A 121,896-nucleotide genomic window follows, 5' to 3' on the forward strand; every position below is an offset into this window, starting at 1 on the left:
AGTGTTGGTACATTTCATAATAATCCCACCCTAAACAACAGGAATAAGAGAACCATAAATGTCTAACTAAAAGAAAATGTAACACTTCAATTTTCGCATAAGTTTTTCTTTTATTTGCTCTCTGAATTATTTTTATTACTTTTTTTTCAGATCACTGGGAGTTCAGAAAATGCCACTGTCATTATCAGTGCGGCCAATTCAGATATTTCTTGGGAGGGCAAATTCCAGTCTCTGCCCCTGATATCCCTTCCCTTCCAGTCCCCACTTGTCCCCCACCTTACCCCAACCTCCTTCCACAGGAAATCCAGGTTTCCCTCAGCCGAGGAGTCTCTGCTTTCTCTTACCCACAGAGTGCGTGAGCTGGTTCTGCCAGGTGTCAAGTTCTCAACTGACAACTCCCCTGCCCTCTGTCACACAGGAACAAACACCCCTCGTGCCAGGTCAAAACACCACTCAGTGAAATTTGACTTGGACACCCATCTGGATGGAGGCGTGTCTGGGTCAGATTTCAGTGGCATTGCAATCACACAGTCAGAGTGATTCTCCAGACCACTCTGGCAGCAGCAGTACTGATTTAGTACAAACCAGTGCTTAAAAAGTGGTTGGGCCATGGCCCCCATGACTCCACAGCCTATGGAACTTTGAACAAGTGCAAAAAACTTTGGACAGGGGGACCATGGGAAGTAGTGATTATAAAGGAGTTGGATGGTACCTGAACATCTGGCTAGGTACACATCACCATCAAATATGTCAAGAACTATAGACTTAAATAAAAACAAAAATCTACAGTGCATATTTAAAAAGGTGCAACTGTTTCTTCTAAAATGGGCTGTGTTTCCGTGGCCAACCCTCCAGGATTGGCCTGGAGTCTCCAGGAATTAAAGATTAATCTTTAATTAAAATTGTCCTGTGATTAAACTCCAGGAATACGTCCAATCAGAACTGGCAACCCTAGTTGTGTTCTTCTTCTCTCTAATTGGATATATTAATATAACATTAATCCAGTGATTGGCCTGCTTTCATTTTTTTCCCCCCTCTCTCTCACTCTTAAACTTGTCTGTGGGGAAGACAGAATGCACATGTCTATTCTGGGGCAGAAGTGGGTGAGCAGAGTGGCTGGGATACCCGCTTAAAAGAAAAGGAGAGTGTGCTGTGTAATAATAAAACAACATGTGCCTAACAAAGACATGTGCCTAACATCACCTCATATATTTAGCTTGTATTGTATGTTGTAATCTCTTCATACATGCTTTGTCTTGCTTGTTTTATTTAGGCCCCATTTTTGCCACCATATCCACACAGATCTGATTGTAGGATCAGAGCTTTAGATTGTAAACTTTAGAGCTGAAATTGTATCTTCTTTGTGTCCTATAAGGCACATAGAATATTTTTATATGCTGGATAAGTAATGGGAATATTTTACTATGTTTTCTCTGTTTTTGTTAAATTTTTTAAACCTCGTGAAACCTACATATTTTTTATACTTGAATTATTTCTTTAAGGCTTCACACACTGCATAAACAACCACAAATGTCCAAGTCCTATGAGGAAGTTGGGTTCACCCAATTATAACCCTCATTTCTGGGCTGCACAACTATGATCTCTCATAGTAGAAAATGAAGAATGTCCTGTAGAGACTTGAGCTGGGTTGTGGGCATGGGGAAATAGTGGGACTGTGAGCTCTCTGGAGCAGGGACTGTATGAGCCTGAATCTGCCACTGTCCTGCACCGTATGTCACCATTTACACCAGTGCAAAATAGGCATAAAATGTTACCATTCTGATTTGGTAACACTTTTCACCCACATTACACTCCCTTTGCTGTGGTATAAATAACTACGTGAGATGCAAGGTAATGATGAATCAGGCCTTCTTTTTTGTTGTTTCTACAATGGCTATGCTCTTTTTAGAGTCCTTAGGTGCTATTGCAACAGAAATAATAATAAAGGCCTCTGGCAGATTTTAGGATTAATTTAAAAAAATCAGTGAAAATCCCAGATGTGGGTGGTGGGGGTGAGGAGAGAGAGTGTGTTTGACAGGGGAGCAAGACAGGGAGTTGAAACTGATAACCAAAAAGTATGGTCTTTTATTTTTGTACCCTGTGGAAATGATCCTAGGACAGGGGTGGGCAAACTTTTTGGCCCGAGGGCCACATCGGGATTGCGAAACTGTATGGAGGGCCGGGTAAGGAAGGCTGTGCCTCCCCAAACAGCCTGGCCCCCACCCCCTATCCACCTCCTCCCACTTCCTGCCCCCTGGGTGCCACCCTCAGAACCCCCGACTCATCCAACCCCCCCTGCTCCTTGTCCCCTGACCACCCCCTTCTGGGACCTCCACCCCTAACCGCCCCCTGGGACCCCACCCCCTATCCAACCCCCCCCACACTCCCTGTCCCCTGACTGCCCCAACCCCTATCCACACCCTTGCCCCCTGACAGGACACCCAGGACTCCCATGCCTATCCTGCTCCCCCTGCAGTGGGCCAGAGCACTGGCAGCGCAGCGAGCTGAGGCTGGGGGGGAGGAGGGACAGCAGGGGAGGGGCCGGGGGCTAGCCTCCCCACTCGGGAACTCAAGGGCCGGGCAGGACGGTCCCGTGGGCCGGATGTGGTCTGCGAGCTGTAGTTTGCCCACCTCTGTCCTAGGACAACTGAATCCTTCATGTATAGCTTCAGCTCATTGACAGTATTCAGGGCAAATTGTATCAATTTTAGGACCAATGCATCTAAGAAAAAGCATGCATTTCAAACCCAGAAGTCCCTTACAGAGCTTTTCCAGACACACTATAGTACACAAGTGCCTTGTTTTATCCAATGCATTATCCAGTATGTTTGTGGGAAATAGTTACACTTTCAAAGTGATATTGAAAATCACTAATAAATTGGCAGTTCAGATTTGCTTTCAAAGTATGTGCTCACCAAGAAGAATGGTAAGAGATTGGAAGTTTCATGTGTTTTTGCATAACCCAGGAGGGAGGAAACATCATTTGGCAAAAACACATTATCCTTTGGTGCAAATGTTATTACTTTGTTCCTGAAAAATAGGCTGAGTATACTAACTGTATAGCAGTGTTTACTTATGAATTTGTGCTGGATAAGGATGGGGAAACCTTGTTGCAGGGTCCAGAGCTCTGCTCCTTCCTGCATTTTTTGAGGTTACTATCCAATAGGAACCATCTTCTCTACATCAAAGGCAAAACATGTTCTCTTCAGAAGTGTTTTTATGAGCCACAGGGATAAATAATCTCTGGCAGGAGGTGACTCCAGCAGAGGCAGAGAAATCATTCCAACCTTTTCTTCAGTTCTGTGGCAAAATTTTAATAGGGGGTCCCTACAGGTTTCCTCTAGCATATCACTGCATGTTTCACATTGGCCTACATAAAGCCCATCATACACAAATAGCTAGGGATTCGTTTCACTTTGTTTCAACTACTCCTCCTTATATATATATCAATCACTGAGTCTTACTCTCTGTCAATAAATGTTTGACATTGATTTGTGTACGTTTTCCCCCCTCAAACAAGTTCATAGGAATCAAAATTGTATTCTCACTGTGCACAAAGGAAAAAAAAATTAGAGGGAGCATTGCTCTGTAGTTTGCTTGCTTATGCCAAGCTGTGTGGCTAGGAAATGGAAATATGCACTTCCACCAACTGCAGAAGAATGGAAATAAGTCATAACCCAATGTTATATAAATGATCCTATAAATCCAGGTTTGGGGAAACTGATGTATTTATATGACATGCTTTGAACAGCATGTGCTTTGTTCCAAAATACTGAAAATCTATATAGAGATTTACTTTAGCATCTGATTGCTAATTCTGGCAAGCATACATGATTTGTACAGAAGTTATGCTGCTGACATCAATTTAAATTGCGAGGCAAAAAAGAGGTGAAGGGTACTGAGAAACTTTGATAGAAACAAAATAAATATTATGGACCATGCTTCTGCAACTGAAGACAATAGGATCATTGTAGGAGTATGTTTTGCTGGAGCAGGTACTAAATAAATGCAAGTAATATTAAAAAGTCAGTTCTTAAAAAAGGCCAACGTTATCTAAGCACAGCAATGATATTACATACTTTGTACTTATAGGTCCCTTAGATCCAAAGTGCCTTGCAACATTAATTAATTAAGTTTCACCTCATCCCTGTGCACTGGGTACAGTTGCCTCACAAACTGGTAAACTTAGGAATAAAGAGGTTAGTGACATGCTCCAGGGTACAGAGGAAGTACTAAAGTGAGGTAGCTAGCTATATGCATTACGTGTACTTTTATTTATGAACACTAGATGTAGTTGCTGTAAAGCACTACAAAAAAAAGGATTCTGCGTGGACTCCTCCGGACGGTCGAAACAACAGACTGGATTTCTACATAGAGTGCTTCCGTCGACGTGCAAAGGCTGAAATTGTGGAAAAGCAACATCACTTGCCACATAACCTCAGCCATGCAGAACACAACGCCATCTACAGCCTCAGAAACAACCCTGACATCATAATCAAAAAGGCTGACAAAGGAGGTGCTGTCGTCATCATGAATAAATTGGAATATGACCAGGAGGCTGCTAGACAGCTCTCTAACACCACATTCTACAGGCCATTATCCTCTGATCCCACTGAGGATTACCTAAAGAAACTACACCATCTGCTAAAAAAACTCCCTGACAAAGCACAGGAACAAATCTGTACAGACACATGCCTAGAACCCCGACCAGGGGTATTCTATTTGCTACCCAAGATCCATAAACCTGGATATCCTGGACGCCCCATCATCTCAGGCATTGGCACCCTAACATCAGGCTTGTCTGGTTATGTAGACTCTCTCCTCAGACCCTACGCTACCAGCACTCCCAGCTATCTTCGAGACACCACTGACTTCCTGAGGAAACTACAATCCATCGGTGATCTTCCAGAAAACACCATCCTGGCCACTATGGACGTAGAAGCCCTCTACACCAATATTCCACACAAAGATGGACTACAAGCTATCAGGAACAGTATCCCTGATAATATCACAGCTAACCTGGTGGCTGAACTTTGTGATTTTGTCCTCACCCACAACTATTTCACATTTGGGGACAATATATACCTTCAAGTCAGCGGCACTGCTATGGGTACCCGCATGGCCCCACAATATGCCAACATTTTTATGGCTGACTTAGAACAACGCTTCCTTAGCTCTCGTCCCCTAACGCCCCTACTCTACTTGCGCTACATTGATGACATCTTCATCATCTGGACCCATGGAAAAGAAGCCCTTGAGGAATTTCACCATGATTTCAATAATTTCCATCCCACCATCAACCTCAGCCTAGATCAATCCACACAAGCGGTCCATTTCCTGGACACTACTGTGCTAATAAGCGATGGTCACATAAATACCACCCTATACCGGAAACCTACTGACCGCTACACTTACCTACATGCCTCCAGCTTCCATCCAGGACACACCACACGATCCATTGTCTACAGCCAAGCTCTAAGATATAACCGCATTTGCTCCAATCCCTTGGATAGAGACAAGCACCTACAAGATCTCTATCAAGCATTCTTAAAACTACAATACCCACCTGCTGAAGTGAAAAAACAGATTGACAGAGCCAGACGAGTACCCAGAAGTCACCTCCTACAAGACAGGCCCAACAAAGAAAATAACAGAACACCACTAGCTGTCACCTTCAGCCCCCAACTAAAACCTCTCCAGCGCATCATCAGAGATCTACAACCTATCCTGAAAGATGATCCTTTACTCTCACAGATCTTGGGAGACAGACCTGTCCTCGCTTACAGACAACCCCCCAACCTAAAGCAAATACTCACCAGCAACCACACATCACTGAACAAAACCACTAACCCAGGAACCTATCCTTGTAACAAACCCCGATGTCAACTCTGTCCACATATCTATTCCAGTGACATCATCATAGGACCTAATCACATCAGCCATACCATCAGGGGCTCGTTCACCTGCACATCTACCAATGTGATATATGCCATCATGTGCCAGCAATGCCCCTCTGCCATGTACATTGGCCAAACCGGACAGTCTCTACGCAAAAGAATTAATGGACACAAATCTGACATCAGGAATCAAAATACTCAAAAACCAGTGGGAGAACACTTTAACCTGTCTGGTCATTCAGTGACAGACCTGCGGGTGGCTATATTACAACAGAAAAACTTCAAAAACAGACTCCAACGAGAAACTGCTGAGCTAGAATTGATATGCAAACTAGACACAATCAACTCCGGTTTAAATAAGGACTGGGAATGGTTGGGCCATTACAAACATTGAAATCTATCTCCCCTTGTAAGTATTCTCACACTTGTTATCTAACTGTCTGTCTGTGCTGGGCTAGCTTGATTATCACTTCAAAAGTTTTTTTCTCTTAATTAATTGGCCTCTCAGAGGTGGTAAGACAACTCCCACCTGTTTATGCTCTCTGTATGTGTGTATATATATCTCCTCAATATATGTTCCATTCTATATGCATCCGAAGAAGTGGGCTATAGTCCACGAAAGCTTATGCTCTAATAAATTTGTTAGTCTCTAAGGTGCCACAAGTCCTCCTGTTCTTCTTTTTGCTGTAAAGAGTATATGCAATTGTGAATGGGACTAGAGGAAGTTTACAGGATCATGAAAGGAAGAAGTGTCCAGGAGACAATATATCTTTTAAAACAGAATAGGACAGCTAAAATTCTTGATAACTGCAATCACATCCTCTTTGGCCTAACACCCACATTACTACCATCCCCTCAAAAAAAAATCCAGGTAAAACATAGCATCTTTCATCAAAAGATCTCAGAGCACTTTACAAATATCCCTTAGGCTTGACAACACATCATTGAGATAGGAATTATGCCCATTTTACTGACTTGTTAATTGAGTCATAGACAAGTTGATTTGTGCAACTAATTTGACTTCAGTGGGAGTCTTGCCTATATTGTGACTGCAGGATTAGGCTCCCCCAGAAAGCCTGGTGGAACAGCAGAGTTGCTACTTCAGTCTAAGAGCTGAAGTAGGCAATATGAGCCTAGAAATGGGAAGACTGCAAGACCTGGGTATCAGTGAATCTTTTGCCCATGACCTTCCCCAAAACCTACTGTGCAGAATTATGCAGAGCTCTGCACTATAGGTGTGCACAAACCCTCTAAAGCCTTGCAAAATAATGCCCTTCTGTACCCAACCAGTGAAATTACCTGGGAACAGCGAACCGCAGACACTGGGATCTGTGGGGAGCCGTGCCTGCGGATGGTCAACGTTAGCAAAATGTCTCGCGGCCCGCAATCAGATTACCCGCTTGTGGCCTGCAGGATGCCTACCACTGGTGTATAGGGTCCTCTGTACCTGCAGAGGTGGGGATGAGTATTGTTGTATAGCTGCATATATTCCTTTTAATTCTCTGAAGTTTCAGAGAACTTTCCCAGCAGAAATTATCCCATAGTTGATGTTCACTCTTTTTAGTAGATCAAATATAACCATAAGGCCTGGCCCTCCAGGCATGAGGCAAAACTCCCTTTGGAGTAAGAACTGCAGGACTGGGCTCATAGTACTAAATCTTTATAAGGGAACTGCTGTCACATGTACATCAGAATATTCTGACTTCTGCAACAGTAAGTTTGGTAAGACCACATCTCTGAAGATTCTGTTACTTACTTATTTGAGATGTTGCAAACTCAATAATAATATATGGAGATATACCTATTTCATAGAGCTGGAAGGGACCCTGAAAGGTCATCGAGTCCAGCCCCCTGCCTTCACTAGCAGGACCAAGTTCTGATTTTTGCCACAGATCCCTAAGTGGCCCCCTCAGGGATTGAACTCACAACCCTAGTTTAGCAGGCCAATGCTCAAACCACTGAGCTATCGTGCATCAGATTTTTGCAAATCCTCAGATGTAAGAAAAGTCCAAGAGCTCATCCCTATGCTTATAATGATCAAGGAAGCCCATACAGTTTAAGGATAGGTTCTGAAAATGGTTTCATGAATAGCTTTACCTCAATTGGCATATCTGCCTGCCTTTTGTCATTAGGTAAGCAATGCCTTTATAATGGTGTTGTTAGTCATCCTCTCTGAGTTTTCTCCAGTCAGCATATATCATGTTCCCTCCTGTGCATATTCAATTCTGAGCAAAATATAGCATTTGTTTTTTCCTGCTGAATGAATATTTACTCATGAGTAAGAGTGTTTGATAGTGTTAAGAGGCTTTGTGTTGACCCTGAAAAATGAGGCAAGTTAGATGCCCATAACACCAGGTGGTGAAATAATTGAATGCTTATATAAGAAATGCTTTGTTCAAGAAACCCAACAGTGGATTAATGGCCTTATAGTCATTATGCTCAAGAAGTGTACTTAATTTTCAAAGTGGCTTGACATTTGAAAGGGGATTCAAAGATCAAGAGGATGTCTTAAGTCATTCAGGGACAGTAATCGTGAAGAGGGTAAACAGGAGTTGCTGTATCTAGGGAAGGCGAACATGGGAGCAGATTGTGAACTATGACACTTGGATTCTATTGCGGATTCTGTGACCTTGGACACATCGTATATGGCCTGATTTTTCAGAGGGGTGTGTGTGCTCCATAGCTCTGAAGTCAGGCCATTAACCTCTCAGAGCCACAGTTTACCTTGTCTATACTGAGAATAATATTGCTTACTTCACAGTTGTGCTGTAAGGCTTTACTAATTAATGCTTGTAAAGTCCTTTGAAATCATCAGTTGGGAAGCACAGTGTGACACCCTGGCACCTCAATATTCACCACTGTCATGTAATTAGGATATGTTTTGTACAAAGTATGCTTTGTGAGGTATCATTCTAAATGTCTTGATCTGCTAGACATGAATATCTCATTGAATTGTATGTGCTATTGCCGTATGTGAAGTTGTGAAGTTTGGCTACGTATGTGTTATTGAAACATGTGAGGTTGAAAACACCCACAAGCAGCCTTTCAGGTACAACAGTAATAAGGCCAAACAATATTAATGGCTTATTGGGGAAATGCACACAAGCACAAGGATTACCCCAGGAACTGTGTACAATAGAAACCTCTCAGAGATAGCACTACATGATGGGAACTGTTTGACCCAGGTCACAGGAAAAGAGCTTTCCAGCAAGTGGGAAGAAGATACAAAAGGGGAACAATGACATCATGATGATACCTTACTCTCCCTATAACAACACACCTGGAAACACCTGAGGAATAAAGGCTGAGCAGGGGGGGAGTGATAGTCCCAGGCTAAGGGATAGCAGGCCTGTGTATGAAAACCTGGGAAAGCCAAGGCAGCTTGCGCCTTAAGAATCTGCCAGCCTGTTTATCACTCAGGATGAGAATTTGCTAATTCATATCCTGCCTATCTAGTATGTTAAGCTCAGTTTGCATTTTTTGTTTATTTACCAGGTAATCTGCTTTGATATGTTTGCTATCACTTATAATCACTTAAAATCTATCTTTTGTAGTTAATAAACTTGTTTTTGTTTTGTCTAAAACCAGTGTGTGGAAATCAGAACAGGGGGTGGGGGCAAAAAGTTGTTGCATATCCCTCTCCACATTGAGGGAGAGGGCAAATTTTATGAGCTTATGCTGTACAGTTCCTTGTACAGCCAAAGATGGTATAATTTTGAGTTTACCCTTCAAAGGGGGTGTGCACTTGAGTAACTTCGCAGTTCCTTAGCTGAGCCTTTCCATGCAGAGCTGATCTCAGCATCTGTGTGAAGCTGCAGCTGGATGTGTCCCTACCAGTATGTGTTTTGGAGGGGGCTTGAGAGCCTGTCACAGTAGTACAGTGTGAAAGGGGGCCCAGGCTGGTGGGTCAGGCGGGCTCAGTGGTACCCCAGTTCCAAGTGGCACCCTGAGGGGGAACCTGTCACACCCAATATAACTGCAAAGTATTATCACTGGCCAAGAGAAGTGAAGTCCTATATTCAAATCGATGACATTTCTTTGTTAGTATGTGATATCTTTTGAAAATGACATCTGATCAGCTCCAACAATTCAGGGAATGTTCTACATATTGATGAGCAAAACCCCATTGATTTTCGAGAAAACTGGAAAAGTCTGATTTCCACTAAAATCACCATCTGGTCACTCTGCATACAGGAATGAGTGACCTTAGGGTTAGAGGGAGGATTAGTGGTCCCTTTTTAACCCACTCCAGAAAACCCCTCCTCAGCTGGGTTCCTTGCCCCTCCCCACTCTGGCCAGGCCCCTTTACCCCCCCCCCCCAGCTGGGACTCTCATCCCCCCCCCCCCCGATCTGTCATCCCTCCCACCCCCACCCTCCCCGCCTGAACTTTCCAGTTTTCATCAAAATCAATAGAATTTTGACTGGGGGAGTGGGAGTGGCCCAAAGCATGGCAAAGGGTCAGCTGGTAGGGGGAGGGCCTGGCCATAATGGAGAGCCATGGGGCACACATGGAGGGACTGGCTGGAGTGTGGGTGAGCTACCCAGCCATAGTAAGGGTGAAGGTCCACTGGGTGTACAGTTTAGCCTATATAAGCAACAAAGTGTGTGACCCTCTAGTTTTATTATATACCTACATAGGTACCTTTTTCTAATGCAGCATGTTTTCCCTTGTGGTGTAGTGATATAGTTGGGGTAAGAGAGAGTCATATTTTTTCCTGACTTAGAACAACTAAGTAGAGCATAAAAACTTTGTGAGGAAAACAAAAGTACAAAGAACTGGAGGTGCTTTTTCATCTGGGATATTTTGTTTTATAGTATCTAAAACCAGTCAGAGAAATTTAAAATTTTGAGTAAGCGTGCAAATTTCAGTGACTTGCTATCTGAATCCTGCTCCTACGATATCTGAAGTCTGAGGGCCATGCCACCACCTTTATAAGTGTTGTCTCCATTGTTGTCAAGCAAAAGAACATTTAGTGTCTGTGCTGAACAGAAACCCAGTGATACTGTTGATTATAAACCTAATGGAATGTTAAGAATGTACCCTTACTTTCCCCCAATGGTTACGGTACTGGGATTTAAGTGCTAGGAAAAGAACACTGTATCCACAGCAACATGGAGACCAACTTTTTAACTTTTCAGCACATTAACAAGTCAATGCTTTTCCTGTCAGCCAAAGACAAATTCAGAGCCCTGAGCCCAGCCTGATTAGCCGAACTAGGATGTGGACAGATACGCGGGATAGAGAAGAGAGATACTCACTGCCAGTTACAAAGCAGCTCCATGACCACTCTGCTGAGGTAATGACAATCTTCTTGCATGGCCCAAAGGTGTCTCAAGCTGGGCATTCAAAATTAGTGGACATGTCTGAAAATGTTAATGTCAACGTTGCCTCATATTCCCCATCTATACAATGGGGATAACAATACCTATACTTGTAAAATTCTTTGAAATCCTTGCATTAAAGGGGTTGTATAAGTTGAAAGTACTATTACAGAAAGGAGCTGAGGCCAAGCCTTATCCGCTTACGCTCAAATGTTTAAAAACATCTGTGCGATGCACCTGGATTGCTAACAAGAGAAAATCAGCAGTGTTGAACAATGCCCAGGGTCTACAGAACAAAGTGATAAAAGACAAGAATATAAACTGTTCTAAAGCCACTAAGGAGTATATTACCTTCAGCAGATGCTATTGCTTCTGCATATTTAATTCCATCCAAAACACTTACTTCAGAGTCCTCTGTTACAGGGAAATATAGACAATATAATATAAGCGCAAGTCCAGATTCAGCTTTGGTGTAACTTCATTTCATTCCATGGATGAAATCTAGGCCCCATTGCAGTCAATGGCAAAACTCCTATTAACTTCAGTAAACCCAGGATTTTACTCCATGAGTTGTTCCTACTTACACCAGGGCTGAATTGACCTCTATTAGCTCATCTGTCCCTTACTCTTGCAAAGCAGGATTCTTCCGTATAATTACACTTTAGTGTTCTGTCCATGCTATTTTCAAGCAATGTCTCACTATTTCCATTGAAAGATTATTCCACATTAATAGATCTAACTTTGGAAAATGTTTCTGTAACTTCAACCCATTCTACCTAGTTATAATCATTTTAACTATGCTAAATAGTTCATCTCCTTCCTTCATTCCCTTGCTGTCAAACAAACCCCTGCTTAGTTTTTACATTAGTGATTGAGATCATGTCTGCCTTTGAAGACACTGTCGTGACTGGAGAAATAGTGAAACGATGACAGCAGAAGAAGCAAGAGATTAGAAACTGAGTAAGTGAGAAGGGGGATTTTTAGTTAGAACGTTCAAAACTCTGTTTTTGTTAACACCTGTTTAACTTTAGTGACTAGCATTTTATAACAAAAGACTTCTTTGTTGAAGATCAGGTACCCTGCCTCTTCAATTAAAGGTTTGAGTGCTCACAATACACATACTCTGAGACATCCTGGAAATTCTCCAGCATAAGCATGGAAGACTAGATTTGTTGTTCCTCATATTTCCAACATTTAAGTGTGGTATTCAGAATTTTTTCCAGTGTAGAAATTACATGCTTAATTAGAGCCTTTAAGCCAGGAATACCTGTGTAAATTTCTCTGGTTGTACTCTCATTGTTATCCAGTAAATAAAGTTTATCACTCCTCCGGTTAGCATTTTTTATTAACTATTTGTAACATGAAAGGTATTTGAAAAAGCAAATAAAATTAAAAGCTTTATGATATGGATGATTATAATTCAAACTATACCAATTAACTGGTTGTGGTAAAACAAATGGATAAAACATATTCAATTATTTGTATTTATTACTAGGTGCCAGTTTAGTAAGACTTCCAGACATAATTTATCTGGGTTAACTATCAAGCTAAATGAGTACAATCTGTTATGAATATCTGCTGTTTGTCCTATCTCTCCATACTGCACTGTAGTGTTGACTAAAGAATGTACATGTACTTAGCATATAAAGGATTTACCCAGACTAGTACTCTACAAAATGTTGTTTCTTTTAAATCTACCTTTGTTTGAATCCACTGTCACTCTTTTAATTGCATAGCAGAATGCTATTTTTCTGCCCAATAATATATTTTTATATTGCCCGACCCAAGTCCTCATTTTTATAGTTTTGATGGGATTCATATAAGTACCATAGGTAGACAGACTTTACTGACAGTGAAAAATCTACAGTTTGTGGCGTAGCAATAAGACTATAACAAAATGTAATCCCAATCTATTCTCCTCTTTCAAGTCAACCAGCAATCTGACACCAAAACTGCATCCCCGCCCCCCAAAATCCCCACAATAATATATTAACAGCAGCACTCTCTTGAATAAACACCTGTAGCTGGAAGCAGCATGTATTTAAACATGACAAGCACACACATATTTCAGAGTGTAAAGATTACTCAAGAAAAGGCATTCAGAGAAAGTATACTAAGAAAACACACTGAAAGTCCTGCAGGCATCTTTTTGATAAAGTAATACAATCTTTTGGAGTACAAAATGAACCTGTCTCCCCCTGGTGGTATTAGATTAAAATGATGTTTTTAAGAGTTCTTTTTAAAAAAAAAAAAATCCTAACTGAAGCTTTTATACAAGTTCTAATTAATGTGCAGACAGGGTTAAAATCCTGCTCACATTACACTCTTGAATAGTCCCAGTGAGAGCACTAGTACTAGTTGTAAGAGTAAGGTAAGAAAGATTTAGCTCTAGAATTGCAACTATTATGCCATTTTAGCTAATACACCTCTACCCCAATATAACACGACACGAAATAACACAAATTCGGATATAATGCGGTAAAGCAGTGCTCGGGGGGAGGGGGGGACTGCGCACTCCGGTGGATCAAAGAAAGTTCGATATAATGTGGTTTCACCTATAACGCGGTAAGAGTTTTTGGCTCCCGAGGACAGCGTTATATCGAGGTAGAGGTGTAATTGTTGAATACCTTTGAAAATATTTTCTTAACATGTAATTATTTCCATCATCTGTAAAAGCTAGTTATCCAAAAGATAAAATAACTTTACATGCCTTTAAGATATTTAACCATTAGCCCAAATGTAAATGGATCTTATAGTTTTCCTGAACAAGGTCCAGATCCTGCATGCAGATGAGTAACTTTCCTCATATGAGTAGTACATTGAGAAAAATAAAATGGTATATTTTATTTAGTTATTAAAAATTAAGATCTCTCCCTTCTCCTTATATTGTGTGTATATAGTACAAACTAAGAACCAAATTGCACCAAATCTTTATTTTTTTTAAATTGATATTGGGTCAAATCCTCAGCTCCAAATCAGAATAGCTCTATGGATCTAATTCCCTATTTTTAAAGCAGTTGTTCCCAACTACTGATCCATATGTCAGTATTAGGATTTTAGGCTTTTGTGACTGGCATGCTATGCTCCCCATTCCTATATTATGGCCTAATCCTATTCTACTGATTTTGATGGAAACAGGTTCAGGCCCTTAATGACAGGTGTGTTTCCAGTACCAACCTCCAATTCAGTGAAGTACAGTTTAACTCACAATGGTGTTTGAGCTTACTCTCACCAGTTAATAAAAGCTAGCTAGCAATACAAATAATACAGCTAAGATCTTGGTCGGGTAACCTGGAAGAATCACCTGAATAGGTTGTGAATAACTGTTTAAGGTGTAACTTTGTAGAAGTTTAAAAAAAATCTATTTTAATATTTTCATGTAAGCTTAAAAATAATTTTTATGTACATATTTTATCTTTTTGCACTGGGCATACATAAAAGTTGTATTGTGTCTTGAATATTGTCAGAAGAACTATTCTCATAATTAGTTGCACAGTGTTATTTGTCTTTTGCATATATTTATTCTGTTATTCCTCTGTGAAAACACTGCAGTGAAATGAACCTGAAACTATATTAAACTAAACATGGGTGTAAGCCAAACAATTAGATCCAAACATTGGCGTGAGGAGGTCAGAAACCAAACTTGGATCTTGGTACAAATTTCACAGCTACTCCTACTTATATAAAGGACAGAAACAGGACCCCAAATAAAAACACTCCCAGAATTTGGACGGTAAGTTTTTAAAAATACAGCTCTGAATTTGGAGCTAGAACCATTCCTGTTTTTAACCAAGAGAACTAATGCCATATACCAAGAAGGAATTCCATCGACTTCAGTAGGCATTGGATCAGATCCTATAAGTTTAATATACTTTTGTGAGAAGTTAGTTCTAGGCAGCTGACCATTTGTTTAATTAGAAGTTCATAAATCCACATTTGTAATTATTAATAATGTATCATAAAATACCAATATTGATTTTCCTACAAAATAACTATATTTAAATAATAAAAAGATGTAATACAAAACTACAGAGGAAAGAAATATGCAGTTAAGACAAAACATGTATGAGAATCAAGCTTAGTGTCCTACGAGTGTCAACGATGGTGAGCATAGCAGTGGCAGAGTTGATCCTTAAAAGACATTTTTCCCATTAATTGGAGAAAGTGTTTATAGTGACAAAAGTTTGTTAATGTATGCTTTGAATTTACAATTTTTATTTAGTCAAGGACCAACCTTTATTTCCAATCTGCCTGTCATACAAATCTACCCTTACAAAACATGTGTTTGAAAAAGGGTCCCTGAAAATGTACAGGGCAATTTAGATATTTTATCAGTGTATCACTGATAGCACATACCGTGCCAAAATAGTGACACTGGTTATACATGTGTACAGCATTTATATGTTCACATTAGTGATTTCCTGTATCATAAATACTTTAAGGGTGACACCATTCTTTGACCCAAGGCACAGAGAGATCATTATAATTATGCCTTCATAAACAAAGCTGTGGGCTGTGTCAGCATCCCCCTCATCAGTTCAAATGAGAATGCGATAATTTTGTCCTACCTACAAGCTGGGCTTGTAACAAGTAGTTACCATTATAGAAGCAGAACCACTTGGTTGGATCCACTCATCATTGAAAGTTTGACTGCTCAAAAAAGGTGTGTTGGTGCCATAACACCTTACATATAAGAGAACCCCTAGTGGACACAACAAATAGGAGACAAGTTCCGAAAGCTGGATGGGAACTCTATTAAAGTATATCTAATGGTACAAAGGCAGGAGGTGTAAAATGAGCAAATTTAATGTGGATGTAGTTGAGAAACTATGACCATCGTACCACACATTGCTATTTTTATAGAATTTCTTTTCAAACAAACAAAAAAAAGGGGATATTTTAGGGTATACAAGGGGATCAGTACTTATATACCATAGTGATGGGCACTATAGGAATGTGTTTAAATAGATTAGAGTAGATAGTTAGGTAACTAGTTATGATGAGATAAAAAAAATGTAGGCTGAATATCAGGAAACTTTCCTGACAGCAAGAGCCCCTGCTGCTTATGACATTTAATCTAGACTTGGAAATAGACTTGATAATAGACTGAAGAGAATAATTCTGCATTGGTCTGTGAAATGGACTAAATTACCAAATTAGTCTCTTTCTGTATCAAATTTCTATGACTCATATTTGGTCCAGTCCCAGGCAGTCATATTTTAAGTAATATCTAGCACCTTTGTAATGTTTTACAACTATAATCATTAAAAGCCCAATCATGCAAGCCCTCCATAGTAGTTCTGAATGCAGGGTGTTTTCACTATCAGACCTAAAGGTCTTGATCCTATAGCAAAGCTCCCATTGATTTTAATGGTACAGGATCAGAGCCTAACTGATTAATCCTTACAATAAGCAGTCAGATACTGCCATGATGGGTGCCAATATATAAGACAAGAGTATATTCCAGGTAAGCAATATATGTAATTTCTTCATGAACTGAGCAATTTACTGAGAGTTTTTCATGTGCCATCTAGCCTGAATTATATATTTTGTTGTTTTGGGGGTCTCCAGAAATGTCAAAAGTTGTTCATTATCTGAATAAAATATCAATAGTCACAGTGAATCATTTGATCATTGTGAGTGACACATCTTGGAATGTAGAGAATACGGTGTCATTCTCTTGGTAAGTTTTTACAAAATTAATACTGAAAAATAATATTTTTGTTACAGTACATATAATGCATTTTATTAGATATTATGAGATGTTATATTTGCCTAACCTTGGTCTAAAATGCCATATATAATACTTTTGAACATACAAAAAACAATTTGTACTTTTCATAGATTACTAAGACAAAATTTTTATTTCTTTTTCATTCTGACAGTTCAGAAAAATTCAGTATTCCAAATGCTGATAATTTGGGGGCTATGAAATATTTTGTAAAATTACAGTAAGTGAATATTTATTTAATGGAAGATGTCCCCGATTACATTATAGCCGTTTCCACTGACAAATGCTGAAATACTACTTCTGCTATTAAAAATCACAAGCTATATATATCTAACTCTAGTTTACTAGCGTCATTACAAAACTCTTCGTTTGATTTATTTTCTCTTCCCCAGAAAGCACACTCAGTACCCTTCCTCCACAGCATGTGATAAAGGAAGTTCTTTGTATTTGTACTGAACTGCAGCTCCGGAGAAGGACATGTTTGTTATGCAAGTTTCCAGTAATTCTGAAAATTCTTACGTAGATCAGACGATAAGAAAAGGAAATTAGGTTGAGTAGCACCTCCCCCTAAAATCTATGCATCTCTTTCGATATGGCAATTCATTTTGATGACAATATCCAGCCTTTACAGCCTGGTCGAAGATTTTTAGGTTAAATTAAATTGAAGGCAGTCTTTAAAATATGTCCTTTTTGATGCAATGTGGTTTTCCACCAGATATTTAAAATCTCCCTCAGTTCTTCTGACACAGCCTGTGCTGTTTGTGCAATGACACAATAGGCATTTTCCTGCCTGTGCAGCTCATTGATTTCAAGGGAAAATTTTCACAATGGTCTTTCTTGAGTAGTGTTTGCAAGCTGATTGCATGTTGTTCATACAAGGGATGGCACAGGCCAGTTTGTCCCAGGCCCTATTTGAGAGGGCCCCCAAACTGAGAGGCAGTATGACCTGGTGTGCAGGGTTGCATTGCCACTCAGCTTGGGCCTGGCAAAACATTGACAGAGGTTGCTGGTTACTTACTGAACTTTGGCCCAGCAGCCCCTTGATTGATGGTAATATGACCCCTAAAGCAAATGTAGTTCAGTTGTGCATACCATGTGAAAAATTTCTGGCAGGGATTTTTGTTGCTACAAAATACGCAGGCTCTGCAGAATGTAGGATACCCTCAACATGAGCCAGGCTGTCTAAGCTGGAACATGGAATCTGGCCCCTCCCCAAATCACCATTACAGGAACCAGCCTGTTGGGTATGGGGGTTGGTTCCAGTATAAAAGGGAGAAGCTGCGGCTGGCTGCCCTGCCACCTTCCCATGGTGTTGTGAGCAATAGGCCATGGTCCAAGTGACTCAGCCCCCCGGTCATTACAGCCATAAACAATGACGTAACAATAAGAACACATGTGTGAGCTCACGCAGAGCCCCACCCTTGCGCAATAGGCCACGCGCCGCCCCCGCCCTTATCACCCCTTTCCCCGCCCCCCATCAGAGTCGCTCCTCCCCCTGCTCGTCTCTTCAGCGCCTAGCCTCCGCCTCCAGGGGGCGGGCTCACGGGCCCGGCCGGAAGTGAGCGCACGGCGGCGGGCTCGTCCCTCCAGTGACTTTATCCGCGGCGGCGGCGGCGGCGGCAGCAGGGACGGGAAATGGCTGTTGCCGCGGGGCAGCGGCGCGGCGAGGTGAGAGCGGGGCCGGTAGCCGGGACCCCTGGCCCGCGGGGTGGGTCTATCTGCGAGGCGGCTCGGTGCCGGCGGCTGGCCCTGTGCGGTATCTGGGGTACCCGGGCTCGCCCTTTTCCCGGGGCTGGGGCCCCTGCGGCGCTGGCGCCCCTCCCGCCGGGACCCCGGCATTGCCGCCCCGTCCCGCAGCCGCCAGGGCGCTGTGCCCGGGGCCTGCCTGGCTCCTGCTCGGGCGCTTCCCCCGGGGCTACGGCCAGTGAGGCTGGCGCCGAGCAGCTGCCTGCATTCAGCTCTCACCGGTGCCGTGCGGGGCAGTTGGACTGGCCGTGTCGGCAACTCTCGCTGCCTCCCCCCGGGCTCGGGCCTCCTACCGCCCTTGGTGTCTGTCCTCCGGGGCTCCGGATGCTGTGACCCCTCCGGGTGACTTTCCGCCTCGCAGGGGCGGGCCGGGCCCGGGACGCAGCGGGGCATCCCGGCACAGTTAGCCCCGGGTCTGAAGCCATCGCTGTAACGTGCTTTTCCTTTACGTGGGTTCAAGTTTGCCTGGGGGGTGGCTGCCCATAAACTGCCACGTAAAAATACCTAGTAACTTCTCCCTGTTAATTGCATTATTTCAAGCGGTAGAACAACATTTATTTTAATCTCAAGATCTTTATTGCAAGATCTCTTGAATAACATTTTGCATTTATATAGTATCATTCACTCCCAAGGATCTGATTGCATTTCAGAGAGTGTATATGATGTCATGGTTGCTACCTTGGGTGGACTGGAGGGGTAGGTGTTAACTGGTATCTAGCTTAACGAACAACCATGAAAGCAAAAAAAACTTTGGTGCTGCATACTGAATCAAATGTATATTCTTATGTAAAGTACAACCCCCCCTCCTCAATGCCAATGTAGAGTATATGGGATCTAAGTTGTTATCGCCAAAACCACAAAAGTTAAACTGCATTTAACTTGGTTTATTGTATCATGGATGGCTGAGGAGCTTAACTGATCACGTGTTGGTATTTGTTGTTCCAGTTAAGTTGAGCATTTCAACTCTGATTCTTAAACCACTAAGTTCCCTTTTTAAATTACTTTTTAGACATAATCACTTTCCCCTTTGTAATCATAGTAGTCTATGTACTTTCATCTAAGTCTTATTTTTTATTGAAGCCAAGAAAATATAAAACATGCACATGTTTTTGGTAGTATAAATAACTTTTTTGAAGATTGTCTAGTGCTTGGGGAGGAAAGATGGGCAAAGAGGACACTAGCAAGAAAATAACTGGAAGAGGGAAATATGGAAGGTTGAAGAAAGGAAAATTAGTCTTAATGATGTTTATAACTACTGTGTTAAATGTGCTCCCAAAAACAGTGAAATGAAAGTGATGGTGTTTTGTTGACTAAAGAACTAAGGTGTAAAAATAACTAATGTATTTCGGTAGAGGAGAATCTCCTATTTTGAAGAAATGGGTGGATGTAAAATAACTGGAAATCCTAATATTTGCAGAGGAGACCTTTACAGCTCCTATTGAGAATGTAGTATGTGCAGCAATCATGAGTGAAATCCTAAAGAAAATGGAAGGGAAGGATAAACTGTAAGGGGGAAAAATTAAGTTACAAAAAGGGAAGTACCTTGTGGTCCACTGATAATGCTTGTTAGTTCAGAATGGAGTTCAGCCCTCATTCTGGCAGAGGCTGTTTGCTTTTCCCTGTAATACTTCATCACTTTATCTCAGTAGTCTCAAAACTTTTTTGATTGTGCACGCCTATCAGTAAAAATTTTTTGAGCATGCACCCCTGCCATGCCGAAGCATGCCCCTCCAAAAAGCGCTCCTCCTGCCGTGCACCCCCAAGGATCCTCTTGCGCATCCCTTGCAGATTAGACCTGAAAGAGAGGTTTCTGTGGTGGCCTTGAGGGAGAAAGGTTTCAGAGTAGCAGCCGTGTTAGTCTGTATCCGCAAAAAGAAGAACAGGAGTACTTGTGGCACCTTAGAGACTAACAAATTTATTAGAGCATAAGCTTTCGTGGACTACAGCCCACTACAGCATATGCATCCGAAGAAGTGGGCTGTAGTCCACGAAAGCTTATGCTCTAATAAATTTGTTAGTCTCTAAGGTGCCACAAGTACTCCTGTTCTTCTTTTTGAGGGAGAAAATAAGTTAAACTTAATTATGTTATCAGGTCCTCTCCAGAAAAATGGAGAGGGACAGAGGGGCAATTGAAGGCAGGAGAAACTGAAATAAAGTGCAGTGAGGAAGGATGAGCATGAATAAAGGAGTGATGGAACAAGGAAGCTGCACTGAGTATATAAAAAAAAAAAAAGCCTGGTGGAAGAAGGTTAGACCCAGAGAAACAAAAAAATGAATGCTTGCTTTTAAAGGGGTGAGGTAGTCAACAGAAAAATGACCAACAATCTAATTGTGGTGCTTTTTAAAGGAGCATAATCACCTTAAAATGTACTTCAGTCTGAAAATGGTTTACCTGCTCTTACTTCTAATAACACATAGAAAAAATCACAGTAAAGAGATTAGACAACAATTTTTTTCCCCCAGTTGGCTTACTTTAACTTAAAATGCTTTATGTAGTGAGTTTTGGATCAGTTTTGATTTCATTTAAATCTTGATCCTGCTAGCGGATTGTCTGTGGTGATCTGTGTCCTCAAGGAGTACCATTGTTGATGGGGCTCTGCGGGGCATAAGGGTTCACCTGCACAAATCAACAAAAATAAATGTGGGAGGAGAGTCTAGTCATTTTTCCCTTTTGTGTGGGACATTCAACAGTAATCAAGAAACAAGCTACTTAAAAATAGGAAAATATGATTTTAAAACCACAAAAATTGTCACAGGTCTTTGGGAGCAGATTTAATACCTGAAATTTCATTTAACTTACTCTTCTTCTCTTTAAATTGACTGGATTTGAAATTGATGGTGTTCCTTACCCTCGATTGCTAGTTAAAACTAAAATAGTATCTCTATCTGTAGAGCCCCATGTGGATACAAATTTTGTATCGACATCCGATCTGCGTTCTACAAATATGGCCCGTGTATAGCTACATCCGCGGATGTGGATATCCACAGATATAAAGTGGATTGCTGCAGATTTGCAGGGCTCTAGATTGCTACTACCAATAAATAGCTTCATGCAATTGACGAGTTTTTGTTCGACCCATTGTCAGTTCCTCATTGGGTAATGTCTCTGTGTGGTCCTTTAAATACCATCTGAATGTAGTAAACTGGGATTTGAAATACATTTTAACTCCTAGAATCAATATCACTGAACTCCAGTCAGAAAAGTACATTGAAATGGAATGTTAACTGTTTTTTGGGGGTGTACCCCTATAAACCTTTAAATGAAGTTTAATGGCAACGTATAAAGAGTTAACAATTCTTGATGTAGTAAACAATCAAGTGTATGGGGTTCGTTTTTTCTTTAGAATTCCAAACCCCACCCTGTAAAATGCAATATTACATTTTGAATTGAACCTACTGAAGTAGAGAAAAAGTTTGTCTGAATTTTGAGTGACTGCCTTTCATATCTATGGTTGGAGAATTTACTGTAGCATTCCATTTTCATTGGGGAAAGTACAGCAAAGTTTGAAAAAAAATTGTTAAAGAATATAAATCAGTTGCATGGATGTGTAGATCTAATTAACAATTTGCTGTACATATTTAAAAAAAATGAGGAAATGGATTTTTAGCTACTTGGCAAGGCTAGATAGAGTTCATTATTTATCCCACAACAGTCAGTGACACAACCTCTTAATACAGTACTCTTTGTACTTTTTTATACATCAAAAAGGGTAGTTGCGGTATCTTTATTGCAGGAGAGTGAAGAAGTCTGGATTCTAGATTTGGCAAGTACGTGAAGGAGGAAATATTTGCTAAATGTACTTGTAGTAATGAAATCTGCACATTCTGAAAATGATTTGGAATCAAATGTTGGCTTTTCAAAGTGCATATGATGAAATTTTTGTGGGAAAGCTTATCCACAATAACGTAACTATTTTAATGTGTAGTGCTTATAATATACAATGCAGATTTCATAAACTCTGTAGCAGGTGTGAAGGAAGTAGGTGGCTCAGGACATTTGCAATAGGATATACTGTCATCAGTTCAGACCTAGATGTCAATAGTGTTATCACTGTGTGGTTACCTTGGTGAAATGAGTTGGTATAAATTGAGTTCATAGCATACAAGTTTCAAGATAGCTTCACTATTTTGGTACCTCCACAAGTAGCTGGCATGTGGCTTACTCCTGGCTTTTCTGGTTGAAGTGCCTTGTTAGCTTTTCTCAAAAGCTTGTAGCAATCTGGGACTCCCTGGGGTAAAGGGTATTTTTTGAACAGTAAGGTTTTTTTTTTTCTCATGTTTTTTCCCTACTTGTGAAGTTTTCCTGCTGTAGAGAATATCTTGCTATAAATTGCTTGCCATTTGGTTAGTCCTCTCTAGTGTTTTATTGCTGCATATTATTCTGTACGAGTTTTCTCCACTATCTCTTAAAGGGGCAATGATAGTTTTTCCTTAAACAGGAAAAGTCTGTACATTCTTTAAATTCAACCTAAGCCATCATTATGTGTTCAGCAAATGCACAGTAGTTTAATTCTGTGATATTTAAAAGCAAAACAACCATAGGGACTACTTTAAAAAAAAAAAAAAAAAAACCACACACACAGCCTAAGGCCTTGTCTACGCTGCCACTTTACAGCGCTGCAACTTTCTCGCTCAGGGGCGTGAAAAAACACCGCCCTGAGCACTGCAAGTTTCAGTGCTGTAAAGTGGCAGTGTAGACAGTGCACTAGTGCTGGGAGCTACTCCCCTTGTGGAGAGCTCTCTTCCAGTGCTGGTGCTGCGACTACATAGTCACGTTAAAGCGTGACCATGGCAGCGCTTTAACGTTGTTAGTGAAGACATACCCTAATTTTATTTTCAAGAAACTTGGGCTATTGTACATCAAGGCATTACTTTAAAAAGAAGGTTGGACATGTACCTATAATTTACCATCAGTATTTAGTGCTGGAATTTTTAGAACTTTATTGGGTGGTCAGATTGCTGATAGTTGTAAAGTTTCTCTTAGAAAATGACTGATAAATAATGTACACTGCATTTGAGTGTACCGTTGTGTACCTCACTGAAATGAATGGTTATAAATAACAGGTTAAATGAAATTGTGATCAATACCTCATATTTTGGGACAGGAAATTGCTGTCCAACTCTGCTTAAGTAGATCAAGAATGTTAAATGTAGTGTGAGCAGCTGGTGATTACCTCTGATTGGGGTAATAAGATTTCTCTATAGAAAAGACATCCTTGTAATTCCCAGTTAATTTTTTTTAATCTGGATTTGAGAAGTTTTCAGTTTGTTAGAAGTTTAAAATTCTGGAAAAATGAAAGTACTCTGGAATTAATTATTCCTTATTTGGATTTTCCACCTAAAATTATAAATTCATTCCTAATCTTCTCAATAGTGACATTGCTGTTAGAATGTTGTACACTGTTACAATTTTCCTGTTTTGGTAGGCAAAACATAATATATTGTAACTTAGGGAATATCATGTTCCTACTGGGTAGCCTTATCTGTAGCAGATAAGTTTAACATTTCATCTTGCAGTTTCCTCGCAACCTTAATATTGATACAGCTTTTAAAATATTACTTTTCTAATAGTTTTATAAAATGATCTACTTGGAGATTAGTATTGAGTAAACAGATAAATGTCAACGTCTGATGAATGTTTTTTGTTAAAGTATTGCTTGGGGGAAATACTCAGTTAGTTCAGAGCCATGAAAACAGGTTGCATAATAGTTGGCAGATATATGGCTTAGTAAATCTAATCAAATAGCAGTACACTTGCTGTAAATAAGTTTATTCGCTCTCATTGCTAAAGACAGATTAATTCAGTTCTGTCAATTGGAGAAAAAAAGAGCAATTTATTTTTTGGATGTTGTTCAGTGTGAAATTCTGCTTCCATATGCTGTCTTTGGAATCTATAGCAGAAACAAAACAAACAATTAGGTACTTCTTTGCTCCTTCCCCTTTGATAGTGATGTGGGACTCAATGATCCTCTGAGTGCACAGGAGCAGAAAACCTGCTGTCTTAACATAGAGGGGCCATTTTATGGCATCCTGTCTCTGGCTCCACAGAAGTCCCTTTCTGGGTGCTATACCTGGATTAGATTTTGTGGGTGGGTACAGGCTCAGCCACTCATGCTGTGATCTGTTCCCACTCCATGGTGTGTCTGTGTCCCTGTGGGAATTAATGCTGATCCCATCAGCTTTATGCATTTTAACACTGGAGTTGCCCTCAGGTGACCCTGATGCCTCTTTTTCCCTGCTGCTTTTTTTGGGATGGGAATGGTTTGTTTTCTCTCTCTTTTGGAAGCTTTGAAATGGGGGTGACCATAGAGTTAGAACTATGCAGCGGAGTGACTGATACAACTTCTCCCGGAAGTGGAGCAAGGAATCAAAGAAACCAGTTACGGTATTTGCCTTGTAACTTTAATCAGACTTGCTTGTTAGATCTGTTTGTAACTAGAACTGCATCATTGTCTATTGGTTGTATCCTTCAAAGGTGTTGGAGATAATATGTACAACAGATACAGCCCAGAGCTATGTTAACATAATTGATGCTAATGCATAGACAAAGTACACAGGTGTCTTAGTTCAACTTCAAATGCAGGGGAAAATCAGCAAAGTGGAAAAGGGAAACTGTCAGATTTTATTTTCAAATAAAATATTGCAATCAATTAAATAAAAAAAAAACCATAGGTATTTGACAAATGCCATTTAAGTATTTGGATGGAGAATTGTGCTCTTGAAGGCAAATAGGTGAAGTACCTAGCTTAGAACTACATTCTAATGGTATTGGCTTCAGTATATCGCAGTAGTTGAGATCAGAGCAACAATTTTGAGTCTTTTGGGGTTATTTCCAGTGTTTGGAAGACTTGACTGAAAGCACAGTTACACCTAGCTGTTAGCTAGGCCTAGAGCTTCCAATGAATTCCAGTTGTCAAACACCTTTCATGAATTTTTAACACAAGATCAGTAACAATGCAGGCATCTCTCATTTTTCTTGCCTCTGGGATTTGAATTTAAATACAATGCTGCTGTGAATCATAGAGCCTGAGAAAAGAGTTCTACTCTGATCACTCACCCTTCTGTTTGCAAATCTTGCGGAAGTTTAACTAGGTACTCTTAATTGCCTTCCGAATTTGATAAGTTACAATTTTAGGCATTTTTCACTCTGGTATATAAGAGAATTTTTGGCAGATGTTGTGCAGTCCACATTCAAAACCAAGTTAGACAGTCTGTTTTGTATTAACTCAAATTGAGGGAGCATTAGCTGTGATACATTAATCATATGAATTCAACATTAAAATGTTGGCATACATGAAATCAAGTCCTGTTAAAGCTATTGCAGTCCCATCAAGTGCATCTGATTTCCCCCTCTCCCCCCCCCCCCCCCCCCCAACTACTAGAAAACTGCAGTCCAGTTATAGCCAATGATGCAGAATCGGAGAACAGGTTTAGACATTTGGTTTGGCTTTCTGAATACCCTGTCTAAAGACAAGCCTTGAATGCTGTGATCAAACTAAGTGTGTGCACAATGACACAATGTCTACCTGGCAAAAATAAAACTATAAAGGAACTCTGACTTCCATTAATATACTTCTATCCTAGCCTTTCTTGGCTATCAGATGTAATTGGGTTTTTCTGTCGGTGAAAGTATGCAACTGTTGACTAGTTCATTGTATGAAAGTGATTCATGATAGAAGATCTTCTGAACTTGTAAAGTCATTAATAGACAACTTTTTCTAAGGATGGGCTCTTTTATATGTTGGTAATCATGGGTATGTTGCCACAGATGTGTAGGACTGCACCGTCCTTGAGAGCCAAGATATTGAGTGCTGATATCAAACCAGGGCCTAAAGATATCCACTTGCCCATGGAGAATGGGAAGCTTTTTCTAGGAAAAGTATGAGTGTCTGAGTTATCAATTTGTTCAAAACTTAAGCTTTACTTATTTAAATCCCTTTAATGTTTGAAAATAGCTTGTGTAAACTGATGCAGTTTTGATGAATCAGAAAGATATTGCATTGCTTCTGCTGCTCTTAATTTTTCCAAGCAGCACCAAAGTGAAAATCATGTAATTCTTGACAGTTGCTGCTGACCAAAGGGTTCTGAATAGTGCCAATGAGTATGCTGAATCTCATTAGCTTTCCCAAGCAACAGCAGAATAATACTTGAACTCAAAGCAATTTTCCTGCTGCTATTCAGGAGAGTCCGGGCAAGAGTGAAACTGTTACAAATCGTACCAATTTCACACTGTGACGTTGTGCAGTCTATATGGTTTTATAAAAACTTGATAATAAGTCAATATAATGTAACTGAGATAGTTTTAGAGAAAATACGGTAATAAGTGAATGTAACGTAACTGGGATATGCTTCATGCAAAAGATCTATTGTAAGGTATCATTACAAAGCTTATAATCTACTGAGTATGATCATCTGATTTGTATAAATGTACCACTCTTGTATCTAAAACTAGAAATATAAAATGTAACTCTGAGGGCCTATTGTAATTGTGTAAAGTGTGGACCATTAATGATGGTTTGGAATCTTGATGACTCCCATTGTCTGTAGATAGCTGTATTTACCTGTGAGTCTTCCTGTATATGTGTGTGCTGGCAAGTGAGTAATGAAGTCTTGCAGTGACATGTGATCATGTCACCTGAACTGGAATCCATCTTTAACCTGGTGCTTTTCCAGTGAGGGGGGGGTGGAAACCTAGAGGGACAAAGGGTTCCCGCCTTATGCAAAAGATATATAAAGGGGGGAAGAGAACAGAGAGGGAGAGGAGCCATCATGAAGAATCCCCTAGCTACCACCTGAGCTGCAACAAGAGCTGTACCAGGGGAAAGAATTGTGCCCAGGCCTGGAAGGTGTCCAGTCTGAGAAAAAACTTACTGAAGCATCTCTGAGGGTGAGATTATCTGTATTCAGTTTGATTAGGCATAGATTTGCGCATTTTATTTTATTTTGCTTGGTGACTTACTTTGTTCTGTCTGTTACTACTTTGAACCACTTAAATCCTACTGTCTGTATTTAATAAAATCACTTTCTATTTAGTAATTTACTCAGAGTATGTATTAATACCTGGGGGAGCAAACAACTGTGCATATCTCTCTATCAGTGTTATAGAGGGCGAACAATTTATGAGTTTGCCCTGCATAAGCTTTATGCAGGGTAAAACGGATTTATTTGGGTTTAGACCCCATTGGGAGTTGAGCATCTGAGTGCTAAAGACAAGCACACGTCTGTAAGCTGCTTTCAGGTAACTTGCAGCTTTGGGACAGGAGATTCAGACCCTGGATCTGTGTCTGGAGCCAGACAGGAGTGTCTGGCTCAGCAAGACAGGGTGCTGGAGTCCTGAGCTGGCAGGGAAAACCGAAGCAGGGGTAGTCTTTGCACATCTGTTGGCAGCTCCCAAGGGGGTTTCTGTGATCCAACCCGTCACACACACTATTACTCAGAGCTTTGTCAAGCAGTAGCAGTAGTGCCTGGAGTTTATTCAGAGGATGATCAAAAAGTACAGCAGGCTGGAGAAAGATAAAATAGTGGACACATCATTCTCATAGCCCCCATGAATCTCTGGTGGTGAGGAAGGGAGAGACCGAAGTTTCTCCCTTCTAGTAGTTGTGAGGAAAGGAAATGATGGATGTGAAGCTCTATCCCTCATCTCTGCACATCTATTTAACTAGCCAGCTGCTGGTATAAAAGATTGAGGGAACCAGGCACTGCATGCTGCCTCCTCAGCAACTGGTGTGAGAAGTAACTACAGGGTTAGCAGTCTGTGGCAAGTAGGTTCAGTCCTTCAGTAGGTGACGAGTAAATATTTTGAGAGAAACCTTTTCAGAAAACTGTATTTGCAATGTTCTGCTACCAAGAGAATTGTGAATACATAAGTGTGCACCATTTCAAAGCAGTGGGCACAACAGACATGCCGCTACCTTGCATCAATGGAGTACAGTACTCTATTTGCTTTCATAGAAAATGCCTTGATTGCAGAGGTGTGTAGAATAGAATAAAACGAGTTTAATTCACCACAGATTCCTATATGCTTCAATGATTTTTCTAACATTGTTGCTATGCCCCTTATGACTTATCTGAAATGTTCTTGGGGGAGTAGGAAAACTGGTGACCTTCTGAGAAGCTGTGTGACAGCCATAACAACTGTCATTTGGGACCATATTTTTTTTTAAAGCGTGCTGGGAAGGATGCAAAACATCTGTCTGGTACTAAAAAAAAACATAGGCATGTTTATGCAAACTGGTGATAGGATAAATTTACAAAGAAGTGTGTGCAACATTTCTCTTTAGTCTTCACAACTGAAGAATTCCATTAACATGTAAACATCCATTAGCATAAACTAGATTTAAGCCAAAGACTAGACTTTGGGGGAGGAGGGGAAAAAAGGCTTTATAAAACCTAATATAAATAGGGAACTCTTTCAAATTTTCAATTTAGTGTTCTATTTTTCAGCATTTCCATAAACTGTTGTCAACCCAAACACCACAGCAGAACCTGATGGCAAGTCTATGTTCAAGCTGAGCGAAATGTAAAAATAAACAGTATGAAGGGGAAAGTAAATTTAAAAGAAAATATTAGTAAGAAAGTAGGGCTGTCAAGCGATGAAAAAGATTGTGATTAGTCGCACTGTTAAATAATACAATATTATTTATTTAAATATTTTGAGATGGTTTTTCAACATTTTCAAATACATTGATTTCAGTTACAATACAGAATACAAAGTGTACAGCAGGGGTGCTCCACCGGCAGCACTCGCCTTTTTTTGGCGCCCGCCAGACGAAAAAGGTTGGGGATCACTGGTGTACAGTGCTCAGTTTATAATATTTTTGATTACAAATATTTGCACTGTAAAAAGATAAACAAAAGAAATAGTATTTCAGTTCACCTCATACAATTACTGTAGTGCAATCTCTTTATCATGAAAATTGAACTTAGAAATGTAGAATTATTTTTTTATATTATTGCACTCAAAAATAAAACAATGTAAAATTTTAGAGCCTACAATTCCACTCAGTCCTAATTCTTGTTCTCCTTTAGAGGAATCTTGCCTTTTTGAAGGGCTAAGATTTTGTTTTATCTCAGCAAGTCAATATTCTGGAGATGGAAGGGTGAGAGTTGTGCAGAAAAAGGGTGAATTCTTGATGCTGCTCCAGTTGTTTCTGGATTCACCTCCTGTCTGCAGAGAGTTTCATCTTAGAAATCTGCATTCAGTGCTTGAGGGTGGGGTGGGGGGAAGCAAGCAATGACTTGTGCAGGAGGAGGATCCAGGAGATGTCTTGCTGCTGCTTATGGAAAGGGTGGTTTCTGGTACCAGGATTGCCTCCTTTTACTGAGCTAGGTGGGCTCCCTTCAGCTGAGCAAGCCCTAGTTTGCAAGGGAGGGTAGATTATTACCCAAAGGACTCCGTATGCAGCAGGGGAAGAGAGGCTGAGCTTGCCAGACCCCTGTTCTCTATGGGTATCCCCTGGAATGAGAGCCCAGCCTGGGGTCACTGGAGCATGGTGTGGGGATGTCAGTCCCTGGAGTGAGGAGCCAGCCAGGGGCAATGGCACATGGCGAGGGGGTGGGTGTCAGTCCCCAGAGCGAGGGGGCTGGCCAGGACTAATGGGACACAGTGTGGGAGGGGTGTCGGTCCCTGGAGCTGGGGGGGCGTGGTGGGGTCAAGATCCCTACCTCTCCATTGGAGCTGGGATGGGAGCCTCTTCTTCTTCTCATTTCCTCTTCTCTTCCTGTCCTCTGGAGGTGGGTTGGGTTATTGGCTTGACCGGACACTGTGCAGCCAATGATACCATTCCTGCCCAGAGGTATGTGATTAATGCTGCTTAAAAAAATTAGCACATGAATTTTGTTTTCAGTTAATTGCAGGCATTAACTGTGATAGACAGCCCTACAAGAAAGTTTGTACACCTCTACCCCGATATAATGCAGTCCAATATAACGCAAATTCAGATATAATGCGGTAAAGCAGCACTCCAGGGGACGGGGCTGCTCTACCTCATTATATCAGAATTTGTATTACTGCAAGCGGTTCCTCCACGCGTGTGCACACACACATACACCCCGTTACTTGCTGTGGCCCTCCCCAGGGCCCCCCCCACCCCAGCTCACCTCCGCTCCTCCTCCATGGGAGGAGGCGGAGGCAGAGGTGAGCTGGGGTAGGGGGGCCACAGTAAGGGGAGGGGGGCACAGAGGAACCACTCCCCGCCCCAGCTCACCTCCACTTCACCTCCACCACCAGCACAACCTCCTCCTCCTCCTATGAGCACACCACTCAACTCCACTTCTCCGTCCCAGGCTTGCCGTGCCAAACAGCTGATTGGCACAGCAAGCCTGGGAGGGAGGGAGGCGGGGAGAAGCGGAGCGGCACGCTCGGGGAGGAGGCGGAGGCAGAGCGGAGGTGAGCTGGGGCAGGAAGTGGTTCCTCTCTCTCTACCCCAATATAACACAGTCTCACCTATAACACGGTGAGATTTTTTTTGGCTCCCCGGGGACTGCGTTATATCGGAGTAGAGGTTTATATGGATGTTGTGCCCCTTGAGTTATGCCTTAAATATATTCTCTTTGTGTATGCATGTAGTGTAAGGAACACACAGGAACCATATTCCTGCACTAGTATAGTGATGGGTGTTGAGGGCAAATCAGTTCAGTGAGAAATTTAGGTTGAAATTGTTGTATTTAAAGTACTGCACAGGATCTTTTCAGGGGGAATAAGGCAAAATGCCACATTTATTACTAATACATGTATTCATTAACACTGTATTATATGCATATAATATATTACACTTACACTCACTCACACACACACACACACACACACACACACACACACACACACACACACACACAAACCCATTCCGTCTTGTTACCAATTAGTTGCTCCCCTTAACTTCACTGGCCAGGTGAGTTAGATGGGGGAGGTGGTGGAGCCGGGCTTCTGCCGATCCGGATCGATGCTCCCATGTTGACAAGACGAGACCCGGGGTCCTCTGCAAGACACCTCACTTTTATAGCAGCTTTCCTCTTATGCAAATCTAGACCAGATTCAAACTCTGTGTCTGTGTCCATTGGTCCTTTGTGCTGCTTTTTTTTGAGTGTTGTTCCAATGCTGCAAAGAGGGTGTTTCCAAAAGAAGGTGCTTGCTTCTAACCCCCGAGGCCGTCGGTATGTCTGCTTGTCTTTAATGAGCCCACTTGACACGTTTTATTGTCCTTGGGTCTGGCTCCCAGCCCCTCTCCAACAGTTGAGGCTGTCTGGAGGTGCTGCCTTCCATGCCTTGCTCATTCACACCTCATTCATTCAATAGGGCAATTGATTAAGAGGGGGGGGGGGGAGAGTTCTTGTTTTACTGCTAGCAAAAAGAAATTTTTCTTCTATCTTATTCTATTCTTAGGGGCTATAATATTATACCAAGGGCAATGCAAAGTTTCTAAATGAGGCTTTGATACAAAGTCCCATGAAAACAGAGGTCACACGTGGGTAGACCCACCACAAGGTTATACGAAGAGGCACAATGTAAAGTTATATGAAAATTATCAGAGATTGATCTACAAAATCAAGAAGGAAATGGAACATAGACTAATCTGTAGCTATAAGGCTTGGAGGCAGCTAAATACAAATTTTTTAAATCTGGGCTCTCAATTCTATTGCAGGTTTAACATGCTGAGCCTGATTTATCCATTGCCCTGCACCTTGCATATCTCTGTACAGTGAGTGTGAAACACGACTGTTGGAAGCATTTTGTGTCCATTTTACACTCACTTTGCACTGGAATACAGAGCTACGTAAGGTTCAAAGCAGTGGGGGAACTGATCCACTTTTTTTTTTTTTTTTGTAGCGTGCATCTTTATAACTTATCATAAGCTGGTGGAGTGGATCAGCTGGTTTAGCAATCAAAATATTATTTAGTGCAAAGTTCTTCCTAAAGGCTTTATTGTGATGGACTTATAAAGTTTGTTACAAAGAAAAAACCAAAGGCCTTTGCTTCCCAACCCTGCTTAATTATTTCCTCCACCTACCCTTAGCAGTTTAACATCTAACCACAGAATTTGGGTAGTCTTTGCCCTAGCACAAACATAAAACATTTACTTAAAATAGACTTTGACACAATGTATTGTGCTTTGGGATGCCTTGTTGCATGGATTAAACTTTCAAATATGGTTTGCATGTGTGTTGTGAGTTTGACTTCATTTTTTAAATAAAAGGATATGAATTTGCTTTTATAATTTTAACACGGACCTGAAACTAAGGCGATTAGTTATAGGCATAAGAGGGAATCCTTCATATAAGAATTTTTTGGTTTTGGGAATAGGGAATGAAAATTAGTTTCAAGGACTTTTTCCCCTCTAGAACATAATGGTGGATTCTTAGCTGGAGGTCAGGAAAGCCACTCCCCTTTTTTCCATATGGATTTCTGCTCTGTACCACTCTCTCTTCCTCCACAGAAGTAATTGTGAATGTAAGAGGATTAATCATTTATGAAGAGCAGTTGATTTGTAGATCTATGAAACCATTTATTGATTTACAGACTTTTCATAGATCAGTAATTGAAATGTCGTAGTGTTTGCTAGCTGTCTGCAATACTTACTTGTGAGGCACTCTTATTGTTAATCTCAATTCAAAACTAAATCAACTGTAAATTCTTAAAAGCAGTGACTGCCTTGTATGTACAGTGCCCCATACCTTGCAGGCTCTACAGCAATTATTTATAATAAGCTTTTGGCACTGGATGTACTTCACAAAAACTAATTTGTTTGCTGCTGTAGCTTTCCATGTCAACTTCTGTCACAACAGGTGTTCTTTTAGGACATGTTGATTTCTCTCTGTGCCTTTTGAGGTGACCTGCAAAGGTATTTATAAAAATTGATCTTTTACTGCTTTCTAATGAATAAAGAAGGCCTGAAAAGTTCGACAACAAGAAGCCTTATTTTACCTTCATGTCAGGAATGTCAGTTCTGGTCTTGCTGGAGGGCTGGCTTGGGAGCCACAGGTGATGCGTATTCTCAACCCTTAACTGAAGAATGAGGGTGTAGAACCTTTGATTTCCTCTTTCCAGAATATTTGTCATTGAGGATAAATAGGTGTAATAAAAGCCTAAAGCAGAGCTGTAAACAGCTGCATTAAAAATCTCTTCGTGTCCTTTCCTCAGTTACCTCAAGAAGGCTCAGCTTTCACTCTTCTGGCTTACAATTTTATTTCACCAGTTGTCGTCTAGATTCATCCTGTGTAGAAAATCAACTTCTGATTTTAAAAACAGAATTTTTTAAAAGAGCAAAAGAAAAATTCATGTAAACTTTGTACATCATAAAGAACCAAAACCACATACAAGTCCAATTTTTGTTTCCCTTTGTACAGTTTATTTAGGTGCCTAATGCTCTCCATGTAGAGGGCATATCCAGCCCAGTAACGCTATGCTTTAAGCATAGCTTCACTGGTGTTTGTATAACCTCTTTGCAGAAACTCATTATTCATGATTTTTATCTTGCCATTTAATATGTATAATAGCTCAGCTGCTGTTGGTGAAAGTTTTCTGGCTCAGCAGCAAGTTGCCCATGTTTAACAGCTATAGAGGAAAGTGGAAATAGGTATAGTATGGTAAACACTGAAAATTCAGACTCAAGACCAGAGTCCTTGTGGCAGTCTATTGTACAGTCTATTTTTAAAATGTGTTCCAATTTATTAGTTAGTATTGGGAAGAACTGTCTAATGGTTTGAACCATGGGATTGTGAATCAAACACCAGCCTTGCCACTGATTTGCTCTCTGGCCTTGGGCAGTCATTTAGCCTCTCTGCCTTCATTTGTGTAATGAGGAATAATACCCACTTATTTTATATTGGTCTTATGGGAATTAAGTATGAATGTACCTAGATATGTTGCTTGTATGTGACAAAGCATTTTTAAATGCTTAATTTAATTATGATGACAAAGTATGATGAAACTCCTCCAAAGGCCATGAAATCCTTCATCGTGAGTTTAGTATTGCTAATAGTGATGCATCTTAAGTGTGGTACGCTGTGATCATCAACAGGGCCCTACCAAATTCATGGTCCCATTTGGTCAGTTTCACAGTCATGGGATTTTAAAAAATTAAATCTGAAATCTCATGGTATTGTAATTGTAGGGGTCTTGACCCAAAAAGGAGTTGGAGGTCACAAGGTTATTGTGTGTGTGTGGGGGGGGTTGCACTACTGCCACCCTTATTTCTGTGCTGCTGCTGTTGGTGGTGCTACCTTCAGAGCTGGGTGGCTGGAGAGCGGCCGCTGCTAACCAGGAGCCCAGCTATGAAGGCAGAGCCACCGCCAGCAGCCGCGCAGAAGTAAAGATGCCATGGTATCTTATTGCCACCCTTACTTCTGCGCTGCTGCTGGCAGGTCACCACCTTCAGAGATGGGCGCCCAGCCAAAAGCCACCACTCTCTGGCCACCCAGCTCTGAAGGCAGCGCAGAAGTAAGGGTGGCAATACCGCAGCACCCCCTCTCTAAAATAACCTTGCGGGGACCCCCCGCCTCTCCCACCCGCAACTCCCTTTTGGGTCAGGACCCTCAATTTGAGAAACACTGGTCTTCTCCTGTGAAATCTGCATACTATAGGGTAAAAGCACACAAAAGACCAGATTTCATGAGTGGGGAGACCAGACTTCACAGTCCGTGACCTGTTTTTCATGGCAGTGAATTTGGTAGGGCCCTAATCATCAGTCTGACATGTCCTTATTGCCTTGTTAAACTTACTGGTGGTAAACTGGAGCAGGTCCTTTTGGAGTGTGCATCGGGAACACTACCTGTCTTTGGTACTCAGGGTCCCTCAATACATTTGTGAGGGAGGGAATTTTCCCCATCTTACAGATGGCAAACTGAGGCACAAAGAAGGTATGTGACTTTGTACAAAGTCTCACAGATTTCCTGACTTGAAACCAGGTCTCCTAAGTTTTAGGCTACAGCCCTAACTACTGGACCAGCATTCACCTCCAGTCAAAACATAACTGCTCTTTGCATGACATTGCTGATAACATAATAAATTATTGCAAAGAGCCCAACAAAATTAAGCTCTGAACTGTGTGTGTTTATAAAATTTGTACCTAGTTTAACTACATAAATCCAGTCAGAATAGTAGGAAAGGTTTGTAACTGGTTAGAAATCTAGAAAATATGATATTCTGAAATGGATTAAATGTAAAGCTTTGAGTTTACATTTTACAGCTTAAACAGTTCTTTATGTACATAGTGTACAAATTATGCCTGTGCATGTCTTTCTAATTTTTTTTTTTCTGTTCAGGTCTACTGAATCTATTTTCAAAGTCAAGGGCCAAAGATTGTTAGGAAGAAGGGATTGATCTCTTAAATGGACATCTGCTTTCACGTTATGGCTCAGATATCCAGTAGCAATGGACAGCGTTCATCTCCTTCGTTGGGAACTGCAAGGACAAAAGATGTGGACAAAGAAGAGGCATTGCAGATGGAAGCTGAGGCACTAGCTAAGATGCAAAAGGAAAGAGTGGTAACTGGTAATAAGCAAACTTCTGAGTCTTTAAGCAGCACCAGACAAAAAGCACAAACTCATAATAAACAGGACCATGATCTCATGGTGTTTCCAGAGGCTGCTGCCAAAAAGAGGGTGGAAGATAAATTAAGCACTGTTGATATAGATAAAATGACCCATGCTGAATTAGAGAAACTGCTGCTAGATGAAAGTTTTGAATCTAGTAAAGTACCTGCATTACCAGCAACTCCTGTTCTGAGCCCATCATTTTCTTCACCATTTTATATTGGGCCTACTGGTCAAAGAGGACAGTGGACACCTCGGCTACCTGGGCCTGTGACTTGCACTTTACCTCCTATTTACCCATCAGCTTCTTACAATAAACAAGCTGGTGTATTTCAAAATGGCTTCCACATAAGCATGTCCACCTATCAATCTACAGAACCTGTTTATCTTAGTCTTCCCGGGCGGTCTCAATACATTTCATACCCATTGACAACTACTACACCTTTCCATCCACGAGGAAGCCTGCCCATGTATCCTCCAACACTCACGCCAGAAATGGCAAAAGTATTTGACAAAATAGCCAGCACCTCCGAATTCTTGAAAAATGGGAAATCCAGCACTGACTTAGAGATGACTGATTTTAAGTCTATAGTACCTAAACTACCAACCTCAGAAAACTCCAGTGATATTAGTAAATTTGATTGGCTGGACTTGGATCCTCTAAGTAAACCAAAAGTGGATAATGTGGAGATCTTGTGTAATGCAGAGGATGATGCAAAGGTGACTTCGAGTACAGTTGCAGAAGATCCATGGGATGCTGTGCTGCTAGAAGAAAAATTGCTAGTAACGTGTCATCTTGAAAGAAAAGTGAATGGGAAATCCACTGCTGGGGCAACAGTTACAAGAAGCCAGTCTTTAAACATTCGAACAACTCAGCTTGCAAAGTTACAGGACCAAACACCACAGGTATAATAAATCTTTCTAATACTGGTTACAATATCTTTCAAGATACTTGGATTAAAATTTGCATCTATGTTGTCCTTAATATAAACCATAAATGGAGTCTTTTTAAAAAGACTCCATTGGCAGGGATAAATCTTCAAATAAGCCAGCACTCATTAGACTGTTGTGTGTAACTTTGATGAATTTTGGAATAGTCAATACTGCTCTTTTAGAGTGATCCTAACTTAATCTAATCAATTTTGAGTAGTTGCCTCCTAAGAAGTGTTTGTGGTTCACTGAAGAAGTTGTGAAATGCATTTGCTATTCTGTGACCCCTTCAGTGAAAGGAAGAGAGTGATTTTGGGTGTTTTTAAAAAACAGTTTCTCTGTATGGTAACTCCTGTTGTAGTGATTGGATTTTTTTTAATGTTACATAAATTTTATAAAGATTAATTTAACCTGAGGGTCACGTAGTACATACATTTCAACTTTTAACTCTATAATTAAACAATAAGCATACTCAAACTGTTGCCCTTGCTCCTGGAACTCAGACACCTCAGTGAAAATTATATGCAGATAACCATATAAAGTTCCCCACATTCATGTTCAGAATGAAAATATCCAATAGCTGTAATGAGTAGCTGCAGTTTTATTGTCTTGTTTTTAAATTCTAGTTAACAAGTTCAACTTTGAGCATGCGTGTCACCAGTGGATTCTAATCTCTTCTAAATCACTCCTGAGGGCATGTCTACACTAGAAGCGCTACATCAGCGCAGTTCACTGCTGTAGCGCATCTGGTGAAGACTATCTATGCTGATGCTCTACTCTCACAACCCTGAGCAACATAAGTTAGATCAACTTAAGTGGTTGTGTGGACCTACCCTCAGAAACAGCTGAATTAGAACATCTGATCATTATGGACCAATTTGAGGGTCATGTAGTAATTTTTGTTGTCAGAAAGGGGTCGTGGTGCAATGAACCCATGGAATAGAGTGCAGAGGAGAGATGGGATTCCATCCTTTGTTCTCTCCTAAACATGTTGAAGATTTAAATGATCCAGAGCAACTTAACTGCTAATATATGCCATTGGCCTGACTTTCAGAGTTGCTGAGCATGCACAACTCCCTTTGAAATTAGAGCTACAGGTGGTCAAAACTTCTGACAATATCATAAGCAGGCAATAGGCTGCCTGCCCAGGCATTTATGTCAGTGAAAATTTACATTCCATACTTTCAAAATCAGGGCTGCAGTCCATATTGCACGATCAAGTGAATGATTAAAAACAAATAACTTTAACATTCCTCTTAAAGTTGATCTACCTGCCAAGAGAAAATATTGGGTGTTTTTATGACGTATAAAGTAGACACAAGTTTTGTGTTTTTTTTTTTTTTTTTTTTTTCTCCCTCCTCCCCCCCGCCCCCGAAAGTTCTTTTACTTTGATATATCAGTATGTCAAGTCTAGTCCTCTTCCCCTCCTTTTTTTTTTCCTTTTCTTCTGGTTGGAGGATTTAGTGGATAGCTTAAATCAATTACCACTAGGGATGTCAAGCAATTAACAAAATTAATCACGCAATTGAAAAGATTAATCGTGTGATGTTAAACAATAATAGAATACCATTTATATAAATATTTTGGGATGTTTTCTACATTTTCCAATATCTTGATTTCAGTTGCAACACAGAATACAAACTGTACAGTGCTCACTTTATACTTATTTTTATAATAAATATTTGCACTGTAAAAATAATATTTTTCATTTCAGTTAATACAAGTACTTTAGTGCAGTCTCTTTATCAAAAAAGTTGAACTTACAAATGTCGAATTATGTACAAAAAATAACTGCATTCAAAAACAAAACAATGTAAAACTTTAGAGCCTACAAGTCCACTCAGTCCTACTTCTTGTGCAGCCAATCGTTGAGAAACAAGTTTGTTTACATTTGCAGGAGATAATGCTGCCTGCTTCTTAGTTACAATGTGACCTGAAAGTGAGAACAGGGGTTCGCATGGCACTGTTGTAGCCAGCGTTGCAAGATATTTACATGCCAGATGTGCTAAAGATTCATATGTCCCTTCATGCTTGAACCACCATTCCAGGGGACATGCGTCCATGCTGATGGTGGGTTCTGCTCAATAACCATCCAAAGCAGTGCAGACCAGTGTGTGTTTATTTTCATCATCATTTTATTTTATTTTATTTTTTTATCATCCGAGTCAGATTTCACCAGCAGAAGGTTGATTTTTTTTTTTTTTTTTTTTTTTTTTTTTGTGGTTCACGTTCTGTAGTTTTTGCATCAGTGTGCTCTTTTAAGACTTCTGAAAGCATGCTCTACACCCTGTCCCTCAGATTTTGGAAGGCACTTCAGATTCTTAAATCTTGGGTTGAGTGCTGTAGCTATTTTTAGAAGTCTCACATTGGTACCTTTGCGTTTTTTCAAATCTGCAGTGAAAGTGTTCTTAAAATGAAAAACATGCTGGGTCATTATTCGAGACTGATATAACATGATATATATGGAGAACGCACATAAAACACAGAGCAGGAGACATACAGTTCTCCCCCAAGGAGTTCAGTCACAAATTTAATTAATGCATCATCAGAATGGAAGCATGTCCTCTGGAATGGTGGCTGAAGCATGAAGGGGCATACTAATGTTTAGCATATCTGGCACGTAAATACCTTGCAAAGCTGGTTACACAAGTGCCATGCGAAAGTCTGTTCTCACTTTCACGTCACGTTGTAAATAAGAAGCAGGCAGCATCGTCTCCCATAAATGTAAGTTTGTTTGTCAGTGATAGGCTGCACAAGAAGTAGGACTGAGTGGACTTGTACGCTCTAAAGTTTTATATTGTTATGTAACAAACAAATTTTATATTTGTAAGTGGCGCTTTCACGATAAAGAGATTGCACTGTGGTACTTGTATTTTACAGTGCAAATATTTGTAATAAAAATATAAAGTGAGCACTGTACACTTTGAATTCTGTGTTGTAATATAAATCAATATATTTGAAAATGTAGGAAAAACATCCAAAATACTTAATAAATTTCAATTGGTATTCTATTGTTTAACAGTGCGATTAAAACTGGGATTAATTTTTTTGTGTTAATCGCATGAGTTAACTGCAATTAATCGACAGCCCTAGTTACCACAGAAATGTTACCTTTGCTAAAACTACGTTCCTTGGATAACAAGCTATATAATTAGCAGACATCTTAAAGATGTATAGGATTTCTTGTTTTAAACTGCTAGGAATATGTAGCCATGTGAATAGTTTTAAATCCTTGCTGGGTGCTATTAAATTTACTTTAATGTGAAAAAAATTAAGAAATCAGTTCATAAGCCGTTTACTATTTTCCAGTATTGCTAGAACTTTAATCAATGACTCTTGGCACAATGTGTCATGAATGCTGAGGCGAGGCAATCATTTAAAATATTACTACATTGATTCATAATAATTCATGAAGATATACACTTCTTTCAGCAACTGGTGACACATGTTTGCCAAGTGTATTTGCTTTATTTAGTTTATCTCCAGGAAAAAGATATTAGCTTGGTGATTTAGACTTTCAAGTGTCACTGTGAAAGTGCACTAAATCAAAAACTGGTCATACAATGGCATTATAAAAATCAGTGGTGTCGCCATCTGAGAGGATATTACAGAATTAGAAAGGGTCCAGAGAAGATCAATGAGAATGATTAGGAAGGTACATGACTTTCACATAAAGAGATTGAAAAGGCTGAGGTTGTTTATCTTGAGAGAGGACATGATGCAGGTATACAAAATAATGAATGGGGTAGAGAACATAGATTGGAAGCTTTTGTTATCCTTGTCCCATCATAACATAAACAGGTGACAAATTCAAAACTGAAATGTTTTTCCCTCATTGCATAACTAGACTGTGGGAACTCATTGTCACAGGATGCTGAGACTAAGATCTTACCAAGATTTAGAAGGAATTAAATGTGTATAGGGTCGAACGACCAGAGTTGTTCTTTAAATAAAAATATTGGAAGTGAGATAAAACCTCGTGCTTCAAGCCTTAACTATTTTATTAGGGATTATGTTGAGACCTTTGTGGCAGGCAGATTATCTCCCATCTGCCTACTGTGGGGTTTCTTCTGCTTTCCATTGAAACAATCAGTGTTGGTCACTGTCAAACAGGGTATGTGACTTGATGGACCAAGGGACTGATTCAGTTTGGCAATTATACCTTTTGAAAGTGGCCACATTTGCTTTCCTGAGCTGCCATCTCTCCAGAAAATAGCCTTTCACTATAGAATTCCTCATACTTGTCAAAAGAGGCAATAAAATCTCTAAAGACTTCAGCAGAAAAAAATTCCTGCTATAATTCCCCCTTACAGTCTGGAAAGTCATCATTGTGGAAATTGTGTCCACAGAAAAGGGATTTAGAGGATTTAGTTGCAATACCAAAGTACAATTCTCAAAGCAGTCATTTGAATTTCATCATACACTATCCACACAACATCCAAACAGAACAAAGGTATGGATCTTCTGCTGGATCTCTAAAATACTTATTATAAAGTAAATATAGTTCTAAATTTGCTCCCTAAAATCTTCTCCAAGACTTTCCTCTAACCATGCTCTTTCTAGAAAAAGAAATATTGACAAAGCAAGAGAATAAATGTTTGTCTTCCTTAATTTTCTATTGGTAATGTTCCTGGCATCTCAGTGAGTGTTTCCTGCTGTTCTGGGCTGGTTGTCCGATTTTGGAAGGCTTTTTCCCACCATGGTTCCCTCTATTTTGTAAGAGGGTAGAGCTTTGAAAAGCTGCTGCGTGAGGAGTAGAATGTCAATATAACTTTGTCTTGTGTGTAATTCTAACCTTTGAGATCTGTGAACTCATTCTTCCTGTAGTCTGTGTTTAGAGAGGCAAACATAGTTTCCTTGTTTTTAACTTCTGTAGGCAACCCTTTAACAATGACAACATATCAGATGTCTTTCCCCAGAAACATCAGGTTCATCATGGCCTTCACCCACACTATTATGGCCTGCGATAAATCAATTATACTTGTAAATTGGATCAATATTTTGATGTAAAACCTCCTAAGAAAACCTGTCGCGCTACAGGAAGTTTGTTACTCATTTTATTGACAGTTTTCCTTCAGTCATTCCTAATACCTTGATTTGAGTATTGGTTCAGTAATGTTGTGCTGGAGGAGCTGCCATATTTTGTATGATCCGTAAAATGAATGTCTTGTTTACTGGTGGTTATCAGCAATCCCATAACATTTGTCCATAGGAATGGATTATTAACCCTAGTCAAACTTCAACTTGAGTGACTACATTCTGCCTCCCTAAACAGCCCCCTGAAGTTTCAGTGGGGTAAGGTATTGTTTGTTAGCTGTCTTAAACAGTTGTGTGATGTTACCGATGTGGCAATGTTGTATCACATTATTGTATTTCATTATTGTGATCCCTGTGTAGACTACAGTACAGCTTGAATTGAAAGGTGTTTTCTAAATGTAAGATTACTCTTTTTGATTCTGGTTATAGCTTACTGGGTAGTGTTTTTCATAGAACTGTTCCTCCTCTTGGTGGATTAAGTGTGATGAAACACTTTTTTACTTCTAAAGCTATGCTGTGATATCCTTGATTTAAATTCAAATGTTTTTCCTGATTTGCAGTTTACGTGATATGAATTGAACCTTTTATCATGGGTTTGCCTTCCTCTTTGTATGCTAACTTCCTGTTTCCTTGTGCGTGATTTGGTATTGTGTGTTGCTGACTTGATCACCTAACTTCTAAGAAGCTGTACTGGATTGCTGACAAATTTGAGTTACTTAAAGATATCATTACCTTGAAGTCTAGTCCATTTTAAAAAAGTTAAAAGTAGTTGCAAGTGTTACACCTGCAACCTAGTCCACATTCCAGTTTTTGTGATTTTTACAGTCTTTATCCAATTTCCTTAAATTTTACATAGGAACAGGGATTAGTAAAATCCCAAACAGTGAAACTGACTATAATGCTATTAAATGCCCAAAGTAAACTGCCTATTTTTGTTCAGTTTAGTCTGTAACCTTTCAGCTAAATTTAACGTTGTCAGTAGTAACTATAGCTGGTTAAAACAAATTTGGCAGAAGTGATTTGTGGTCCCTTTTAAAGGTACGAAGCAAACTAAACTGTTTGTAATGTTTCCAGACTCAGATTACAAAATAAACTGTTTATAAAACAACAAAAACAAAACTACTATAGGCTTGTTTACATGCCACAGCAACATGAGTTAGAGGGGTGTGAGTGCACAGCACACTAGTGTGCTTAACAAATAACTGGCTTATGTAGACACTGCTATCATGAACTAAAAGTTCCTTAGTGCATATTAACATAATGCCACTTCAGGTGGGTCAGTTAGTGCACAACACATCTAGAAATTACACCCCTCTAGTCCAGATTGTTGCATCGTGTAGACAACCCTATGGCATGCAATTTTGAGAACTGTTAACTTTTTGGTCTAGACCAGGCAAATTTGGATCACCATGTTTCTAGTCTGTATGTATGTTACGTAGTTCATTTTAGTGCTTTATGAATTCATACGCTCATTTGGTCAGGATTTAATGAGCAGCTGTTACCAATTGAATAGGTTATTGGAAACTAGTTATTTAACTCAAGATGCAATATTTGAATATGAATAAATATGAAGTTGACTTGCTGAAGTACTGGCACTACTGTTTCTACATGTATTACAAGGTTTTTCATAGCATTTTAAAACTTGAGGATGCAATGTGAATTACATAACTTACATTTTCAACTGAGCAGTACTATATACAATGAGGACCTCATCCTCTGCCACATAAACTGAACCCCAGACTGATATAATTAGCCCAGAGATGTTTGCCCAATGCCAGAGGTTCCTCTGGTTGTGTAGAGATGACTTTACCACTTGTCTTCCATGCTAACAGGAAAAATAGGGTGTGGTTGAAGGAAAGAGGATGGTGCCAGGATATCCCTTTGCCACTCTTGGCTGCATTTCAATCCTCTAGGGTTGTTGGTAGTCAGCGTAAATTAGAGCAGCTCTTAAACTGTCCTAGCATAGACCTGCAGCAGGATAAAGGCAGTGTAAAGATTTATTTTAAGTTAGTTACGTGAATGCATGTATATCCTGACCTGCTTTCTGTACAGATCTGCCTCGCTCCAGTCCTGCCAGTTTAAAAACGGCTTAGGCCATAATTGATGTAAGTAATTGGAAGCTAGCAGACAAGACATATAGTAAAATAGTTGAAAGACTGGCATCATGTGCACACTTCCTCTCTTTTTGTGAAAAGATGACTGCATTAATGTTTGTGTAAAATTCACTGAGAAGCATTAATCATTACTTCCAGTTTAGCTCCAATAGCAAAATGTCAGGATTGAGGCAGTTTAGGAAACCTTGCATGTGGGAGCCATCTCTAAGGGCCATTTTAATTTGCTAATCTGAAGTTAGCACTCAAGTGATATATATGTGTGAGAGCTGTAGACACACATCCACTTTGTATTGAATTGTGACTGTCAAGCACATTCCTATGTACTTTGTATGTCTTTAAACAGCCACCTGTTGGTAAGTTTGTCAAACCAGAGATCTAGCAGAGAAAAGGTCAAGTTACTGCTTCTAGTTCCTCTCCTTTGTTTGCTTAACTAGTGTACAAGAGAACTATGCATGCTATGCAATGGCTTCATATTTTGAGGTGATTTAGCAATTTTCTGCTAATATTAATTGGAATTGGAATTTAAATATCTTGCAAAGAAGTATTAAAGGTAAAATGTGACTAATCAAAACATCCCAAGAGGTAATTTAGTGACAGTATAACACATCTGAAGTTCAGTGTAGGTTTTTTTCAAGTATTTCTTTAGATTTACCTTTCCAAAGCTTGAAACACATTTTAAAAAGACACAAGTTACGAGTTGCCCCAGTGTGACTGAGTAACCCTTCCCTGGCCACCAATCCAATGCATTACACAAGTCTTTCAAAAGGCATCCATTCTTCCTAAAAAGCCTTGAAAAAGATGAGACTTGCAGAATGTCCTGGGAAAAAGCAAATGTGCTCTGTCTGAACCTGAGTGTATGTGAGTTCCTGAATTGAGTGGCCTTCCATTGTGTGCACTGTGTCCACAAATTTAAATGGGGGGCTGCTAGCTTGGGCTCTTCATGTGATTTCACCTGCCTTCTCTATAGAAAGAGAGGCATTATCTAAGGCAGTGGTTCTCACTGTAAATGTTTATGGCCTGTCACGACTGAGTAAATAGTGTGGAGGTGGAGGCCCTGGGGTAGTTTTGGTTGGATCCTGCCCAGTACTCACCCCACAGTGGTAGCTCCTGTGTTGTGAGGCTGGCTGCACTTGGCTGTCGGCTCTGGGCATTGCAACCTCCAGGATTGCAGTGCCACTCAGGTTTGGCCCCGCCCCCCTGACAGGACCAAATTTGTGAGAGTGGAGTTGTGACTTGGCTCTTGGAGCTTGAGTGCCACTCACTTAAATTTGGCCTACCCAGACACCTGTCGTCATGGTGGCTGGGCCAAACCTGAGCGGTGCTGGGACCCCAGAGGTTGCAGTTAGGAATGTAAAAGGTTAACTGGTAAGCATTAGGCTTACCGTTAACCGACCTTAACTGGTAACCCTGTGCATACCAGCCAGAGCAGCCCCAGCCCTGATGGCCCCGTGCCAGCCAGAGGGACCCCAGCTATGCTGGGGCGGCCTCGGTTAAACGATATAATTTTAATAATTTAACTGGTTAACTTTTTAAAACAATATTTACATCCCTAGTTGCAGTGCCTGGATCAGGGAGGCGAGCCATTCTGGTGACCCAATTTGGGGTTCTGACCAACGGATTGAGAAATCCTGGTCTAAAGTACACAAAACCACAGTACCTTGTTAGGTGAAACTTCCAACTAGTCTTTGTGTTTAGTCCTTTGAATCTGGAGAATTGGAACTCCCTTCAAGGGATCTCAGACACAAATAATCTTCCCACCCTTGCACATCTTATTGTTTGGTTGGGGAGAGTGGCTGAAAACAACATGGCATGGGAATTATTGATATATAGAATCTTAGAATATTAGGGTTGGAAGGGACCTCAAGAGGTCATCTAGTTCAAACCCCTGCTCAAAGCAGGACCAATCCCCAGACAGTTTTTTACCCCAGTTCCCTAAATGGCCCCCTCAAGGATTGAACTCTCAACCCTGGGTTTAGCAGGCCAATGCTAGATTGAGAGCAATACCTCTGCCTTTACACTCCCCCAGACTACCAACAAATAAGGAAGAAAGTTTTGAAGTCTGAATTGCTGATTGCAGTTAACCATCATTCTTTATGGTCAGATTTCAGATGAGTCATTTGAACTTTTTTCCTTCCCTGAGATCTGGTTTAATGACACCTACAATGCCCTTTAACATAGCTAGTCATCCACAGTCTTCTCCCTGTAACTCAAACCAGAAAGGATCCTAAAAAGTAGAGTAGTAGTCTTGTTACCCTCCACGTTGGATTTAGAAGATGCACTACCCGAAAGGAAAAATGTTTGAATGCCTTGATATGAGACACTAAAGAAGTAGGACCAGTAATTGCAAGTGAAACAACAAATTCAAATTACCAGTGCTTCCTTCAGAGACTCAAATCTCCTATCTTGCTGAAAACTCTGATAGAAAATTGGTATAGTTGCAGGCTACCACACTCGATATCCGAAAAGCCGCTTTCGCCATTATAATAAAGCCAGCGGAGATGGTATCTTGCAGTTTTTACTACAATGTAACTTAACGCTTGTTTAGAAGTCTATCTTGTCTTTGGTGCCATGGCACTTCTGGATGTTTCAGTTTTGAAATATCAAAGGTTGGCTTTACACACACACAATAACGTGAACAAAAATTCCTTACTGTATAATAAACAGCATATTGCATCCACAGAAGCATAGATGCTTACAGGTAATGCATAAATACACTGATAACAGTAACCCAGCAGATCAAAGTTGGTTAAACTGGGCCAGTCTGTTTGTGTGGTAAGTAACATGCACAACTGAATGAAGAGCAAATGGCAATTATGAATCTCTTCGTAGTGTTTTTTTTTTTTGTTTGGTTTGTTTTTTTTTTTTTGCACTAAGTATAACATTTTTCTGCTATGGCATGGCTATGTGACAAAACTGATTTTAAATTGGAAGCAAATGCATGATTAAAATAACTGGTTCAAAAATGCTACGGTGGCAGAAGGCTCTAAAGCTAAAATCCCAATAAAATGTGTAACTTCAATATAATAATTATACATATGATAGCTTTGTATTTAAATAGCTTTATTTGGTATAACAAATGTACATTTTTGCCAAGAGATGAACTTGAGATTTTTGGACATAGAGTTCACTAACAGCAGCTGTCGGAATGTTTGTGCAGGTTATTACATGAAAACGTTGCACTGATTTCTGAAATAAACTCACTTGTATTTTATTCAATCTATTACCATAAAAAGGTACTTGTATTTTAGACCTTAGAAGGTTAAAGTAGAAGTCATAAAATTGGAACTATATATGATTAAACATTCCCATTGAGAATTGAACAGTAATGTTTCAGCTTCTTCAGAAGTAACTACAGAGAGTCAATTTCTTCCCTTTCTGTTGCCTGGAGGATTGGGAGAGGAGTTGGGAAGGGCAAACAGATTCTTCTGTATCCCCATAAATAGTCTTACCTATCTACTTTTGAGAGAGTGTCTGGTCAAGAGTTGGTCTTACTAGCTAGCACAATGCTTAAATTCCCAGTGACCTGTTGATACCAGATCTTCCAATATTTCTATTGCTTGATCAGAACTGGTGTCAATAACTTATAGACCGTTATAGTCAAGAACACCTCCTCTCAGGCTGGAGCAGTGGTGCCACCCTCCTTAGCCTGAAGGCTGAACATGTTTCAAAAAGGTCAAGGGGCCTAAATTAGTATTTGGGGAGTAGATTTCTTGCCTTTTTTCTGTTCCACTTACACTATTTAACCAGTGTGAGGGGAAACTTATGTCACCCCAAAATTCCCCTTCAGGAAGTCCTAGTAACTGTAGTGTTAACATACTCTTCTGCATCAAGGCTCTCAGGCAAGGAAGAGGGAGTGGCTAGAGCGCTTCTTGGAGCACCGGTGGCTGGTGGCGCTGCAGCCGCGCTGCCCAGCTGGAGCCAGCCACGCACCGCGCAGCACAGAGCACCGGGTCAGGCCGGGCTTTGCAGCTGCACTGCCCCAGGAGCTCGCTGCCCAGAGCATTGCGCCAGCAGCAGAGCGAACTGAGGCTGTGGGGGAGGGGCTCCTGGGCCAGGAGCTCAGGGGCTGGGCAGGAGGGTCCTGCGGGCCGTAGTTTGCCCACCTCTGATGTAGCGTGTGTCCCAGTGTGAGAACTATTGAACTGGGAAGAGACAGCAGTTGCTCAGGATGTTGCTGGCTTGCATCTGGGCTGCAGTGGTGCTTTCTTCTTAGTAATGGGGCTGATTCAAACACTTCCATTTAAAAATTGCTGGAAATAAATCCGAATCCTCTGAACACAGTTGCCCTCAAAGACTGCAGTGTGGAGTCTCAGGGGTCACAGGTAGAACACTACCGTGGATTCAAGGATTGCAATAGAGCTCATACAGAATGCTGAAAGTTACTGATTTGTGAGGGGTGCCATTATTCAATTCATTCTGCCCTCTGACTGACCAGGTGGAAGTTGTACCGGGGCATAAAATAGAGAATAGACCGAATATCCTCTCTTGGCATTCCTTTAATAAAATGGGATAAGAGTACAAGACTGACAATCATTGTGTGCGTGCAGTATCTGCTACATTTACTTGGGAACTTAGTGCCATATTGGAGAGTTAGCTGTCACATATCTTGACTATAAATAGCCATCTAAGCCAGATTCTATGCTTCCGTGAGTGTTCCCTTTCCAATTCGCTAATGTTGCAAAGAATCAATTCTGATAATTTTAATATAAAACCAATTCAATCATAACTGAAATATTCATTTTTTTATTACATATGTATGCTAATATCTGTAAATTCACATTTCATGTAGCTGAAATATAGTTGGGACACAGCATTGCTCTGAGGTTTGACTAGTGATCTGAAGGTTTATGGGAGTATGTTTTCAACCAGTTTAAAGTTTTGTTTTATCCTTTAATTGTAGCAAGACAATGGGACCACTAGCCTGACAACAGAAAATGCACTTCTCCAAGATATTGAAGGGCGGAATCAAGAGCTGGCAGCTTTTTGTCAAGCAGTTACCAAGTAAGAAGTTACTGATTGCAAATTAATTCTCAGATAATTAAATGGTGATGTTTGCTGTCCTGAAGTTGGAAATAAATATCAAAGTTCAAATATCACAAACTTCCAGTAATGTTCACAGGACTAGCCATGCACACTTTGCTGCATTAGGCGAACTTCAGTATGTCTTTCTCCTCACTTCAGTCTGTTCTGTCCAACCCCTTGTCCTTTCTTTCGTTGGCGTGTATCTTAACATTTTGGCATTGTTTTCTGTTAAGCAGTAAATGTCTTTTGCATGCTTTTTTTCTTTTTGATCTACTGATATGACTATCTACTGATATCACATCCTGCCTCTTCCTGTTCCCCTACACACATTTTTCTAGAGTACAGGTTTTGCTTTTCCTTTTCTCTTCCTTTTCTGTCCCTCGGTTTCACATGGTTTTTCAATCTCTCCTCAAAGTTCTTCATTCTTACCTCTTCCCAGTCAGTTCCTCCCTTCTCTCTCCCCACAACAAGCCCTATCTCTACATTTGAAATGGATTCAGTCATTGCCATTGTCCCCTGGCCCCAACTCCAGACACACAAGCTGCTGCCACCTCCTTCAGACAGGCATAAACTTCTTGAGGAAAGATGTCCTCAGCCTTTGCCCTCCCTGGGCAAGAGACCTGAAATCCAGGCTGACTGCAATGATCAAACTTCAACTTGTTCTCTAATCTAGTCTCTCACCAGGGAGAGTGAGTTGTCTATTAGAGTCTCTGCTTATTACTGGTATTGGAGAAAGAGGTAGCTGGGAGAAGGGAGATGCTGCTCCCCTTGAGCAGCATAAAGCAAGGAGAACGTAAAGACCTGGGAGGAGGAAGAGAGACAAAGAGGAGGTAGTAAGGGAGGCTTTCTTTTCTCTCTCCTCCTCCCCCCCCTTCTCTGACTTGCTTTTCTGCTGCCCCCTCAACTTTTCCTCTCTGACCAACTACATGATTTGCAGATAGGGTAGGGCAAGTCCTATGTGTTTTTGAATCATTTAAGAAGTAGAACCCTGAATATTTGATTTGTCTTAAGATCCTTACAATTTTGTATCTGTACTTCAATAGCAATCTCTGTTCTACTTTGTTTTTGTGAACTGGATACTGCATGATCTCAGAGTCTGTTTGCTTTAAAACTATACACAAGATCCTGAATATATTGTATTCTTTGTAGGGATGTGTATGTGTCTGTGAAAGATGCATCCAATTAGCCAACTAGTATTGCTTTGAATACTTTGTTCGCCCTGGTCACTCCATCTCAAAAGTGACAAAGTAGACATAGAAAAGGTCAAGAGAAAGATGACAAAAATGACTAAAGGCATGAAATATTACTCTTCAGAACAAGGACTGCTTTCTTTTGAATTTGGAAAGCACCTAGCACATTCTGGGTGCTATTTTAACAATAGTGTAAGATTTTTCCGTATATTTAAATGCACTAAAATTAGGAATATTTAGTTTAAAGGAAATTAAGAAGACGTAAAAAGTACAAAAAGTAATGAATGAGATAGAGGTTGTCAGTTGGTTGCTATCATTTACTCCATCTCCAAATACAAAAAGGGAGGGGGTATAACTTTATTTCATTGGGTAACTTTCATCAATTTTATTTACACAACTCATAATTAAACTGTGGAACTCACTGTTACAAGATCCTGAGGCAAATTTTTTGAGTATTGGATAGAAATAAGAATGTTTTAAAATGAGTTACAATTAAATATATCCGCTTCAAGACTTAAACCACTAATAGCTCTTCTATAGGCTGCCATATAAGGGATTTCCATTTTTCTCTGAAGCATTTGTTGTTAGTCACTGTCAGGATACTTAGTTACACAGGTAGGATACTTCGCTAGATAGACCATTATAGACCAGTATAATTCCTGTGTTCCTAATTTCATGTAACATTGCTGTAAGGTCAGCAAAAAGTTAAAATTACTTTAAATATTGTGACTAATTCTTAATAGCATTTTTGGTGGCTGCTTTTTACTGACAATAAAAAGTTTACTTTTGAGAACAGTTTTTCTAACAAATGGGGAAAACATTACATATACCTGGCTCTCATTAGCAATTTGGTTTACAAGACTTAAAAACAAAATGAGCTCCCTTCGTCCTCAAAAATTTTTTGCCCTTAGCTTATCTCCTTTTCATTGCTTCTTTATTTAAATTTCAGTGTTTGAAATAATAGGATTTGAACAGTATTCATCAGCAGTGCCCAAAGACTAAATGTTTTAGAGTCCTTTGAGGATTTATATTCCAAAACTGTTGGATTTTTTTTTTTAACTAATGAAAATTAGTTGTCTTATGCAGATGCTACAGTATAGTTTGCTCTCTTAAATTTATATTGTAACTTAAAGTTAAACATGGAAATTCAGAACATCATGCAAATATCAAGATAATGGGTATCAATGAGCTTATGAAAGTCATCTCTTGCTCCAGCCTACACACTAATTTTAAACTAGTTGCTCATCTGTTTGTTGTGGGCAGTCTTGGGGTGCAAAGAGCAGACAAGTCAAATGTTTCTGTATCTACAGCTTAAATTAAGAATGAAAAAGCCTTTTCAACTGCTTGCTGGGCTTTGGTACTACTTTCAGACAAGTCCATTGCAGTGCATGACAGACAAGGGACTTATACATAGAATATTTCATAAACTAAAACCCTCTTTGTTTACAGATTGAGGACCAACTTTCCCTATACCAATCAGCACACAAATCCAGGCTTTGTGCTCAGTCCAGTCATGCTGCAAAGAAATATAAGTGGGGAGAATGCCAGTATCAAGGTTTCTATAGAAATTGAAGGATTCCAACAGCCAGTAACATTTACATGCGATGGTAAGTGTTTCCATTTTATAGTTCACAGTTCATTTTTGTAGTTCAACAGATTGCTAATTTTTTTTAATGAGTTACTTATTCCTTTGAATTCAAAGTGACTTCTGAAAGTCTTAATTATAAATATTGAGATGGCACACCCATTCTAAACCTTACTTTTTTGGTACTTACAGCCTTTTCAAGGAAAATTTTCCTTTTGGATCTTTCTCAGCCTAGTTATGAATTAAATTTTATTTATTTTTTTTTATTCAAATGTATTTGAAAACACTGAAACAAAGCTATTCAGACTTCCCTCAAAGCTGTTTGAGGCTGTCTACAGGGTCAGATAGACATCCTTGCATCATGTCATATTCCGCTGACACTTCAAAAGTTATTTTTGTGATTTATAAGGGCTAGATACTTTGACTTAAATTAATCGCTTATTTTTGTGATTTATAAGGGCTAGATACTTTGACTTAAATTAATCGCTTAAGTTTTTGAGCACATGATGCCAGTCATCAAAAAAGTATGGATTCAGCAAGACACTTGCAAATCAGCCCAATTCAATCACAAACACTGCTCTGGGAATTAAGATCTAACCTGTCTTGAAGAAGGTGGCAAAGGTTATGTTCCTTTCGGGGACAGGACTGCACGATATATTAAAACTCAGCCGTAAATGTGGATATTATTAACTTTTAGCAATCCCTGGTAAGGAAGTTAGGTGACAACTGCGGTTATCTGTCCTACCTGAACAAGCAGGAAATACTGAATGGCCTGTGGAAGGAAAGAATCTGGGCAGCTAAGAATCTCTTTTCCGTGAGGGTTAATTATCTCATAAGAAAATGGGTGCCTCAGCACTCCCCTGGTGTTCTAGTCTGCAGTAGCTGAAACTGTAGACGCCTAGAATTTTTACATGCTTCACAAATGCCAAACTACACTGCTGTTGTAGCTGCTACATTAGGCAACTCAGAATGAGAACATATGGAACCTCAACTTCCTGTATTGGTTTCCACCAGCATATGGATATTTCCACTGTGAATAATAGACTCTTCTGCGAGATGTGAGAGATCAGGTACTTTCCTTGCTGTAGAGCAGGGGTTCCCAAACTTGGTTTGCGGCTTGTTCAGAGTAAGCCTTTGGCGGGCCGCGACACACTTTCTTTACCGGGTACAGCTGATGTCAGCTCCCAGTGGCCACGGTTCGCCATTCCCGGCCAATGGGAGCTGCGAGAAGCAGTGGCTTTCTACGTTATCTGTCAGAGCCGTCTCCTGGTCCCTTAGTAACCTACTTAATTTTCTTCCATCAAAGTTGGGTCTAAATCAGTGTTCCTGTACAATAAGGATTCCTGTTTGAGAAGAAAATTACTGATTTTTTTTTTTTTGACCACTTCTGGTTATTAAAGATTCTAAGATCTGGCTCAGAATGTGGTTTCTGGTTGTCCCAGCAAGATTGCAATTTGGATAATTGCATCATGCCTAAAAAATTCCCCTTTCCAGCTTCAGTTGGAGGTGGTTTTCTTTTCCTAAACAGTTATGTAGTGTCGCACCTTTGTTCAACAGCTGCCGCATTCTACCTCAAACATGTGGCTGAATTTCAGTGATGACTAGAGTGATTTCTCGTTTGTAATGTGTATTACAGAGAGTGCTGTAATTAATGTGCTTTGAGACCCTTTCAGATAAGACACTGTGTGTGTGTGTGTGTGTGTGTGTGTGTGTGTGTGTGTGTGTGTGTGTGTGTGTGTGTGTTGAGGATAATGTTGCCTGCTTCTGTAAAAGTAGAGTAAGCAACTACAATTGAATTAGCAGAGGTGTACAGTAATTTAACTTCCAGATGTGGGTGGTGGTGATTTATTTATTTATTTTTTTTAAACAGTGAGTTCTCCTGTCGAGCTTATAATAATGCAGGCACTTTGCTGGGTACATGATGACTTGAATGAAGTAGACATTAGCAGCTATATCCTGAAAGTCTGTGGTCAAGAAGAAGTTCTACAGAAGTAAGCCAACTTAATTTTTATTAATGTTTAACTGTCACTCAGTTCGGGACACAGTTACTAGAAAATCTATCCATTAAATGTGTAAAAGTAAATTTGTAAAATTTGAATTTTTAGTGAATATTAGAATTTGAATATTACTACTTTTCCTTTGTAGTGGGGGACACAGGGGAGGAAGTGTGTGTGCATAGGTACTATGTCCCTGCAGATTCATTAATCTGGGAACTGGCTTTTCTGTTCTAGCATGTATTAGCCTTTTGTGCTCTACTACATCATGTGATGATCAGTTCCCATTTCTATATTCATTCCACTCTCCTCTTGAGAGTAATCTTTCAAAAGTTACTCTGGTCTTTGAGTTTCTTCTAGCTTGGTTACAGTAGCTGTTGTGTGACTGTCCGACTGAAGTGGGGATGACACGGTCCGGGGGGGGGGGCATTTAAAAAGCACTAGTTTTCACACTTCAGCTCATATTCATTCTCTTACCTGAACTTCCTGTTTTCTGAGCCTTCTTCATTAGAAATTGATGTTGTGGATAAAGTGCTGATTTAAGCAACAGGCTGTCAGATCATAAGGGATTGAACAAAGTTCACACTGCTTTAAGTTCAGTAAAAGCTAACTTCGGGGTTTGGAATATAGCCTTGTAATGAGAATCCTGTTTCCACTAAGGCTGTTTTCACGATCCTAGACTCTGATAAACATCTTTCAAATCTTGTCATGTGTTGGATCATGGTATAGAAATGGAAGTGATGTTAAATCAGTTGTTCTGAGGTTTGTAGCCCCTCCTACTCACTTTAAAAATAAAAGTACTGTGGAGGATTAGACTCATCAAAATACAAGCCACATTTGCATTCTTTATTGATGGTAGATTCTAGTTACATGTTTATATTTTGTCATTTGGGAAAATTTTAAGTTTTCCTATTCTGCCTTAGCAGGCTTTAGGCCTTTTCCTAAATTGCCTTCTCTCCTCTCTTGAGGCTGTGAGGTAAGGATACCCCTTCTCCCTCCCCTTGCCCCCGAGTGACCTTTTTACTTCTGAATGCTCTTTTTCAAATATGATGTGGAATACACTTGGAAAACATGTAGTCATTTCTAATCTATCATAGACAAGTAGTATTTTGGGCTGTTTCTGGGTTCATAACCAAGGAGAGAACCTCATTGCACAAGAGAAAAGTAGGAGGAAATTAAACGGGGGGTTAGAGAATCTTGGGGGGGGGGGAGGGATAGCTCAGTGGTTTGAGTATTGGCCTGCTAAACCCAGGGTTGTGAGTTCAGTCCTTGAGGGGGCCATTTAGGGAACTGGGGTAAAAATCTGTCTGGGGATTGGTCCTGCTTTGAGCCAGGGGTTGGACTAGATGACCTCCTGAGGTCCCTTCCAACCCTGATATTCTATGATTCGGCATTCTGTGGTGTGACTGGGGTTCTCAAATTCTTCATGGATTGAAAGAAAAAATTAAACAACCAAATTCTCCTTTGCTTCAAATCTCTGAAGAAGGCTTTGTAACTGGAATTTCTTGCTTCTCTTTGTGGATAAGAATTTTAAAGAGACTTGTTATATGGGATCTGTTTCCTGTTTTAACATCTGAGCATATGCTGGGATCCCATATCCTGCAAAGTGAGGAAACTAAGACGACTTGAAAAGTTTCCTAGAAATCTGTCTATTCCTCATCTAAATCATGTGGTGAATGAGAGTGCTTGTATGCAGGCTTCTAGGCTCTTTTGACTATAGTGAGAGAACAACACAGTTTTCAGCTGCTATTCAGATGTCAGCAACCTGGTAAATGAATCTGTAGGCACAGAAGGAATTGATGATTTTTAAATCAGAATTAAGATGCACTCTTAAATACTTAATTTGGAATTGGCGTTGACCATGCATGCTACTGGGATTCTGTAAATGGTTACGTTTTAAGACCACCTACGTCCTGTGGCAGTCTTAATTCTCTTCAATGGCTGAAAATTCAGAGATGTTCTGCAGGACTAAATGCTGAATCAAGATATTAATGTCTAACCTAGATCTTGGATTTTCAAAGTATTTCTGAAGGATGAGGAGGACTCAGACAGGGCTATCTTGACTATCTGAGTGCTGTTTGAAAAACATTTGTTGCATATTTTGAAATGGCAGGTAACTACAGCATTCATTCATTTAACAGTAAGCACTGTGTAGGAAGTCATGAATACATTCAGAACTGTCGAAAATGGGATGCAGAGATTAAACTGCAGCTCCTGACCCATAGTGTAGTATGCAGAGATCTGGCACGAACAGTAAGTACAAACTAAACTTCCAGTTATAATAATCCTGATTTTATATGGCTGAAACTGTATATGTAATGTTGCCATCCTGGAAGGGGAAGGTGGAATATACCCCCAAATGGGTAAAAAATCCTTTATGGATTTACAAATCTATATAATCTCTTAAACCTCTGGATTGGACTTTGAGAGCATAAGAAAATACAACAAAGGTTTTTATGGTCTTTATATGCTTGCTGACATGCTTAAAGGGGATGGAAGTGTTGGTCAGATAGTGATCTGATTGAAATAACTTTGTTACATGAGTAACAGACTGTAGTTAATCCACATAGTGTTGTGCTTGACTTTCTCCTCTAAATAGAGGAAATAGTGATCCATATGCATTTTTAATTTACCATTTTAGACTAGGCTATCTTTTCGGGTCGGAATTGATGGTTGTGTAGGAGGGAGTAGAGGAGGCGCTGGTCTTTTTCTACTGTCCTCTTTCTGAGTTAGGAAACCGCCCGCCCACCCACCACTGCTCTCCCTCCCCCCAACCAAGAAGAAAGTAGTCCTATTGAATAAGGCTGATTATTATTTGCAGAAATTAAGCCAATTACACAAACAGCAGCCACTTCCACTTGCAGGATTCCACTGAGGGCAGGTCATGAACAAAATGAATACTAAACTGGCTCTCATGAAAAGTAGACTCTAAGAATCCCTCAAGTCCAATTATTATATGGAGATATACCTATCTCATAGAACTGGAAGGGACCTTGAAAGGTCATAGAGTCCAGTCCCCTGCCTTCACAGCAGGACGAAGTACCATCCCTGACCAGATTTTTGCTCCAGATTCCTAAATGGCCCCCTCAAGGATTGAACTCTCAACCCTGGGTTTAGCAGGCCAATGCTCAAACCACTGAGCTATCCCTCCCCCCCCCATCTATTCCAAAATGTCTTGCAATTTTTGGCTTATATTTATAGAAGAAAAGAATGGTCTTCTGCCTAAAGCACACACCAGAAGAGAGATCTGGACTTCTATGTGACTCTAGGAAATGGAGGCACAGAGGGGTCAATCTGTACTTTCCCTACCTTAAAGGGATGTTGAGGTGTCATTTATGTTTTCAAAGTGCTTTGAGACCCTCAGATGGAAAATATTTTTTGCAGTGGGAGCTGCTGGATGCAATCAGTGGGAATCGTTGGGTGCTCGGTGTCTCTGAGAATTGGGTCACTTATTTAGGTGCTTTAAATATGGATTTAGCAGCATAACTTGAGGCATCCATTTTTAAACATCTTGGCCCAGTTGCTTTTTACAGTCTTTGCATCTAAAAATATTGTATCTAAAATATTTGTTTACATTTTATAACTTGAATTAAGGGAATTGTTTTTTTTATGTCAAATACTGACTGAATTACCAATATTTTCTCATTACTAGGAAGAAGATGATAGGACACCTACAAATTTAACAGAACACCTCTACAAAACAGAAAAGCCTTTCAGAGAAAATATTTCAAGGTAACATATGTAATTTACAGCCTTCATGATCAAGTCCTCTTCTGCTAAATTTTCGAACAATTTACTATATTTGCCTTTAGTGAGAAGTTGGTATATAGTATGAACTTCCACTTGTACAGTAATTAATCATGTATTCCAGGCATTCTGTTGAAGAGCTCCTAGAGGCTTACCATATTCAAACTGACATGGTTCTTAAAAACGAGGTAAGATACCTTTTTTTTCTAGTACAAATTCTCCTTCAAATTAGTGCTATACTAAAGCTTGCATAAGAATGATCTTGTACAGTTTATATGCATCTTAACTCTCTCAATACAAGAAGGTGAGTTACAAAAATACTAATGGCATTTAAAAAACTAAGAACTAACAAGGTCTTTCAGTTCTCCCTGTTAAAATCTGATCCCAAGTTCTAGGCTTTCAGATCTCCTTTCCTGTCTCTTTTCCTCATCACACACCTAAAATAATTGGTCATCTACCCATAAGGGTAAATGGAGTGGTTTTCCAAGCGTTGCGTTCCAAGTAATTTTATCCCCCAAAGTGCTAAAAATGTATAGCCTAGAGAAATAAGGGCAATAGACCAAATCTTAATGATTGTATCTCACTGCCAGTTCAGAGATGTGACATCTCCCGTTATTTTAGTCCTTTATGGCTCTTACCATTCCTTAGAGGACAGCACGACTAAAGAAAAGCAAAATACTCCTGCTTGTTAACTATGAAAAACTGAAAATCATATGAAACTGAAGAAAGTATTTAACTTGGTTTATTTAGATGGTAGTTAAAGAATTACTCATTTATAAGAGCAATGTTTCTTTCTTAAACTCAGCAACTCACGGTAGGGAACAGTCTTGGAACAGGCAACTTAATTAAAATTGAGAGTCTTGTACTCAAATTAAATCCTACTGTTTCTTTTTGTTTACTAAGATTAGCTTATATCTCTCCAGGAATACATAGTCTAAACAATCTTTTGCTTAACAGGAGAAACAGTATCTTAAACAACAATAGTATTTACATATCACCTTAAAATAAATTTAAGGTTATAACTCAAATCTAATCCACTGATAGTGCTTTTACACACTCGGGCTCACCCACTAACGTTGAATTCTCGGTGATGTCATGTTGCAATGCTGAACTGGAAGATTATTTCTTCTTGATGCAGTGTGGTGGTTTCTTTGCTCTTTGGTGTCTTAGCTGTCTTTTTGCTGCTTCTGTTTGCTGGCTTGAATGAGATGAGGTGGATGAGATGAAGCTAAGAATGCCAAGAGCTAGTATCCAAATTCTTGGCTTTCATAGCCTTACTAAGGATCGAAGAGGCACCTCTTTCAGAGGCATGACTGGATCCAAATATTATCCGTTGACCGCTTCATTGTCTAAATTATATGTGAGGACTTTGCTAGCATCTTCAGCTCATGCATGTGCATTCTGGGAATATGTAAGCAACAGGGTTGTAATTCAACTTTATGGTTCTATCAGAATTTAATAGGAGTCAAAATTCCATTTTAAATTAATCCAGATTACAGCTGTTTTTTCTATGTTTAAAAGTATTTCTTAAATTTAAATGATTCTTAACCATTTATTGATAAGTTTAAAGACCATCAAAGAAGATATTGTATTTTCTTTATCTTTGAAATGGTTCTTCTTGTCTTCCTGAGTTTGGTGAACAAGTTGCTTAGGCCTTGCCAGATAACTAATTCTGTAAACAATGTAAATATTTTTGTGTTCAAATAGCTTATGTTAACCATTAATAGCAAGGTGAGTGGATTCCATATTTTTCTCTCACTCTATGGAAGATTTCTAAAAGGGGTTGTCTGCCTTTTTTCCACCTGTAAAAGAAGCTGTTCCCTTGTGGGATCGTAACACTGTGCTAGCTTCCCTCATGGGACCTCCATTTGAGCACTTAACTTGTTCCCTGTCCTTCCTTTTGCCAAAAGACACTCTCCTTGTGAATATGATAACAATAAGAGACTAAGTGAACTGCAGGCCCTAATGGCCAGGCCTCTATACACTGTTTTTTCAAAGACAGGGTGTCCTTCAGACCACACCTAAAATTGGTTATGGTGAAACTGTGAAACCACTTTAGACAAATCAGTAAATTTACTGCATCTTTTTCCTAAGCCTCATTTGAATGCAGATGAGCAGCACATTGATTTGTTGGTTGTATGATGATCCTTGGTATTCTATCTGAAAAGCACTAAACTTTTGTGCATCACTTCAACTTTGTGTCTGAGTGGATCAGAAGAGGGGGTGTCAGGCACACAGATGATTTCCATGTTGATTCCGTCCTTTATTATGACAGCATGTGGGCTAGCTCAGGCTACACCTCCACAATAGACTGATTCATTTGATGAGAACCCAGACGGCTTCAGTCGCGTTTCTCAGTGATGTGTCTATATTGGACACGTGCAGGGCCACTACCCGGTCTTCCGTGCATACTTTTACCAAGCACTATGCTATTACAACTATCTCTAGATCAGATGCAAACTTTGGACAGGCAGTTCTTCAGTTGTTTTAAGTAGACACTGAGCCCCACCGCTTCCATTACTGCTTGACTCACTTGAGTGAAATACATGTCTGTAATTACTCAAAAAAGAAAAATGATCTACTTGTGCTGTAATTTGTTCTTCGAGAAGTGGGTGCAGATGTGTATTCCATAACCGACTCTCCATCCCTTCTGCATCAGTCGCCAGTTTTGGCTTTCAATGTGAAAGAATTGAGGGGGGTACTTACTGCCCATAAGTACCCCGGGGAGGGGCTATGAGGGTTCAAAAAGGCATGTGTGCTTCCATGACGGTTACTATTAAGCAAAGTTCTCCAGCGTGCACATGTGTGTCTACTTGATCTTCGGTTATATAGTCCCTATTCTCACCTCCTTATGTCCCAAAGGACTCCTGTCTCAATCACTGCCCAATTTTGATAGTGGATGAGGCAAGGCTGTAAGAAGCTAGTCTGGAGCACTTCTGCCTCGTTGCAGAAATTTTGGTGTGTAATGACTGAGGTAAGGTTTCTGCATTCCATTACCTCAATAAGAAGAGAGGTTAGATAGTATAAAGTCTGAAGCATGGGGCCACACATTAAACAATGATGATTAAGTCTGCGTTTGAACAGAATCATTGTTTACTCATACTATTCCTCCATCACATTGAATCTCACTCCATTGGAGCTGATGGATTTACATGAGCAGAAGATTTGGTCTTAATTGCCTCTGTACCATGAAATATAGATGTAAAAGGAAGATATGGCGAGAAATCTTGCAAGCTCTTTCTGGGAGGATATATACTAGGATCCATACCAGGCCTGTGATTCATACCTTGATAAATGAGCCATAAGCAGTTTAGTTCAAGGAAGAATTCTTGACTTGTACTTTATAAGTTGATGTCATAACTCGTATGTGATTTCAAAACTGATTTTTAGTTTAAAAACTTAACTTTTCAGTGGAACTGAGCAGCTATATCCATAGATAATGTCCAAAACCGTGTTGTTGTTTTTTCTGACTTCCCCTCTAAAATTTTATCTTGAGTTTTTTTTTTGACTGCAACAATCTCAATTTCTGCAAACAATCAAAATTCTTTCTTTGTCTGTGTACTTTTCTCACTAGAACCAACAGAAAGCAGTAGATCATGTAATCAAGGCTGTAAGAAAAATCTGTTATGCACTGGATGGCGTAGAAACTCAAGCAATAACAGACTCTGTAAAGAAGCTGAGGAGGGCTGTTAATCTTCCAAGGAGTAAAAGTCCTGAGGTAAGCATGTTTATCATGTGAACTTGAACACATTGTATCAATGGCATTCTGATAGAAGTATTTTATCAGTATTTATTTAAAAGTTTCAGAGTGGTAGCAGTGTTAGTCTGTATCAGCAAAAACAACGAGGAGTCCTTGTGGCACCTTAGAGACTAACACATTTATTTGGGCATAAGCTTTCGTGGGCAAGAACCCATGCATCTGATGAAGTGGGTTCTAGCCCACGAAAGCTTATGCCCAAATTGGTTGGTCTCTGAGGTGCCACAGGGACTCCTCGTTTTTATTAAAAAGTTATTTCAGAAGCAGTGATAACTGAAACCTCCTGCAATATTTCTAAGTAGGGTTGATTTTTAAAAATAAAAAGTTTAAAGGGACACTTCTACCAAATGTGGAAGGCTTGATTAAAAAATTCCCTTTTCAGTCTGTTCAAAAGAATATTTGATGGTGAACTCTTGGCATCCTCTCCTATTTAAATAAATGTTTTTGAAATTACTGTGAGCGTTGATATTTTCACATTATGTGGGTACAATACAAGAACCTGAGACTATGTGCTGTGTGGACTTGTGCATGGCAGTGGGTGCACTAAATTCGAATGAAGCTTTAATAATTAGTTCATGCCCTGCTGCAGTGATAAGAACTTCTGTTCCTTTCTTATGAGCAATGATCAGTGTTCTTGTCTGTAGTGTGTAAACTACCAATTGCACTTCAAAACTCCATCTTCTCTGAATATTGAGTCCGGGACCAAAGATGATCCCAAATGATGCAAATTCTCATCCAAAAGCCGCCTTAATTGAGCAGTTTGTTTCATTGAAGTTGGCTTACTTTTTGACAAGATCTGACTTAGCTATACCAAAAGGGGATCTTCATTAGAAGGAAAATGTTTTTTGTCAGAAAGGAATAAAACTCTGCCAAAAACGTAAAATCCAGAGTTTTGCAGAGCTGTGCCTTTTGCTGTTCCACCACACTAATATCATACTGGCACCAACCTTCCTGGGTTCACCATTGTGATGGCGGTAGTATTTGTAAATTGGTTGTGAGATGTATACTTAGATTTCACCAACCAGTTACCAAATGTAAACTTCTCAGGCACTATAACAGCCTAAACAGGGAGTCACAGACAGTCCCCTTCAGACTGCTTCTGAAAAGTAAAATTTGGCATGGAAATGTAGAAAATCTGCATAAAAAAGTCTGTGCTCCACGGAATGTCACAGAAAAAAACTCAGTGTTGCTCCAAACCTTACTGGATTAATTTCCAAAATTTTTGATCCAAAGCTTAAAAGAAAACTTTGAAAATGAATGTGGTCCTTAGAATGTAAAAATCCTCACATATAGAGGGTGGAGTCATGATTTCATAATAAAAACTTAGTGTACTTCTGTAATCTGTTTTAATGTAAAAAAATCTTCTATTTGTTTGTTGCAATAAATATTTACTTAGATTACCCTTGTTAAAGGTAAGTGAAATTCACTTCTGGAGAAGGAAAAAATTGCATTTAATTGGAATTCTCTAATAGTCTCCATCAAAACTCTACATACAATGTTTAGCAGTTACGACGAGTCAAGGGGTAACAATAAACAATAGATCTTTGGATAAAAATATACGTACAATCATGTTTTAGTAATGCTTGGTGTGTATATAGCACTTGTCATCCCAGGATCTCTGAGTCTTTTATAAATAGTGTGGAGACACTCACTCTGTAAGTGAAAATGTAGTTAGCTCTTTTGTGGAAACTGATTTTCCAAGCTTTAAGATCTTTGATAACTACAAGGTTCTTAGGTTTTATCTATATTTATAGTCTTAACTGTCTTATCTGACTGAGCATATCAGCAACAAATAAGTAATAACAAAACTTCTTAACACTCCTATGAGGTAGGCATGAGGTGTATAAGATTCACTTCATCCAGGTCTTAAATTTAGCGGTCTCTGGGATCGATTGTCAGTTACTTAATCATTTATAGTCTCTTTACCTGATGATTTAGGATAAGAAGTTAAGAGCGCCTATACTAAACTAAAACTAAGGGAGAACTTGCATGGAGTGCGTTTATTAGAATTGGAATTTGACCAGCAAGCCCTTATTCATTTTGTCTAGGCATGTAACATTCCTGTGCATTTTATTCCCAATTTCTGCAGCCCAGTATCTTCCACCATTCTGGAGGATGCTTGGGCTGCTCTCCTGTCTCTTGCAGGCAACTCACAGAGGCCAATCTGTGGTTTTGTGCCACGTGGTCTGGATATGCCCCTTCTGCTCTTCTGATGTTCTCTGCCTCCATAACAGGCAGTGGCAGGGTTTGGTGGGTTTTGTTTTATTTATTTTTTGCTCCCACCCTTTCTCATATTTTAACTTTTTCTGCCTAGTTTTTTGCACAGTGGGAGCAATGTTCTCCTGCAGCATTTCTTCTTCTCCCTGGCTTGGTTTAGCCTTCCCTGAGCCTCTGCTGCAGCATTTCTGTGCTGTCTCCTCTGCCCCTTCCAGGCATGGCAGAGCAGCTGATAAAGCACCAGGTTAAATCCAAACAGTGCTTTATAGGTGAGGCAACCTTCTCCAGGCTCGGCAGATGCCAAGTTGTGCCCAGCCTTCCATCCCTAACTCTGGGGCTAGGAGTCAGATAGGCAGGTGGGGTCCCCTACCCACTGAGGCAGCTGCAACTCTAATGGGGGAAGGAAAGGACCAGGAACCCCAGTGCAGAGCAGAGAGAGGCTCTGAAAGCAAGAAGGACCCTGATCACTCCACTCAGGTAGGTCCCAGTGGACCCCTGCTGAACAAAGAATGGAGGCTTGCGGGGCCAGAAGTCCCAGCCTTAAAGTGGGTCCTCAGCACCTTGGGGAAAAATCAAAGCTTCTAGTCAGTCCCCCTCATTCCTAAGCTGACCAGGAGATCTGAGGGGGAATGGGCCCCAGCAGGACAGAATTCTGAGTCAAACCTCTCAAGAGGGCTCCAGGGCCAAAGGAAGACAAGCTGCAAAAGGCCTTACCAAAGTTGCAGCAGAGCTACGGTTCCAAAGTGCTCTAAAAAGGTAAAGGGGTGGGGGGGGGAAAAACCTAAAAAGGAAAGAAGCACAAAAATCCAGGAGATCCAAGTTATCGTCCTCCTTCCACTCCTTTACTGATGAAGGTGAGCTGTCTGGCTCTGAAACCTTCCAGGGGGTGATTAGGGATAAAAGGAACAAGCCTGATAAGGGCTAGTGCGATGTCAGGCTCTATAACATTCCAGAATCGACCGGGTCTATCGATGAGATACCAATGGGTGACACTGCTGTAGCGGGATAGGATTCTTCCCTGAGAAGTAGAGTTCTGGATCGAAAGATGGAGGTCACTCTCTTAAAAAGGGCTTTGAAGGCGCCTGTGCCACCATCCTGGTGACAATCTGCTTTGGAAGAGCATTTCTTTCCTGCCTGGAAGATCTCAAAGCTCTTGAACAGAGATCACCCTGGCTTTGGCTCCACTTTTAAAGAAAGTTGCCCTAGCAATAGCATTTGTAGCCGATGCCTCAATAGATGCAGTGAGGTTCACAGCTTGAGCCATGGCTCTGGCCCTGAAAGGTGGATACTCACTAAGCAGGTCTGGCTCCATCCTTTTTTGGAGAGAAGGTGCATAAGGTGATGGCTGACAATGCGACAAAATGCAACATAGTTCGGCTGTCAGAGGCACTCCTTTCATTCCTTATCCTCACAGAGGTGCCAGCAAACAGACATCAAATTCCCCAGGGGAGAACAGTGGAATCGAGGTCTGGGGAAAAGTCCAGAGCATCGATACTCAGACCTCAGTAGTCAGGAGCCAAATTAGCCATCTGCATTACCCAGAAGTGCCACAGTAGTATGAATTCATTATTTCATTTTCAGCGAAGTGACTGACCAGGCATTATTATTTTATCAACTACAGTTGGTTAATAACATAACCAATCAGGATGCTTTTACTAACTAATTCAGTGTTTTAATATGTGCTGCAAAGAGCCTCATGAGGCACATTAGTGAGCCTCTTGCGAGCCTCAGTCTGAGTATCATAGGACTGGAAGGGACCTCGAGAGGTCCTCTCTAGTCCAGTCCCCTGCACTCGTGGCAGGACTAAGTATTATCTAGAGCATTCCAGACAAGTGTTTGTCTAACCTGCTCTTAAAAATCTCCAATGATGGAGATCACCTCAGCCCTGCCAAAATCCACTTTATGACAAGGATCGCACAGACCTGTGCCCAGAGCTGAAACTAGGAGGCAGGATTTCCCATTTCTTAAAGGAATGGCTTTCCTCAACAAGTGGGTCAGGGAAGTAGCAAGCCAGGGATGCTCACCTCATTCATACGTTCTTCATCCAGTCATCCAGCTCCACTGACCCTGTAAAACAGTCTGATCCAGAACAAAATATCTCATATTCTGGATATGTGAGTGATAGTGTGTTTCCTCAGAAAAAAGGTTCTCTGGGTTCTACTTCATCATCTTCATTGTACAGAATCCCATTGGGGGACAGGGAGGGAGCTATCAGAGCCATTCTCTGCCTCAAAAGGCAGAGTAGATGAAGGAAATGAAGTTTCAGATAGAGACCCTGGCCTCTACAATGTCATCCCTGGCCTGGAGGATGGGGAGGGGAATTCTTGACTTCAGTAGATCTAGCAGAAGCTTATCTCCATATCCCCATCATGCCATGCCATCACAGACTTCTGGGGTTTGCCTATGGCAGGAAACTTCAGTACTGAACACTCCTATTCAGCCTGTCCTGGATTCTCAGGATTTTTACAAGGATGTTGGGGACAGTAGCCAGAATCAGGTCACAGGGAACTCACCCCCTTCCTGGATGACATCCTGATCAGAACTCCATCACAATCTGCATCGCACAGGGGCGCATGTCTCAGACATTGACTCTCCTCAAGGCACATGGCTTCATAATCAGTGCCAAGAAAGATTCTCTGGTTCCATCCAGGAAGAGCTTCAGGAGGCTTACCATGACCACTTTGTGAGCAGGAAAGCCATAGATATAGACATTGCATTAGGTAGCTTCTGTAGCTAGAGAAAACATTCCTGTGCATTCGGCAAAGTCTGTGGCAAAAAGAAGCCCCATAGTGTAGTGGTGGTCACGTTCACCTAACACACAGAATGTCCCCGGGCAGAAACAGGCCACTGTTCCTTTTCTGACTCCCCTCCTGCATTTTTAGTCTTGGAACAGACCACACTGTGAAATTTTACTTTGAATTATATTGAGTTAAATAATATGGAAGCTCTCTCTAAGTTACAGTCTTGGGTCCCTTACCCTTTCAGCTGCTCTGATAAATTAACATTTTTTGTTAGGGGCGGGGGAAAATTTTCATGAAGCCTTTTGTAGGGACTAATGCTATCTAGGACTCTGAAGTAATCTTAACGTGGCCCATAGAGTGCAATCCTTCGTTCTGAATTTGTCATTCCACAAGTTGAACTACTCCTTACTACTGTCCAGGCTTCATGAGCCATGGGAGCAAGGAGCAGGCTGGAGTAGGTGCGACCATGCCGTAATTCAGGCTGGGAGAGCAGCCTGAGGCAGAGGCCTCCAGCTCGCATGATATTCCAGGCAGGACTGAATCTCCATGAGACTAAACTTAAAGAAGAGAATGACCTGGAGTCACTCCCATTCAGTGCTCTAAGAGGAGGATAGCCACGTCTGTCCAGGCACCCCTGATCGACCTCACCAAGGTCTGCCAACTGAGCGGGACCCCGGCTGGCAGGAGCCGGCAGACAGAGTCCCAGACCGGCAGCGGGCTGAGCTGCTCACCCCACTGCTGGTCTGGGGCTCTGTCCGCCGACCCTCTTAACCCACTGCCTGCCTGGGTTCCGATCATCCAGGCAGGCAGCGGGCTGAGCGGGTCCGGTGGACGGGACCCCGGAAAAAGGGTGCAAAACGATTGTCTGCCATTGCTTTCACGGAAGGGGGAGGAGGGCTGACGACGTGTACCCAAAACTACTTGCGACACAGTTTTTGCCCCATCAGGCATTGGGAGCTCAACCCAGAATTCCAGTGGGCGGTGGAGACCGCGGGAACTATGGGATAGCTACCCACAGTGCAACGCTCCGAAAGTCGACGCTAGCCTCAGTACTGTGGACGCACTCTGCCAAGTTAATGGTCTTAAGTGGGGACATACACAATGGATTGTAAAAAATCAACTTCTATAAATTCGACCTAATTTCGTAGTGTAGACATACCCCAAGTCTGCCATTGATAGGTAGATTAGACTGTGTATTGTGGAAACCTACAGATCATCAGAGGCTCCTGTCCCAAAGGGATCAAGGTGCTTTTCATGAGATCCTTAGCAACCTCATGGGTGAAACAAGCAGATCTGTTCACTTTGGAAATTTGCAAAGTGGGCCACTTGGTCTACAGCTAACATCTTCAAAGTACTGCAGGGTGGCCCTTCTGTCTTCTGCAGAGATCTCCTTTAGCAGGAAAGTGCTGCAGGCGGTAGCCCAGAAATAATAGACTTGAGCGAGCTCACAAAAAGGGCAGGGTACTTCTTTCCTACCAAACTTGTTTCACTTTTTCGCAGATGTCTAGAATTGTGGGAGAGAGAGAGAGCTGCAGAACAGAAAATTTCTTACCACTAATTTCCTTTCTGCTAGCAGTGTCTCCCATAGCCCTAGCCATCCTGGATGGCTCATGAGTCCAGGGTCAGATACTAAGTGGCATTGTTACCGTATGACTGTCTTGGTCTAAAGTACAGTTATTTCATTGTCTCTGGAATACTTGTTGTCATGCAAGTTTCATAGCTTGGGAGTAACTCATCTGGCAGCAAGCAAGAGCAGAGGTAATGTGGCCAGACCGTGGAGCACCAAAACACTGATCCTTCTCGGAGCTGCTGAGAGAGGAAAGCAGGCCAGACAGCAGTACCCCTTCATGACATGACAGTGGTGTAATGGAAGATAGAGCATCCAGCTATTGCATCATATTATACAGGTTGCTTTTTACACAAGAAATTGTTAAAAGGGAATAATGGAACAGATATGGAAAAATTAAGGCACTGACTTCTAGTTGGTCTCATCAGTTACTCACCGAACAAAAAAATAAAATGTAGAGGCTAGCTGTATGGTAAAGATACTTTTGATAGAATACACTTTTGAAAAAGTTTGGTGCTCCCTAGGTGTATAAGTTCATGCTGTACACTAAATTTGTTGCATAGTTTGAGAAATAAGTTCTCATATCAAATAAAAGAAACATCTTGACTACTGTATTTCAGTTTTTTTCTAGCAGTGGTATATTGACTATAGCAGTCCTTTTCCTTTGGAGTAGCTGATCTGTGTACCACCTTTGTGTTCCCCAAGTCCCATGGTGTAAGTTAGAGCATCCTCAGCACTACTGATTTTTTTTTTTTTAATGGTCCTCTAGCAGCTGTTTCACTGATTGTGGCTTGCCAGAGCAGTTTGCTCTGGTCTTGATCACTCACTATGAATCCTCAGATATTCACATATGGTAGCTTTTATGGACTTTTTGTGCTAGAAGAGTGCAAAGGGACCAAAGTGTGAGCCTAAATCTAGCCCAGTGTTTCAGGTAATCATAATGTGTTTAAACTACAAAGCTTGTCATTGAGAAGAATGGCAACTGGGGATTATTTGGATGTAAGCTGCTTCAATGTTTTTCTGAAATTTGCCATAATTTACTGTGCAGGTGTCCTTAAAGCCCAGTGATGACACTAGCAACAGTTCAGTTGGTAAGTAAAGCTTTTAATCTTATTTCAGAATAGTTTTCAGATGGTTGTTTTAGGAAGATATGCATTAAAGATGTATTATAATCTAGGTTCATTGCAGCCTGAAAACCCTGTGCGAGTGAGCATAGACCAGTTGACTGCAGCAGTCTATGCTCTTCTTCACCTCCACTTAAACTCAGGCTGCAATAGCAGCAATTCTGCAACAAAAAATAATAGAAGCACTAAGGAAGCATGGACTGCCACAGAGCACCTGCAATTCACAATATTTGCTGCTCATGGAATTCTTACCGGTTGGGTGTCAAAGTGAGTAATTTATTAAACTGATGTCCCTTTTTACAAATCAGTTATCTATCTCTTGTTGTTCCTGCTTCAACATATTGACTTTTCCTTTCCAGTTATGAAAAATACTATTTGGTTTGCTCTCTGACCCATAATGGAAAAGATTTGTTTAAACCCGTTCAGTCCAAGAAGGTTGGCACATACAAGAATTTCTTCTATCTGATTAAATGGGATGAACTGTAAGTAATTTTAGTACTTCTGCTCCTTCATTAAAATATTTCTGTATCTTTTAATTATAGTATTTTCTAACTATACTTAGCTAATAGAGATGTGTAAGATGCTAATTCTGTTGAACTCCTTAGTAAACTTAGACTTTCTGTGATCACAAATGTCTGACATGTTAATACTGTCTGGGTTAGAGTAGCACTTTACCCTGCTAATTTTGAAAAAGTGTGGGGGTAGAGGTAAGAAACAAATGCTCTCTACTAATATGCTGATTGTTCACATTTATAAACTGTTGGAAAATTTACATTTTAAAAAACTCTTCCCTTTTTGTGGGCACAGTTTGCACCTATAAAGAAGAAAACAGGAAAAAGGCTTCTTCCCTCCCTAGACATTATGGCCTGAATGTCTAGGGAGGGAAAAACTTGTTATGGTATTGTAAGTACTCTGGAAGCTTGCCTTCTCATTGGAGTTTCTAAGCATTTTTCAGTGATAAGCTAATCTTCACTTAAATGCAAGCAGTGTGCTTTAACAGTTCTTTGCAATGTATGACAACAGTTGTGCATATATTCTCATTCTAAAAATAATCTTAGATGGGAGGGCTGTCACTGGCAGGAAGACACTCTTTAAATGCTCACTTAAGAACATCAGACTTTTTTGCTATTAAATCTTCTCTTCTGTGTGGGAGAATGTTTAACTGTCGTTGAGCTAATTTAGATTTTGAGCGTGGGGGGCGGAAAATAAGAGGAAAACTCTGGATTGATAGTGTTCTAGTCCTGGGGGTTAAAAATTGGCTCCCATCACCCATACACTGTTCGTGTTTCAGTATCACCCCCGCCACCTCCCGTCACACTTAAAACAATAAAAAGTGCCCAGACATAGGCTTGAGCACCTTTCCCTTTGTTTAAAATTATAAATTTAAATATACAGTTCAACTCTCCACTTCTTCTAGGCAACATCTTGTAATCCAAATGCCTACAAACCTACACACCTGCCTATACCTTAGTTCCCTATCTCTTCAAAGGCCAGGTTAAACAAATAGGTCAACAAAAGCCTGGCTATTTTACACCAGGGCAGAACAGTATTTCAAACTCCCTGGGACTCTCTATATAGAATGACCAAGTAGCTGCCCTCTGTTATACTGAGGGATCTAACCTGAGTGTCTCTGCTGATGGTAACTGGGCAGTGTATCCCTGAGAGACAGGTGGTCTCTCAGGCTAATTCCAGGCCATTTAATGTAGGAATTGTGTAGGGTTTTGGCATATAAAACTGACCTTACAATAAAACTAAAGAATACTTCAAGGCAGGAAAAATGTGTGAACTTTACTCTGTCCATTGAATTTTATTAGTGTTCAGCAAGATTTGAAGGTTCTACTTTGTGTGCCATTTCAGTACATGTAAATGCTTACATGAAACAGCACTTCGTTTGGATGGAAAACCCGTTGTCTCAAAGCTTGACTTTAGTTTAAACTTAGAAAAGTAGAGGTGTTAAACCAAATCTGTAGGCCCTGATAGTGAGCAAAAAAAGTGGAAAAATTTATACTAGACAGTCCAGCTCCTTGGAAAACATGTAATTTTACACAAGAAATCTCGTCCATTAAGAGGTACTTTTGAACTTAAATATGATGCAGGATTGTTGCCTTGCACCCTTCAGAAATTGTTACTGACACTAAAGATGTGATGCAGCGTGTGAATAAATGAAATTTGCATAGTAACATTCAACACCAATTCACTTCCTTTTGAGAACAAAAAGCATTAACATATATTGTAACTTCTTTAAAGATTCTAATGCTTTCTTTTCTTCTGAGTTGTCTTTTTTTAACATACTTTTATTTTACAGAATCATTTTCCCCATCCAGATTTCACAATTGCCATTGGAATCGATCTTGTGTCTTACTCTGTTTGGAATATTAAATCAAAATAGTGGAAGTTCACCTGATTCAAATAAACAGAGAAAGGGCCCAGAGATGTTGGGTCAAGTTTCTTTACCTCTTTTTGACTTTAGACGGTAAGCATCCAAAATGTGTGTTTATTTTAACTAATGACTTGGGCGTATAAAAGGATTTAGATCGCCACAAGTTCAGAAGCTGTTTCTTTGCCATTGTTTTTAATAGAATGACAAAGGTAAGACTTGTAGACAGTGCTGTGTTGGAAGTTACTCTTAATTAGATGTGAAGGATCAACAGTAAATAGAAATCTGCTTATAAGATGCTGCTATTCAAATGGTTCTGCATTCGCCTAACAGACTGACTGATTAGTAGGATTGGGTTGATAGGCTGTTTGGGTGATATTAATAATCAAGGACTGTTCATATTTCACCCACAGCATCTGAAGAAGTGGTGTTGTTTTTTTTACCCACGAAAGCTTATCCCCAAATAAATCAGTTAGTCTTTAAGGTGCCACCAGACTTCTTGTTGTTTACATGCTAGTTTTCCCAAATAGAGACCACAGTGTGTAGCAGTACTTCAGAGTGGCAGCAATTTGTAGCATAATAGGAGAGCATCCTTGAGGCAGTCCACTGAGGATCTGTGAACAGTAGATTACATGTACGTATATGTCCACAAGTAGTGTTGTCCAACATTGTCTACAAAATTAAAAAATGTACTCCTTTCTCCACTGACAGAACATTCTATAGGGAGGGAGAGAATAGCACTTAATGAACAACATCCGGGGCATTTGGCTAGAACAGGGGTAGGCAACCTTTCAGAAGCGGTGTGCCGAGTCTTCATTTATTTACTTTAAGGTTTTGCGTGCCGGTAATACATTTTAACGTTTTTTAGAAGGTCTCGCTCTATAAGTCTATAGATTATATAACTAAACTATTGTTGTATGTAAAGTAAACAAGGTTTTCAAAATATTTAAGAAGCTTCATTTAAAATTAAATTAAAATGCTGATCTTACGCCACCAGCCTACTCAGCTCGCTGCCAGCCTGGGGTTCTGTTCACCTAGGCCGGCAGTGGGCTGAGTGGGGCCTGACCTCTGAAGCCCCCCACACCCCCAGAAGGGTGGGGGGGCTTCAGAGGTCAGGGCAGAGGGCTGGGTGTGTGTGGAGGTGCAGGGCAGAAGGCTGGAGGTGTGGGGGGCTTCAGAGGTTAGGGCAGAGGGCTGGAGGGGTGTGGGGGGGTGCAGGGCAGAAGGCTGGGTGTTGGGAGGGCAGAGGGCTGGGATGTGGGGGAAGGTTCAGGGCAGAGGACTGGGGTGCTCAGCTTGTGGGGGTGCTCCCAGCCCCCTGCCCTGAGCGGCTCATGGCAGGGGCCTGGAAGGGATATGTCCTGTTCCACTCCCTTCCCCAAGGCCCCATCCCTACCTCTTTTCTGCCTCTTTTACCCAGGGCCAGCTTTAGCAAGGGGCCGCGGGGCTGCTGCGCACCGGCTGGAGCTCGGGCTTTTGCGGAGCAGCAAGGGCCGGCGCAGGGAAGGAGAGGAGGAGGGGCAGGAAAGCGGGCTGCACCACGGCTGGGAGAAGGAGCGGGGGAGCTTGGCTGCTGCAGGACAAAACTTCTGCCTCCTGCCCCAGCAGGGGAGAGCAGTGGGCGGGGGAGCTGAGTGCGGCTGGGGGTCGGAACTGCGGCAGGCAGCCACGTGCCATTCAAAATTGGCTTGCGTGCCGTAGGTTGCCGACCCCTGGGCTAGAAGGTGTGAAAGGCAGACAAGTTCACTATGTATGCAAGTGTTAAGCAGACAGGAGCTGGTAACAATGTGGTAGTAGAACAGATTTGGTCAGAGCAGCTTGCTCATAGCACGCTCACAAGCACTGGTCCAACCATGTGACACCAGCTACACAGCGCAACACCACATAGAGGGCAGACACACCAAGCAAGTAAAGCAGACACCACAGAGCAGCAAGCTCTCTGAAGAAAACACTTCTTGCTTAACATGTCTGTTATGGAATAGTTTTGTCCTAGCACAGTACTTTTGTGCAGAGAGAAACTATAAGTTGACTATAGCTTTCTCAATGAGGCATTTTTAGTTCTGGGGACCTCAATTCATTCTCTCACAAGGCCTCCAATCTCTTCCCAGTAGCACAACTCTTGCTTTAGTGCAGCTAAATTCCATTGCTTTACTCAGCAGGAGTTGACTTGGGAGTTAAGAGCTCTTTTTCATCCAGCTCATCACCTTGAACAAACAGGGCGTTGTCTGAAACCTTTTTCAGCCAGGACATTGAACTTATATATGAACAACTCTTTGGGACTGTATATCATTGAGAGAAATTCAGTTCTTGCAGTGCTCTTAAATGGAGATTGGAGGAAAAGAGAGGCTCTTTAAAAATGGCATCTGGGACTCTCCTTTACATTACTTTTGTGAAATTCAATTTACAGTGGTCTAGAAAGCAGTCAGTCTCTTCTAATCTCCAGTCTTCACATGATAGCAACATCTGGTCTTATTACTCTGGTGTAAGTGGTTTTTTGTTTTGTTTTGTTTGGAAGATAAACCATAGCAAACTTTGAAAGAGCTAAAAACTCAAATACAATGCCTCTAATCCGGTCTACAAAAAAAATAACTAAATAAAAAGTGGATAGAATTGATTTATACATTTAAGCTGCTTTAGTGTTACTAATGTAGTACACTAATTCTGTAAGTTGCTTATGCAGTAGTTAAAATGATTATGGAAGCTCTGAGCAAAACACATATAGTTTGTTACTTACAAAGATCACTTTCAGCCTATCCACATTTAGGAAAAGTTTACTGGTTCACAAATTTACACCCAGTGATTAGACAAACTAGAACTGAAGGCTTTCTAGTTTTATAGACACTGAACAGTATAATAATCTGAGGTCAGTTTAAAGGAGAGTATAAATGATCAAGGTATTTAATTTATCTGTCTTTTTAGGATAGTTTTTATGTACCAGTAACTAGTGTTCTCCCCCTGTACGTTCACACGTATTTAATAGTGCTGGATTCTTTTTGCAAAGGACTTAGTTGACAATATAGATCTGGGGACATTGGTACCACTAATGCTGGACACACAGCTACATTAGCAAGAAACTCTTCAGTCCCTAGTTATTGGTGCTGGATAGTTGACAATGAACTCAGTGATAAGCTCAGGGACTTGCATACTGTTAAAGATGGACATAGAGCTACATCGAGTGCAATGTGACCCTGATCTTTGTCATGGCCTCTACTCTCTACAATAATATGAATAACAACTTTGAGTGGCTCTTTAAAATCAATGCTGGACTTTCAGCATACCAATTTTAGTCAACTAGGTCTGAAGACCCTACACCATCAGGGATTTTGAGGCAGCTCTCATGGGCTTTGCTGATCCAGATAGTGCCTCTGCCATAAAGAAACCTTCATTTTTTTTTTAATGAAAAGCAGCAGTCTTAACTATAAACAAAAGTAGGTACAAAGGGGCAGGAGACAATTAAAACTAAGGGAAACATTTTGAACACTGAGTTTTAAACCTTCAGCTGTTCAGCAGGAACTAAAAGGCAGTTGGAGCCATTCCATTTGGAATCCTCCATTGGAGGGGGGGGGGGGTAAGTGGCCAATATAGGCTAGGAGATTCCAGAAGCTCATAAGGTGTTTTGATTCCACAAGTGGGAATATTCAGAGGCCTCCTGGAAGAAGAATCAGAAGATGGATCAGACATTATTTACCAGATTTAATGACTATAAAATCTGGATTATAGGATTTAAAATAACTTTTACAAGGTGTAGTAAGTTTGCAATTAAAGGAATGTAAAGATGAAGTGGTAACTGTTAGAAAGCTCTGCATCACTGAAGACCACTAGCCCAGATCCAAACCTTGCTCAAGAAAGCTGAGGAGCAAAGCTCAGGCTGGAGATGCAAAGGTAACCTTAAGTCATGTTTGTGCTCCTCTGACCTTGAGCTGATCTGCCCCAGGCTAGTCCCCAGGCACAGCTTGAAGGCTTCTGCAACTTACCCTTACAGTTGCTGACTGGTGTATGTCTACGCTGCAATAAAACACCCATGGCTAGTCTGGGTTAGCTGATTTGGGCTTGCAGGGTTTGGCCTATAAAATTGCAGCCTAGACATTTAGACTTGGGCTACATTGATATTTTTCAGCCCCAGAGCCCAAACCAGCTGCCCTGGGCTGTGACATTTAGTGACACAGGTTTTTTTCTCGCAGTGTAGACTTGCTCTGAAACCATTCCAGCAGCTGGGATTTCTGCAGCACAGGAGTGCTCTGACCACACCCACTGCACTGTTCATGAAGGAGTGATGCATTACAGCGGTTGTATGTTACCTGAGGATCCCCTATTGTCAGGGGGACACAACTGCCCTTATACAGCTAAGGAGCTGGTCCTATGATCCTGCATCTAAGTTTTTTACCAAATAGGATAGTGCTTATCTTCAGCTGAATGTCAAGTTGTCAATCTAATTATATCGTAATGTTGGGCTACTTGGAGAGAATCCTATCAACAGTTTGAAGAGCAGAGAGATGGATATATCATACGCCACATGTGAGAACTATTTCAACTCCCTGAAGCACAAGGATCAAAAAGAATGTTGGACCAAAGTTGGATGAATAATGTGCATACAGTAGATGTGGAAATGCTAGCAGAGACTGACAGTGGACTACTACAGTTGAATGCAGGCCAAGGTAGTTGAGGGATACAAGCCAAATACTCCAGCTGCATTTTCAAATAACATCAATAACAAGGGGATCTAAAAATTGCTTCTAACTAGAACATTGAAAATTCAAAGGTCATTACTGTGCTGTGAGAATCTAAAGCCAGATTGGAAGCACTTGTGATGAAGTGTGGGTTTGGAAAGGATACAGCTCTTCCATTCTTGCTACCACATAAGGGATTGAACAAGTGCTTGAAAGAATACTGTGTAACTCTGTGTTCATTTGTTCTTCAGTGGCACAATTAGCTGGTGGTTAGGGTTTTTTCTTTCTTTTTCTTTTTTTTCCCCATTATGAACCTCATTAATGAAGACTAAGGTATCACTGCCTCTTCTCTCCTCCCCCTCTTCCTTCCCAGCCGCTTCTCCCCAACACACTGAAGGCTTGATTGTCCCTTTACATTTTTCTCATGAAATTAAACTGTATTGACTAAAAGGTTTTTTTTTGTTTTGTTTTTTGTTTTTTGGACTACTTGAGGCAGGAATTATCTGTTCTGTACAATGCCCAGCACACTGTTAGAACTCTGTAAATATATAATTGCAGTGACTCATACTAATTAGCATAATTGGTTAGTAGGAATGTGAAGTTATTTGCAAAATGTTGCACCTGCAGCTAAACCAATATGTGATTTGATTGAATCATAGAAGCTAGAGATGAAACAAGGTCCCAAGGCCCTTGTTGGTGCAGGATTGTTGCCTGTAGAATATTTACTTTGTCTGCAAGCTTTATTTGCTCCACATGGGCAACCTGTGTTCCATTTTATTTGAGAGGCTACACTTTTTTCCCTTAGTCAAGTCCACCATTTCAATATTGAACTTTATCCTTCTGCCTCTGCCGGCTTAGAGCTGCTCACAGGCTCAAGCATTTTGAGGACTTGAAAAATAAATATGGAAGATAGATGAACATATAGGAGAATGAAATTCTTCTTAGTAGCGATCATATTCTTTGTTTGGCTGCTCAAAATCACAATTGCCAACAAATGGCATGCTTCCAATGTTCCCTCTGAATCCAGAGGCTTAATATAGAACCTCTTTGGAATAAGAACAGTTTCCTCTTTCAAGGAAGGTTATCATTTGATACTTGGCCTGCTCGCAGTTTGAGAACATCTATATTCTGTGACACATTTTTGTCATAGGGAACCTACTGATAATCTGCTATATCTTCATAATTAAAATGGACTAATATTTTTATCATTTGTGAGTTACCATCTTCTTCTAATGGATGTTTGATCTGCTTCCCAGATTTCTTACTGTTTCTCATAACTAATGAACTTCTTGAGGAGTAGACACAAGGTATAGTTACTGAAATACTGTGCTTTTTCCTTTGTGTTCTTAGTTTGTTAACTTGTGGGACTAAGCTCTTACACCTTTGGACTTCATCACATGTGACTCCAGCATCAGGAACTGCCCATAAAAGAGGAAATCTCATGGAAAAAATAGTTTTGCAGGTAGTATTCTTTCTGATTTAGTTTAGTGTTTTTGTTTTGACTTGATCACGTATGGCATTCAAACAGTATGTATTCAAGAATTTTGTCTATCGGCAGAAATAGATTATCACTTTTGGGGGGGGCGGGCACGGGAACCTCTTCATTGTGCAGGCTATGGTAGGTGATACCAAACCAAAATACCAATGTAAAAACTAGGGCTGTCGATTAATCGTAGTTAACTCATGTGATTAACTCGAAAATAATCACTATTAAAAAAAATTAATTGCGATTAATCGTGGTTCGAATCTCACTGTTAAACGATAGAATACCAATTGAAATTTATTAACTATTTTTGCCTGTTCTACATTTTTGAATATATTGATTTAAATTACAATACAGATACAAAGTGTACAGTGCTCACTTTATATTATTTTTATTGCAAATATTTGCACTGTAAAAATGACAAAAGAAATAGTATTTTTCAGTTCACCTCATACAAGTACCATAATGCAATCTCTTTATGGTGGAAGAGTAACTTACAAATGTAGTGTTTTTGTTGTTACATAACTGCACCCAAAACAGAACAGTGTAAACCTTTAGAAACTACAAGTCCACTTGGTCCTACTTCTTATTCAGCCAATCACTAAGAGAAACAAGTTTGTTTACATTCACAGGAGATAATGCTGCCAGCTTCTTATTTACAGTGTCACATGAAAGTGAGAACAGGCATTCACATGGCACTCTTGTAGCCGGCATTGCAAGGTATTTATGTGCCAGATATGCTAAACATTTGTGTGCCCCTTCGTGCTTCGGCTACCATTCCAGAGGACGTGCTTCCATGCTGATGACGTTGTTTAAAAAAATAATGCGTTAATTAAATTTTGACTGAACTCCTTGGGGGAGAATAGTATGTCTCCTGCTCTGTTTTATCCGCATTCTGCCATATATTTCCCATTATAGTACTCTCGGATGATGACCCAGCATGTTGTTCGTTTTAAGAACACTTTCACTGCAGATTTGACAAAATGCGAAGAAGGTACTAATGTGAGATTTCTGAAGATAACTACAGCACTCAACCTAAGAATCTGAAGTGCCTTTCAAAATCTGAGAGAGACGGGGTGTGGAACATGCTTTCAGAAGTCTTAAAAGAGCAACGCTCTGATGCGGAAACTACAGAACCCGAACCATCAAAAAAGAAAAATCCGCCTTCTGCTGGTGGCATCTGACTCAGATGATGAAAATGAACATTCGTCGGTCTGAACTGCTTTGGATCGTTATCGAGCAGAACACGTCATCCGCATGGATGCATGTCCTCTGGAATGGTGGTTGAAGATGAAGGGACATATGAATCTGCTATGTAAATATCTTGCAACGCCGGCTACAACAGTGCCATGTGAATGTCTGCTCTCACTTTCCGGTGACATTGTAAACAAGAAGCTGGCAGCATAATCTCCTGCATATGTAAACAAACTTGTTTTGTTGGAGTGATTGGCTGAACAAGAAGTAGGACTGAGTGGATTTCCAGGCGCTAAAGTTTTACATTGTTTTATTTTTGAATGCAGGGTTTTTTGTACATAATTCTACATTTGTAAGTTTAACTTTCATGATAAAGAGATGGCATTATAGTGCTTGTGTGAGGTGAATTGAAAAATATTTCTTTTTTGCAGCACAAATATTTGTAATAAAAAATATAAAGTGAGCACTGTATACTTTGTATTGTGTTGTAATTGAAATCAATATATTTGAAAATGTAGAAAACATCAAAAAAATTTAAATAAATGGCATTCTGTTATTGTTTAATAGTGCGATTTAATTGTGGATTTTTTTTTTAATCACTTGACAGCCCTAGTAAAAACAGTGATGCAGTAGTTCAGCGCTAAGGGAGCCTTTTCAGCTTTCTGAAAGCTTTTAAAGACTGGCTTCTGTTTTAATTTTTCAGGTTGACTTTCCCTCCCTGGCTTTTGATACTGTATACAAAATTCCTCAAGCTGCAAACGGTTTGGTACATCATTCAATAGAAACATTGGAAAAAAATGTAAAGGAGCGTCTTCTTGCTATTCTTGCCAAAGATGGCACCCTTGGGTATGTTAATCTATTGTAGCAATATTTTATCTTTCTACATGTAAGGAACTCTGTGAAGAGGGAATTAAGTACATAACTTTAGTTAAATTTCCTCTGTACTAGTCTGAAATATTAGTTTAGTGTTTTTGAAGTCCTGTGACTGGCTTCAGTGTTCTGTATGTACCCCAGAAAACAGTGGTCTTGAAATTACAACACCTACTTGTGTTTTCCACAGCTTGTACCATGGCATCTCCCTTGTTATACTAGACTTTTTTCTCTTTTTTGACCCCTTTCTGCAAAATGTGCTTGCTTGGAGCTCTTCAGACTGTAGGACAGTGGTGGCAAATTAATAATCTGGCAGGTGCTGTGAATGAATTTCTGGCTTTTGGGAGATGAGGGCAGGGGTTATTTAAAATGTGCTACAAGAGAACTGGAGAAGGAAGGAGAAAATGGGAGACTAGAGTTCTACTAAGGGGGGCACCTGACAAAATTTTATAAATGCCATATCTGTTAACATCAGTTCCTCTATTACAGCAGGATTACTGGCCAGGATTCTGTATTTAAAATACGCTTAACCGTCTTAACTTCATAAACAGCACAACATTCTCCATTAATAAGACTGAAATGCTGTTGTGAGGGGAGCCTGCTATGTGACTATATCCTGACTTTTTTTTTTTTCCTAGCTGGGAAAAAGATGGGACACAGTGTTGCTTGTTATCACCTAAAACTTGTCGTCCTTACTAAAGGCTGACACATAATCTACAGCCACATATGCCCCCTTTCTTTCGCATAAATGAGGCTTGTGTGCCTGGGTTTAGGTGTGCAGCTCTCATTATGAAGAGTTTTAGTAGAACTGGAAACACAGGAACCCATTTTGGGGGGGAATCTATGTAGTAAGTTAACTTTTCACAGGACAGTTGATAAGTTTTTTGAAGTTGCTATATATGCTTGAGAGATCACTAGGAGAAATTAGGATATTGTACGTGGCAGTCTTCCTGTGTCATCCGTGCTGAACTAACACTGCAGTATGGCATTCGGCACTGCTCAATTTCGAATGAAACTTAAAACGATAAAGTTCTGATTGTTTCTCAAAGCAATCTACCATTTCAGCGGTATCTTCCTCACTGCCTACTTTAAACTTTTAGGTTGTATTCGAACTTGGAGGTAGATGAAGTGATCTACGTATGTACTTTGGCAAGTGCTTTGGTATTCTTCTGAGTAACGATAGTCATTCTTATAAACTAAACTGCTGTTTGGACTGTCTGCAGGCTATCAAAGGAAGATAAAGAATTTTTGTGGGAGAAGCGACATTATTGCCATGAACACACACACAGCCTTCCAAAAATATTAGCTAGTGCCCCACACTGGGACTGGGCAAGTCTTCCTGAAATATACTCACTGCTTCAGCAGTGGCCTCCCCTACCTCCTTTGACTGCTATGGAACTACTGGATTCAAAGTAAGTGAACTCCATAAATTATATTGGATGTTTAATTTTTCCCCAGTGTTGTTGTATTGTGCAGATAGTTAGCATGCTCATTTGTAATTCACTGTAGAATTGGTCATCAGCTGTTGAATTAACACATGTTAATGTCCACTGCACATTCTGTAATTTTGTTTACAAGTTATAGCCTCCATTAACTTAAATTGTTTCTGTTTGGCTTGCATAGTTAGAGATAGCTACTGAAATGGGTTTCTAGTTAAAAAGTGCACAGAAAAAGTTTGATTACCCACTAAAGATGACTTCTTAACTACCTTTCATAGGAGGATTATCTGAATTTTCTTCACTTGTAAAATATGGCCTAAATTTTTGTACCCAAAAAAACACTTTGTCTAAAGTTAAAAAGCTGATTTAATTTCTTTGATAAACTCAGCCAAATCGACATCCTACTGTGACATTACAAGAGTAGACATAAGTGACTCACCTCAAAATCTGTCCTTTTACTATGAGAATAGGTTTGTTATCTAAGCAAGCTGCTAAGACAATAAATTGTTAGAGAGGTAGGCATCCCTGCGCCTATGTGTTTATACCATGCCTTCTACGTGGAGGGTCTGATACTGTTGAGGGCGTGCAAGCACTACAACAATAAAAAATGTTACACGACTAAATCTTGGGAACTATCTCTGCTGAAGTTAAAACAAACAGTGAGTGTGGACTTGTGATGCTCTTGCAGGTTTGCAGATCAGGAAGTGCGAACCACAGCTGTGAATTGGATTGAAGCAATAAGTGATGATGAGTTAACAGACTTCCTCCCGCAGTTTGTGCAGGTGACATTTATTGCTTACCCTTTTTGTACATTTTACAACATTAGAACTGTCGATGAACAAAAAATGATTTTTTGTGTATTTTGGGTGTGAAAACACATCTGGGTCCTTTTCAATTAGTGTTGCCATTAACAGAGGTGCTGTAAGTGATATATTAAATAAATTACTTAGTTCACATTCTGGGTTAGGTAGAACAAAAAATAGAATTATACCAGCACCTTCTGGATGTGTGTGAGACTTCTGTGTACTAAATAAATGGTCAGTTTTTTAAACTTTACCTTTATATAAAATCAATAAAAATAAACACAGTGAAACAAAACATATACAAATGCATAAGATGGAAATAGCATATAAATAACAAAATTCAACATTTATTATTTGTAAAACCTGTTTTTTGGGGGGGGGGAACTTGACTCCATAAAGGTCATACAAAGCATCAATTACTAAAATGACTACATAGGTAAATAAGTGAGCAAACAACCTGTGAGTATCAGGGACTAATATATGCTAAACTGCAAAAGCAAGCAATAATTTTCATGTGTGACCAGACATCCTCGTATTTTTTCCCAAGTGCTTCTATTAAAGTATTTTTTTCCAATAATGCAGTAGTAGAGTACTCACTAATCCAGTCTGTGTATGAAGGAGGAATTGAAGATTTCCATCTTCTCAAAATAACTTTCGGCCACTACAATAGTTATTGCAATCCATTTCTTCATGCCCTCTGGTAATAACAAATCATCCAGCACCCCTATACTACACAAGCTTGGACAAAGAAGGATGGTGACACTTCATGTTTGAGAGCACACTGAATATGGTGATCCAGAACACATGCATTTTTTGACAGGTATAGAGGATGTGTGAAATGTTGGCATGTGGCTCTTTGCATCTCTAACACTTGCCATGTGTTACCAATCGAGACTTAAACAAAAGTTCTGGAGTTCAGTAATGCCCGTTTTGTATTTTGTTCTGGAAGAATTGCAAGGATAAAGAACTTGAAATATCTTTCACGTTAAGCCAGTTATCCTCCTGGATTTCTGTTGTGGTACTAAGGCTGTTTTTGTTGGGTTTTTTTCCTCCCCGTTTTTCTTTCAGACTGAGATCGAGAGAGTACTGCAAAGCATTAAGCCACTTTAAGTAATTCCTCCAAAGTTAACTTTGTTTCCTTATTTCTTAACATGTTCTTCTAGAGGTGAGAGAGTTGAAATAGAGCAATTGTCTCCCTATCTTTGCATGAATCTTTAAGCATAGCTGCTGAAGGAAGGAACTGAGACACAGTGGTAGCTGTTGTTTGGTCTCCCTTGATTATATGATAACAATTTATCACCTTGTATTCTATCTTTAATTTTTGTTAATCCTTTTTCTATCCAAATTGTCTAAGCGTTGTGGAGTTGGCCTTGATCCTGAGGCACAGGTTATCCCCTAGTGGTATGAGAAGAGAATTAGTAAGATCAGATGCTGTAATCATCTTAACACATTGCAGGATGCCCCATGTAGCTGCAAACATTGGATTTTCCCTTAAGGATGTGGGTGGCTTCTTAAAGTATGGAAGAGAGGGAACCAAATCGCATAGCTAAGTGCGGTGGGTTTTTGGTCTCAAACCAGGCTGGTATGTATACAGAGGCACGAGCGGGAACCACCTTACAATAGGACACATTTGAAATGCTTGATAATATAGATACAAATCTGGCTACCCCATACTTAGAACGTTTTAAGGGTCTTGTGTGACAAACGAGGCTGATGGTTTTTTTTTTTTTTTATCCCGTATAAATTGCATAAGCCAATTTATTGAGCAAAAAGTGAGGGAGTGACCTTGAAAGGCAATAGGCCAATGACATAAGTCAATCTGGGGCAGATATTTATTTTGGCTATTTGTATTCTCCTGAGTAAGGATAGAAGTGGGGAAAATGTCATTACTTACATCCTTGGTAATTTGTTTTAATATATAGTCTATTAAATGGTCACTCTTTAAAATACCACTACAGCTTAAGGTGTCTGTTTTATATTAGTTTTTCAATCACCTAAACTTTCACAGATTATCTGGAATTAATAGGCAAAGCTAGTGGGTTTACTCTGCTTTGAGCCCCTAAAGATCCTCTGGCCACCACTGAACTTTAAATGTTATAGGTAACCCCCCAAAACAACCAAAGGCAGTGTATAATCTAATCTAAAAATTGACTGATTTTCTTACCTTTAGGCATTGAAGTATGAAACATACCTGGACAACTCTTTAGTCAGATTCATTTTGGCTCGGGCATTAGGAAATATTCAGATAGCACACTGTGTATATTGGTAAGAACGTGTCTTTCTTTCATTATTTAATTACAGTCAGATTGATGTTTTCAGAACAAAGTAATTTGCTGTCTAAATGCTAAAATTTCATTAATCAGAATGACAGATCAATAGATGTTGCATCAAGTCAGCGTAATGTGCAAAAGATAAACAGTGTTCTTTGTAATAAAACCAAATGAATCCAGAAGAACCAAGCACATATAGTTCTCAGAATTAAGTTACTGATTTACAGCAAGTAATGTATGTGTGTGCAGTGTTGTGTAATACCCCTTGTTAATGGACTTCTTAAAAAAGGCTTGCCTTTGAACTCTAGCTAAAATGTTCGCTTTAGAGGGGAAATACTGCTTTGTAGGGAAAACTACTAACTTAAATACCTGCTATTTCAGGCTTCTGAAGGATACCCTACATGATGCAAAATTTGGGGTAAGGTATGAGCATATTCTTGGTGCCTTCCTCTCGGTCTGTGGGCAAGGGCTGCGGGAAGAGCTGGAGAAACAGACCAGACTGGTACAGCTTTTGGGAGTGGTAGCAGAAAAAGTAAAACAAACAAGTGGATCTGCTAGGCAGGTGCGTATGCTTAACTTTTAATATTGTGTGTTAGAGAGGGATACAACTGACTTGAATTTCAAAGTAAATTTACTCAGCTTTCACATTAAATACAGCACCGTATAAAAGTATAGTAAGATGTATTTAATCAACAGACGTTAAATATTTCGTCAACAGAATAATTGTTTAAAAAAAAAAACTTGTCAATGACTAATCTTCAAATGTTAGCCATAGCTGTGTGGGAGGAGTGGTTATGATGGGAGGAAAAGAATTGGCAATGAAATAAATTGATGTTGCTACAGAATTTGGCCCCATTCTCTCATAATATATGGGGCCCTGGCAATAGGCTGCTAATGTAAATTTATAATTTTATAGACTCAGAACTGAAAATTTTTATTGGCATGGCATTAGGGCTGTACTGGTGGGGTTGTGTAGGTTTTTTGTTTTGTTTTGGATGAGAAGTAAAATAGACATTATGACTGTGGTCACTTAAAAGTCCCATGGCACTCTTCAGGAATTAGGGCATTGGCTCTGCTGTTCTGCATAATTACTTTGCTTGTCAAAAATTTCCCTGTAGGTATTTTAATGGATTAATGTCAGTTCTGCATTTTTATTTTTTTTGCTCTCAGGTTGTCCTGCAAAGTGGTATGGAACGTGTACAGTCCTTTTTCATGAAGAACGAATGCCGTTTGCCTCTCAATCCCAGCCTTGTGGCAAAAGAATTAAATGTCAAGGTACAGTATGGAAAGATTTTTAAATCAGCATTACATGCTTGTAATTCCAGAAAATCAATGTGTAGAAAGGAGTATTTAATGTATATGAAAAGTGTTACACTGGTGGGAGAGCTTTTTAATAAAGAGCCTTTAGAACCAGAAAATAAAATTAAATTAGTTGAGAAGAGACAAAGATTATGGAAATATTTGGTACACAGACCAAGGTCTGATTTAATTTGCTACTTCATCAGATATTAGTGGAGCTCTCCTTACATAGCAGCAAGGACCTGGTCATACATGAAAGTCATAAAAACATTGTGTCAGAACAGAGGAAGTTTCAAAGCACGTGAATGGAAAAGTTAGACAGCCTCCAGCAATGGTCAAAGGAGAAGGAAATGTACAAGACTGGCTGTTAATATTTTGAAGTATATATTGTGGGATGGAGTGAACCAGCTGTGTGATTGGATGTATTTCTCAGATACTCCATGCTAGAGAGGCAAAGATTCTATTTTAAAATAAGAGGTTTTTATGCAACTGGGAAGGTTAGTGAGCGTGAAGTTGCAAAACATATGCAAGTTCTGACAGTCTTCAGAGCCTCTGAAGCATAAGTTGCATACACTGTCTTGTATGCTTAATAATAATACAACACTTATGCATTACACAATACATATACTAAGGTTGTAAAATAAGATTATAATCCCATTCCCTTATGAGGCTGAAGTTATAAATGCCAGCAGAAGACTGTCTGGAACAAGAAAACATTGGTGTTCTGAATTTCATGCTGTGAAAAGAGGAACTGTATCTCAGAAATTGTATAAGCCTCAACACTGCTGACACTTAAATCAGAAACCAATAGAAACAAGAATTTTCCAGGAGAAAGCTACAGTAATATGATTCTAATGGGTGTGGGGCAGAGAAACGACCATCTGTAAAACTTCTGAATAAATTGATACCAAAACAAACTCACATGTACTGAACATTGGTCCTAATCCCCATGAGGGACCTGGTGGAGAAAGTGAATTGAAGGAACCATACTACGTAATCAATAGAAAGTTGGAAACTGAGAGATGTGAAAGCTCCAAACTTTGTATTCTCTTCGGATCTCAAATTTACAGTTCAGAGGCAGCAGTAAATCCAACTTTGAATAGCTTCTTCAGTTAGAATGTCGGTCCCTGTTTTTATTCATTCTTTATTTTGTGTGTTAGAAAATATCCTATCTTGCAATACCGGCATATGTACAAACATTTCATAAATAAGTCAAGGCGTTTCTGCCCAAAGTAAGCAGATATATTGTCCATAATCATCTTGGTGAAAGAGCCTGAGTACCTGCATGGACTTATACCATTTGTTGGTTGTCTAAACTGACCTTCCGTCTAATAAAGCCAGTAAATCCAAAAATCATGAGGCATATGGAGAATGCTCTATCTCTAGCCCAGAGATGTTCAGCTCTAGGGATTTTTGTCTAAAGTGTCCGGACTATCTAAGCTGTTGTGACAGCACATAAGGAGAGGCATGGACATGTTTTCTTTGGGGCATGTTTATCCCACCAAACTCAGGGTAATCGTCATGTCTATCATACAGGGCCACCAAGAGGGAGGGGCAAAAAGGGTAGTACACAAAAAGTGGCATTGCAACCTGGTGCACACAGTCACAGCACTGCTCACTGATATTTGGCCTGGTGGCCTCTCCGTTGTGAGTGATAAGCAGCTGGGCCAAAAGCTGAGTGGCAGTGTGACCCTGCGTGCCGGGTTGCAATACCCAGAGTGGGGAGCTGGGACCAGCCCCATGGGACAGGAGCCACTGCTGCCAAATTAGCGTGATGCAGACACTCTCCAACACCTCACCTCCGCTTAGTGGTAATTTTTTTGGAGGGGTGGGAGGCTTCAGTTTCATATTTTGCCCCAGACTCCAAAAAGCTCTCTGCAGCCCTGCCACCATATTTTAGGAGAAATGGGCGATGGTGTGCAGATTTCTGAACAATTAATGGTTCCAACTTGGAAGACAACCTATTGAAGATTTTTTTTTTAAATATCTATTTCAAGTTATGGAATATATTTGTTAGTGATAGTTGCATATTAAAATACACATGCCAATAAAATGTTATGTCAGTTGATTGTATACAAGCATATAGAAGACATTGTTAGGGAAGAGGCAGGATGACCAAAAGGAGGAATGTTGTCACTACTGTTAACGAGCAGGCCTGTCAGAACTGGGCATTCAAGAGATAGTGAATGGAAGATTAAACTCCATTCCAAGATGTTAGATGTATAGTATGGTGAATCATGGGGCAATGAAACATTTTAACCTGATTTTTTAAATATGCATGTCAGATGTGAGTCTATTAAATATCAACACCACAATTTAAAAATCTTGCGGGTCTCTCAAAAGCAGCAACCTTTAGTTACTGGTTGTGTGATGCTCTCAGGAATGGGAGTACGAGACCACGCACTCTAGAGATACTACTTTGTGATATATTGCCACTTCATCGATCTCAGAACTTGCGCTGTTATAGGGTGTGCAAACATTCCAAGTATTAGTAACTTTTTCTGGCATGCTGGCAATTTGAAATCTCATCTGCAAACTAGACATTCTATTTGATTTGAAAGCCAGAAATGTTATCAGTAATTATCCTTCTAAGGATTAAACTATCATGTACTTGCAGGCATGTTCGTTCTTCAATTCTAATGCAGTACCACTAAAAGTCACATTGGTGAATGCAGATCCTCTGGGAGAAGAAATTAATGTTATGTTTAAAGTAAGTTTTTGGTTTTTTCTCTCTTGTTCTACTGGAGGAAAGATATGGGGTTATGATAGCTAATGCCAACAAAACTAGCTAGCTTTGCCACATTTCTACAGGCTATTAACTGCATCTCAAGTCTTCTCTCTTTATATTTAGAAACTGACTTACGTAATTGGATGAATGAAAATGGCTAACCCCACAAGAGTGGTTCACATTTGTAGAAAGTTGAAAACTTATTTGTACTTACATGGCTCCCATCATGGTCATATCTTAGTGCTCCACAATCTTTAATGTATTTATCTTCACAACACCCCTGTGAGGTAGGGCAGTACTATTAGCCCACTTTACAGATGGGAAATTGAGTCAGATACACACTAAGTGACTTTCCCAAGGTCACACCCTGTCCATAGTGGAGCTAGGAATTGAATCTGTTTCCCAAGGCCGAGTCTAGTACTCTAACAACTAGACCAGCTTACCTCTCCTCCCCTTCTTGGAGTGAAAGTGTAACGTTTAAAAAGAAAAATACTATGTTCGTCTTTCAAACAGTGTATTTCAAGGGCTAACTAAGATGTCTGAGTATACTGTAAATATAAAATGCCAATTTTCAGTTTATACAAGCTTCATTATGGCCCATCATTTTACCCTTTCTCTACACCCGAGGAAACAAGTCGTTCACAATTTAAGAAGAAAAGTATGGTTTGTCTCTTACTGGGGATATAATCTGTCTAGTTCATTGTTCAAAGTATCCTTTCTCTGCTTGTTTTTATTTAAGGTCGGAGAAGATCTGCGACAAGATATGTTGGCTTTACAAATGATAAAGATTATGGACAAAATCTGGCTGCAGGAGGGACTGGACCTGCGGATGGTTATCTTCAAGTGCCTCTCAACTGGAAAAGATCGAGGTGCAGTAGCCAGATAGACACTGCCCAATGTGTTCCTGCACTTCTCCCCTTAAAGGGCTCTACAACACATTCTTGGCATCATGCTTCAATCAATAAAAACCCACCGGTTTCTTGTGAATGGCAGACATATGTAACAATGAACGTTAGCAATAGACCCCCCCCCAGAAGGAAACGCCGCACACAAGAGCAAGAGTGCTTTACAAGTGTAATAGTATTGTGAAACTAAACTGATTGGAATCACCCAGTAGTTTGATTCCGTTTGTTGGATATACACCTCCGCTCTTGACCACAGAGCTCCTCGGTGATCCTTGCAGTTAAAGATCAGTGGAACAAAAAAGATACATGGAAATGAAAGAGAAACACAAATTAGATGCAGTGGAGAAAAACAGAACTGAGAAGGAAGGAGGGAATACAGGAGCAATGCTAATTCTGGCACCCCATATAATATTTTCAGAGATCTATTTAGATCAAAATTGAACTGCTAAAATGTTTGAACCCACTTCCATTACATCAGTCCATCAGAAAAGATGCTCAAACTCACAGGGAGACAGGTTAAAATCAGTACTTGTGTACCTGTATTAATACTTTTAGTTTTTTTAAAGGAAATTTTTAAAAATCCAATAAACTTTGCACCACATACGCTATAATGTTTAGACAGGAATGAGGCACCCTTTTCTTCAACACTTGTTCTGACTGGATTTGATTCACAATACATTAAATGCCTTGGAGCTTAAATAGTGCAAGGTGTCCTTCACAGGCAATGATTGACTAATGCATTGTGGGCCTGATCTTGAGCAGAACTGAGAACCTGCAACTCTCTTTGAAGTCAGTTGGGTCTGACCCAAAGGCACCCACAAAAGCACAAATGACAACTTTAGGTACTATAAATATTGGCATCCAGATAAATGTGGCTGAGAATAAATTACTTTTGGAATACAGAAGTTTTGCTTTTGGAATGTACAGAAAGCATTTCTTCCCAGCTTAAAACTGTGCTCTAGATTGGCATACCCTGTAATGCCTCATTTTTTCTTGTCAATCTTGAACAAAAATGGAAGCTCTACTACAGATTTCTGCTACTTCCCCTCCTTCTCCACAAAACAAAAAAACCTACTATCCAAATAGGGATTTGTGGTTTAGCTAAAGGAATTGAAAATTTTTTTTTAATAGCCACTTTCTCCTAAATAAGGCGCTTTGTAGTGCCACATATTGAGTATTTTGTGTTGCTCTAGAAATGTCAACTTGGAGCAGCTTCTACTCAGCACTTCACTTGTACTACAGAGTTAGACATCTAAATTACTTATGAGTGCACGTGAGATGTTTTACAGTCATTAAGTAATGATTAGACCCAATACTAGTTTTACACACATTGCATATTTAACCAGCTGATGGCTTTTGAAATCAAAGTAGGAGTTACCTACAATATTCCACAAACCTTAACTGATTGTAGTAATAACACAAGCCTAATTTGGCTACATATATTTTGTAGTAAACCTCTCTGCAGGCAGTTTTACAATGTATATCAGACTAACAAAGTTCAGAAATATTTTTTCACTGTTTGAGACTGGGATTGGGCTCTACATTTTAAAAATCAAATGTCTTCAAGAGACTTCATACCAAATGAGAGGTGGAGGAAAATATAATGTAAAAACAGGATTTAAACCAGAGCAGTCGTCTTTCTCATGTGTGCGCTCTCCCTCTCTCTATATAATACACAACTTAATTTTTATATATAGGATTGGTGGAACTTGTTCCTGCTTCAGATACACTTAGGAAAATTCAAGTGGAATATGGAGTGACAGGATCTTTTAAAGACAAGCCACTTGCAGAATGGCTGCGAAAGTATAATCCTACAGAGGAGGAATATGAAAAGGTAATTTCCATAGTTTTCCTTTACAATGGTAAACATTTTAATTTACGGGAGAATACAACTCTTATTCTGATTCTGCCACTAAATAAGTTTTCTAACAATCTGTTTTAAGCTATTTGGGAAGTTGAATTTTCTGTAATGTATATATTTCAGAAAAGAAATAAAATTGACTGTAGGATTGTAAAGGAGTCTTTTGGAAACAGCAGTTTAATGTTTCATTTCAGAAAGGTCTATGGAAATGCCTTCTAAATGTAGGAAAAATTTCACTCCAAAATTAAAAGTAGGGGGGGGAAGCATGACATTCAGGGCTTGTCTACGTGACAAAATTAAGTCGACTTAAGTCAACGAACAGCCACTGCAGTAATTGAAGCAGTGGTTCACTGCCACACTTGCTCTTTCAGTTGGCGGTGCACGTCCTCACCAGGCGTGCTTCTGCCAACTGATGTGGGGCATTGTGGGACACTGACAGCTGGATCCCAGCAATCCTGGGGCTCACAGCTGAGGCCCCACACCCCCAGCTCTGATGGTCCAAACTGTCAGCCAGGTACGGGGCTTACAGCTGTGAGCCTGGTGCCTGGCTGGCAGCTCTGGCTGTAAGAGCCGAGGGTGTGGGGAGGGCTTCAGCTGTCAGCCCAATTCAAGGCTGACAGCCAACAGGCAATGTAAGTAACAGTGTCTACATGGACAATACATCGCCCTAACTATTTCAACATAAGCGCTACGCCTTGCGTGAGGTGGAGGAGTTATGGTGGTGTAGCGGAGGACTTACCTCAGTGGAATCCACATTGTAGTATAGACACTGACATAAATAGGTTGACGTAAGCTGCCTTAAGTTGATCTAACTCTATAGTATAGAACAGGTCTCAGTTTTAATCTTGGGTTAGAAGATATGGCTCCTTCTCATGCTGTTTCTCCTTTGGATGCAACATTTCATCTGTACCAGGCAGCGGTATGCAGATTTGGTAAACAAATGTCTTTGGCCTTTGCTTGTGCTTTATCTCTGAACAGCCTTTTCTCTACCTTATTTGCCTTCTCGTCCCCAAAAACCTATCAAGTTGCCTTTCCCTTTAGCAGTACAGCATACAGAATTTTTCCTAAATGAATAGCTTCCCAAGTAGTCTGAGGGAAGTTTACTTAAGAACAGTCAGCTGCCCAGAGCCACATCCCTCTGGTAAAAAGTGAACTCTGAATGAACGATAAACTGAAGTACATTTTTTCCCATTGGTAGATTCATTCTGATTTCATTACTTTTTGCTAATTTCAGGCTTCAGAAAACTTCATCTATTCTTGTGCAGGATGCTGCGTAGCCACCTACGTATTGGGAATCTGTGACCGTCACAATGATAACATAATGCTTCGAACCACGGGACATATGTTCCATATTGACTTTGGAAAGTTTTTGGGCCATGCACAGACGTTTGGTAGCTTTAAAAGGTATCTCCTGCAGTTTAGCATTTGAGAATGCAAGCAACTTCCCTTTTTGCATTTTTCCTCACACGATTAAACATCTGAATTTTTATCACTGTCCTCAATGTGAACTTAGTATTGTCTTCATAGAGCTCCTGTGTATGTGGGTCCTACTCATGGTGCACTTGTGCCTTCTGCACAGAAATGCAGAAAGTTTTCTCTAGCAGTGTCCACTAGGGGTCGGACATGCTCTTCCATTTCCCCACACAAGACCATAAAGGGTGGGGTAACCAACTGTCAGTCCGTTCCTTCTGACCATCCTGGCAGAGTTTTGAAACTTCTGAGTGTCTCTTTTTTACAGCTTTAAGATTGTAGTTTAGGAGAAAGTTAATTAGTTTTTGATATTTTCTTTTATTGCCTCTTGGCTTTAAAAAAAAAAAAAAGTAATTGTATTTTTATAGGTAGTTGGTAGCAATACTGGGTTTTGGCCATGATGTCTCAACCACGCTTACCGGATTTTAAATCTTGCCTGTTGCGTAGAAGAGTAATTCCACTTGAAGACAGACACACATGGGAAGAGGGAGAAGTGTTTGGAGGCTGCAGAGATGTGTGGGCTGCAGTTACTCCCTGGAAGGAGGGAGCGGTAAAACTGGCAGACCCAGAGAAAGAAGGGAGAACCAGAAAATTTGGAGAGCGCTCAGGGAAATGCAGCATGGTACAGGGTGGAACAGATCTTGATTGCTGACTAGAGGGTCCCAGAGCCAGAACCCAGAGTAGAGTGTGGGCCTGTGTTTCCTAACCAGCCACTGGGGAAGTGACACCATCAGGGCAGTGCATAAGAAAACTGCCTCCCCAGAAAGGAAAACCACGATAGTGACCTAGTCAGAGGGCCAAGTCACAAAAAGAGGCTGCAGTTCCTGGAGTGAGAAGGGAGATACTGCTGGAGGAGGGTGCAGCACCTGGCAGAGCTAATTCCTAGGATGGCCAAGAGGAGGCGCCACCAGCAGTGCGTTCACCTTGTGACAAGGACCTTCGGTTTTTTCCCCATCAGTCATCACTCCTAAAAGGTTTATATCTTCTATTTCCACAAGTTAGAAAAATGCCACCTCCTTGGCATTTGAATTTAGTGTTTGTGGCTTTAATGCAATGTCTTTTTGAGTCTGTATCTTGTTTTATTTATCACTTATCCATGAAAGCTGAGTTTCTAATGGCTATTACTTCAGCCCCCAGAGTTAGCTAAATCCAAGCTCTCATGTCTACCCCCCATATGCTTTTTCATTAAGCTCTCGTCCCAAATTCATACCCAAGTTAATACAGGATTTTCACATTAACCAGTATATTCACTTACCTGTTTTCTGTCCTAGGACTCTTGCTTCTCCTGCAAAATCAAAACAAAACTTCACACTTTGGATGTCAGAAAGAGCCCTCTTGTATTACCTAAACAAAACAAGACCGTTGAGGAAGAAGCTTAGGTTATTTGTGGAATATGGTAAAAGGCTCAGGTCAGACCACTTTGCTTCAGCAGGTTTCCACTGATAGAAATATGTAGAGCAGCTCTGTGGTCATTGGTTCACACACTTAGTAGACATTACTCTTTAGAGAAGAGCTGTTCTCCAGTCTTTGTTCAGATAACCTCGTAGCGCTCACCTCCAAATAATCAAACTGCTTGCTAATTATAGTAAGTGAGATCCACGTGCACAGGAGCTCAAAGATGAAAGAATGGTTACTTACCTTATAGTAACTGATGCTTCAAGATGTTCTGCGTACGTGGATCCCACGACCCACCCGCCATTCCTGCAGCTTAGTTTTATCATTGGGACTCTGGGCAGCAAAAGAAATTGAGTAGCAATTGGGGTCACCCCTCCCTATATGCTCTTAGGTGGGGGAGCAAGAGTGCACGTAAAGAATATGCATGACTCCTAGTGGACACTGCTAAAGAACTTTCTTAACTCCTGTGCAGAGGGCACAAGTGCACCAGGGGTGGGATCCACATGCGTAGACCATCTAGAAAAATCATTTACTGTAAGGTAAGTATCTGTTCTTTTAGGTTGAACTACCCAATTTCAAAAATCCATTTTGGATTCTCATTGTAGACTACTGTGCTTCTGAAAAGTCTCTACAATCTCCCCCTGGCCGTCAACTTTGGTAGTTACAAGTCTGCTTGAAGAACGCCAAGATGTGAAGGCTGCTCCTACAAACTAGAGATGTTCTGTGTATTTAAAAACTAGACGCACAAGTGTAGCTTTAAAGTAGTTCTGTTCCAGCAATTGGAAGACAAAAATGTGCCAATTGGCACAACTGCCATCTGACATTTCATTTCTATACTTTCAGGAATATCACTTTTTCCTTAAGGATTTTATTTTTTAAGTGAATTTCCTGGACCAAAAGAGCTTAGCACAAATCAGTGAAAAACCTAATAAAGTTGTTATAAAAACCAAACATTTTGAAACCAGGATATTCTAAGATGAGGTTAGTGTAGCCTTTTTAAATGTTAAGATTGTTTGGAGGAATTCTAATTCTGACCCCAGCTACCATGTCATAGCTATGATCACCAAGGAATAGCTGTGTATAACATGGCATAGCTTCTGTTTCCTGTTTTGGAGGGCATACAATTGTATATTGCACGATGGAGTACCCTAAGCATTATCAGGAGTTGAAAGAGGACCCAAGGGTTTTATCTGCTATAGACTTTGGAGCGTGCAAGAAGTAAATTACACTATCTGGGTCACAGACCAATGCTGAATGAGAACATCCTCCTATAACGTATATGGAGGATGAGTTGAAACATCCGTGTTTCTGACTGTCAGCAAGTGGATAAAGTGAAGAGGAATAGAATTCATGTTTGGATGGATGGATCATTCTTATGCGCTGGATGATATTCGGTATTCGTATGGGGTGCCAGGTTGTCTCCTTAACATGCGGTGCCAGAGAGCACAGGTGCTGAGGATCTCTTAGACTAGAGTCCTTCCTCGGCACCGTGTCACATACCGATGTCGGGGCACTACATACAGATGCACTCGGTGCCGGGTCCTGGTGGTCCGCAGCAGACTGGGGATGAAGAGCAGTTTCCATGAGCAACTGTTTGTCGGAGATCTCGCTCCTTTTCTGGGGTGGAAAGCCCTGCAAATCTTGTTTTGGTGCGCCTTCCCCAGACAATTCAGACACACGTCGTGGGGGTCGCTCGTTGGCATAGGCTTACTGCAGGTTCCACAGGGTTTAAAGCTCACGGTGTGTCCCGGAGCCCAAGGTGGGGGCTAGAGATTGGGGAAACCCGGCTCCCAAACCTTACTATATACACTATCTACTAACTATGCTATGGAAAGAACGCTAAGGGAAGCACTTGCTAGGCAAGCGATCGCAGTTCCAACGACCGTCACTGGCAGTAAGAAGGAACTGAGGAGACGCGGGGTCAGCAGGGTCTTATATCCAGCGCCATGAAGGCGCCACTCTAGGGGGCGCCTGACGGGAACTGCTATGGGAAAACTTTCCAACAACTGTACGCGGTGCGCAGACACCTGATTGGAATTGACATGAACAGGCACTTGAACTTAACTTTTAATTCCCTGGTGTTTGGATGTTTTCAAATATAATTGATTTACATTTACAACTTTAACCTAGCTTAAAGTTGTTTTTTGGCTGGGAATTATTACTTTCTGATGTTACCTGGTCACAGAGGAAAACTTTGTATTAATGAATTATTAAATATGATTTCTTTGGAAAGAATAATCTTCCCTTTAAAATCATGGCTGTAACATTATAATTAGCAAGAATGGATCATACCCTGTGAGTGAGACTGACGTGCTCCCTGCAAGTGCAGTGACTGATGAATGCATGTAGTTCAAGTTCTTGGAAAAATACTGTTTTAGAGTAGTAATTACATTTAGTAAATTGCAACTAAAAGTCCATGAAAATCCAAGAAACAGTTATTTTAATAAACTGTGTATTTTGCTTTTTTTAAACAGGGATCGGGCTCCTTTTGTGCTAACATCAGATATGGCCTATGTCATTAATGGTGGTGAAAAACCTACTATTCGTTTTCAATTGTTTGTGGATCTCTGCTGCCAAGCTTACAATTTGATCAGGAAACATGCAAACCTCTTTCTTAACCTGCTTTCACTGGTAATAGTTTTTATTGCACATAATTTTCTTGTAGTTTAACTGTGGATTGTATTAAGTTCACTCCTAGGAAGTTATAGCTTCTGACAAATCCAGTCTATACAGAAAATCTAAATTGTTGGCATTTATACTTTAGAAGCACTTCTAAACATGTGCTGTTACGAGCCAGAAATTTGGTAGTGTTCCTGTGGGAATACTGAGGGTGGTGGGAGTAGTTGTTGGTTAATAGCAATAGTATTTAATGTAGTACACAATTCCCTAATCAATTTTGGGGCCCTAGTGTTTTAATTATTTAAATGTAAAAATAGATTTGATATTCTCTTTCCAATGTAAAAATAGTAACTTGTGTCTTCTATAGATGCTTTCTTCAGGGTTACCAGAACTTACTGGAGTTCAAGACTTAAAATATGTCCAAGATGCTCTTCAGCCCCAAACTACAGATGCAGAAGCTACTATTTTCTTTACAAGGTACTAGATAAGTGACAAGTGAAACAGAACCAAAATATATAAACTCACTACTTTTTTCTATTAGAAGCTCTGCACTGTGATACTAAAACACTGAAACACTGTAATACTTACAGCTTATAAAAGTTCAGTAGTCTTGAAATTATCGTAATTATAAAATACTAATCTGTTTATCACTAATTGAGAGATGTACATAACTTCATTTTCTCAAATGCTTAAATGTTGGGCTAAAATGTTGAGCCTGTTTTATTTAAAAAAAAAAAATCTAATAGTGAACATTCTAATACATAAAATGCTGGGAGTAGTGATAGCGTAACAGCTTTATTTAGCTGTCCATCAGACTTGCACATTCATGAGGAAATATTCCCTACATTGATTCCATAGCTAATATGACTCTTCTAAAGCTGTTTACAGTGGGAACCCTCTTGTTGTGAAGAACAACTCTCACTGGAACAGCAGTTTGCCATGTTTTGGAAACGGTTCAGAAATCTAATTATAAATATTTTCACTGTATCCAGTTTTCATTAAGTGAGCTACTGGATCTCCTGCAGTATATAGTTCATTGATCATTTAACCTAAGTTAATGAAAAATATGATGTGCATACAGCCTTGACAAACCTCTGGACGACCTTTGTTGTTCAATCTTTAACTTTACCCAAAATTGGAGTATTGGATATCCTAGTACATGCAGAAATGTTGTCATGTCAATGGACCAGTGATCATTTTTTGTCAAAACATAATGTGTCCTTTTACCTCAGTGAGGATTTGATATATTATAGAACTTGGAAGCTTAAGGTTCTAACAAAATTGGAATGTGTGCTCTGAATATGTAATTGTGCTCTAGCATTTGAAGTTATTTTCTCTTTTATAGGCTGATTGAATCCAGTTTGGGAAGTGTTGCCACAAAGTTTAATTTCTTCATTCACAACCTGGCTCAGCTGCGTTTTTCAGGCCTACCTTCCAATGATGAACCCATTCTCTCATTTTCTCCCAAAACCTACTCACTTAGACAAGATGGTCGAATTAAGGAAGTGTCAGTGTTTACGTACCAAAAGAGGTACAACCCAGATAAACATTATGTAAGTGTGTGGATTTTTTTTCCTGTTTGTAAATACTCACTGTGCTCACTGCCACCTCCATACTTCCTCTCCACCATTCACTTTAGTCACATGTTCTCTTCCTCCAAATAAATTCAACTCATCAGCAGAGAATTAGTCTATGCCCCAAAAGTAAAAAAGCAAAACATAGCTATTCCTAAATGGGTTGATTCCATTGTTTCTCTCAGCCGCATATTTATCTACCAAGAATGGGAACAGAACATTATAGTGTACATAATTAATTTTAGTGTAGAATACATTACGGGCTTACTATAATTCTTCCTAAATCAAACATTTATAACCAGGAAATTAAGAGTTAAGATTAAATGTGATTTTAAAAAAACACACACGTTAAGGTATGGAGAAAATACAGTTAGTGTACCCAAACAACCCTGTAGTAACACTATGCAATAACAATATGATTAAGGTTGTGGACCAAGATTAAATTGTTTTTAAAGACTCACTAGATTTTTTTTTTCTGCATGGTGTCACTACAGTTATGGTTATTGCAATGCCCTAACTGCATTTCCATACCTTAATGTGTTTAACTCTGAATTTCTAATATAATAAAATACATAACAAACCATCGTGTTCCTCTTGGAATGTAGCTGCTCTGCCAGTCTGTTCAGAATCTTTCACTTGGGGTTTTGAGAACCAGAACACAGACTCTAGAGGCAGCAAGCATTGGAATCTGCCATCCCAAAATTGGGGGACTCAAGCCACAGATCCTGATCATGTTGGACAGGCTATGATTTCAAGAACCCCATGATCTTTGAAAAAGCAGGCTTGTATTTTCAACTTTAAATGGAACATAGTACAACTATGCAAATCTGAAACCAGAATTGTCCAATTTCCAAAGTTAGTGTTGTATTTCTGATCCACTGTATAGTGCTCTAGTCTAGAATACTGGTCTCAGGCTGTTGTCCTAATTAAAATTTCCTCTAACTGTTATTCTAAAGCAAGAGAATGGATTACCATATATACTTGTTCATTAGCCCGTTCATTTATAAGCCGACCCCCCAAAATGGATAAGTAAAAATAGCAAAAACTGTATGACCTTTTCATATGCCGACGCTATATTTCAGGGATTGCAAAACTTTGGCTGCGGCCCGTCAGGGTAAGCTGCTGGGGGGTTGGGATGTTTTGTTTACCTGGAGAGCTCCCATTGGCTGGGAACGGTGAACCGCGGCCACAGGGAGCTGAGGGGCTCCATATCTGTAGACGCTCCAGGTAAACAAAACGACAATATATTAGATATTCAATTAAATGATTCCGTAGAGTTTAAAATCATCAAATTTTGGTGTAGACTCGTTTATAAGCCGACCCCCGTTCTTTGATGCATCACTTTTTTACCAAAAATATTCAGCTCATGAACGAGTATATACGGTAGATACCAACTGATAGCCAAGTATAGATCATACATATCTTTCATCTAGTTCAAATGATGTGAATGATTGTGTAAGTCCAGGGCAGATGCACCAGCTGGGAAAGGTAAAATAAAGCCCAGACAACAGTTTGGTGCAAGACTCTCTCTTTCCTCAGGTCTGGCTTTATCCTCACAAAAGGATTCGAATCAAACAAAACAATTAAATGCTTGGTCCCAGCCACCAGAGGCCTTTCTAGATTACAGCAAGCTAGGAGGGGAGAGGGCACAACCTTCCCCCAGGATAGTTTTTTCCTGCTAATGCCTAGGTCTCTTGCCAGGTCCCCATGGAGTGGCTTCCTTCAGGGTCTGACCTAAACCCTCATCTTTCCCAGATTGAGCCTGGAGAATTTCTTTATATAGTTTCCAGCAGCCAGTCACATAATGCATAGGTGACCCAGCTCCATCATGTCTGGAGATGACAACTCCAGCTGTCCCTCTGTTTTTAAGGGGGCTAGATCACTACTGTATACTGGCCACACCTTGTGTTTAGAAGTCGTGGTATACTTAACTCATGTGGTACAAATGAAGTCACTGAACTTAAATTTTGATCCAGCTGACCAATGCAGGGTATCCAGCGGCAGCTCCTGAGACCCACAGCGCTCCAGTACTGCAAATATATAAAGATCCTCCAACATGCCAGATACAAAAGCCAGCTGCCATAAGCAATCTTCAAGTAGCTACATACGATTAGTGCTGAAATCAAAAGGAATAGGGATAAACTTATTGGGAAAGGGCTTTTCAGTTGCAATAAACTTCCTTAATTTACACTAAAGGCGGATTAATTTAAACTAGAAGAAAAAGTGAGAAGATTAGATTATTTCATCAACCTTGCATCACTTTGACACATGTAGTCTAGATAAACTATAATACTTCATAATATACTAATGGAGTCACTGTAATACATTTTACTACTATTAAAACTTCAAAAAGTATGGTGAAACTTCCGGGAGTCTTAGTGAGAATTATCAAGTTGCTGGATGAGTGAGGGTCTCTGGTATTCCTTGATCTAATCAGGTAAACTTTGGAGTTCTTACTCTTAATTTACTAAACTTTAACCAAATTTCTAAACTGCAAACCCTTGACACTATGAACATCTTCCTATTGACAATTTAAAATTATTTGTTTTTCCTGTCCTTTCTGCCCAAGCATGAGAACTTTCTTAACCTTTAAGATGACCTGCTGTCATCTTTGTTGCCCTGCACAGCACCCTCTCTTAAGCAATAACCATCCTATGGCTTAGTGACCAGTACCACACATAATGTTATGAATGGATTTATGTAGATTTGTATATTGCATTCTACATGTTGTGTATACTATCCTTTTAATAAAATCTAATATCTGGTTTTCCTTTAACTGCTTCTCCCCACTAGTCTCATGGGTTCATTGATTTTTTCCCCCCCCCTCCCCACCCCTATCCCCCTGTGGAACATACTCTCTAGCTTGCTTTATTGCCACATAGTGATTAAACTGCATTTGTAGAGCCCAGTGCGGATACAAAATTTGTATCCACGTCCAAACTGCATACATGGTCTGTGGATATCAGCAGATTTGCAGGGCTCTATGAAGTTGCAGTCTGCCAGCCATATTACATTTTTAAAAAAAAAAAAGTTGAATCATTGAGAATCTGAGGTGTTCGTTATTTACGGTCTCCAGGTTTAGTATTTTCGCTCCTAGAAATTATGTTCTGCTTATACATTTCAAAAGTATTTTAACTCTTTGATTCACAGAGCTCCTAAACTAGTGTCCTAGTCTAAATCCTATCAATATAACCAATTATCGTGAATGCTGATAATTGAACTTTGCAGACAAGATATTTTGCCCAACTGATGAAAGGCTAAACTCACAACTCTATTAAAACTAGCTTCGTGTTTTTATCCATACAAACCCAAGTCCTGGTGTGGGATCTGAACCCAGAACCTCCAGGTTTAGAAGGGTAGAGTAACAGTGCCAGTTTGGCTCAGTAATTTTCTTCATCTGTATGTACTAATACATAGATCTACATTACAGGATGAACATATTTAATGTCCTTTATGAAGACAATAGGGGTGTGTGTGTGTGTGTGTGTACATACTTGCTCTCTCACTCGCCACAATTAGTCTTGGAATACAAATATTGCACAGAAAAATCTATTTGGGTGGAAAAACAGCTGCTGTTAATTAATGTCTTTAAGTATTCTTTTTTATTGGCAGATCTATGTGGTGAGAGTCTTGAGAGAGGGACAAGTTGAACCAACATTTGTCTTCCGGACATTTGATGAGTTCCAGGAACTTCACAACAAACTCGGTATTCTCTTTCCTCTTTGGAAGTTACCAGGGTATGTTCCTAATTAACTAAGACACCTCCTGTCCTTTATGTAGACAAAGGAATTTTATATTAAATTTTCTTTCATGGAGTTTTTTCCAGTGTTGGCATAAGTGTTAAAAGGGGAAGTTCTCACCCTTTACTCTGCTATTGGGCTCACATCCAGAAATATATCTAATCATAGATGACAGACAGTGGCTAGTTTTTCTCTCTTTGAAGAGGGGAGGTGTTTCTTTGCTTAGTAAGACATCAACTTGCTGTACTTGGTTTTCCTAAGTTCAAATCATTCAGATATACAAAGCATTTCTTATTTTAAGACTTATCTTTAGTTCCCTTTTGAAAGCGTTTCAGAGCTGCTAACATTTGGGTCACAACAATTTCCACGATGCCCTGATAAAATTAGAATGAAAATTTGGCAAGTGGCCTTTTTGTAAGGGATGTACCTTTTGCCATCCCTATAAAAATCCACTCGAATTTGACTAAGATCTAAACCTTTGAATAATCAGTTTGCATATGTTCAGTAGAGACTTCTTATATTTTAGCAGCTAAATTCCCCAAAGACTTTGTCCACATTGAGCATGCTTCAGCCCATAACTGATGAGTACTTTCTCTGCAATTGCTGCTGTGGGCTGTACCAGGGCCGATCTGAGAGCAGGGACCTGTCTTTTCTGTGCTCTGTGATGCCCCTGCTGGGCCAAGGTAGCATGGAGGAAGAAGCTACCTGATTCAGACAAGAGCTGCACCTGTGGGTGGTAGACTGGGATAAAGTCTCCCTATCTCTGCTGTCAGAAAAGATCTGTGAAACCCACTGAGCAAGTGTCCCATCCCGCTATGGTGCTAGTCCACATGCAGGATGATAACCTATCAATCAACCTGCTGTCATTCACTCCATTAGCTCAAGTGGTAGAAGTTTGTGCGATGGCTCTGAAGATTCCAACCCTGCTGAGGACCCATGTGTGTCGATGTGGAACTTCTGTCTTTAGTTAGCTTTTTTTAAAAACCTAGGTTTCTCTCACACACGTGCGTGTGCACACACCCATGTTAAGGTTGCAAAGTTAAGCATTCAGAAGTTAGGCAGTGCTAGAATTAAGGGTGGCCAGGCAACCTTAATTCGGTTTGTGTATAAGCATTATGATGTAGTCATTGGTTACATGAGCATATGCGTTTTTTTTCTTCTCACAGGACCCCAGCCTCATTCAGTGCACAGGCTGGACCTGCTCTGGGATGAAGGGGGTTATGTGGTGAAGGAGGTTGTTGTGTGTCAGACCCCTGCTTCATAAGGTGGTAGGTGTGTGTAGTGAATGAGGCTGGAGAGGGCAGGAAGACAAAGGATGGTCTGATTAAGGCAGTTGAATGCTGCCCTTGAGATTTGTATTCTATCCCTCATTCTGTCAGAGTTCCTTTGATGCTGGGCAAGTCACTTAAACCTTTTCACAGATAGTGTGTTCAGTTTTTTTTCTGGGTGCTTGACTTTAGACCCAGGGGTCTAATTTGCAGAAGGGCTGGACAGCTGCACCTGAAGTCAGTGGAAGCTATGCTTTAAACATATAAGGTTCTCTGAACTACATTGAACAATCAGAAAACAAAATAGTAAGTAGCTGCTTATTAATTGTGCATTGACTAAGGCAAGGGTCTCGTGGAAGGTATGTCATGTACTTAGACTGCATCACAACGCATATACACAAAGGAGTTGAATTCAATTTGCACCTTGACTCTGACACTTACGAGCATGTGGCTTTGCAACTTTAATGCTGTTTGAATGTATTTTTTGTGTGTAATGTTGAATATAGCAAATGTAATGGTGTGCTCATAAAGCAAATACACTACTGTGCTTTGTCTCAAGTCATCGCCAAGAATGCATATCACCAGTTCAGGATTTAAGTTGTACTTAAATCTTCACTTACGTCAGTAAAATTAGCACAAAATACGTCTTGTCATTCTCTTGCAGCTTTCCTAATAAAATGGTTCTGGGAAGAACTCATATAAAGGATGTAGCAGCCAAAAGAAAAGTAGAGCTGAACAGCTACATACAGAGTTTGATGAACAGTTCAGCAGAGGTGGCAGAGGTGACTGCTCAAAGCATTTAAATACAATTAGTTCTCTCACATTTTAGTACATTTTAAGCTAACATGTAACCTTTTTCCCCAAATGCAGTGTGATCTTGTTTATACTTTTTTTCACCCTCTACTTCGTGATGAGAAAGCTGAAGGAATAGATGGAATAGCTAAGCCTGCAGGTAGGCACACAAGTTATTTGGGGGTAAATTGAATGACTGCAATATAACACGAAAAACTTGAAAGTACTGCACAGTATAAAATCCATCTTTTGATTCCTCGGTTTAATCATTTTCCCCTCATGAAAAAATAATCAGTCTTCATATCAAATTCAAGCCTCCTTTACTTTGAAAATGTCTTTCAAGGTAAATCCTACACCATATGGTTACAGATCAATCAAAATAAAAATTGCACATAACTGAATTTCTTGCTTATTTTTAATGCTTTTATTAATCAGATCAAATAAATACTCCAATTTTCTCACTCTAATCCTCCATGTTGATTCCTGTTAGAATATCTATTCTTTCTGGGTACCCAGACCTTGCCAATTTTGGAGGTAAAAAGTTCCTGACTCACTGATTTAAAAACTGAAAAAAGGACGTGAACTTGGCATAAGTCTTACATTTGTCAGTTTTCAGTACACTTAACTTAGTACAGTGGTACTGATGGACAATTGTGTGACGGATAATAACGTGTGTCCATATTTTTAGATGCAAGTCCATCAAGTCCTACCTCAGGCAAAGTGGGAGGAGAAGTAAAGTTGTCTATCTCATATAGAAATGGCACTCTGTTTATCATGGTGATGCACATTAAAGACCTGGTGAGTGAAGAAAGTGAACCAAAAATTCACAAACTTGTATTATGTGAATGACTGATATAGAATGCTGTGGGATGTTGGTGTGTATGTGAGACAGAATGGAAGTATCTTCTTAACTCACATTTGTCTTCAGTTAGTCTGATTATGAGCAGTTGCTCATATGTTAGGTAATTGGGGTGAACATAGACTCTAATGCATTTCTTTGGAGGAAAAGATATTCAAATGGAATACATTAAAATACAATGAAGGCTAGTTGTTCTGCTCTGTATTTACAGGTTACTGAAGACGGTGCAGATCCAAATCCTTATGTAAAAACATACTTACTTCCAGATATAAACAAAACATCTAAACGCAAAACCAAAATCACACGAAAAACAAGGAACCCAACATTCAATGAAATGGTAAGAAAAATCAGTTACCTGGTAAAGATTCCATAATTTTCTTTCATAAATACATGCTGGTGACTACAGTTTATTTGAAATACTGGTAAATTGCTGTCAAACACATCTCAGTAAATTGCTTTGCACCTCTGAAAGCTCTGTACCTTTATAAATGTGCACACTCCTGTTCCAGATTTTTTCCCTCCCTTTCTTACCCCATAATCCAAAATAGATTGTAACTCTGGAAGGGGGAAAAAATCTTAGACAAATATTGATTGGCATATTCTAATTAGAATTCACAAAATGCATTGGCCATAACCCGCATCACTTGCTCTCTGGTTGCTCTGAACTGATTGGATTTAGCAATCATTTCACTTACCCAGCATCTTCCATCTGAGCTCCTCAGGATACTTTAAACAAAGTTACACAACACCCCTCTAACAGATAAACATCCCCTTTTTACAAAGGATAACTGAGATGCAGACTTGCCCAGGGTCACACAGCAAGTTGGTAGTAGACCCAGGAGAACAACCCAGGAGCCCATCCTTTGCTTTAACCACCAGCAGTCCTTATAACTTATTCTGGACATCTAACAAATAAAATGTCTTGGCTTTCATTGGCTGTGTTTTTTTCATAGCTTGTGTACAGTGGATACAATAAGGAGACTTTGAAGCAGAGGGAACTTCAGCTAAGTGTGCTCAGTGCAGAATCGTTGCGTGAGAACTTCTTTCTGGGTGGAGTTATGCTGTCCCTAAAGGATTTCAACTTGAGGAAGGAGACTGTTAACTGGTATCAGCTGACTGCAGTGCCATATCTGTGAACTCCTACAGTAGAAAATAACAAAAGTGAACCAGTTCTGCACACTTGTGTTTGGTGCATTTTTCCTACTTGAAAATAACTTGGACATTTTAAAATGAGACTCTGCGTTTCAACACGTGTTGGACCAACCCCTCACCAAGCTGAAACTACAGGATTTCTAGAAACTACCTGTTTTAGGCTTATGTGATAATATCCAAGCATTAATGTAAATTTAATTTTTGTAATCATAGTACTTGTGGGTAACTAAAGTTTTAAACCATCCCTGGAATCTTCAGGTAGCTTATTCTGGCTTTACTGTATCAGTTCAACCACATTTAATCACTTGCCCTGTGGATATAGTATAAGTAATCTTTTCTGTTACCTGTTACATTATATATGGCAAGGTGCTGTAGAATGCCAGAGGAAAGATGTGGGGGGTTTCTGATGATATATCCACTATTCACCATTCATTGGTGCAGCAATGATCAGTAAAATATCAGTGGTTGCACAAACTGTCAGAAATGAAATTGGACAGAACAGCTGGAAAAATTGTTACATTCGAATCTTGCGATTAAATGCATCTGAAACATTTATCAGAATGAGTGCCATAATGGAAGTTGTAAATAATGGTGCCTTACCTTATAATTCAAATGCTTCTTGTACCTCATTTCTGAAATTTAAAAATAGTTACCTGTTAGCCAGGTTTAACAAACTCTTATCCAGCTCTTTAAAAGAGGCAGATGCATGACACCACCTACTGAATCTTTTCTTTGGGAAACTTATTAGGTTTCCTAGACATAGTTTGAGTTTTATACCAGCTATCTGAGTAAGATTAGTCAGTTCATTTTAAGTGAAGTCCTCTGTGCAAGTCACTGATGATTTGCAAACTTTGAATGAAGACTGGTTGTTTGTGGTGCCATGTGAGTGTGTAGTCTTCCAGCATTATAAAACGGTTCTTTAAAATTTCAAGGACCTCCATAGTGCAGTCAGCAAATGCATTCGCGATTCATCTAGGGACTTGGGTTCAACTATCGGGTCACAAATGATATTACACATAAGAAAATACTTTACCCCACAACTTCACATAATTGATTCTCCCTACTTGAAAATCATAGGACACCAAGAGCACATATGTTGCAGGTCAGAAATGATTTGCATTGGCAGATATACTTGGCTCATACTAGTATTGTCAGTCCCTCACCGCTTGTAAAAATAACTCTATTGATAAATTTTATTCCCTTATGTGATACAACAATATTTAAATTCAGAGGGTGCAAATACAATTTACTGTCTCATGCATGTTACTCCACTGGGTCTGGCTGCACTACATGTATAGGTTTCTTATTCACCTATCAGTTTTATGGTGACCACAGTCTGTTCTCTTCGGACAAAGCTGTATGAAGACTGTAAAATCACACACTATAATTTTTAGCACTGTTTTAGAAACAATTTCAATGAAGGCTGACCGTGATAGACTATAGTACTGACTGTCACTAGCAAGGAACTTAAAGTAAAATATGCAATGATGAAGACACAGCACAGGAAAGTCACAATCTATTTTATTTGCCCAGCAATAAAATGCTTTTTAGATTCTCCCCCCCCCCCCCCCTTCCGTCCCCCCAAGTACAATGACCAATCATCTTTCCAACCCAGAAGAGCAAAGTACAATTGAAAAGTACACTTAAATCTTCTTTTGGTGCCTAAAACATTCATGGTCCAATTTCTTAGGAATTATTACAATAAAAATCTAAGAATGTCTTTCTGAATGTTAAACTGGGTTGTTACTAATAGGAGTTAGTTAAAATAAAATCCGAAATCCCAGTTTTATTAGCTATTGTGTGCATAATTTTTTCCTTCAGTATATAGCATGTAAATAGTAACATACAGTAAATATAACTAGATTTTATTTCCTGCTCACTTGATGCTTTTGAGACTTATTCCATTCCATCATCAAAACCACAAGTCACGTAGACACAGGAAAGTAGACTACTGTTTTTGTGAAACGTTCCATTGTTAAATAAATTGAAAGCAATACATACTGCCTTTTTGCAGTGTTATTACAGCACAGTGTCTTACAGCACAAAATATAAGTAGAAACTTGATGCTTTTTTAAGAATTTGATTTTGCGACTGACAGTTGTCTGGACTTCAGTTAGAAAATATGTAGTACTGTATGATTGTTAGCATTTGTCCTGACTTCTGGTTAACAGTGTTCTTCATAGCTCAACTGATTTCTGTGCCTTTCCCTCCACTCACAAAATTCACATTGGCTCAAGCTTTTTAGGATCATGTTTTTATTTTTTGTCTGTAAAATCTAGTCTTGGGTCCTCAGCAAAATACTAGAGGAACAGCACTGAATTTGCATCTCTTTGCACTATTCTTGAGGGGTTAGAAAAAAATCAGTGGTCAAGACTTTTGAGAAACTGTTTCTTTTCTTATTAAAGGATAAATAAAAATAAGCACGATAAAGGAACATACTAAAATTGGGATGAAATTTGTCAGAACACTCATTTGATGTTTTAAAATGAATATAGTCTCAACAGCTTTTTATACCTTGTTTGATCTAGTAAAAAGATTACATTTTATGCAACATATGTGGCCTGCAGCCAGAAATAGAATTGTCTCTAAGGAGCATATGTTTTGATATTTGAAAATAACAGCTTGCTCTACGAACAGTTACCACCTCTTTTTCTCTACTAAATAACCTAACCTAGGACTTTGCACTGATATTTTTATTACTGCCTTTTTATGATCTACAGGTACCTATATGTAGAAGCATGTGTGATCTTTGATAAAAAGTTCATTTCTCTATTTTTAAAAATAAGGTTGTGTAGACATCTCAATATCTTGCCTTAAAGTGACTGCTCTTTCTAGGATTCTAATATGGTGATTTTTTTTCAAATTAAATAAATCTTATTTCTGGTATTTGCAGGATATGCATGTTACATAGAGGGGAAAAATGTTTGGGCAATGTTGCACCATTCTCATAATCCACAGGAAATTAATTTCCTTGTATGCTATTTACTCACATACTGTGATTAAAATAGTGTAAATATTTCATAGATGGTATTGGTAAAACTCATTGGGAGCAAATATGGTAGTTTGCCTCACATTATCTATACATCTGTAAGAACCAAATATTTCAATTATACTGATAACTAATAAAGATGCACAATATTGCCATCAAAACCCTACCTGTAATGAATGGGTTAAATGTGACTCCATAACTGTCTTACGATTACATTAAACACTATTCTGGAATAAAAAACTTGTGCTGTCTCTTTTCCCTCCCTTCTCCACTCAAACAGAAACCTCTGAAGCCAAACTCTACCCTAAGATGTGTGCAACTTTATTTGAAAGCCAAAAGGAAAAGTCTACATGTGTCAAGATACAACTTGGCCTTAAGTATTCAAAATACCTAGTGCTGTATTGTGCACGCTTGACTATAAAGCTAAAAAACAGCAGATTTATTTTTTTTAGTATGTCAGTATTAAATTAACCCTAATAGTGAGCATTGTAAACATCCTAGTTGAAACTTTCAGTGCAGGGGATTTAGCCGGTATCTTCCATGGTTAGGGGTTCATTTGTGTCATGGAAGTCCAGATTCTGTGACTTTTGTGGGGGCCAGTGTGGCTGACCCCAGGGCTGCCCAAGCAGCTGGCTTTGGGGCCAGCTGCTTAGGTGGCCTCGGGGACAGCCAGACCTGCTGCTGCTGGAGTCGCCCCACACCAACCACTGCTCGGGCAGCCCTAGGAAACTAGCCCTGGGGACTGCCTGAGCAGCAGCTGGTGCGGCCACTTCCCTGGGGCAGTGGTCGGTCATTGGTCTCCTCCCTTTCCGCTCCTTTCCCCGCCCCCCTCCATGCAGCTAGTGCTGCCGCAGCAACCTCTGTATTTCTAGTGTCATGGACAGGTCACAGGCCCGTGAATTTTTGTGCATTGCCCATGACCTGTCCACGACGTACTATAAATACCCATGACTAAATCGTAGCCTAACTTATGGTTCACTTAAGCATATTCTATCAAATTTGGGGTTAGGGTTCCTCTCCTCACCGGGAAACCTCAGTATGGTGATAATCCCACCAAATTATATTTGTGTGCATGTAAAATGCAAAACACTTATTTCTACAGATGGGCAGTGGGGAAGGGGTGGAATCATCCTTAGAAACCTTAAGGAAGGGAGAGTATAGAAGAAAAATAAAGTAGCAGATTTGTGGTCAATAAAAATAAATTAGCCCTCTCCTGAACTTTGGGAAACCTAAACTCTGTACATAGAGCTATGAAAGCCTTAGTTAATGCAGTGGCAATCAGCAGCAAAAACCAAAAGCTACCATTTCCAACTATTACTATATCTCATGAAATCAATAAATACTACTTAATTCACTCAGGAATTAATCCTTCCATTTCTTAGATATGCATGTATGATTCTGACTTAGTATGTTTCTTCTTCCTTCAACCTGATACTTTTTTTTTTTTTTTTAAAGGGCAACTAAGATTAACCTCTAGGAAGAGTTTTTAAACCTGTATCAAACAATCAGCTCAGGTCAATGGAAAGTGGTTAATTATAATTTGTCCTTACTGGGTTAGAAGTCCAGTAACACTCAGTGAATAATGGATAAAGTAATATTACTTGTATTCAAAAGACTTTCCTCTGAAGCCTTCAACTTTTTTAGTATTTTCCTCCTTCCAGAATCACATTTGCACCAACTTTTTTCTAAAAGAATCGTAGTGGTTAAAGTGGTAGGATTAAACAACTTTCAAGACTGATTCTGGCCTGCATATGTATACCTGCCTTTGGAAATTTCCACCACATGCGTCTAATGAAGTAGGTATTCACCCACAAAAGCTTATGCTCCAATATGTCTGTTAGTCTATAAAGTGCCACAGGACTCTTTATTGCTTTTTACAGATGGGAGTAACAGGGATAGGATAGTGGTGCAGATGCAGCTGTCTGTGCTTGTCTCAACTACCAATACCTAACAGCACTGCAGCCTGGTGAACATGATGCACAGATGTTCTGAGCAAAACACCTGCTGGATGCTACAAGAGTAAGTTGTGCATGGCCCATCTGGTGCTGGGGTTTACAGAAAGGGGTTTCTTCCCCTGGCAGGAGCTGAGTGCACTGTATAAACTGCAGCACTCAGTGTCCTGACTTGCAAGGAAAAATGAACCATCTCACATAGTCTAATCTTTTGCATCTGAAACTTACAAATTATTGGAAATGGCAAGATTCAAAGAATTTAGTCAACACCTGTGGAAATGTCACCAGGAGAAAATAGCCACTTTAGAACATTGAGCATTAACCAGACTAGGAAACTGCAATACTTTTTTAGGGTACTAGATTAATGGTAAGGAATATATTGCTTGGCAGGCTAGGACAATTGGCAGTGCTGCTTATTCCTAGGAGGAAAAATATTTCTTTCACTCCCTGTGCCTACTCTGACCACAGAGGCTACTTATGCACATGGCCTCATGCTTGCTGTCACCTTCTTCCCTGGCTATTTACACAACTGTTGCATCTTGCCAGAGTTGCAGAGGTGAGTGCCCTGGGGCCTAGTCTGGATATGGTGAGAAGTGTGACATGAGCAGGTGTGGGCAGAGGCCCCATCTGCTTCTGACACAGACTAAGGTGCTGTGGGCACCCAGGCTTTTACTTTCCCAATTTAACAGGGGTTAGAGACCGTGTGCCTTGTTTTGAGGACTGGAGTCTCGGTTAGTGCTGTGGGGGCACACAGTGCCTCTTTGAGTCTGAGCCTCGAGTGGGGCTGTTGCAGTGCAGGCTCCCACCCTAAGCACGGCCAGCGCGGGTCAGACGAAAGGCCTGTCCCGCCCACGGTACTGTCATCCACCAGTGGCTGGCATCAGCTGCTTTAGAGGCCATGAGCAGCCGAGAGCTGCTCGAGTGGATCCAGCCCTCCCCCAGCTCCTGCCAGCGGGCCAGGCCCACCCGAGCATGAGGTTGTATCTGACCAGCTGGACCCAACCTCCATGAGTGTCGCTGATGCTTTTGTAAAGCCGGTTACAGTTTTGGCCTTCACGAGCCCCCCGTCCCCGCGCTCCCCGCCCGCGTTGCGTGGAGAACTTCCCGGGGTTTGCTTTACGCCTGCTGCCTGCTACCGGCGCTGGGGAGGGTCAATTAGAAGCGGTTCGCTGGCGCCCAGGCCGCTCCCCCGTCAGGCGTCCCGCTCCGGCAGCTGTTCCCGCCCCCTCCCCCGGGCCAGCCGCGGCGGGAGCTAGTGGGGCGGGAGCCCTCCCTCCCGGGCCTGTCTGTGCCGGGGGAGCCGCAGTGCAGGCTGGGATTTCTCGCCCGGCCCCAGCGCCAGCTGGGAAGGCGCCTCCTGCCGCAGTGCATGCTGGGAGCCATGGTCCTCCCTCGGAACGGGTGAGGAGAGCGCCTCTCTGGTTGGCCGGCGCGCAGACAGGGCGGAGTTACGCGTTGACGTCTCTTCCGGCGGAAGGGGTGAGCCTCGGCCCCCGCCTCCCTCTGGTCTTTCTTTCGCTGCCCGGCGCCATCATGGGTCGCATGCACGCTCCGGGGTAAGCGGCGGCGGCGCCGGTCTGTTCCCGGGGCCCCGCGCGGGGAGCCGCGCCTAGCGAAGCGGGAGCGGCCGGAGTGTCCCGGCCCCGCGCCGCGCAGAAGACGGGCCTGGCCGGGGCGGGCAGAGTGAGGCCGGGGCGTCCGGCATGGCCCTGCGCGGGCCTGAGTCCCGCTTTCGAGCCCCGCTGGCGCGAGGGGCATGTGTCGGGTTCGGCCTCGGACCGCGGGGCTCTGCGGCAGCGCTGGGCCCTGCACCCCGCTCGCAGCCGAGGGCAGCGCTGGTATTTGGGTGCTGGCACCACCCGCCCCGCAGGTTGCCCCTGCCCGGCTGCAGGGATAAACCCAGATCCCCTGAGTGTCGCTTGTAAACTCCTCCTCCCCCCCCAAGTTTCACAGTGGCGCTTGTTAAAGACCTCGTCCTAGCCCAGAGCAGGGGAGCGCCGAGCAGTTAATGGGGTGGCCACGCTGGTGAGGGCTCATACATTGCTCCAAAGGAGGGGGAAAGGGCAGTGCGGGAAAGTAGGGCAGATACACTGAGTGGCTCGGCAGTAGTGACCGTGGTAAGTTACAGTCCCGGGGGTTGCCACATTTATGTGTCGCCCTGAGGTCTAAAATTTAAAGATTTTTTTTTTTCTTTAATTTTTCCACTCAGTATCGCATGTCTCTCTTTTCAACAGGAAGGGCCTGTCCCAGTCAGCCTTGCCCTATAGGCGCAGTGTGCCCACAGTAAGTAAACATTTTGGTTGTTTGTCATATTACTTTCACCTCTTGACCATTGGTTTGACTTGACTCCGGTGTACAGTGTTAAAGGATCTGATTTTCACACACACGCTTCCAGTTTGGTGGATGCAGCATTATGCCCCCAGTGAAAACAAAGCACAGCTTGTAGTGTGTAGATATTTAGTTGCATGTGCTGACAGATAGTTTGGTGTCTAAATCTTACGAATTTGGCTTTTCAATAGAAAACTAGGTCCTAGTGGCTGCCCCATTTCCTTGGAAAGAGTTCATGCTCTCTGCAGTTTATGGGACAGTTCTGTATCTTTTCAGTTACTTTCACAAAACTTCTGTAGGCAGTATCAAAGACAAGGGATTGACTATACTTGGAGAATATGTGGCTTCCTAAAGACGTGTCTGCACATGGACACAGGAAACTTTAACTGAAGGTGTAAATGTAAAGCACACTAACCACTTATGCAAATGCTTTTGTCCAGATGTAGTGGCCTTACTTCACTTTAGCTTAATTGTGTAAGTGAATTAAGCTAAAGTGAACTAAGGCCACTTTACTTCTGAAAGAGAGCATTCTCACAGGAATTTAATGTGTTCTACGGTCATAACTTGAAGTAACTGAAGATAACTTTCCTGAACATCCTCTAAGAATGATCTTAGCTGTGAATAGAGCACTGAGGTGAACCCTGCAGTGCTGCTACCAGAGCAGTCTTTCCTCAAGAAAATCTTAAAAGGATGACCATTAGAAATGTTAGTCATTTAACTTAATATATTTGTATTTAAAAATAGTTTTCCTTTGCAAGTTACCCTTTTAAGTTAAAGAACTACATAAACATTAACCTACTAGGCAGAAATTGTTGTCCCATGCACAAAGTAAACTAAAAATATGGAGTAACTTTTCTCTATCTTAATTTCTAGTGATAGATAATGGAGTAATAGATAAGGCAAACTGGCTGTTTTTAGGTTTGAGATCCTCTAAGGCTCCAGTTAAATTTCAGTAATGCTAAATTCACTTTATAGATTTGCATTACTTTTTTGTATGTGATTGTTTTGTTTGACAAATCAGACAGTAAAACCAGGTAACTACTGGAGACCATATTTGAAGATCCAATTGGAGAGGAACGTCCTTGGTGTTACAAATCTGAGTCCATTTAGTTCCTTTTAGGTTTTCTTATCAGATTGTTGTGGAACTTTAGTTCTCCACGTTTTGTCAGGTAGTGTTCTGTTCACTAAGGCAATCTTTTACTTCAAACCACAAAATGCCTTTTAACAATTCACTCACCAGAACTGGTTTTTTGTATGTCACAATGTACAACGTGATCATGGTAGTTGCACTGCTGCTATGGGTTCAGTGATAACTACCTGGTGATATAATATTTTCTTTACTGTTATGCTGTAGTGCCAGTCTGTTTTGTTGTGCTTTTGGGCACCACAAAGCAGTCTACCTCCAGCCTCTAGAGGAGATTGTAGAGTAATCATGTATGTGCTTCTGATGATTAGCACTGACTGTTCCATGCATGCCACATGCCATTAGTGAAACATGCTAAGAATATCCCCTTTATAGTGCACATAAATATTTAATAGACTATTATTGCATTTCAAAACTATTAGCGGTGTAATTTCTCCTATGCAATCTATACTTATTCATCACTGTGGCTCTTTACAACAATTTTTTTTCTAGTGGTTAAAACTAACTTCTGATGATGTAAAAGAACAGATCTACAAACTGGCTAAGAAAGGTCTGACTCCCTCACAGATTGGTAAGTTTTCTGAACTCTTATAAAGAATGGATTTAAAACAGCGAATCTGGGTTTAATTCTCATTTTCGCTAAAACTTCTTGGTGACACTGTACATCTTAATGTGAAACCTTAATGTCTGTCTGCTTTGATTTTCTTCTCCCCCCCTCCCCTCCTTGTACAATATGGGAGGTCTGGGGAGCTAGGTTAAATTAATTGTTTGTAAAGTGCTTTGTGGTCCAGCAGTTGCATTGCTCTGGTAAGATGTAGGTCTCACTATGATGATTGTTTTCCAACCATTCGCAGTTTCCACCAGAAAGGTTTTCCTTAATGTTGGCTAAACCTTCCTTGGATGTCTGAGTGAGCCTTTAGAATTAGTAGCACTTGTTGGCATGTTTTTTCTGGTATAAAGTATGTAACTTTTAATTTCAGGTGTAATCTTAAGGGACTCTCATGGTGTCGCCCAAGTTCGTTTTGTCACTGGCAACAAAATTTTAAGGATCCTTAAGTCCAAGGGACTTGCCCCAGACCTTCCAGAGGATCTGTACCACTTGATCAAGAAAGCTGTTGCTGTTCGTAAACATCTTGAGAGAAACAGAAAGGTAAGCTTTCATTGGCCAAGGTCTGAGAGTGGCAAAAGTGTTTTAAAAAAAGGGGGAGTGGGGGTTTACCAAGATAAAGTACCTTAAAAACTTAAGCTAAATCTGGAAGAGTCTTACTTTGCGATAATCAGTTGGATTATAAAGATTTATTTGCTTTTGCTTCTTCATTTGTTTTTTGAAATAGATAAATAGCAACTCTGTGGCTTTACTTATTTTATTAGATTAATTGAATTTTGAAAATGAATCTTGTGCTACTGTTCTGAAATTGCTATACATATTTGAATTAATATTATATACAGTTATACAAAGTGCAGATCAGTTTTTGATACTTAGTGTAGAGTTTGTTTTCTAATCTTTACATGACTGGTGTTGCAGCATGAGCAGAGATTTTCAGTATGCTTCAGGAAATGTTGGCCATTACTTCATCTGAGTAAATGTAAAGGGCACAGCTGATAAAGCTAAGACTTTTATTGCCTATAAAACAATACAAACAATTTTGGACTTGCCTGTCTTGTTAGCACAAATGCTTATCTTATACTTAAGTCTGCATGAACTTGATGGGTCAAAGAGCAGGATTGAACTCAAAAGTGGGGATAGTGGCCCTTTACAATAGCTGTGGGTAATACTGAAATACTTCCCCTTTTACGAAAGCTTGTCTTAAGTGTAAGTGGATATCTTTGGAAGTTATAATGTGAATTTCTTGATTTGATTGTATCTTCCTTTCCTTTTTAAGGATAAAGATGCCAAATTTCGTCTGATTCTGATTGAGAGCAGAATTCACAGGCTGGCTCGCTATTACAAGACCAAGAGAGTACTGCCACCCAACTGGAAGTAGTAAGTGTTTCTGTTCTCTTGTCGGTTCCAACCTGGAAGTCCCACAGGCCTAGTTGACAGTGGAGTTGAATCCCCCACCCTCATTCTAGGCAGGACTCTGACAGATAACAAACTTAGCTAGGTTAGAAAATCCAGTAAATTTGTAGGCTGCTATAGTGACCAGCATCAGCTAGATTAATTTATTCTACAGTATCATACATAAACTGCTATCTCATCTACCTTATTTCAAATATATATTTTTAATCTAAAATTGCCTTTCTCTATAGTTCCCACATTACTTCCATTGCTCAGGTCAGACAGCTCACTATGATGATTGATTTTTTTTCAACCATTTGCAGTTTCCACCAGAAAGGTTTTCCTTAGTGTTGGCTTAACCTTCCTTGGATGTCTGAGTGAGCTCCTGTAATTCTGGAAAGCCTAAAATCAGCTAGTTAGACTGTTAAAAATTACTGCTATTGTAGCTGTTCTTTGCTCCAGTCAAATATAACAAAGCTGATTTGAAGCAAGTTTGTTTTTGTTGTTTTGGCAACTAACTTATCTGAGAAGTTGCCACTGCACTGGCAATATCCAAAATGAGAGGGAAATAATTTTCTTTTCTTTATTTTTTCAGCGAGTCATCCACTGCCTCTGCTCTGGTCGCATAAGAGTTCACTCTTCTTTTTACTGAAAGAATAAAGTCACATTAAAGACCTGTGTTGTCTTCTAAATTCTGTGTGGAAGTTTTAATAAATAAGTTTTGGGAAGCTGGTGTAAATTATATCTAATATTATAGAAGGGTGCTTGTTAAAAAATGGAGATGTGTAGTATACTGGATCATATTTGGACGGATGTGAAGTGAACTGGATCATACCAGCTTGAACATATTTTATGTGGTTCTCATTGAAGCCTGTGCCCGATCTGTGAAGCTAGTGAAAGTAGCCATCTTGCTGCTGTACCCCCAGTTTCTGAACTATTTGTTCTTACCTTGTGGTTTTACAATAGCACGTTCCTCTTGCTGCCACAACTTAGAAAACAGGTAAACAATTGATTTGCCTTTTCTAATGTGGCAAATTCAAATTGAGCTGCTGCATTTCAATCTGGGAAAGGGTTGGAAATATAATAGTTGAATCTAGCCCTTGCAAGGAGAAATTGACTGGTATTTGACTATTTGTTAGACCCTCTTAATACCCATAATGGTTTCTGTAGTATATGAATTTTGCAGAGATTCCCATGCCCTTAGCACTATTTGAATCTAGGGTCTGTGCTGTTAAATCAGCCACTGATACAAGAAAAATAAATAACCCAGTTGCAGTTGTACAGGTTGATTGAATATAGTGGTATCTGTTCCATCTTGTTTTAATAGATTAAGAAAACCAGTTGTAATCCTGCTCTTGTGCCAGTAAAATCTGTCCATTGCCCTGCTCACTGCCTTTTTAAAAAAGCAGGTTTTCAAAACACTTGGAAGGTTACAATTTCTAAATATTTTGGTTAGATGGCCTGACAAAGGGAAAAGTTTGTGCCCCCTTCGGCTTTCTGTACATATAAAGCAGAATTTCTTGCCTTAAAATGTTAAATCTAGTATCCTGTTTTATTGGAGGACCTAGACAGGGGCTTGAAAGCTTCCACAAAACGATCCTTACCTGTTGTAAGTTGAGCTCTCGGAAAGGGTGGTTGATTTCAGGAGCAAGCTCTTCCTCAGTGGCAGTTCTCCAGTCCAGCTATGTTCCTGTTGACTTGTGCTGACCTAAAAAAGCTTAACACCGTACAGCAGCTGAGGTTGCTTTATGTATATAGTAGAAGGATTTGCTGCAAGCTGGGAATGGATGACCGGATGCATCACTTGTTGATTACCTGTTCTGTTCATTCCTTCTGGGGCACCTGGCATTGTCCACTGTCAGAAGACAGGATACTGGGTTAAATGGATCCAGTATGGCTGTTCTTGTGAGATCCATTTGGCTTAGGATGCTATCCTGGGACTGGCTATCAAGGCCTGGCTGTGTCCCACTTCCTGTATGACAGTTCCTCTGTAAAATTAAGATAATAGTACTGCCCTACCTCATGGGTGTTATGAGGATAAATATATCAAAGATTGAATAGCTCAGGTTTTATGGTAATTGGTGCCCAAGTAAGTTAAATTGCAGCAAGAACTTCATGCAGTAGATTTTTCCTTGTAACCTACTTGGTCCAGTGGAACACTTCAGTGGTCATCTTACATCTTGATTGCATTACAACAACTTCTTTCCAAGTAGAATTTCTGAGCAGAGACTGCCCAGCAACCCTAATCTCTACTCCATTTTCAAAGGGTAGGTGCAAGCAATAGTAACTGTAAGGAGTTCTGAGATTTTGACCCTGCTAGTTCTGCAAATGCCTGCTTAAAAGAACTGTTCTGTAGGGGCAAGATACCCACCAGGTACCGTACTGTTAATGCTGAAGCTCTGTTTTAAATTTACTTAGTAATGGCCAAAGCGTATTGGGGGTGGAAAATTGCTTCTCCCTTCACAGCTCCAGTTTTTGTGCCCACAAACACTACTGAATTTCACTGTAGGTCTACCCCCAGGTAGGAAAGCTTTATCATCCCTATTTTACAGGGGGAACTGACATACATTGGCAAAATTGTAGCCATAACCAAAAATGTTGGCATCTGATGTTATCTGGAAGAATTAGTAAAGTTCTAAGTCCCTTAACCACAGGCCCATCCTTTCTTTCTGCAGCTACCACCCTCTTCCACTGTTTTCTGTCTCGATGTTAGGCTTGGTCCACACTACAGCATTAGATTTCACAGCTCTGCTCTGCAGCAAGGGGCTCACAGCTGAAGCTGTGAAATTAAAAAAGGCTGATAGGCTCCCTACCATGAAATTGAGCCTGGCCTCAGATTCACAGCTGGAGCTTTCAGACCCTCACCTTGGGGTAACAGCCCCAACTCTGAGCCCAGTGCTGGGCACAAATGTCACAAGAAGGAGCCTACCAGCCTTTCTTGTCAATTTCACTGCTTCAGCAGTGAGCCCCCCCTGCTACTCCGAGCCTGAGGCAGCTGTGAAATTGACAAGAAAAGCTGATAGGCTCCCTGCTGTGAACACTGCTAGGCTCACAGCTTGGGCAGTCACCCCAGGGTGGGTGGCTCCAGCTGCTGCCCCAGGGAGCTGAGAGCCTGGGTGGCTGCTGGGGTACAGCTGGTTAGCTCTGTGGGTAGCGGGGAGCTGAAGCAGCAGCTTGTTAGCTGTGGTCTGAGCAGAGATCCTGAGCTCTCAGCACCCCGTGTTGCCCCTCTAAGTTGGTGCAAGTGCTCCTGGTGAGAGGACGTACCACCAACAGAAGGAGGGTGATGTGGACAAGAAGAACTGCAGTAATTACTGTGGTGGCTGTAAGTTGACCTAACATAGGTTGACAAGCCCTTAGTGAGCTAACTCCCTTAACACAAATGTTGGTATTGTGCTATTTACATAAAAATACTGAATGGTGGTTTTTAATGTTCATAGTCCATATCAAACATTTGTGGACTAATTGCCAAAAATCTTCTAGAGGTCTCTCCTGAGAAATGTCATTTTGGAGTTGGGAGCAGAGAACAAAGGATGCAGTTTTAAAAAGGACTCTGATAACATTACTATAGTGCATATATTCCTAATGCTTCATAAAATATTTTTCATGAAAGGCCACAGAAAAAAATGTAAAGAGTAAGTTTTGACTATAAAAATTATTCCATATGCAGCTAGAATAAAAGCAAAATGTTATTGATGCTTTGAGTTTGATCCCCAAACTTCAGGATTTGTAATACTCTGTTGCTGTCAAATGCTTTCAAGCTACAGATTCTCTTCTGTATGCACAATACCAAGTGGCCTTTGGGTGCTACCATTCTATAAATATTTGTATTGCTACATAGCTGACTATATGAAGGTTAGTAATTATGAACAGAGATGAGACCAACCCTTGTAGTTCAAATGCTGAGTTGGAAACCATCCAAATTTCCCCTATGGGTTAATGTTAGTTCATTCCTAACACTACCAATGTTGTGTCTAGCTCCCACCAGCCATCCTCCTGGATTCTAATAATTCAGTGCTGGAGATATGTGGATGCTATAGGCAAAATAATACAATTGAAGGAGACTGATAGCCTTATAGTGAGCCTGAGCTGGTTTTTTTCCTTCTATGCAACTCCTTCATTAACGATTCTGTGCAACTTTTGTAACAGTTTGTCCCAATGTCTTTGCCAATATTTTCCTTCTTGCTAAACTTCCTTGGACTTGTTCTTTGCCTGCCTGATGCCCTCTGCCCTAGAGGTGGTTGCATTTCAGCGGTACTGTATGTCTTATGGGCAGCTTCAGCATGTAAAATACTTTGAGATGTAAATGCAATTAGTTATGAAAATTATAATTCACAATTACATAATGCCCCTGAAAAGCACAGGGGCCTGGGGAGGGGAGATGTATGTACTGTAATCTGTAGAGGACTGCCTCCAGTGATTGCATGTGACATACCCACACTTCTAATCTCAGCCATACACCCACGAGTACTTATCTTTGGTGTTATGAGATGTCTTAACAGGCACAGTCCCGGTAGGTGGCGCTCAAGAATATATAGCATAGGGCCTGTAGTTGTAGGACCAGTAAAACTTCTTGTGGTGTGCTGCAAATAGCTTTCTTCTTTTTGTGCAGCTCTTTCCCTTAGCACCTAACAGGTCTGGCCTACTGTGCTGATAGAGGTGCAAGAGCGAAGTCAACAGCTAATATCTTTTGATGTGACAGCACCTTGCAGAGTTGGTGGGAAGGATGAAGAGGCAGGTACCCCTTCTGGCTCTTGCCAGGGGGAAGTTTCTGTAGCCTCACTGACTTATAAATTGCAGAACCATTCCCGTGCTCACCACCTTCAAGTTAGCATGACAGCTGGAATAGCCATGGGAGTTGAAGACAGGCAGTATAGTCTCTAAGGCCATGTTGTTGAGTGACCAGAGCTCAGTCCATTCTCCCTGCTATATCTACTGAGCTGTGGAGCCTGAGTTTAAAACCTGCTATTTTCAAATGTTTAAATTTTCTCAACTTTTGAAAAGTGCTTAAGGGAAAGAGGAGGTTGGAAAAAGTATTTTAAAAGTACAGAAGCCCATCACAGACCTGGGGGGGAGAGAGGTGGTAGCCTGCAGCAGGGTTTGTTTCAGACACCTTAATTTAGAATGTGTATGGGAGGTAAATTCAGAACAGAGCCTTTGTATTCTTCCCAGTGGATTTAGCTGGCCTGAAGATGCTGATACTGATCAAAGTAAAATACTGCACTAGATTTATTTTTAAAAGGTTGGACAATTTTAGGACTAATATTTGTATTTCATCTGAACAATCAAATCTCGGATTTCTGGACATGCCTACAAAAACTGGCTGTTGGAGGGCCAAGATCACTGCCTATCATGCTGACCAATATCCTCTCATTATTTCCTAGTGCTCCCTCCTTTGTCTGTATCCATCTGTTGTTTCTTGACTTACACATGGACCATTAGCACTTTGGGCAGGGTCAGTGTTT

At 40.4% G+C, this 121,896-nt stretch overlaps 2 protein-coding genes and 2 non-coding genes across 5 annotated transcripts; all 4 read left to right on the plus strand.

Moving 5' to 3' along the window:
* The first annotated feature begins 18,474 nt into the window (after window positions 1-18,474).
* PIK3C2A (phosphatidylinositol-4-phosphate 3-kinase catalytic subunit type 2 alpha) lies at window positions 18,475-109,248 on the plus strand. Of its 2 annotated transcripts, XM_005308697.5 has the most exons (33): window positions 18,475-18,619; window positions 35,960-37,135; window positions 49,211-49,311; window positions 51,972-52,129; window positions 53,978-54,098; window positions 56,243-56,354; window positions 57,754-57,833; window positions 57,973-58,036; window positions 61,423-61,566; window positions 69,179-69,221; window positions 69,308-69,521; window positions 69,614-69,736; window positions 71,560-71,727; window positions 77,649-77,760; window positions 79,679-79,821; window positions 81,069-81,257; window positions 81,973-82,066; window positions 84,258-84,352; window positions 84,739-84,919; window positions 85,528-85,632; window positions 88,274-88,366; window positions 89,124-89,253; window positions 90,987-91,123; window positions 92,385-92,554; window positions 96,490-96,646; window positions 97,002-97,111; window positions 97,980-98,187; window positions 101,821-101,945; window positions 103,881-103,998; window positions 104,087-104,168; window positions 104,697-104,806; window positions 105,079-105,204; window positions 105,821-109,248. In XM_005308697.5, the coding sequence occupies exons 2-33, from the start codon at window positions 36,026-36,028 to the stop codon at window positions 106,001-106,003; spliced, it is 5,106 nt and encodes a 1,701-aa protein (XP_005308754.2). In that variant the 5' UTR covers window positions 18,475-18,619; window positions 35,960-36,025; the 3' UTR covers window positions 106,004-109,248. The 2 variants fall into 2 exon arrangements, 1 of the variants encoding a protein (XP_005308754.2); XR_010600498.1 differs by lacking the exon at window positions 101,821-101,945.
* A 3,157-nt stretch (window positions 109,249-112,405) lies between these two features.
* RPS13 (ribosomal protein S13) lies at window positions 112,406-117,123 on the plus strand. The gene is made up of 6 exons (XM_005308698.5): window positions 112,406-112,516; window positions 113,195-113,243; window positions 114,925-115,003; window positions 115,413-115,582; window positions 116,316-116,416; window positions 117,027-117,123. The coding sequence occupies exons 1-6, from the start codon at window positions 112,494-112,496 to the stop codon at window positions 117,058-117,060; spliced, it is 456 nt and encodes a 151-aa protein (XP_005308755.1). The 5' UTR covers window positions 112,406-112,493; the 3' UTR covers window positions 117,061-117,123.
* LOC112060427 (small nucleolar RNA SNORD14) lies at window positions 115,254-115,344 on the plus strand. The gene has a single exon (XR_002889736.1). It is a non-coding gene; the product is annotated as a small nucleolar RNA SNORD14 (small nucleolar RNA).
* On the plus strand, window positions 116,718-116,812 carry LOC112060428 (small nucleolar RNA SNORD14). Its single transcript, XR_002889737.1, has one exon. It is a non-coding gene; the product is annotated as a small nucleolar RNA SNORD14 (small nucleolar RNA).
* Window positions 117,124-121,896: the final 4,773 nt, after the last annotated feature.

Source organism: Chrysemys picta, chromosome 4 (genome assembly GCF_011386835.1).
Source record: "Chrysemys picta bellii isolate R12L10 chromosome 4, ASM1138683v2, whole genome shotgun sequence".
NCBI lineage: Eukaryota > Metazoa > Chordata > Testudines > Emydidae > Chrysemys > Chrysemys picta.

Bases quoted from the DNA above. Each gene is read 5' to 3' on its own strand.
- PIK3C2A (XM_005308697.5), top strand. From the start codon at position 36,026: ATGGACATCTGCTTTCACGTTATGGCTCAGATATCCAGTAGCAATGGA. The intron at 56,355-57,753 runs GTAAGTACAAAC...TCTCATTACTAG, and splicing joins GCAGAGATCTGGCACGAACA to GAAGAAGATGATAGGACACC. The intron at 79,822-81,068 runs GTATGTTAATCT...GACTGTCTGCAG, and splicing joins GCCAAAGATGGCACCCTTGG to GCTATCAAAGGAAGATAAAG.
- RPS13 (XM_005308698.5), top strand. From the start codon at position 112,494: ATGGGTCGCATGCACGCTCCGGG. The intron at 112,517-113,194 runs GTAAGCGGCGGC...TCTTTTCAACAG, and splicing joins GGTCGCATGCACGCTCCGGG to GAAGGGCCTGTCCCAGTCAG. The intron at 115,004-115,412 runs GTAAGTTTTCTG...TTTTAATTTCAG, and splicing joins TCTGACTCCCTCACAGATTG to GTGTAATCTTAAGGGACTCT.